This window comes from Apteryx rowi, unplaced genomic scaffold (genome assembly GCF_003343035.1).
Source record: "Apteryx rowi isolate R43461 unplaced genomic scaffold, aptRow1 scaffold_399, whole genome shotgun sequence".
NCBI lineage: Eukaryota > Metazoa > Chordata > Aves > Apterygiformes > Apterygidae > Apteryx > Apteryx rowi.
Window position 1 is genome coordinate 1 of NW_020450518.1, and position 144,179 is coordinate 144,179.

The 144,179-nt window shown below is 43.1% G+C and overlaps 2 protein-coding genes across 2 annotated transcripts; both read left to right on the forward strand.

Moving 5' to 3' along the window:
- The first annotated feature begins 17,914 nt into the window (after window positions 1-17,914).
- On the forward strand, window positions 17,915-61,965 carry GUCY2F (guanylate cyclase 2F, retinal). Its single transcript, XM_026074750.1, has 18 exons — window positions 17,915-18,293; window positions 22,908-23,209; window positions 24,958-25,312; window positions 29,392-29,476; window positions 32,527-32,623; window positions 33,433-33,564; window positions 34,418-34,498; window positions 35,544-35,720; window positions 36,715-36,871; window positions 38,217-38,366; window positions 41,182-41,330; window positions 42,965-43,128; window positions 43,419-43,611; window positions 43,751-43,925; window positions 49,115-49,213; window positions 51,321-51,415; window positions 53,800-53,885; window positions 61,881-61,965. The coding sequence occupies exons 1-18, from the start codon at window positions 17,915-17,917 to the stop codon at window positions 61,963-61,965; spliced, it is 2,961 nt and encodes a 986-aa protein (XP_025930535.1).
- A 31,581-nt stretch (window positions 61,966-93,546) lies between these two features.
- On the forward strand, window positions 93,547-100,217 carry LRRC32 (leucine rich repeat containing 32). The gene is made up of 2 exons (XM_026074751.1): window positions 93,547-93,648; window positions 98,280-100,217. The coding sequence occupies exons 1-2, from the start codon at window positions 93,562-93,564 to the stop codon at window positions 100,215-100,217; spliced, it is 2,025 nt and encodes a 674-aa protein (XP_025930536.1). The 5' UTR covers window positions 93,547-93,561.
- The last annotated feature ends 43,962 nt before the right edge of the window (window positions 100,218-144,179 follow it).

A 144,179-nucleotide genomic window follows, 5' to 3' on the forward strand; every position in this document is an offset into this window, starting at 1 on the left:
CCAGGTGCAGGACCCTGCACTTGCCTTTGTTGAACTTCATGAGGTTCCTCTCTGCCCACCTCTCCAGCCTGTCCAGGTCCCTTTGAAAGGCAGCACAGCCCTCTGGGGTATCAGTCTCTCCTCCCAGTTTTGTATCATCAGCAATGCTTTGGCTGTACCCTCAGCAAGGGAGAACTTCAGAGACTGATGCACAGCTGAGTCTTAAAAGTTCAAGACCAAATTCTGATATCCATTTCTTCAGAGCAAACCTGGATCCAGTTTGGGGCACAGTTTGCCATCAGAGGAGATAGAACAAATAAGGCTGATGTATACAGAATGGTTTATTTTTCYACAGCCGAATTCAGAGCTGGGATATGTCCCATGGCAAGCTGAGAGTGAACATGGAATTGAACTGCTTTTGGCAGCAGGAGACACCAGCTTGGGTGAGTGTGATCTGGTGTGAACCTTGCAACTGAGGACAGCTGCTCTTGGCCTGACTCCCTGCTTCCACAGTGGCAGTGATTTTGGCGCTACACCTGCCACAAGTACAGCATCTGAACTGAAACACAGCAGCCCTTCAGGGCTGACCTGCAGCAACACTGAGTAGCAATCACTGAGAAGGAGTTTCCTTTTACCAAAGCCACAGCTCGGAAGAGAGACAGGCAACAGAAGATGGCTCACCATTTTGCATCCAAAATGTCATGCCGCAGCATTATTTTAGGCAGGTTGAGGATGATAAGTAGGAGTAAGTCACCAAGACAAACTGTTGAAGTCAGCTACTTAAAGCATAGCGGACAACTATGACAACAGACTGTCAAGGGAAGCAAGATATCAATGCTAGAATAACCACATACCCCTCTCTTCCAGATATATTCCTCCCTTCTTCCTCTATTTCCTATAGCCATAGTGGCCAAGTTCTAGCTCTTAATCAAACCTCAATTTTGCTTATTCTGCCAAGAAGCCCCAGTCCTTCTTTAATGCTTCCAGCACTGCTAACAGCAGAGCCAAAGAGGTGATATCTCAGCCTGATCTGTTTGGCTGCATTCATCACAGTAGTATGAAAGTCTGTGCCAAGGTTGCTGAACTCCAGACAGTACAGTTGTGAAGACATTTAGTTTTCACCATCACACAGCCAAATAGTCATCTACCCCAGGCTCTCTCTGTTCTAACCTAGCAGTGTCACTAAGCTGAATGAGTATAAATACACAGGTTTTTCTACATTGCGACAGTGCAAACTGGGATCTGGCTAGCTATGAACTTTATCCTCCCTCATAACTACACCTCAGCTCTGCTTAGTCACTCTTCGACTAGGCGTCATGGGTCTGCTTGCCCAGAACAACGCGTCTTATGGCCTGGAACAAGCCTTCCCTATGAAGAGATGGATGCTGTGAATGGAAATGCTCGCTAGGCGGGGGGTTCAGCTTGGGGGGTGAAGGCCTGCAGAGTTCAAGGAAATGTGAAGAACAGATGCTTTGATATGGTCCTGGCTCCTACTGCAAGGAGGAGAGAAAAAGAGTTAACTCATCACAACACATAACCCCTTTTGTATTTCTTGCTGGGAGCTCCTTTAGCGTCAGCACAGATGTCCACTCTGGGGAACTGTTTGCTTTTCCTCTATTCATTTGTTTTTCTGCCAGACAGTGAAATAATAGGGTTTAGCATTCCCATCCTTGATTGGATGTTTATAACAAGCCAGTTCCAGCTAAACAAACTCTGGAGGAGATGTGTATATTTTACAAGACCTCAGAAATAAAGAATGCTAATAAAGATGCATAAAACCCTTCCAGGAGACCATGCCCTCTGGCCAGGGTGTGGTGACTATATTTCATGTTCTGTTCCTAGATGAACCCATGCCTGGAGCACTAGGGAACAAACACCTACGTAGAAACAGAGAACAGGAGACACAAATGTGTTTCCATTGTCATTTCAACTTGACTCTATCCACCCATCTGTGATAATTCAATGGCTCCTGTTGCCATAGCAATGGAGTGCCTCACCATTTTCATGTATTTGTCTTCACAACACCCCTGTGAGGTGAGGAGGTATTGTCTACACATTACAGCTGGGGAACTGAGGCGCAGCGGGATGCATTTCAATCACCTTCTTTTAGTGCCTAACTGAAGTAGAGGGTTCATTTCAACATCCCAGCTCACAGAGTCAGGAGGGAGCCAGACCACCTGTAACCCAGCTCTGCCAGGCCCTGGCATCTCCCCGTTCAGGAAGACTGGTGCAGATGTAAGGTGTTTTACCTGCTAAAGCAAGTGGTTTGAGCACAGTCTTGAGAAACAAGACTGGGTGAGGGTATGCTAGAAGCTCTCTGGAGGATCAGGAGGTTGAATACAGGCCTTCTGGATCTGAGGCCACTCCTCTGACCACTTCCCTGAGCACTTAGGTACAGCAGCACCTGTATCTCTGTGCATACTTGGACCTAGAGCCACTGTCTCAGGGACATTAACCTGTGGTGACAAACTCCTCCACGAGGCTCACGAATCCCAGCCCTCACATTAGCTCCTGCCCACTTGCAAGCTGGGGATGCAAGCTGGAAGGCCATGCCTGGAGATCCTCCTCCTACCTACCAGCACTGGTGATGAGATAAACTGCCTGTTCTCACCCTCCTCCCCTCACTAATGAAGATGGACAAGCTGATAGGCCACCTCCACAGTTTGCTCAGCCATCCCTTGGGAATACCAATTACAGCATTAACAATATGGACATCTGTCCACTAGCAATTGGACTGAGACCACCAATTCATTTCTCAGAGGCTGTCAGCTGCTGATGCTGTTTAATTCCCACTGACCTCAGGTGTAGCTCAGGCATCAATTTGCAGGCAGACAGGGGGCTTYCAGGTTCTCGAGAGATTTGGGCCTTTCAGACATTCACCTGGATGTTGCCTCTTAACTGTGCTTTGGTGCTAAGGGCCAGATCTCCCGTGGGTGAAAGTCAGAGGAATGCTCTTTGRCATCCATACACCTCTGGTAATCTTCTCCTACAGACATAGAAAACTGGGAAACAAGATGCCCTGTAATAAACAGGCCAMAGATTGTTTGGAAGGGGCTACCTGTTCCTGAATTGGAGACTGAGATATCCTTTGAGACTGCTACTCTTTTCAGAAAGGAAAGGCGAGTCTTCTTCCCCCAGCCCATGATGGCAGCATGTATTATCTTTTCATACAGTGCCTGGCACAGTCTGGTTTCCAGACCACAAAGGCTATTCCTGATGGACAATAACAACACCAACAGCAAGACCTTAAAAAACAACAAAAAACAAACAAACAAAAAAMCCCAAAGAACCAGACCTCAAAACCCTACAAAGAAAATCTATTTGTGGTTCTCTTTGGGTCTTTTGGCTCTCATGCATCAAGGTTTCTCTCCAGAACTGTTCTAGCTAAAAATGGAGAAAAAWAAATAAATACACAGAGGCAGAAAGAAGGAAAAATTGTTCTGAAATAACCTGATTCCCCCAAACTGAAACTTAAGAAACCGCTCYGCCAGATCTAGGAGAATCATGATACAATCTGTTCTGATTTTAGGCACTGGTCTAAGCAGAGGACTCTTGGGTTCAGTTGCCTGTTTGGCCCAGAGCTTTGTGGTAAGGCACTGAAGGTAGATCCAAAACCCCTTTAGGATCATAGAGTGAAATGGAGGTGAGAAGAAATCCAACTTCACCCACCCATTCTGATGCTTATGAGTCTCCAGGAATGTCTGTTTTCTCTAGCAGACACACTTAAACCCCTGCCACTGAGCGCATCCAGACCTCCTGACATTATGGTGAGAATAAGGCCCCCTGAATCCTGCCAGTAACATCTGTACAAGCTGTGGGATCTGGTGGTGCCACTGGCCCTCCAGCATGGGCAGCCCATGGTACAGCTCTCCCAGACATTGTCAGTCAGACACAAGCTGGAAGGGGGAAAGGTAGCAGAGGAGCACACCTGGAATTCAAGTCAGAAATCCATTCTTGGGCAGYTGATGTCATCTGAGATGCCCTGGGGTATCTGAGACATCTGCACAGGGCTGATAGATACAAAACAGCCTATGGGAGACCTCCACCCTTTTGAGATGTCTATGGGAGACCAGGTGGAACACCTTGGAGCCCTCGGAGGGCATTAGGGAAGCAGGTGTGGCTGATTCACGTGCTGACATTCAGGTATTTAGTGGCATGGGAGACAATCTAGGATATTGCAGCTCCAGCAGAGTGTGCATTTGCTGTATGAGTTCTGTCTGACCCCACACTGATGTGCTGGACCCTTAGGACACTGTAAATGTCACCAGATAGCTAGGGGGTGCAGCTGAATAGAGCTATTCAGTTGGCCAGATGTATAAGGGGAGCTGAGTCGCTTTCCAGGCTCCTTGATGGCTCCAATGCCACTGATTGCCATGGGAGCTTAGGTACCCTACGGACATGGAGACACATCCTTGTGTCAGCTGCAGTGGGCTCAGACCCACACCAGTGCCACTGTAGAAGATGCTTCTGCCACCAAGCATGACTGGGAAGGGATTTCTTGCAGCTGAGGTACTGCGCAGAAAGGAAAGAAGGTTTCACAGAATGTCAGGAAAGGAAGGACTGACTTCATGGCCAAGGAACATTTGGAGGACCAAGCTTCCCATCCCCTGTCCATTGGTGTTCATGCAAAGAGACCACCTGCTGTGACAGCCCCCATCCCCACTGCTGGGGTGCCAGGTCCCTCATCTCCCCCACTTTTAAAGCAAGGGCATCACTTTGCCATCCCCTGTGTCCTGGCCCCACTGCTCTGGAGAGGACAGGTTTTCTCACCCTGTCCGAAGTGTAACAGGACTGGGTGTCATCCACAGGCTCCGTTGCTATCCAACAGGGAGCAAAGTTTGGGAGACAGTGCACCAGACAGCAGCACCGAATCAGAGCAGCCTGCGGTGATCACACATCCTAAACACATGGAAACAACACCCCCCGCATCCAGACATCACTTTAATCACAGCCAAGGGCATTCCCATTCCCTGGAGGAACTAGCTGGGTGTTTTTCAGGCATCATGCTTCATTAAGAGTTTTTACAGCATTACTTTGCAGCTGCAGGGTGTGGTAAGCAGGGGGCTGCAGCTTTGACTTGCTCATTAGTGGAAAGACTCTTACGCACATGGCTAGATGATATCCAGCTATCGTCTGAGCAGGAAAAGCTCAGAATGGCATGAAATCAGGAGTGGTTGTGATAGGTCTGGCATTTGGGGAGTACTCTGAACTGTCTGTCATCCTCATACACTCACCACAAGGGAAACTTAATTAAAATGACATGTTACGAGAGACTTGCCARTGTACTCCCTTCTTTCCAGAGCAGCTCATTGCTTAATCAGAGAAATGAACTGTACTTGATGGTTAAATGGAACAACAGAGAGTCTTTTTGATAGGAGATCCCCCAAAATTAAAAGAAAAGCTGAGGCCAGTGAGATATATTTTATCAGCACTCATTTCAGCTTGCTTTAAGGATCAAGATCCTACTAGTGACAGTTTAGTCCAGATGATAATCTGGCAGATTGCACTTTCCCTTGGAAAAATGTGTGACTGAGAGAACAGAAAGCCCCTCTTTTGTCATGCCTTCCTGTTTTGCTTGCAAGCACATGTGTCCCGCAGAAATACCTTTCCTGAAAATAAAACCCTGACAGACCAGATGCTAATGCACTCGTGTTTGATTGCCAGCGAGTTGACTTGGGGGGATTTGGAGGTGAGCAGGGGATTAGAGTGCAGCCCCGGGGACCAAGTTACACCAGCTGAGTCTGCTTTCCAGCTTAACGAGTTGGAGAAGTGTGCAGTCTACCAGAGAGGGAGCGCTCTCTCGTGGACTATGCAGGACATGAGCAGAGCATGTGTCAKCTACATCGGCTCAGACATGATTAATAAGGAAAATAAAGATGATGAACGAAAGAAATTACATAAACCAGCACAGCAGTAAAGTGAAACCAGATGCCAGGTTGTTTTGATCTTCTCCTTGAAGAACTAAAGAAGAGGGAAGACAAAAAAGCCCCCCAGTGTTTGAGCCACTTTTGGTGCCCACCATGCTGCTTCAGGCCAAGTGAGGTGAAAGGAAAGGTCCAGGGTATCAGATGACCTTGGCTGGGGGCTGTCAACTGCAGAAGCTTGTAGGTAGCTCCTGTTCTTGCTGCAAGACAGAGACATGGTGGATTTCCTCTACCCTCCCCCACATGAGGGCTCTGGTGAAGCTGTCAGCACTGAGAATGGCAGCAGGGCAGGTTAATTTTGGTGGGTGTTATTGGGCCTGTGGTGGTGAGGAGAGGGAAAACATAAGGAAGGAGAAGAAGGGTGGAGAGAGAATGAGAGGAAGAACCTGTAGAGTGGTACATGGAGGCTGACTCAGGGCTAACTCACACCTCCCTGTACAACATCATGTAGCTTCTTATCATTGCTGTATGGATGAAATGATTTTGCCCTATGGTCTTACAAAAAAACTGTGACAAAGCAGGGAACCCTGAACCCAGAAGTAGTTCTCCCAATTACTGGAGTACTGTCCACCTCTTTGGACCTGCCTTGGTTTTCAGTGAAGAAGGTGCAAGTTTTTCTGCTCCCATTGCACCCACATACTCATCTCTTATACATCTCATCATACACAAGTTTTCAGAAACTGGARGATCCACCATAAAAAAACAGGAAGGCAACTGGAGCCTTTTCCAGCACAGCTGTAACACAAGGAGCTGGAGCTAATGTGGGAAATGTAGACCTTTACAGTTAAGCTTATCTTTATTGGCTTTACTGTATTGGAGTTCTTTCTACCCCAGGGAGAATTCCACCTTGGCCTTTCCACCCAAAGGATATTGCCCAGAGGTTGGGATAGGTTCAGAACCTGAAGTTAATATTGCTGTGGATGGGCAACATCTCTCCATCAGCTGAATGTTTACTCTAGTCCTTGAGATACTCCCTGCCAGTCAGCCAGGTATGAAATCTTTTTGCATATTCCCATCTAAACAATCTAGGGTTAAGGAAGTGCAGCATAAATGGCTCGCTCCTGGGATAAAACATGGCTTGCATATATRATGGTTATAAGATCTTAGGGAAGATGTGTAAGTGACAGCTCTTAGCTGCATCTGATGCATTATCTATTCAATATTTCAGTTATTCACAGTGATGCTGATCCAGATACAGGCCTTGAAGTGTTTTGTGCTCTTTAAAACACAGAGAAAGTATCCCAGGCCCCAATATCTTCTTGTATAAGACTCAACACGATCTGCTGCAGTGACAGCTGCGGAAGGAAAATTGACAGTGGGAAAGAGGTATTGTCTGTGTCTCTTTTTCACAGCATGAAGCAGGTGGTACTGGTAAGAAAAGGCAGATTATTCTACCCTTAGATTTGCCCCTCAAAAATCCATCTGCGAAGGGGGCAGTAGGAGGGTGCACCCACCCACCCAGGACTTAAGGTTGCTTTTATTTTCCTGGGAGAAGAAAATAATGTCCCCTAGTATGCTAAGGAGGAGAACAGAAGATGTGCATAACAACTTGCTGTTGTCTGCACCAGACCTTCTCGTACCAGACCATATCTGCCAGCTTRTAAAGAAGGGATTGTAGCTCCTAAACCCCAGGATCTGTGCCACATGCAGACCTCCCGCTTGGGGCAGCTCCTGGAAGATGGCATAGGGTGGATATTGCTTTAACCCCAATGCTGTGACAGGTTTCTGTCAGGATGTGTTTGAGGGACCTGGGGAAGTGATTTCTCACCAGACTCTTCCATTTTGCCCACCTCTGAGCGCTGCAAGCCTCACAGAGATGCTTCAACACCAATTTGAAAGGCCAAGTCAGAACTGGCCTGGCCAGGGTTGGAGTCTGGACTCAGATTTGGTGTGTGACTCCTTGATCCCTGATGGGGAGCAAAGGCTGATGAAGCTGGAGCCGTGGGAAGTTGGGACCAGCCCATCAGAGCCAAGAACAGTTTGGGAAGGAGTTTTCCTGACCCATCTCAGATAAATCTCACAATAGGTCTTCCCACAGATCCCTGCAGACATGCACTTTTAATCCTTCCAGGTTCCTAGTGTCCCACTGCCAGAAAGACTTTTTTTTTGTGGGGGGGGGGGGGGAATGGATGAATTTTGGCCCTGAGTGACAGAAATCAGCATTTTGGCCCACTGCAAGCCACTGCTGCAGCCTGGCAGATGAGTGCTTGCACCCTGACCTGACCATAGGTGAGGGACATGGTTCACGGGGCAACGGGTCCTGTAGTGAGGTGCAACAAAACCTGCTGCCTGGAGAAAATAACCCCTTCCAGTTCTCAGTACCATCATGCCCACGGACCTGAGGCCAAGCAATCTGCTCAAGTCTAAAAATGTGATCCAGGCCCTGCTGCCCTTGTGTCTGGCTCTGCTGTATACCTACATCTGCCTAGTCTCAGCATGGATCTGATCCAGATCTGACCACTGTTCACGCAACACCCTAGCAGCTGCTTTCTGCTATTGTCACTGCCTTTCTCAAATTTTGTGCCCCACTAGATGACACAGAGAGTGCCCTTAGCAAATCTAAGCCCAGGGGAATGGCTGACACAATGAATGGCAGAGCTTCAATCCAGAAGGACCTCAAGTTAGCTGAGGTTTGGGCCAATAGAAACTTTATGCAATTCAACAAGGAGAAGTGCAGATTTCTGCACCTGGGCCAGAATAAGCCTGTGCATCAGTGCAGGCTTGGAACTGACTCTCTGARCGGCAGCTCTGACCATAAAGGCCTGAGGCCATGGTGGAGACCAGTTTGGATATGAGCCAACATAATGAATAAGACAAACAGCTACATTAGGAGGTGCATGGCCAGAGGATCCAGGAAAGTTGTAATGCCTTTCTCTTTGCATTGGAAAGGCTACTCCTGGAATACTGTCGAATAGTTGTTTTGAATTCCCCAGGCTCAAGAGGGATGCAAAGAAACTGGAGATAGTCTTGTGGAGGGCACCCAAGAACATGACCCATGAGGAGACACTGAGTGAGGTGGGCTCATTTAGTCCGGCAAGGAAGAAACATCCATCCAATAGCAGCCACAAAGTACCTGAAGGACGGCTGCAAAATTGACAGAGCCAAGTTCTTCTTAAGACTGCCACATGATATAACAAGGGCAATGATATAAATCGTGGTTAGGAGGTGCAGGTTGCACAATAGGATAAAATTTCTTCCGTGGGAGGGTAGTGCAGCCCTGGACCGGTCACCAGAGAGGAGCTGGAACCTCCATTGTTGAAGGATTTTAAGGCTCAGATAGCCAAAGCCTCAGCTGACCTGATCTAGTGTTGGCAATAGCCCTGACTGGAGTGGGAGTTGGGACTGGATGACTTTCAGCTCCAACCACCCTGCCTGATCCCCAGCCAACATTTCCATGATTCTGTGAATCTCTGAAAAGCTTCTCCCAGCCCCAGGCAGATGGATCTGGCTCCTCAGAAATTCACTGCTTTGCCAGACCTGAGTGTTGCTCTTCCCTTTTTCTCCAGTGGCTCTGCAGCATCCAAGTTTTCCATTTTGGCTTGCAGAGCTCTCCACAATAACTACCAGCCTCTCATGTCTGCTGCCCATACACAACTGCTGAAGGCAACAAAGCAATATGTAATCAGCCTGAGAGGCTTATCGTTATCAGCTTAGGAGATGTAGGTCTGCAGGGAATTTTAATCAGCAGAGACACTTTCGCACCCAAAGAGACAAGGTTGATATCAATTCCCTTAAATGGGCACCAGCAGAGCTGACCTGCAGTTCTTGGGACTCTTCCTCTGGTCATCCTGGCTGATATAAATCGCTCCATGGACTGCAGCAGTGCCGTGCTGATCCCCATCAGCTAAGGCTCTGCCTCTTCAGCCGCAGATGTACCCTGCAAAGCTTAATTTCTCTGCCGCTGAACGAATTCCTTTTCTGCATGGAACACGCTGTTGATTTCTCTTGCAATTTTGAAATGGACCCTAGGTAAAGGCCACCCCGAAAAGTTGTACTGGGCCACAGCAGGCTGCTGCTATCTAAAAATGACTCATGGTGTTCTGGGTCAGTACTTAGCTGCACGAGCAGTTTTGATCTGTTTTTTCTCCGTCTCTTTGAGGGCACGCTGCACTTGGCCTGCTGTACTGTACCACACTGTGCGGCAGTAGATAATAGGGACTTAGCAAGGTGTTAGCCTGGATGTGCGTGTTTCAGAAGAGGGGATTAATATGTGGGGGCTTGTCTGGGACTCCTGTAGACTCCGGGTTTGAAATGCCAGAGTATTTACACTGGGCTTTATCCTTTGTTTTCCCTCTGTCAACATCTCCATTAGACTCTGATTCCTTAAGAGAATCACATGGTTGACATGATTCCAGCTAAGAGCTATTGACTTTTTTTTTCTTTCTGTAGTTAGATGAATTGTCGGTTTTGCCGTTTTGCTCCATGGCTGTATGACAGTCAGGACTGATTGTGTCTACATCTCCCAGGAGGCAAAGAAAAAGAGACATTGGAGGTGTTTTACTTTCTTATCTCTGGACTTATCTTCACTGAAGAGCTAAAGCATGTGATTAGCAGAGGAGTTACTCTAGTTGGGTTAACTGAGTTTGAACAAAACAACTGCAACAGTCCGTGTGGTTTAAATGATGATTGGAAACAGTCATCTTGAGGGTTATCGTTATGAAAGATAATTAAAGGATATTAAAAAACTAGGCATGGACTGAAACTGGATATGTTCAGCCTCAGTCTCCAGCAGGCTTAGGAAACAGAGTATGTAAAATCAAAAGAAGGCTGTTTTTTAACTTTAGAGAGGGTCGTCAGAAAAACTTTAATACAGTTTAAATAATCATCTGTAACAATACCTTCAGATTAGCTTTTCTGAGAGTCTGAAGTAGGGCCAGTTTATAAATTAATTCCCAGTTAATTGAGCAGGAACTTGCCCATCCTGATGGGCACAGAGGGGAGTAGCGGGGAGGCTCAGGTAGACCACAGGCACTTCAGTTGCCTTTGCTAAGGATTAGGGATGTGTTTGATGTTCAGGAGTTTTTTCTTGCGAATTATCCCACAGCCCCTGCTACACCACTGAAATTCCCATGTTGTAAACCCAGGACCCATGTGTGTCAGATGCCCACAGCTGCTTGGTCCTCATTTCATCTATCACTAAAATGAACATAAAACTTTGGGTTTGGTACAGACATTTCCTATGCAGCCTAGGCTAGATATTTAAACTTTGTGTCTCCTTAGTTTCTAAACCTTTAAATGATGATAATGGTCCTATTCTACTGCCAATTCTCTGTTAGATTTTGGGGAAGTCTGGCAATAGGGCACATAGGCATGTACCAAGATAGGCAAGGCGGAGAACTGGAGGAAGAGATAACACCAGTGCTGTATGGCCTGTGTTGTAGTTGCATCCAAGTTAATGCTTCACTAGCAAATATTTGAAAGTTCAGTTGTTTAGATAAGGTTGTAAAACTGGCTATTTTTTTCAAGCTGCCAAAGGTGCTGGAGGCTAAAAGAGACCTATTGGGTTAGAAGATGTTCTGGGACTGTTTTCTTTAAGGGCTTTGTGAACACTTGGTATAAAGAAAATGAAAGCTTTATTTTATGTTCAAGCTTTATTTTAGGGAGATATGCCATTAATCAGGTCTGGCAGCAACAGGTAAATGCTCCACTGAGGTTATTTTGTTGAGGGTAAGTCTGCAAGATACCATAGGGTAAGTCATCATGCAAAATGGCAGCCAGCCACTCGTGAGTCAATTAGTGCACTTGGAAGCCAGGTTACCATTCACTGTGAACAGAGCTGGCCAAAAACCATCATTCTTTGCCAGAAAATTTAGTGTTTTTCTTTTTCGGTTTTCAGACACACTGGATTGAAGCCTTTTTTTTTTTTTTTTTTTTTCCCCCTAAATATCCAAGGAACTGGAAACTTCCTGAACTCTACAAGTGCTGAGTGGATTTGCTGTTCTCCTCAGTTTCTCTGTTAAGGCCATCAATGAAATTGTCATTTTCATTGACCTGCTGTGGCTGTTTTCCAAGCTCCTCTACGAGGGCCAGACTTAAAGAGTACATATCGAACACTCAGCTTTCAGCTACCCTGGCCATGGGGCAGACCTGCCTGATATCTTTAGTCCCAAATAARACACCTGGAAATTTCTAAGGTCTCCAGAYATAGATCCAGACACAGCTGAAGTTTGTTGAACCTGAGTTATTGCAAGAAAAACATTTTAGACTCAGTGTGCAAGTGTTTTTTTTTTAATCAAAGCTGTATGAGATATTCACTCTGCCTCCTCTAGCACCTAACTTTAACTTGTCTATTAAAAGTTCAGCCTCACTAAGCCTCACGTAAAGAAAATCYTGAACAGTAGTCGATTAGGTCTCTCTTAGGTCCTCTTAGGTTGATTCATAGCAAGGTTCTAAAAAGCTTGGAAATGTCCTCTGGAAGAGCAGCAGAGCTCTATATACTRTATAATGACCTTCTGGAGATGAGGCTGTCAAATTAAACATGCAGTTTTAGATGCCTAAATAAATATCCAGTATTATGAGACTCTTCCCTGCCAGCTCTAATATTGACTATCCAAACTACCTACAATGTCATATATTCCACTGATGCCAGTGCCAGAAACTTCAGATCTTACAGGCTACAAAATCAGCATCCAAGAATATCAAATAAATCAGGCCATTTTGGGAAAGAAGTAGGTGCATTTGAACCTGGCTCTATGGGACTCTTCAGGGCTGACAAACAGTTGCTGATAAGTTTTTGTGGAGAAAAAGGGATTCCACATGCCAGACTGCAACTTGAAAACAGGATAATATGACATAGTAGGAGACTTCCTCACACAAAACCCAGCACAGTCGAAAACACGGGACATCAAACTCTTCCTGTACTGTACTGCCAAGAAACTGRTGTCAGATTGGGTTGGCATCAAGCTAACTCAAAGTCATGGAAATGACAAAATGGAGAAGGGCTTGTAAGGAATTAAAGGATGGAGGTTAACTAATGCCATTCAGTAAGGTYTGAGAGATAATAAATCTTGTCATTCTGACTTTTGATAATTTTTTTGATGGAGTCACAAGTCTGTCATGTAAAATCAAGTGGTGACATTGTGTTCCTCAAACTCTGCAAGTCCTACTGCAAGGTGATTTGGAGAGAGACAACTAGTGCTACATAGTGAACCCAGTGTGTCCACATCATAAGGAAGTCAAACATGATTAAYTGATACTTTAAAATAAAATAGTAGATGAGGACACCTCGTTTCATAGGTGTTTTCTAGTGGAGTCTTTTGGGATCTTATTTGTTCCGGTGCTGTTCAATAACTGTCTCAAATTATCTGGAAGAAACAGGAAAATCAGTATTCACAAAAATTGCACATTGGTCCAGACCTCTCATTAAGTGGACACTGTTGAAAATATCTGCTAAACTATGGCCRAAAGTGTATGTATAAACCTGGGAACAATGAATTTATGTCACACTTCCAAGACACGGGTTTGTATTAAGGAAAGCAGAGGTGGGTTTGAGAAAAGCAATGTTACAACTGTGTAGATGTAAGCTATACAACTGAAGTGGAGAACATAAAACAGGTGATAAAAGGTGATATGTCTATATTCAGCATTAGGGGATGAGACTCACTAATTGATATTGTGTCTTTTATCAGAGAGAGAGACAAGTAAAATTAGAAATGAGTGTCAAAAAAGTTACAGGGGTGAAATCCTGAAAGTATGCTCCACAGCAAAAGCCTCAAGGAGCTGTTCATTTATTTTACTCAGAAGATGGCTAGGATGTGAGCTAATTATGGTGTGCAAATACCTACAGGGCGGTGATATTTGTTTCGCTTCCTGGCTTTTTGTTTTCCAGGCAAAGCTGGAACGAGAGCCCGTTGCAGGAAACTGAAGCCAGACACACTAGACATCAGTGGATATTTTTAATGTTGAGGATAATTAACAGTTGGAATAATATACATGGGGACCTGACATCCTCCAAGGCTTGGMTCTTTTAATTAAGGCTCGGAGGATGAGAGCAAAGACTAACACGAGTGTTGCTGTGCTGCTTTCCCTGGACTATCTCTGTAATTGGCGGAGATAGCGAGACTTTTCTGGAGGGAAGAGTCGGAGCAGGAGCCAAGCTTTTCCCCTGTTTCTGCTGGCTGTAGAGGGTTTCCGGAGAGATCAGCTTTATTCCTCTGTATCCACAGGCATAATTCATCACAAAATGCATTTTATTTCCGGTATTCATGAAGAGCTCAGTGCAGCGGGACCTGGGAGGTGCTGTGGCCAGGCTGATGCGGGAGGTCAGACTGAGAGATTAGAGCACCCTCTTCTGCTCTAAAAATTTAAAGCAAAGGGATACAGCTGTGGTTTAAACTTCCCATGGGGCATGTTACGGCAGTATGAATCCCTGCATCTGCCACTCRTTTCGGTGAATAAAGGCAGGTGTCAGGAACTAATCTTGTAATGCAGCATTGCAAAGCAGCTTCAGTCCATGGTGAGGTTGTTGCAGCAATGATGAGCTTAAGATTTGAGGGGGAAAAAATGCAAGGAGACATTCATAGGGTCTTAAACTTTAATGCTAATTCCAGCCAGTTGAATTATGTCTCACTTCCTTAACTTGTTTCTTTCTTTGTGAGATGGATCAGGCAGTGCCAGGACCTGAGTTTGTTCTGCAAAGGTGTGAGTGTTAYCCCTAGTCCTGCCCTGAGCAAGTACTGTATGCATGGGATGGATATGGCAGAGCTACCTGGGATAATCAGCTTTTCATAGCTGATGGCAGGAAGGGTAGATTCCTGCCACTGCTATCACTTCATTACATGAGGGTCCTTTCAATGGCAAACAAGAAGCAGAAGACAAAGGAGAAARTGATAAACGTTTTAACTCACTTGGCTATGGGAAAAATTTGAATTRTTAAAGCTCAGAGAAATTATGTCAATAAAAAGACCTCCATATCGCTTAGTTTTTAACCTTTCATTGTCGGGTGCCTGACTCATATTTTTTTCAACACAGGAGATTTTAATGCTATAAATATCCCCCAGAAGTAAGTCACTGGAGCATTGCAACTACTCTGAGAGACCTTGATAATATTGACGACCCTGAGTGAAATTAAACTGTGCAGTATCATTGTTTATACTGGAAGAARTGAGACAACAGTAAGCACATGATACATGAATATAGATATAGGTATATATAGATATATTTGTATATATATGAATGAAACTTGTAAGTTCTATTTAAAAAAATCAGACTTTAAGCTGCAAGGATTTTATTTAATTTCACACTTTGATCAAAATCCAGTGTCCACCTAAATGTTCATACATAAGAAAAAAAATTCCCCAGTCTCTCATCATAACTCATGTAAGTCAGATTCCCTCTAATGCACTAGTAGCATACAAAGCAGTGTTCTCAATTTAGGCCTGAAGTTAGCACAGCCCKTAAGTACTTTCTAAATGTTAAGTACCTTGGTAATTTCTGATAACTTTCTTGAGCTATATCAGTCTTCAATGAAGGACATATTGGGAACCTTCTTGAATATGGGCCRCACAAGGGAATGAATGAAGCCGTGGAGAGAGCTGTTCTCCCCGCTGCATCTGAAAGACTTTGTGGCTTTCCACAGTCATTAGTCATGAAGAGAGAACTGCTGCTGAACACAYGTCAATGAGACGTGTGAAATTTATATGAAGTTAATACAGCTAAAAGGTTGAATTACAAATGCTTCCCTCTATACCACAAGTGCTGGTCCTACGATACCAGCTAAATTATTGCAAGGAGCTTCTTAGCTAGGACAATCATGGAGAAATTCAAGGTCTTTTCAGGATGATAGTTTTCTTGCAAGGTCCACTGAGAAGGAAGGTGTCTGGGAGTGTGGAGAGGGTTAGTGGAAAGCCTAGGTGYAGAGAGAGATCTAAAGGACCCAGGGAAATAACCAAGAGTATTTTGCTGCAAATGTAAAAAGCTCTATGTGTGGTAATGAGGACAAGAAAGTATCAGGCAACGGGTGCCTGTAAAACATCAGCAAGATGGTGGAGCCAGAACCCAAATATTCTGCTTACCCCAAACCTAAAATAGCTCTTGGCTCTGCTGCTTACAGGGCAGAACAGGAGCTATCCCTGCTGTGGATGCACAGAGACTTAAGGAGCTGTTCTGCAGGGGCAGGTCTCAGGAGCTAAATCCCCCTAATCCAAGGGCAGAGCTTTAAYATGCCATCCCCATAATTACTAAGTTAGACGYGAATAAGTCTCTGCATTGAGACGGYTGGGAGGGAGGCAGCCTTGGAGCTCTGCAAGACCTGCATCAAGGGACAAAGAGCTCTGGGAGAGGTAACTCAGGCTGTGAAAACCTGGAGAAGGATGGTGCTCACCAAAGGGGACCTGGGAATATTCTGACTCTGCATGAAGGGTCTCAAAGCACCCACCTAGTTGTGGTGGCCCATGCAAACCACAAATTCAAGGAGGACCAAGCATCACCTCTCCCTGGGGCAGGACCCAYGTCTCAGGAGAGCCACTGCTGCTGATGAGAAGCTGCTCAGTTGGCGAGTGGCTCCTTCTGGAGGACTCTCTCCATCGTGCTACAGGAGCTGCAGATGTATTTATAGCATGYGCTGTTCTCCAGAGCTCTACATTTTGTGTCTCAGTGGCTGGTGATCCAGGATAAAAATACTTCTTCAGTAATGAACAGGTAAGCTGGTATGGGGCCTGCTRCTTTTAGAGCACAAACCTGCTTGGATCAGCAAATTTTCTAAGCCACAGGGTGACACTGTGGATGGCAGGGAGACTATTGTGGGCTTGTGATTTCAGCCCCTGGCAGTGAAGGGTGAGGTTGTTATTCCCAACAAACTCATGGCCGTTAGTTGTTGACCAATGATGTTTTAAACCAAGAGTGAACCCAAAACTTTTGCCACTATGTGTGAATTAACAGTCCTTTATCTAAATCCGAATCACAGTCCTTCTTCTCTCTCATTTGTAATTGTATGTTTGTCTACCTCCGTTCATTCTGCCAGGTTTAAAAGACTCTGCCAAGCGAGATAAAGTTGTCCTGAAAAAGCTTTTCAAAAGATTTTAGAATCATGTGCACACATATATGTATCTATATGTACACACATRTGTGGGTCTATATATATGTGCATATGTGCGTTCATGTATATTTGTATATATGGACTCTGATTCATACTCAAAACTCACTGAGTATTTTGGGTTAGCAAAAGTTGCCATCTCAGTGTGTTTCACCTTTTTGTTTTATATGTTGTTGTTCCATGCGGAGGTGTATATGGCTTGGGATTTATCTTTCTAAAGAACTAAAAATGTCTTTTATCAATAGGTTACGTTTACTGCTGTAAACAAAGTGGAGTCACTCTTCACTGTGTGACTTCAAAACATATTTCAAAGCACTTAAAAATGACTGTTTATATGCGTGTCCATTTCAGGACTATTGTAACTTGAACTGAACAGTTATAATATTTGCCCATGTGGTGCAACGGCTGATATGGTGCCTATAGATGTGTTTATGCAGGTTCTTGGCACCACATACACTTACACCTTGAGAAGACAACAGTTGTGTACTTTGGGCTGACTCGGCTGTACTTGCATGCACTGAACAAATATGCATACAGGAAGGCAAATGTAATCTACTTTTCTCCCAGCAGCTGGTAGTGCACTGCTTGGCTTCCTGAAGAATTCAGCTTAGATCTACCCATCTGTAAAACAATGTCATTTCTCCTACTGTGTCCTAACAACTTGTTCTGGGTGCTGTCAAGGCACATTCAATTGCATCAGTTCAATACTGGAAATTCATTCAAGACATTTCTCCAGGCTCTCTGGTGGCTGCTGCTGGGAATAATCGTACTTTGCTCTCCAGCACATTGCTCTGTTTTTCAAATTGGACTGCTCGGACCCTGGAACTGTGACCCMTTCTTTTCCAAAGCCTTTCCCCATGTGGCTGCCAAGTTAGCAGTGGGACGAATAAGCAAAGATCCTTCACTAAATCTTGGCCAGAGGCTGGATTATGTAATCCTGCAAGAAGAATGTGAGACATCTAGAGCTCTGACTAGTTTCATGAAGTTTGGAAAGCTTTCTTCAGCTTTCATAGGCCCTCTGAACCCTGGCTTCTGTGAGGCGGCTGCACTTTTAGGGGAAAACTGGAACAAAGCCATCTTCTCATGGATGTGCATCAATTATAAACTGGATTCTACCATCCACCACCCTACATTTGCAAGGACCTTGCCCTCTCCAACCCGAGTTTTGTTTACAATAATGAAATATTTTCACTGGGCCCACGTTGGCATTATTTCTTCCAATGAGGATATTTGGATGGACACAGCCAACAAGTTAGCGAGTGCACTCAGGAACCAGGGGCTTCCTGTAGGCATTGTTACATCCATGGGTAAAGGGGAAAAAGGCATTGAAGACACTTGGCAAAAGATTAAAGAAGTTGGTGGCATTAAAAGTAAGTGTTTTGAATCTTATTCCCCTTGTTCCTCCTGAGTAGGGACTGCGTCGTTATCCAATGGGCAAAGCCTAGAGAAAGAAATTCTCAAGTCATTTAAGTCAAACAGAATTTTATCTCTGACTTTAATGAGGCCAGGATTTCACCAAAAAGAACCCTGGGCATTTTGTATGTGATAGAAATGGAATATAATAGCATTCTATAGCAATCAAAGATTGGGTCCACGTTGTTTGGAAAGATAACACTTAATAAAGATGGGTATCTGCATTTGACTCTTTGAAGCGTAAAGGGGGGACAGGTTTATAGGAAGCTTTTGTATTGTTGCTGTTTGGGATTATCAGAAATCTCATGCTTTGGAAATGCTGGCATTGCTACCTGAGTCCAGTAAAGGTATCAGAAGGGAAATCCAGTGCTGTACACTGCACACTGAAGGAGTGGAAGGGCCTCTGTTGGTGTACAGCACAGGCAGTGAAGAATAATCTCTGTGCTCATGAGGAAAGTGAGACAGAGACATGTTTTCCTGGCATAGGGCACTGTCAGAAGGTCTGTGATCCTGGATGTACCTCTTTACAAACAGYACTGTGCCAAGGAAGTACAGTGTGAATCCAGATGATGATGCATTTTAGCTCAGTGTTTGACTGTCTGGCTAAAGGATAACAAAGGTAACAAGAGCTGTCTAGCTTGGAAGTTTGTCTGTGCCCAGATCTGTGCTTGAGACCAAATCCATCTTGGGTGGGTTCATGTCATCACCTTCACAGCTCTCCGTGTGAGTTAGAGGTGCAGGGCTCCTTTCAATAGGGAGAACCAGTCATTCTTCAAACATGACCTGTCTGACCAGCTTAAGCTCCCCACTATAGCATGAGATGTATATAAGTACCTGTTTCTTTCCTTTAAGTCTCAGGGAAGTCTGAAGCCATAGCTCAGACACCCACCTATGGGTGTACTGCTGTGGAACAGTCTAAGGGACCATTTGCTGTCCTTGAGCCAAGTGGCACAGACCAAACACACAGCATGCCAGAGGGCTTGGGTTATCTTTTGGGCCCCACATTATGCTGCCATGGCCCTAACAAATTATCATTACTTTCTGTGCATTTTTTTCAAAATTCAGCTCAAGGTATCAGAAATAATGTGAGGGCTGTGTTGTAGCCCATAAGAATGTTGCCTTTACATCATGAAATTGAGGGGATGTGTTTTTACGCCTAAGGTGTGGCATGACAGTGATGGGTGTGAGGGTGYGAAGTCTGCTGGGATAGTGCTGTTGAAATGGGCAGGACAGAAGGAGCCAAATCTAAAGCAAAATCTCCAATATTACTTATTGAGAATAGACTTAATCTCATAAAATATTCCTGGATAGTGTCTTGGAAGTAGCTAGCTGGTACAAAGTCAAACCTMACTTACGAGGCCTAGGATGRCCATGGTATCASGWACCAGAAAGCYATCTAGGATTCATGAGCAGCCTGARGTCATATTAACTTTGGATGTGAGGCTACAGGCATCTCTATATCCATATGCATAGATSTGGGTCAGGGAGTGAGCTGGACATTATCAAGACCCAATGTGGACCTCACCAATGAAAGCTGCAGTGCTCTTCTAATTGGACTGTAGCTTTATCCAAGACAGAARAGGACCAAAGGAGCCTTGTTTCAGGTCACCAAGTGGGTTCAGAGTCTATAATCCTCCTGCAAAAGCTCCAGGGGTGGTTGATCCCTTCATAGATGAAATGTGAATACACACACATAGATAYAGGCAAATGAAAGGTCCTTACTCACCTACTGAAGAGCCACAAATAGTCCATCCCTCCAGTTAAACTTTTGTAGGTTACAAAGCCTCCTAGCCCTCTCACTGAAGGGGTTCACGTATGCAGCAGGCAGGAACCCAAGTGGGARTGTGCCCTCTTGGGGGGAGAATTCCAGGTACCTCCATAACAGTATGATKACTCTTAGGCTTGCTTGTAGGCTTTCCCTTCTCCCCAGGAGACAGTGGCTGCTTCATACAGTTTCTTCCCAGAAGCAGCATGAAATAGATGGAAGAATAGAAAATAAATAATCTGAGATGGCATTGTTTTCTAGTATTGGATGTTGGGACTTCTTTTACTTCCAGAGGACTTTTATGGACTCTAGAGCCCCTCTAGACCCTAACCAGGACTCAGTTCCTCTCTGCTGGTTTCCTGGTTTGGGGAAGTTTCTCAAGTGAATAATGGAGCAGCTGATAAGAAGATGTTGCCTGTAGTTTGTAATAAAAAAACATTGAAACAAATGAATGCATTTGGRGTGTGAGGAAGACCCCACCTAGAACTACAAGAATGGGCCAGGAGAGGAAGGATGGAGCTGAAGGAGGAAAATAATTCAGAAGGAGGAAGATGATGAAGAAATGAAAGATCTATATCTGAGCAACCAAAGTTCAGGGACAGTTCGGCTCTTCTGATCTAAATCTTCTGCTCAGTCATGTCTATAGGGCTTCTCAGATATTAATCATTTCACTGAGCTGATCAAACATTTCAAACTCTTTCCAGTTCAACCCATTTTACTTGACTTTAACAGTCAATACTCATGATAGGCCATGGAAGGGAGCAMACGTTATCCCTTAGTTTTTGCTGATGAGGAAATCAAGGCAAAGAGMAAGCTTTACACAAGATGCTTCAACAAGGCAACAGTTCAACTCTCTATGAGAATTCAAAGTTCCCTTGTTCTCAAACAAGTATCTATACCAGTTCATTCCTAATGACTGAATTCAGATACAGATGGCAGTTAGCATTAAACAGGATTGTCCATGCTATGAAACCTTAGTGCTTCCAAGGAGTTGACAGGATCTGGCCCTGAAACTGCTGTAGTTATTGTGCTCTCTGTTTTGCACCCACCTTTACTGATGCATCTGTAGCAAAAAGCAGGCACGAACTTCCACAGAAGCAGGGATGGGCAGAGGATGAGAACATGGGAAGGGTAGTACTGCAGGRTGGCCAGGCTCTTCTTGAGAAGAATTGAGCTGGTTTTTCTCCATCTGTAACAGTGTGGAAGAGCTGCAGRTTTGAGAATATTCCCATTAATATTGCAGCTAATTATGCTTCAAGGCCTTCACAGTGCACAGATATTTATTAGGAGTTGGTGACCCACCCCAAAGCCCAATACAGGACCTGAAAATGCTCTCATTTGGTTTACCTACTTTTGCTGAGGCACTTTCCTTTCTAAGGAGAGGCCACAGCTACTCTATAGATCCTGCTCCTGCCTGGTTTATTAGCAGGCAGGTCTCCTTTGCAACCTTCCTTCCTATTACTTCTCTATTTTGCTGTGCTGACTGACTCCGAGTTTTAAAAGGCTGTCTTGGGTGAGAGAACCAGAGTGCTTCCTTTTGTAAAGGGCCAGCAGGTGCTGTGGAAAGCCCATTATACAGATACCTGTATCTGTCTGTCAGAGTCCAATACTCTCTGACCAGGTTCTTTTAGATATTCCACACACGGAGAGTGCAATGTTTAATATAAAAGTTTACTTTGAAGGTATTTGGTGTTACACAGGATTTTTGATTTAGCAGAGTGATACAGCAATATACTGAAATCACAATACAAGTGTATACACTTAGCAAAATATAGCAATTGCAATATACAGTTCAATCACGATACCAATGTGATTCCCATTACCTGTCTCTATAATATGCTCACCGTCAYGATGSTGGGTGTCTCCAGTCACYRGGAAGAAATATGGATTTCTGGAYTGAAGCYAGCTCAAGCYCATTGYGCTCTTCGAAATTCTTTTGTTAGTTGTTCAGGTTTTATACTCTATRTTGSGCTGAGCCACATATAYACTTCCCCTRTGCCAGTCTGGCTAACTCAGGGAGACATTCACACTCCTGWTGATAAACTCAGGAAGAAGYATTTACACCAGTTGATCCACTCAACAGATACGRCTGSTTATCTGAAACAAAGGTCACCCTCTGGTCCCCTTTGTGTTGAGATAAAGTCAKTTTTCTGTGCAACAGCTGTGGTTAATGAGTCACACCCTATATTCCTGAGCYTCATGGGCACCTCACCCTTGCCCATCTCCTTTGAGCCTTCTCCCGTTGTAGGGGTTTATTGGTYGGTCACACTGTCGCCCACACCAGACAGGGTGGCATGGGCACCACGGCATTTTGCAGGCAGAGACACAGASTCTGAGGTGGCCAGTCATGAACCAGATGTAACACAACACAGTTCCGGAGCCTCTATATGCAGTGACAGGTTGAATGGGTGGAGCTTGGGCACTGATAGTGACTACGTGGTGTCTGTCAGCTCAGGGCACACAAAGGGAAAATTCACATCTCTCAGCCAACGGCAGCGGAGAGCCATGACTACCCACCACGCTAGCCCATGCCTCACTTTGATTGAAAGTTCTCTCCACTTCACTACAGCTCCAGGAATGGGTAATGCTCACAGCCTCYCTTGACAGATGTTGCAGACCTCAGAGGTTGAACAAGAGGAGTGTAGCTCCCCAAATCCTCAATACATTGCAGGGTGGGAGACCATTTGGGTCTGACTTGATGCAGTAGGTCACACAGCTCTTTCACTGGGGGGTCTGTTTTGTATTGAAACCCCCAAATGGATTAGTGATGTTGTCTGTGATCATTGTGTTTCAGTTGTACTTCTGTGCATGCATTCTCTGCTCATTGGAGGGGAAGAACAGGCCGCCTTACTCACAAAAGCTCAGGAAATGGGACTAACAGACGGAAGATACGTCCTCATTCCGTATGACACTTTACTTTACAGTCTTACATACCAAAACAATTCATTCTACGYTTTTGATGACAACAGCAAGCTCCAGGAGGCATATGATGCTGTGCTCACRATCACACTGGAGTCTGGAGAAAGGACTTTTTATGACGCATTCAAGGAAGCTAAAGAAAGTGGTGAAATAATCAGGGAGTTGGAAGCCACCCAGGTAAATRCTCTTTCTCTCTGGCTTTTCTGGGAGGTGGTAGTGGGAGACATGGGTCATTGTTTTATAAAGGGACAAGTAATAATTATAGAGAAAGCACAGGGRAGAGACAACTCAGACTGTGCTTGTACTTTGAAGTAAATATGGTGAAGGTTGAATTTAGTCTGCATTCATCTGGAAAGGMTCTTTCTCCTGAATATCTGGTGATCTAACTTAGAGTTACTTAAGCTGCAGAACCATGCTGGGGATTCAAAGATTGAATCTGGGGCTGTCAGATTTTGTTTGCTAAGTGCTAGCTGCATTAGGACCAAGTTAGAGAGGTCTGTTCTGCCGTGGATGAAATCAGAGGAGTTTTTAAAGCACCAGAATGAGATATCCACATGCCTGAGAATCTGTGGGGAAGCTACAGGTAAACAAAATACTGTATGCTTCTAGAGGGAGATGATTAGGAGCATTACCACCTCATTCTTCTTAGTGCTATAGTCAAAGTTATGCTTTCAAATGTGTCATCACAATCATCTAAATGTCACCAGTAGCCTATAAAAAGCACAGTCATTTTCTACTCTGTAGACATTACAAGAACTGGAGAATCTGTCACACTGGTGAGGGGTTGCAGGATTCGGCTGAGCTAAACTCATGCCACTATTATAACTGAAAAATTGTAAGTACTTTTAAGGTACAATTCATCAGATCTGCATTAGAAGTCTACTTTAGAAGAGGATGAATCATGCCTTAAAAGCAACCATTTTTTTTCCCTTTGCTATAAAGAGAGCTCAGGTTAACTATACTGAATGTAGAATTCAACATTGTAGATGTCTGAATCTGCTTGATGAATCCCACCACAGATGCCAAATTCTATGGCTCCCGACAGCACTTCTCATCTCAGTTTTTCAGGATTGTCAGTCTAAGACTATAAGCTCTCTTTTCCCACCAACTGTGAATGATCATGCAACTGCAAAAGCCACCATGTGTGTTTTGGGGGGAGGGGGAGATGTAACAGCTTTCTAAATCAAGTCCGGAACAGAAGGGATCAAAGCAAGGAGAAAAAGCTCTGAGACCCCAAAGAAAGAATTTGCTCTGGTTCTACTTCATGAATTGTATGTTTTATGAATAAACAATGCCCTGACAGAGAGGACTGACCACCTGGGCATGACATTTTTCCACCTGGGAAGGGGAGGCAAACCTCTTGCTATGATCTTCTCTTCATGGAAGATTATTTAGCCTAGCRCTTTGAGGCAGGGTGTGATGAAGAGCCAACTCAACATCACACTCARGTCTTGGCTCTTCCTATAACAAAGTAAATTTATATGGTTTTAAAAATATTTTGAGAGTGTATTTTTGACAGCAACCATAGGAAAAAGATGGATATTCAAGGTGACCCATATATTTTGGTCCATTCAGAGCTACCTTCAATATAARATTCTCCAAACACATTACTCTGTGAGCCTTAATGCCAGTGTTCAGGTACCTTCATCTTGACATCCCCAATATTTAAGCTGACCAGATGTTTCCAAGGTCTAACGCCTAGACTGAAGGTATAAGTGAGGCCAAGATATCCAAGTCCTCCAGTAAAGCTAGAACCAATATATTGGCTTGAGGGTACACAGACAGCCTGTGACAAGCTTGGAGAACAAAACCGGTGACTCAGTTCTTGAGTTTACAGCCTAGCCAGTGGAACAACCTCTGCCTCAGATGACAAATCAGAGGTTGGCAGCAGTATATCCCRGCCTTAATTTCTCCTGTATTTTCAGGTTTCTCCACTCTTTGGAACAATCTATGATGCCATTTATTTCATGGCAATGGCTATAGACAGTGCTCGGAGGAAAGGAGCCTGGATCTCAGGAACTAACRTAGCCATGCACACAAAAAACTTCAGTTTCGCTGGATTTAGCCATTGGATAGAGACAGACGACTCAGGGAACCAACTGAGCAACTACGTGATACTGGACACAGATGGCAGAGGGAACCAGCTCTTCCCAACCCACKTGCTGGACATGTCTTCAGACTCTGTGAAGTCCCTAGGCCGGGCCATCCACTTTCCCAGCAGAGCCCCACCCAAGGCAGATTCTGACTGTTGGTTTGATCCAGATGTTCTCTGCACTGGAGGTAAGAAAGGCAGAAAAACAGTGTTAAATGACGTAGGACCCAGGCCTCCCATTTGTTTCATCTTTGCTCTTACTCCAGATGATTGCCCCTTAAATTAGAGCTCCTCAAAGAGAAAAACCTAAACCCAACATATTCATATAAAGATGACCAGTCCTCATGTTGTTCATCATGGGAGTCCTATACAGAGATCCCACTGTTGATCCACAAGACTGACATTGTTTATTAGGTCACTAACACTGTTGACAGTGTTACGTGCTGGAAAGAGCTTTCCCATATATCAAGGTGCTGCCAACCACTGTGTCCCTGTCTTTTTGAGGGAGAAGAGTAACAAGAGGATTTATGTTGAGGACACCCTAAGAGAACTGCACAACTGCAGATGTTCTCACCATCTCTTCTGGTTAACACCAACTTCTTCACACAGTTAATTATGAGGCTTTAAGGATCATCTGAAAAAGAAAATAATCGTTACTCAAAATAATTTGAGTTACAGTACCTCACAGAGGTCATAATCAAAGACTTAGAAGGAAAGATATCTGTGCTGTTTGCTGGGTTTGTGAGATAGGGCACTGGTTTTACTTATGACTTTTAATTTGAGGAACTGAGGTGCAGTTTTAAAGTCATCAGAGAAGTCCAAATCTCAGGAAAGGACTCTTAACCTCTGCTTGACATATTTACTTATAATACTACACAGTTACTCCTGCTGCTGCGGGATATGTCCAGAAGTTTCACAAATTCCMACAGTCCCCTTAAAGTATTCCCTAATGAGCTTAACACAAGCCCCAAAGCCCCCTCACGTATGCCATAACAAGTTTGCTCTTTCCCATGAGTCCATGATAATCTTATTTTCCCTTCTTATTAGTTGTAAATTCTGGCTGAACTTTGTCAAGGCTTTGAATGGTTCCTGCAATGGCCTATCCATCAGTGATGAGTTCTCTGGTCTTTGTTATTGCCTCTGTCTCCTGTTCCCTTATGTTTTTGCATCTGAGTGTTTAATTTTTACTTCTCCTGCCTCTTGTCCTGGTCTTTTATGCTCAATATCCTCACAAACCAGCTGTCCTTACAGTCCACATATCCTTACAGGCATATTTGCTGCTTTGGTGAGTCTTTCCTTCCTGTCAGTTGGTGCAGTCCTTTGAAATGACACACATCTCAGTAGGACTTTTTAAAAAGTGGAGGCAACAGGCAGTATGAATCTCACTGCTCCTATATGGTAGAGGGAAGTCCACCCTCTTCATGCTCCTTTGAAAGCCCCAGGATTTGTCGAAAGTGGGCCGACAATTTTGTCTTTTGAAATTATTTCTTTGATCATTAGCTCAATGCTGATGCTGCAAAACCCGCTCCGTTCCCTTGCTGCAGCAGAGGCAGGCATCTCATCCCACTGCTACTGATGTTTGTTATGATAACAGAGTTATGATAACAGAGATAACAGATAATGACTAGAATGCATATTCATTAAACCTTTCTCTTCTCTATTACGTCATGAAAAAATGAGGAGCAAAGTGCAGCAAACAAGACCGGAGGGGAGGGTATGTGCCATTAAACGCCTGCGACTGACTATATTACCAAGGAATATGCTCACATTTCAGTCCATAACTTAACTTACAAGCAAATGAAGAGAATTTGCACATGCAGTGTTTAAGACAATGTAACACTGCTAGCTCCCCCCAGTGAACTTTGTGCTCCAGCTAGCTCTCACTCTCAGCTTAATCAGACACTGTTTCAGTGAATGCAATTGGATTTTGTCTGTTTTCCAGCCTTGGAAGCATTCTTGCGTCATGATGGGTAACAGTGCTCCAGAGAGGCTTCCCTCCTTCAGACAAGTGGCACGATCAGGAAAAGACCTCTTGCTATTGCTCGGTTTTCTGTGCTGGTTTTGATTTACCACATTGCAGCAGAGCTCTCTAAAGTATAGCCAAGCACTTGTGAGTTATACAAGGCAATGATAATAAATAAAAGAACTTCTCTGGGGTTCTTTTTCAAAGGAGCATTCTTCAGACAGTAGTATCTCTGGTGGCTATCTGAGGAAGCTTAGGAGATAGTGCCAAAAAAAAAAAAAAAAAAATCCTGACTAAGTATGGAAGATAGCAGCAACAAACTCTGCATTAGTCCTACCATGACGTGATCTGGGACACAGATCCTCTGGAAATGCTAGGAGGCCATGCAGAGACTTGAGATGGGACTTTCATGCCTCTGCACTTCATCGCCGGTTTGTCCAGAAGGCATTTGCTATTTTGTGCAGCAGCCAGACCAACTCCTTCCTCTGTGTCTGGGCCATTCAAAACTCACTCTCATTTCAATAGCAGCTTTCCCAGCAGGCAAACAGAAGCATGGAGCATCAGGCCCTACTGTACTCATTGGACTTTCCTCCTGTTCAGAGAAGACTTTTGCCTCCACAGCACAAGGATGGTGATTTCTTTCTTCCTCTCTCACTCTGTTTTGACAACAACAAGCCGATGAAGTTTGAGACCCTTCACTAAGATGCTGACCCAGTGTGCAGCTTTTCTTCTCCTGTCTGCCATGCTCTACGGACTGACACCACTGCCCCCCTGGGCTGGGATTCCTAAAGGAAAACCATTACCATAACTGGGCATCCAGCCCCCACTGGGACCATGTTGGCTGGGACCATTTTCTGAGAAGCAAATGGTCCTTTCAGCCCTTTATGATTTGTCTTCCACAAGTCTGCGTCTAAACTGACCCAGTCCCTCCTTTTCCATGGTTATAACATTATGCAAGACCTTTGTGGGATGTCTTCTGGCTTCACACTTCACACCAGTCCTTCAGGGGGAAGGAGGGCTACATCTTTGGCAGCTCTCTTGTCTCCTAGGGTTGAACATCGGGTTGCCATCACCCACTCTTACAGAGACCAGAACACACCAGCTGTGTCTGTACATGAAGAACAAACCCTGGTCTCCAGGCCAGTTTGGTGTGGTTTTGCTCATTCTCATACTATTCAAGGTGAACATCCTCTGGGGAAAGCTGATTGGGTCTTCACTGCATGTTGATGGAATGAAAACTTGGTCTACATCTGTATGAGCCTTGTTCCAGACTGGAGCATGATAGCATGAGGTGTGGGAGATCAGGGCCCTGGGCCCTGGACTGAAGCAGGAAGTGAGTCCAACTGACAGCAAAACCTGGCAGGAAAATTTCAGCTAAAATAAAATTATTGAAATGACATTATTGAAATTATTATTATCCTGGCTGTTTCTGAAAACAATACCAATTTCCAAAAATTCTTACAGCTTTCACTGGGAAAATCTAGGTCTTGTGCTTATGTGGTGGCATGCAATTTTGGAACAAGACTGACTTAGATTGATAAGTCTTTTATCAATCCAAATTTCCCCATACTTGTTTGTGTTTAAGGATCTCTGAAGATAAAAAGAATAAAATAAAAATAAACAAAAGACAGAAGGGGCAGAGACAGCAAACGCTTCCCATCGGAACTGAGCTCATCCATCCACGTCAGCTTCCCTTATCTTTCTAGCAAAGAAATTCATGAGCAAAGCGTTCGTTCCCAGCACCTTCTATCAACGGGTGATGAGGAAGACATCAGCCTTGTCTTGCTACCCGTTGGTCTGCTCTTTTCAGCGTTAGAAAAATGTAACAGGGAATGAAAAATCCCAGATGGGCTGGTGACTCACACTGGCAGCCAGTAGGGTACCGCATGATTAAGCTTTTTCAATGTTTCAATTCCTTGAGAGGAGAAGGTCAAATGTTCAAAAGTTATGAACTTTGCAGAAGCTTTCTCCATAATTTAATTTTTCCTTGCAAATCCAGTCCTTATTTACTTGATGAAAAACTGTTTTCCCACTGATCCAGGGCTCTGAATCTGTTATATAAACAAAGGACATGTAAATAAATAATTAAAGTATTTGCACTCTCATGTAGATAAAGTCATTAAGTAATGTCTATACACAAATTAACGTTACATAGGAAATAGCCTTCTAGCATCCTCGTAGCTGAATATTTGATTTTGCAGTCCAGTGTTCTATTAAAGAGATTTTTCAATATTATTGCCTAAATCAAAGGGACCTTCTAATTCACTGTCTGATTTTTTTTTTTTTTTCTTCTTCTTTGCACAGGGATTGAACCTACAATCATGATCCTGGGACTAATGCTGGTATTTGCTCTGGTGCTATGTGCTGTGGGCCTGGCTTCTCTCATCAGGTGAGAATTTCAGTATATATCTGATTTATTGCTAATTTTAGCTTTTGTGGGAGTTTTGCACTTTAAGCAACATTTGGACCATGTAACTTATAGCAGGTCTGGGTGTGGTTTTTGCCCTTCAGCTACACCTCTCTTCTCTTTATTAACAGAGGGTGGCTTGAGCACTCTGGACAGATCTAGGGCTGTATCTCGTTGATTCTAGCAATCTCTGGAGGAGCCAATTTACACTTAAACGTGTTCAAGTTTGGAAGGGCATTGCAGTAAACTGTTGAAAGGACTAACTGGATGATGACTCTGAAGTGTTAGGAAGCTGACTATCACTTTGGAAGTGCTAAGTGTGCCAGGGCAGGAATCTGCTTTGAGAACACTGGGGTGGAAACTGAGCAGGCTGCCATGTTAAATGTCTATTTTGTTACTCCAGATCATTCTTTTCCTGGATTTCTGTCCCACCTGTTGACTAGTATGGTCATGCTTCCTATCGAGCACATAGTTTGATCCTCCTTAATTTCCCCATGTATTAGAGAGAAGGAGAAAGAGACTCTCTGGAGAGGGTTCAGAGCAGTTAATTAGGATGCTTCATTATTATCAAGTTAATTCACTCTTTGTTTTGCACCAGAGTCCAGGTCCTGGTCATCCGTGTTGCGTATAAATTGGTCTGGGCATGGGATCTGCTCTGGAGCAAAGAAAGCAGTCTCCTAGGGAGGGAACAGTTTCCAACAACTGCATATGTCACGCTCATGTCCTGACTCTGCACCCGGGGTGGACATGAGCCAGTATGCAATGGGTGGGCAAGGAGCTATGGGGAGCTCTTTGGCCAGGATGGTACAGCTGTAACCTAAGTTAGGCTTCTGCTCTGAGTTGTCCCCGGACGAATCTGTGGCTCCGTCCTGTGCCACTCGGAGCGAGTCTGTTCATTCAGTGGGGACAGTCATCATCTACAGGTGGTTCTGGTCAGTGGACAACAGCAGGCTAGAAATTTGGTATCCAGTCATCTTTAAGCTCAACAGCAAAAGCAGCATCCATGCCTTGCTTGGATTATACACCTAATTTTAAATGACCAAAGTAAGCTGACATTAATTCTGGCCTCAATCAGATGAATGGTGCTTCAGAAATGCCTGCTTTTCTCAGCTGTCTGGAAAGGGAGCCGAAGTGTTTCCTAGCTCAGGAGGAGATGTCTACACAGTGCATGACTGAAATTAGAAGGCATATTTATCCAATAGCAATGTGTTCAATTGAGTAGGGTTTAAATACTCCAAGTATCCTGTATTGTCCTATCCTCTTCTGCCTGTGAAATCATCCCCAAACCTGTTTTCTCTCCAATCTTGAATCATCCTTCCAAACCCAGATGATATAAGGCCACCCAGCACGCAACACCCCAAACACCTCCCCCGCTTATGACACGCAGCTGCTTCTGATGCTTTATAATTGCAGGCACTGAGGAGTTCATCTCCATCTACTCGTTCTTTAAAACCCGGCTCTGTCCTTTGGCCAGCAGTCTCTGCAATTGCATAAATAATAATAATTAAAAAACCCTACTCTATGTGTAAGCTGTTTCACAAGTACCAGACTGTGCTTGGGAAGGCCCAGTTGTGAATAAAAATATATGGCCATCTGCAGAAAAAAAAAAAAGGCTGGAGTGACTCAGACAATGATTTATCTTAGGGAAGGGCTTGTCTGGAACTAAATTTAAACCACAGTGTGGACCGAGTTCAGATGTGGGAGCTTTGGTCTTAGCTCTGCCAGGGATCTGCTACATAACCTTAAATGAGTCACTTCATTCCCTGTGCTTCGCTTTTGGGAGGGGGATGCTTTCTTCCATGTTTGGGGGAGAGGATGGGATTGCCTGAGCAAAGTTTTTCAGGAAGACAGGCAAAAGGTRCAAAAGAGATGAATTTTTGCATGGAGCTGAGTTGGGTGGTTTGGGACAAAATGGTTAGAGAATGATTGCAAAAAGTCATCCCAAGTGATACTTGCAAATATGTGCCCAAGGCTCCTCTGATTTCCAGAGCTGTCCATGCTCTTCTAAAATGCCCAATGTGGAGCGGTATCTGCAAAGGAAAAGTGAATCGTTCTGACCTGTGGAAATTTTGCAAAATGAATTCCTTCCACAATATGGTTACCAAAAGGAATCCTATTGCAACAGGATCAAATTTGCTTTTTGGGGATCTCATCAGGAAAAGTCTTAGCTGTCCGCAGATCAGACCTTTTCTGGAGTGTAAACAGAATTCATTGAACAAAGAAGTGACATCTGCATCTCTAGGGAGCTTTTCTTTTCCTTCTCTGTTTCTTCCTAATGAGTATTTGATGTCCTGTGGGTACAGTACGCTTTGCGTTGCAGCTTGGCGTCCATTGAAAGAGTGAGTTTGAAAGGATAGTGTGCAACTTCTGTCTGTTCTCTGAGACATAAAATTGCCACTTGGTGGGTACTAGTGTAAGATGAATCCCAACTGAAAAAAAAAGCAACAATAATAATAATTAAACTCTGGGATGTTTCACATTGATTTGAGCAAAGTGGACATAGGCCTGGTTGAACTAGCCCATTAACATGTGGTGACTTGTGTCCCGGCTGCTTTTGTAAATTATCTATCGTGCAGTTTCAGGCCTTTAGAAAGGCTGCTGTGCCTGAAAGCTGGTTTATTTGTTCCCCAGCTAGATTAGCTGGTCTAATAAGAACTATTTTTCTCTCCTACTGGCGATATGAAAAACAAAACCAAGCAATACAAAGTATGCATCACATACACATCCATTTTATGTTTGTATCCAGATTGACTCAAGGTGTCCATTTGTGATGAGACCCTTTGAGATTATAGCTTTTGTTGTCCGTGAATTGGCTGAGATCCCTGGATAATCCTTATTCTTTGACTCAGAGGATTTCATTCCTAGTAGGACATCATGGCTTGTCTACTGCTTTCACCCGTGTCCAGCCCCATTGCCTCACCACATGTGACACTTCCCTAATACTACGAGGAAGACAGATGTTGGAGATTCATATATGTTGTAAACTAGTTACATAGTTAAAAATGATAACTCTCACTTTCTGAATCACTCAGGCATAGTATCCTGAACAGCCAGTTATTCAAGGGGCCTAACAAGATATTACTGACCTTAGATGACCTTGTCTTTGTCAACCCAGAGCTGAATAAAAAGGTAAGTCCTTCCACTCTTGCAATTAATCTGGTGAAAGCAGGACACTCAAAGGCAGGCTTTCTGTATGATATTTTCATACCCATGAAGTTCTGGGAAGGTCATTCACTTCTCTGTGCCTCGTTTTTCCCTGTATATCAGATAGTTCCCTATGTGTTGAGTGGTTCTGGATCTCTGATTAGATGCACATGAAGTGTCAGAGCTGTTATGCTGATGTAAAATACTGTTCTTGGTTGTTTTATTCTAACAGCCAGGGCTTATTCTTTGTTCCTGAGGCTGGATGACATAACATGGCTTGTGCCCATACAGACAAATTGTCTTACCCTGTAAAACAAGGTGTCTGCATGTGAACTGCCTACTGGCCACAGTTCCTGGCCTGTGCTAACTCCTGACCAGAGCCAGAGATTGTTTGGGAGAACGTTAACTAGCACAGGCCAGGACCATGCCCCAAACCATGCTAATGATATGGCCTGCTGTGGGACAGTTCCATTGCATAGGTCACTGATGAAGATACAGGATTTCTCTCCATGTCAGAGGAGAGTCTTCGCTGTGCCTTGCTCAGAGGGACATCTGCCTCTTCTGATGTCTCCCCTGAGCCATGGCATTTCCATCACATAACGTATGGCTGTAGTGTTTCAAGATGCTACATGGGGTCAGACTTATGAGCCTTGCAGAGGCCTGAAGCTGGGGAGCCTGGGAGGTGTGAGAAACCCTTCTAGCATGGGTGAAGCATACAGCCTGGAACTGAGCTGGAGCAGAGGTTTACATCCAGAGGTGTTAACTACCTTACATCTGCTTTCATTGCCTTCCAGAGGCTGACTTTGGACAGTCTGACTGATGCAAACAGTGTAGCCGAGGGCAGAAGCCTGAAATCTGCAGACCCCTCCGTTTCCTTGAAAAGTGCAGCTGCCACTCACGAAACCTCCAACGTGGCTTTGTATGAGGTAGGCAGGAACCTAGTGCAGCCTCCCACTGCTTTGGTTCACTGAGCTGCTCAAACAGTAGAAGTCTCGGGCTGCAGCACTGTAGATCCCAGGGTCTGAATACTGTTGGTGGTCCCCAAGGGTGGAGGTAGATTATTCCCAAGCAGGGATTTACCAGTGTTTAAGGGGACTCCCCAATATTTTGAGTCATGTGAGGTTTTGATATTAGACAGGTAGCACCTCCATCCATACATGGTGTTCCCAGTTCTGGTCGTTATTAGAGATGTCATCACCTGAAGGCACTGTGAAGAATGTTTCTTACCAGACAGAGCTTTTAGATGGATGATGACATCACTAAAAATGACCTTTCTTACAAGACAGGAGCAAAGTACTCCACAGGATTAGGGACATCAAATTCTATTGCCTTTTGTGTCAATAGAGCTGTATGGAGTTTAAGCAAAAGAAGTAGTTAGACTCCCTCCCCCTCTCCCCCTCTGTCCCATGCACACTGTTTTTTCCAAAAATCATGGAGATTTTTCCAGAGAAGGTACAAATGAAACTGGTTCATTAATGCCGCAGAGAAACTCCAGAGAGACACTTTCCCCTTAATCAGTTTAATATTGTTTGTCAGACACCAATAACCACCTTCCAGGCACGATGTTCTGATCCAGGTGAAGGTCTTGCCTCACCCTATTTTCAGAGTGTTTCCTGCTGATATTCTTATTTGGGCGCAATACAGAAAAAATCTACTGCTATGAACATTGAAAATTTCGACCACTCTCAAAGTCAAGGATCTGGAACTCAGATCTAGGTCCCTATATCAACTGTTCTTCAGAGACTTGTTCTGTCATTCATCCACCTGTATTGTGGACAGGGAGACTGGGTGTGGCTGAAAAAATTTGAGACGGGAGCAATACACACTCTGCGGCAAAGCTCCACCAGCATCTTGAGGAAGGTAGGAGCAGGGGCTGACTGGGCATGTGGAGGGAAGGTTATCTGGGGGCCTTTGCAATTGTAGGGGATTTTTATTCTCCTTGTCTCCTGTTTATCCACTGAATCATGCATCATTGCTCTTAATAATTCGTGCCTGGTGAAATCTGGTGGAATGGACCATGCACAATTGCAAACGACAAGCCTGTCAATGACCAATGTATCACATTCAGCAGCTTGCAAAATCCTGCTGTGGACCTGATACTTCAAAGCTGGTACGACATTGAATGTACAATAAGTCCTCTAAGTGACTGTGTCCTCAAAAGCATAGTGGTTTGGAGCAAATCACCCCTGGCTGTATCAAGGCAGGATAATAGACTAGTAACTATTTTTATGCATTATTTGTTGACTGCTTAGCAGTGTGACACAAACATGGCCATGCCTTTCTCAGGGTTCTGCTTTGTTTCCAGCCAAGATGCCTGTTAGAAGCTTGCCTCTATCTTATTGTTATTACTAAATGACGAGTGAACACATTTATTTTCCAGATTCAAGGCCATTAGTTATTGGCAGCTATTGCTAACATTAGAGTGGCATTTTTGTGCATATAAAYATAACAAGAGTTTACCAGGGCATTTCTCCAAACCCACCATTAACAGATGGATACTCCAGATCTGGTGTTACTTTGCAGACCAGACCTGGAACAAGACTCTCTAGGAGTCTTGGAGCAAGACTTTACATGTTGAACTGAGTTTTCCCCAGCTAAGYCATTTTGCCCTAGTGAAGGACCCAATCCAGCTTGTCTAAACAAATACAATTTTCTATTGAGCTTCCTTCTGCTATCTTGCTTTCTTTGTCTTACCAGTTAGACTAAGAAGAGCAAAGCTAAAAAAACCCAAAGCATAGGAGAGCTGAAAGGAAAGGGTAAAGAGTTTGTTTTCTTCCCCATCCTTGTGTCAACATGAAAGACTGTTTGGGAATAGAGGAATGGTAAGAGTATCTGATGATATAAAGAAGCTGCTGAGCAGATGTCTGGCTGACTTGGTCTCCTGTGATTCACTGTCTTGCTTCAGATGAAGGATCTGCGTCATGAAAATGTGAATCCGTTCCTGGGCTTTTTCTCTGACTGTGGCCTCTTTGCCATAGTAACAGAGTACTGCTCTCGAGGAAGCCTGGAGGACTTACTGAGAAATGAAGATATGAAACTGGAYTGGATGTTCAAGTCCTCTCTTCTGATGGATCTAATTAAAGTAAACCCATTGCTCATGCTGAGGCCTGACCTGCATGTGATTTTTGTATTCACATAGCTATTTCATCTAARATTGTGGGATTTTTATAGTTATGCTGGGATAACCAATGTGAACGTAGTTATGCTGGTATACATGGGTCTTTAATAGAGATCTCTTACTCCTGTTCTGTTACTGTCTGAGAGAAACTCTATTTAGATAGTAAGACTACATCCACCTGTCAAGCTGGGAAGTGAAAACTATATATCAGGCTGGAACTGACTGCCTGGAACAATTAAATTGTTAACAAATACCGACTTTCCCAAGACCCTTTCTTGTCATACAATCAGAACAGCATTCATCACAGAACCAAACTGCAGTTATCCCTTGTCATGGGATGCCTACATGTATGGCCACTTCACAAGAGTGTCCATACACTTCAATCACATCCCGCGTGTTTTGATTCCGTTATGGTGAACTGCCAGTCTGGGGACATGGGGGCAGGTGGCTTGCAGAGGGTGGACTTCCAGAACCATTCATACAAGCCATGACCCACCTCCTGCTCTTCCCCGAGTGAGTGGGATCAGGACATCCATCCCTCAAAGGCTCTGTGGCCTCCCTTTGCTTAACATTTGAGCACCATTTGTGTCTGTCTTCTTAAACTAGTCCAAAAAGTACAACCTCGGAGCGCAGTGAGTCCTAGGGCTACAAAGAAGGAGGCATCTGGCTCCTCCTAAAGATGCTAGTTCTTTTCACTGCTACTTCTGGCCGCCAGCTAGAGCTAAGCCAAATGCTTCTTTCTAATTGATTTCTGAACTTCCCTCTAATTTCTTGGGCTTAGCAACACCCGTGTTGCGGTTTGGCACGTTCTAGAGGATGGTGTCTGAACTGACTTCCATATTTGGCATGGGGTCAACACCATRTTTGGTGCCATTCAGGGTGAAAATCTGGTGTCTCTGAATGCTGGTGGTTAATATACTTTCTAAAGAACGGCATCATTCTTTTCTATATTTCACAGGGAATTAGGTATTTGCACCACCGAGATTTTGCCCATGGACGTCTCAAGTCTCGTAACTGTGTTGTGGATGGCCGGTTTGTGCTGAAGATCACTGATTATGGGTATAATGAGCTCTTAGAAACACAGAAATGCCCATACGTTCAGCCACCCCCAGAAGGTAGGTGCCATAAGAAAAGATCTGTGGGAAATATTTGTCCATGGTTTAAAGATGTTTGTCCTAATATAATTGTGGACCAGTGACCACATGAGGAACTATGGGCTCACAACATCCAATTACCCATATGCAATGCACTGTTATAAGAAAGGATATGCAAAGTTTTTTTCAGACTTCCTGCAAGTGAAGTGAATAGCAGAGTGTCACAGTAACGGAAAGAGATTTTATTATAAGCGGAAACAAAGCTTAAGCTTGTCAGAGTTGGGGAAGGATTTAATTCTACCTCAAATTGATGCAACCCTGAATTTTTCTGATCAGTGGAATTGGTTTCACATCCTTAGCTCTGACCCTGTTTGTGATGATTTCGGTTAAGTTAAATGCAGAGAGCCATGTTTTCTAAAACTAATCCATCTGAAGCCCAAGATGATACAGGTGTCTTTGAAATACAGCCTCTACTTGCAGTTCCCTAAAAGCTGCCGCATGGAATTTCCACCATTTAGGGGCAACATCTGATGGGAAAAGATTTGGAGACTTTGGCTGGATTTGTTTCACCTGGTCATTGCCTTGGGGTTCCTCTGGTATCCCAGCTTATCCTTGAAACCTCATTTTGGGATGGCAACAGGGATTTGACGCTCACACATTTCCACAGTGTCCCAACTATGGCAGTTGCCAGAAGGCCTGGCTTCTCTCCCCTTACAAAAATTAGATATATTGCAGTACCTGGAACACTCCTTACTTCCATTACCCCGAATGCACAGTTAGCAGGCTAACAATATCTTGGTTTGAAGAAGATTCATTTCTTGATGTTTCGGGGCATGTTTTACAATTTTGTTTTTTATCACTTGAACTACTAGGATTATAAAGACTGATCGTACTTCAGACTGTCACAAGTTGCTATTATAAAAATTTCTTTAATCTGAGAAGAACTACATGAAAAATATTTATTAGTTGTTGCTTTGTAAAAGAGCAACAGCAGTAATAAGGAATACAGGTTTTAGGGCCACTATTTTGTGTGACTGGTGTCTTCAAACAAAATAGAAGTAAAAGCTCTTGACAGCAACGAGGTCTTATGTGAGCCCCAAAGTTTAGGGTTGGCATTACAATATGCAAAGTTTTGGTATAACAACATTTAAAAAAAAGTAGAGTGAAATTTGGAAAACTCAAATTTTTTGTTGTCATAGTTTAATATTTCTAACACATCACAAGAAACAAAAGGCCTAGTCCAGTAAACARTGAAGTATGTTTCAGCCTTTCCTCAAATGACTGAAATGAAGAGCTAGGAGGATCATTATAAATAGCAGTAGTCTGAGCCCAAGTGGAAGAAATGTAATGCTCGTGAATGTTTTAGAATTGCTCTGGACAGCTCCTGAGTTACTGAGGGACCCAGACATGCGCAGAAAAGGCACGTTCAAAGGAGACATTTACAGCTTTGCRATTATCCTACAAGAAGTGGTTGTTCGGGGTCCACCATACTGCACATCAGATCTCACAGCTGAAGGTAGGAAACTATTTTAGTTCATTTTTAAGGCTCTATACACAGTGTTCACGGAAAATTTGGTCAACTCCTTGAGTAAAATATTGGTATGAAAATGAGGTCCCAAACACACGACCTTTCTCAGTGAGAAAAAGCTGTTTTCAACAAAACATCCATAATGAGCTTCAAAATGTGCAGTTCTGATCTCAGCCTCTGTATGTGACTCATTCACTGCTGCCAATGGGATTGCAATTCTGCATCCCTCATGCCTCATTACACGCTGTGAGCCCTGAGTCCCAGATGATTTGTGTCTCTTGTGATGCTTCAGAGCTTGCCTGCAGCTAAGCTGCTGCAGTACACCCAGTCTTGCCCCAGAATTTTGACTTTTCATCTCAGTGTGGCRTGAAATCTGATGGCAGAATTTCCCACAGTTTGGAAATTCATTTGCTTCCCACCCATCAGCCCTTATTTGTATGTCATGACAGGGGTGAGGTTTTGGGGCTGGACTCTGTGCTGGTGGTGGCTTTTTCCTGTTTTTTCCATCTGTGTAGTCTGCATGCTCAGAGTCTTAGAGCATCTGTAGCATTCATGTGTGGGCAAAGCTGTCTGGGCCATTTCTGCTTGCTGAAATTATTTCTAAATGCTTCTGTGACTCAGTAAAGTAGGGTGGGTCTTTAGGGTGCAAGTGAAGTGATGTCTCCATTTGTTATTTGTTAATTGTTATTTTTTCATTAATTACTTCCCYGTTTACAGAGGTTCACCCTCCTCAGCACAGATCAAAGTGGTACGTCATGACTCTGGTGACTTATACAGAAAGTGGCTTATATCCAAAATAGCAAATAGCTGAACTTCTTAGGAACAGCTCATGGTGCAACTCTCATAAGATCAAACCATGTTGTGAATGCGCAGGAAAACCAAACACACTGCAATCAGGGTCAGGTCRCAAACACTTTCTGGACAAGGAGGGGGTGAGAACAATAAAAAAAAAAAAAAAGAGCTGATTTCAGTGAATGCCCGTTCACATTTCAGACTGGGCAGTTCCTGGGTGTGGTAAGGCCATTCAGTGTTTGCCGGTCCAGCACCTGCAACAAGGGGACTCTGACCTTGCTGCTCTAACAATGGGATAACAATGATGATTATAATGTAACCAGCTCTGTAATTCGGACTTGGACCAGTGTGGATCCTTGTGTTTTGACCTCCCACCTAGCCCTTCCGGAGAACCTCCAGCAGATGTTAAATGTAGCGCACTCTAGTTTCCCGATCTGATAAAATGATGAATTTCTACTCATTGTTTCCTAATCCTCAAAGAGCTTTCACTCGTGGCATGAACTTTAAAACTGTCTGAGGAAGGCATTTTCCCTTGGCTGCCTCTGGAAATAATTGGGCCAGGTTCTTTGTTTAGTTCATTTGGTGGAGCCTGGTAGGATGGGCCAAGGAGAGCTTTAAAGTAAACTGTCAACACCGAAAATCTTTGGGTACTCACAACAACAGCTGTGGAAATGCAGGCCTTGTGGTAGGAAACTGCCAGAAAGTTACTGCCCTGCACTATRCAAGATAAAACCTTTGAAAAGAGACAATCAGATTTTTTTTTTTAAGCATGAAGATACACTTCTACCTTATATTTTTTTCAGTGACRAAGTTGGCTCCCCAGCCTTCTCTGCTCTCTGAAGGTGACTCTTCTTCTCAGTCAAAATTGCAGATATCCAGGCTTAAAAGCAACAACACCAMCCCACCAAATCTTTGAAAACATCCCCAAAGTTTCAGTGCTCTGATATAAAACAAACTCCCACAGAGAGTAACCTCAGTGCAGCTGAGGAAGTGGCAACCTGTAATTTGGGATATGAAATGAAGTGCCAGGGCAGGGAAGAGGGAAATTTCATGTGGAGCTACAGCAAAAATGTCTCCTCCAAGATATATTTCATAAGAAATACTTAAACTGAAGTCAGTGCTCAAGTCAGAGCACTGCATTTTCAGCAGAGGAGACTTTGGTTGGTCAMCAGCTCCAGCAAAGGAAAGAGAAAGTGCCAGGGACTTGCAGGTGCTGGAGGCTGGGCTGGTTCCCAAGCATCTTTAGCCATCCCTTCTGCTAGGCAGTCACTGTCCTGGCCCTGCTGCACGGTAAACTTCAGCCTGTCTTGGACTCATGGGTTGGGATCAGACATCACAGTCCCCCATCCATGATTCAGCTGTCAAAGAAACCCGCAGCTCAGCTCCTTCGTCTGTTTTATCCAGAAACTGCAGGTACAAGGACTAACTTCTCAGGATCTGCAAGCCCAGGCCCAGTTCTTTATTAGTCTGCTTTCACCTCCGAGTAGGGAGTCACTTCCCAGATGTTGTTTTGAATCCATGCCTCCCCCTTAAAATATTTTCCACTGTTTCCATTCCCGGCAACCTCCTACATACTGGTTCCCATTTGACAAAGAAGGGTCAGTGGCTGGTATTCTTCCTGTCTGGGCATGGCCTTAACCCTCTCCTCTCTTAGAGGACCACAGATCCTAATATAGAGAGGCAGAGGCAATTTTATTAAACATAAACCTGCAGGCTCACACATCCCTCACACAAGCTTCTCCCATCCTGCCACGTTATTGCTCATAACTTTGCTCCCCAGGGATAAGAAGGCAAACGAATATCTCTTTCTTAATTCCTCTGAGACTCCTGGCAGACATGACAGCTGCAGYGGAGGAAAGCAGAACCCCTCCAAGTTCATTTGATGCAGTCGCGAATAACAGTCTGTGATGGCCAAGGGCATGAGCATGGAAGAGGTGAAAAGGTCCACATCCTTTACCCTCAGCGAGAGCCCCCATTCGCAGTGTGTTCTGCATTCTCCTCTTTGTCACAGAAATTATAAAGAAAGTGAAGAAACCCCCTCCCCTGTGCCGCCCAAGCATAGCCCCTGAGATGGCCCCCATGGAGTGTATCCAGGTGATGAAGCAATGCTGGGGTGAAGCTCCTGAACGACGGCCCAGCTTTGAGGACATATTTCACAAGGTCAGTGGACAGAGCAGCAGGTGCAATCCCGTGTTCACACCTGGCAGCAAAGTGTTGAGGGTGGTCTCAGGAAATGGTTGGAGCAGGGGTCTCAGAGCTCTAGTTTTGCCACTGTCGTCGGCTCATTTTGCAGTCTGTGGTATCTAGATATTTGTCTTCATTGGCCAGCTCTAGCCTGGCTCTCATTCTGTGCTGAATGTGGACTTCAGTGGCACTACCACGCAAGGGTGTGATGCAGGACTGGTGTCCTCATGTCTGCAACGCACCTGCCCTGATGGTGTCATGGAGATCAAAAAGCTGCAAATTATGTTCGCACCTCCAGATCAAAATGTTGCTTGATCTTTTAAAGTCTGACAGAAAGACCTTTTTATTTCTTCTTAGTAACATTGTCAGAGATTTGTAAAATCCCAAACTGACAGCAAACTGAATGAGGTTAAATGACCCTTGATGCCAAGGAATGGCTGACCAGACTAAGACTTTGGCCTGGAGAAGAGGCAGCTGAGGGCAGATATGAAAAACATCTATGAAATCATGAGTGCTATAGAGAAGGTGATTAGGGAACAAGAGTTTATCATTTCTCGTAATACAGGAACTAGGGACATCAAATTAAATGAGCAAAATGACTCAGAGGAAACAGAGGGAGATATTTCTTCACATGGTGCATATGTAAATTGCAGAACTTGTTGCCACAGGATGTTTCCAAGTGTTTAAAAGGCAATTAGACAAATTAATGAAAGGAAAATTCACCAAGGGCTGTTAAACACAAAGATACAACATTTGGCTTAGGAAACCTTTGAATTGCAAATTGGTGGAGGCTGGGAGCATATCCAAGGGAAATATGACTGTACATGAGCTCTCTTTCAACATCTTCCCTAGACATCTGTTACTGGCCACTCTCATGGACAGGAACTGGCAAAATAAACCCTTGGTCTGATCCAGGAATGCTGTTCCTATGTTCTTAAAAGGTCAAACTAGATAATCCAATTCTACCCTTCAATTCGATGCAACTATAATTAATTTTACATCCATGCAACTCCACTGCTGAGTCTAAGGCAACATCTGAAGCCACGATTTGTCCAAATGGACCAGATGCTGAGCTTCAGCTCAAGAGCAGAGAGCATAACGCAACATGGAATCGGGGTGGGGGAGTGGCAGTACACATACATGCATGCATACAAAGGTGGCTTTAAGACCAATAAGACAAAAGCAGGTTGTAAATATTGCCTATTCCCTGCCCTGATATTTGCAGATCTAAATGCAAAGGGTTGCAGTTGAAAGGTTGGTCATAACCAGTGAAGTTATCATGGGATAAACGAGGGTGCAAACCAGCAGCATGCTAAGACTTCCTCACAGTTCACATATGTGCTGTCATCCCATGGGAGGTGATGTTTGGCTTAACACTCAGTGAAAGGTCATAGAGGAGCAATATGCCCCCAAACAGTTTCTATAGTTAATGATGCAAGTTCACAAGCTAGTGTGCCTGTTTCTTTATTGTTTGAAGTTTTACCCTTGGCAAAGCCAGCCTTTAGTATTCTTCCTTTAAAATAAGTCTTTGCTTTTTGTTCCTTTACAAATTTGTAGTACTACAATGGTTTAATGAGATGGGGAAATAACTCTCCAGTTTGATTTTCCAGTTCAAAACCATCAACAAAGGCAAAAAGACCAATATCATTGACTCAATGCTCAGAATGCTTGAGGAATATTCAAGCAACTTGGAAGATTTAATCAGGGAGCGGACTGAAGAGCTAGAGATTGAAAAACAGAAGACAGAGAAACTCCTGTCACAAATGCTCCCCCCGTAAGTACTGGTACTTTAGATGGTAAAAAACCTTGTGTCACCATATAGCCAGATTGGACCAAAGAGTTCCCCAGAGCTGAGAAAGTTTGCAGACCAGACCTCCAATTTTTGTCAAGCACCTTCCAATCAAAGAAAGTAACTTTGCTTTCATTGGCAGTTCTTAGAGCCCTATAGACCCTTCTATTTATTGGAAGGTCTTTTGGGCATAGTAGGAGGAGAGAGTTTGAGATCTTGGGTGTGCTAAGACAAGAGCCCTTGCCATGTCATCTTTCCTCACTTTGTCATTTCAGATCAGTGGCAGAAGCCCTCAAGACCGGTGGCACTGTGGAGCCAGAGTATTTTGACCAGGTCACCATCTATTTCAGCGACATCGTGGGCTTCACAACCATCTCCGCCCTCAGTGAACCCATCGAAGTAGTTGACCTCCTGAATGACCTTTACACTCTGTTTGATGCTGTCCTTGGCAACCACGATGTTTACAAGGTGAGAAGCACCTGGACATGGAGATCAAATCATCCCTGAGTCAAACATTCCTGCAGTTTTATTCCACTGCTCTTTCCCCAATTTTTCTTTTTTCTCCTTTCTTTTAATTTTTTTCTAATAATGTCATGGTGTTTGTCAGGTGGAGACAATTGGTGATGCTTACATGGTTGCCTCAGGACTCCCAAAACGAAATGGAAACAAACACGCTGCTGAAATAGCCAACATGTCCCTGGACATTCTCAGCTCAGTGGGAACCTTCAAGATGAGACACATGCCTGACACTCCCCTCAGGATACGGATAGGGCTGCACACAGGTAAGSAGCAGCACTCGCCCGTGCCTGAACATCAAAGAACTTCTTCACAATTGTCTTTCCAGCTTTGAACGCTTTCTCCCCACTCACCCCAGAACAAGCATCCCTAGATGATGCTTAAAAATCTTCCGTAGCAACAAGAGCATTAAAATGGAAGCACAAACTTCAAACACAAAAATGGCTCCGTATCATTAGGGGGAGAAATTGTGTATTCTGTCACAGTCAGAAGCTGCATCAGATGCATTAGTCCCAAGGGTTAAGTTGTAAGGATAACTCTTTGATGTGCCACAAGATTTTCACTGGTGTCATATGGAGACACCCAGTGATGTCTTTGTAACTCTGTTCTGAAATAGAAAAACATAGAAAAACATTCATATAAAGTGAGACAATGAAGAGGCTGGGGAGATTTGCTACAGATAGGATATTACTAGAAGAATATATGGTACAGCTGTAAAAAAAAAAAAAAAGAAGTATGTTATAAAGAAAGTAAATTATCTCTTTTCTTAAACCAGAAGTTAGAAGCTATTCAATGAACAATAGATTAGCAGGTTTAAAAAGAAAAGAGGAAGTTCTTTTTTTATGCAAAGCATAATTAAACTTCAGAGAAAAAAAAACAAAAACAAAACAAAAAAAACAGTAAGACTGCAGTCATCATATAACTGAAAGTATGACTGGGATTTTAAATGGAGGAAGAGACATCTGCTGTTATCATAGAGTCAATATTTTTAGAAGAATATAAACCTTCATTATTTAAATCACAGTCATCCACTAATATGTTTTTCCCAGCTGTTCATTACTGGGCTTCTTGCATCTTCCTCTGAAGTACCAGGTATTGGCCATTGCTGGAAGAAGAAGAATGAATAAGATTATCCAGGAGTCTGATACACTATTACAGCTTTTTTTTGTTTTTGTTTYTGTTTTTTTTTGACTCCTACCGGCTAACTACTAATGCCCACTTTTTTACAGACTTGGCACTGCAGATGCTTTACAGGAGAAGTCAGTGTCCTGGTCCCTATTGTATACTAGGGAAACAAAAGCAGAGAAAAGGCAATGTCTCACCCAGAAAGCCCCAAGAAGAGAGCTGTGACTTGAGCAGAGCTAAAATCAATACCTTATATCTCCTAGACCATATAATTTCTTTTTTGGGAGTTATGTCTGAAAAGTCATGTCCCCACTGTTTTCTTTGCAATTTGAGGGTCTTAGCTGGTCCTTCACAGAAGTATGAAGCATAAAGGAGTGATTGCAGGAGCACTGTGAGTTTTACACTCTGGTAGCAATCAGACGAGAATAAGACCCTGACTTGTCTTCCCCAGAGCAGGAGTCTCTGGAGCACTGGCAGTACATTTTCAACACAGAAAGAGAAGAATTCGGTGTGCAACATCTGCTGCTGCCTGTTGATAGAGGTTTTGCAATGTGCCTTCCATACACCCAGCCAAAAATCTGTCCCTAGGTGAAGTGAACAGGGGGTTAGTTATGCTTTTTCTTCTTTTTATGAACTCTGGGTGTCTGGAAAGCGATTTTGCCGTGAGCTGTTGTGCAGGGTGTGAGAGGAAAAGGGGAAACTGTTAGTGTTTTCTTTTTAAAGAACCAGAAACCAGATCTTGTTTTGCACAGATCTGGCAACGTTCTTCTGTCATGGGAGCAGGAAGAAATACGTGCTCCAAAGCAAACCAGCCTTCCAAGCAAGTGCCCTGAAAATGGAGTTTGATTAACCCTAAACCCCATTGCTCCTGAGGAAAGAAACCCTAAGAGGGAATCACCAGCATCATGAAGAAACACGTGGCGAGAGGAGGGCTTGGCTAACATTTTCGCCAGCTTGGAAAGACTGGAGAATGGGTGTGAACCATCATTTTTGTGGTCCCACTGCCTTCTGGAACCTGGTGCTGAAAAAAAATCTCATGATCCCCTTCCTGAAAGTGCAGGAAATGCCACTGTGGCGTGGGCTGCCCCATCCCCATCCCTCCTGGGCTATCACGTCCACTTCCACCCCAACAGAGAGCTGGGACCTCCTGCTGGCCAGTGCTCATGGCCCGCTTGTGGCAGTGCATGGGTAAGACGAGGGGGACAAGAAGGTCAGTTGTCTGTTTTTCCACTTTTTTAAAAGCGCTCTGGACTCTTGGCTGTCTTTTCTCGACTTGACTGCCGGTCCAGAGAAACTCAGCTGACTCAGCTACTTCCATGCTGGCCATATCTGGGCTGGAGCTGGATGGCGGGGGAGAGCAGTGGCAAGAAGATGAGCTTTTCCGTGGAGGCTTAGCTGGCCCTGTTTATCAGTCAGGCTCTCTGGCAGGCAGCCCCACGCTTCAGTCGAGCTTATTAACCTCCACAGCATCGCTGATGGCTCTTGCAGAGGTTTAGCCAGCACAGCTCATTAACTGACTCTGCAACCCCTGGCAAAAAGATATTTAAAAACAAACTAGAAACCTTGTATAATTAAACAACTAGGCCAAAACGTTCTCATTGCAGAGTGTCTGGTTTCCTCTGAAAGTTGTTACTATGGGAGATTTATCTCTGGAAGTTTTTTGTTAGTCCTTATTGAGGCTGTCTAGACAAGGGGGAACACACACAGGCAGCGAAGGCAGCAAGTGAATTAACTCTTGGACACATTCAACGAAGAGCAATCCTTTTGTCGTCCTTAGATGTTAAGGCTGGTTTTGAGTTGAATAATAACTTTCTGCAACCGAAAGACAAGCTAAGAAGCGATGCTCTAGAAAACCCTAAAAATCTTGCCTCTCTAAGGATGTGAGCTTCATGGAAATGACTGGATGATTGACCTGACTGATTAGGAAACTTAGATTTAGGCTTCCACACGGAGGTGTTTGCAGGAGTGTTAGGGACCTGTGCTCCCTGTGTAGTCAGTGGAGATCCGGCAGATATGGTAAGCAGACCCTGGAGAGCCATTTCAGCTGCGGGAGTCTGCTTTAAGGTGAGCTGAAAGTCTCTTATGGCTCCGTTGACTGCACTGACCTGATTTCCAGTGGCTACAGTGGGAGCTCAGCTACCTGAATTTATACTTCTTAAAACAGAATAAATTCCCTGTGCAGTGAGGGCTGTCTTTTTCAACAAGAACCATTTATTTGTGTCCTTACAGCACATAGCCCAGAAGGAGCTTTGATCCATACTGAGATTTCTGAGTGCTGCAGTCATGTTATTATCACAAAATAAAGCAAGCCTATGCTATATGAGCTAATGTTCTCTCAGAGAAAGTTCTTACTGAAGTATGCATTAAAAGGCTTCCAGTGAGACCCTTTATTTATGCATATGCCACACTGATGAGCACACATTAATGATCAGTTAGGTAAGCCTTAAGTCCTTGACCTAGGAGTATTAACAGTGCCTTTACAGTTGTGCTATAGAGGTGCCTATAGACTTCCCAAACCAGACCCTGCAAAAGCTTCCTTTAATGCTTAGTTCCTCTCCTGAAGAGCTTGAATCAAAATAGAGAGCATTAAAAAGGTGGGAATGAAATCAAAAGGGACTCAGCCTTGCAGTGACTTACCCAAAGTCGCAGAGTGCATTAGCGGCAGCAAAACCATTAAATGAGACTCTCCTGATCACCAGTGTTACCCACATGCTGTGTTCAGATCACATAAGCTGTTTAAGTCCTTGCAACACTCTTGGTATTGGTATGGTAGTCTTCCTCTTTTTTTCTTAAACTTTAAGCAAGTGATGCCTCATTGGGCAGGAGTTAAAACCGGTTTTACCTCTAGTTTGCATCCTCTATAAATTGGGTTAAAATAGTGCTACTTTGAGTTTCCAGAAATGATTTTTCAAGGGTTACAGCAAAAAGGAGCTATTGGAAAGTTCTCCATGTTTTTCAACTTTGCAAGAATGGTGTATTTCAAAGTGCTTTTTATTCAAATGAATAAATGGGTTAGATTGAGAGCTAAAATTCGTGTGCATATGTATGTGCCTTAATAGAGTTTCACTGGCTTTAAGATACATATGAAAACTCTCTGAAGAATCAGTTTTGTGACTAACGTTAAAATCATGGTAAAATTACCTGCTTTGTTACATTGTCATCAATACTCAGCAGCCAATGAGTAACTGATCACTTCTAAATTAGGCTACAATTATTAAAAAAAATATATATACAACATTTTGTATTATCAAAAATCTTTTCTTATCTATAGTATACTTTCAAATACTGTTGATGATGTACTACATTCACATGTCTTGTAATCTTTCATGGGAAAAGATTTTCTAGAGATCAGCTTTGCTAAGTATTAACCCAGAATAATCATGAAATTGAAGAGCTACATACAGAGCTCCAAAAGACTTGTGACATAAAAGCATTCAATGAAAAATACAGAGAGGCCTGTCTTTTCTCTGCAGGAAGCCCCACCTCTCCTTACATTTCTGAAAGCACTCTGTTTTCTATTTTTTTCTTTTTTCTTTTTTTTTTTTTTTGCATTTATTTTGCAAGCCAGACTTTTTAATACGTAGGTGATGAAATTTAGCATCTCATCCTTCAGAACACAGTCCAAACATTCGCTGACCCGAGTGCCCCAGATGACAGTTGTTTGTGCTGTTTGGCTGTCACATTTTAAGTTTGAGCTCTGTGTGTGCGTGTTCGTGTAAATCTTGCATGCATACCTCTCCCTGAGAACTTGGCATGAGTTCTTTGGGAGCTACTTTAGAAGGGAGTGGGTCTTGACTAAAGAATGAGAGAGAGGAAAAATAAACAATATTTGGCCAGACAGGCAAGCTTATGATGTCTTCCTTTCCGAGGAGGGGACACAGGGTGGTCCAGTGTGCTGCCAGCATCTTTTGAGATCCAATGCTGACTTTAAACCCTATTTCACTGGGACATGGGGCATGTCACAGGATATGAACTTCAGTTTTCCCAGATGGAAAAGGAGGTCAGAACTGGCTGATTAAGATGAGATTTCAATAGTGCTTGAGCTTCTGATGACTGTGAACGAATTTCTCCCAGATGAGAGCCAACCAAAGTCTTTCCACATAAGACCTTTGTCTGTTAGGCATAAAACACCACTCTACAATCCAGAGCAACGTTTAATCTTCGGTGGCTTGTAGCAAGCAACAAAGCCAGTAACATCTTTAAAGATCCTTCTCCTGTATTCCGAAGTAGTTTTCGAATATCAGAGGAGTGGGTCAGATTTGCCTATCAGTGAACTCCTTGATTTGTGCAGTACCATTGGTTGGGTTATGCAGATGATGTCTCTTTCCAGGGCCTTGCGTGGCAGGCGTGGTAGGTCTTACCATGCCACGGTACTGCCTCTTCGGGGACACGGTGAACACGGCATCACGGATGGAGTCCACGGGCCTGCGTGAGTATCTGTAACAGTGCGTGGGGCTGGGTTATTAACAAACTTCTCCCGAAAGGTGAAGAACTGTGTGTCTTTAGTTACAAACATTGCAATGGAAGCAGCAGTGGTGAAAGGACAAGTCCAAAGATTGAAATTAAAAGCTGCCTGGGCAGCAGGCATCAGCTTTGCCCTCATAGGCCAGCCTTTAAGACAAGGAGGTCATTCAGTTTTGCTTCTCTTTTCCATGCAGTATCTCAAACAAACATTCAGTCTGGTCCTGCGATATGGGATCTGCAAACGGACTGACTCAGTGTGACTCACACTCTGCATGCCAATTACAATCCTCTGATTTGGATCCCATTAATCAAAATTAATGTGGATCTTGCCCTAGATTTCTCCTACACAGGGGCTGCTAGTTACATCATGCTCTCAGACAGGTCAATGCAGAGGTCCCCTTGTTCCCGCACAGCATTATAATGTACCTACCTGTCACAGCTGGTATAAGGCAAGGGGTGAAACACATGTGGGCAGTGCTTCCATCACGCTGTTGGAATCAGAGAGGGAAAAGCAGACCACAGACGACGGTGCACTGCAATGTGCAGGGCTTATTGGTGTAGTTTGTGATGGTTTCACTCATCAGCAATAGCAACCCTATGAGCAAATGGATCTGTAAACCATGGTGGCTGACCTGTGGATGACACAGCAGACAACTACGGACAGCAGTGTCTTTAGTTGTCTTGCGAGATTTTCTAATTTTCTCATTTTTAATTTTTCTAAGACTTTCTAACCCATCTGTAAGAGCCCTGGATGGTATTAGAGTTTAATCCTAAAACCTTGTCAACAAGAGAGTTTTGAATATGCTTTTGATGTTCAAGCCTTCAGTACAAGGAGATTTCTAAAGACAATATGTCTCTTATATTTTATTCCTTGCTCTTCTCTGGCCTCCTTCTTGACATTTCTAACAACTCTAAGAGATGGGCCAATATGTCTAGTTCACAAGCCACAGGAAGCCTGTGCTATTTAAAATTAAAATCTTGAGAACTTGTCAGGCCAGAAATATGTTGTAGTACATAGACCACATTGGAACTTTTTTAATCTGTCATATAATTCTCACGTTTCTAGCTCCAGTGATTTTGATTAGATAAATTAGACTAACAATTAGACTAACCATTAATCAAGAAAAATTGTCTTTCTTGTGATTATAGCTGACTTTTTTTAGGAGGCATGTATTGAATTTAAAAAGCTGTGGAAAGCAGTAAATACTTTGATGGCAGGTTCCTAATGGCAAGACAGATGTTTGAAGATTCTCAAGTTTTAGATCCTTGAAAATGTGAAGTCCCACTGAAACTGGAAATATCAGGAGCACTGCAGATACAAAACCATCCTTTCATGTTAATAGAAATATAATGGATACATAGTAATAGGAGGATTATAGGTTATTTTCTCAGGAAATATAGCTCAAAACAGTGTGGTCCTCCTCTGCATATTTGAACTGCTGTTCTTTCTGATCATTCTGCAAAAAATTTAATTGGTTCATCTCAGACCCTTCAAGGGGGAAGAAAATGAAAGTGTGATACATTTGAAAGATCTAGATACACAGCCACATTCTCATTATGTCCCTGTGCAAATTCCATCTCTCTCCTGTTTGTCTCAACACCTGGTTTTCAGATGACTGTTCATGGGAAGCAGGTCTGGACCAAGACATTTGGGTGCCTGGAGCAGGACTTTCGTTGGATGCTTCTCCTTTCTTTCTCACTCTCTAGTTAAGCTGTGGCAATAGATATTAAAAATGACATCCTTGATTCCAGCCAGCAATGTTGTTCAAACACTCTTCACTGTCTTTATTAAGAGCCGGACTTCCCATTCTCAGCACGTTACTCTATTTGGCATCCTTCTGCAGAAAATCCCCAGTGCAAATCTTCTCTCACCTTGTGCTTTTTACAGCTTTATCTGGGAGGATCCAATCAATCAATCAGCACTATACTCTTCATAGAGGAGCACCACACAGCTACAACAGCTACGCTCCTGCATGCCTTGGAGCAGTTTTCTCCTTGCCAGTATGAAGCAGTGGGGAATTTGCTGCGTGTGTACAGTATAATAATCCAGCTGTTTTGCTTTCCACTCTCAGCTTACAGAATTCATGTCAGCCAAAATACAGTGGATACACTTCGGGCTCTAAATGAAGGCTATGAAATCACACCTAGGGGAAAAACAGAATTGAAGGTAAGAAGGCCAGGGCTGTGGGAAATGTTTCATAGGGAGCTTTCTTGCGTAAGGAATTTTAATATTAAGCTCTTGTTTGGCCTTCATTCACCACTCTTCCTTCCAATCCTTCCCAAACTGTCCCCATCCATTATTTGAATACATGAGGTAATTCTTGAAACACCATGGAAAAATCCATGGGATCAAACAGCCAGCTGTATGTGCTGGATCTAACAATTTATTCCTGGGTTAGAAGCAGAAAAAGGTCTTGAAAAGGTTGATAAGGAAAGGAAGGCATTCAGCAATGCCACCTTGATTTGAAACCCTCTGTTGTGAGTAGATTCCTGATGGAGTGGGTAAGTGAAAAGAAAAATGTCTTTTCCTGAGTGAATTTTTCTTTCCTGGTCTTTGTTTCTGAAGTTTTTCTGGGAGAGTTTATTTGAACCTTGGATCACAGATATGAGCACAGCTCTTTAATCAACTTTGGAGCTCCATCCAAGAAGTTTTCAGGCCCTTGAAATCTGATTTCTCATGAAATGCCACCACTGCTTTGGCATTTAACTCTGCTCACTGCTGGGAAATCCTGTCAGAAGGAAGTCCCCTGGGATGGATTCTCAGCTAAGATAAATTAATAGCATCCACTGACGCTGGGGAAGATGCACCAATTCATCCCAGCTGAAATTTATACTTCTGCCAATTACTGCCCTGCAGACAGAGCTCTGCGTGACATCGAAGTCTGCCTATTTAGTAAAGCCCAGTTCTGTCACCATTTCTTTCAGTTTCAGACCGTCCTTGAGTTACATGCAAACAACAGGGAGTCACTGATTGCAATAGGATTGCTCACATGAGTCAGGCCTTGCTCAGGGAGGGTAAAGTGTCAGAATCAAGTCGTTAGTAGAATTTACCAGTCTCTCAGTGATTGTCAGAGAAATGTAAAATATTGGCAGAAAGAAAGAGGAATGCTGAGTGTATGAGGCAACTGTATTTATTATTCAGAAAGGGCTTGTTTTAACTCTTAAGACTGATAAATAACAACAGAAAGAGGAGATATACTTTAGAATAATGCATGGTTCCAAACCATGACTTTTTTTGAGGTATTGTATAATGACAGGGGATTCACAAAGTTATAAAGGACTTGGTTGAAAAGAGAAATACAGAGGCTAGGATTCATCTGATACAAAGTCGGTGTCTACAATGTATGCATTTCCACCTGACTGAGTTGTCTATAGTCCCTGTTTAGTCAGTGAGAGCTGTAGGTACAGTTATAGCATCTTACTAAGGTGGGCATTCAAAACAGGTTGGAGGAATACAGCTAAAAGCTGACTGCTACCTTCTTTCCCTTGACTGCAAAGGGTACCTGGATGATTTGCTCAGATGAAGATATCCATACTATAGATGTTTAAATTTGGTTATACTAATTCTACTCAACATTCGCGTAACAGACAAAGCAGAGTGCACTGCCTCCTTCATAAGCCTCCCACTGTATGAATTGAGGACTTTTAATAACACAAGAGGATCTCTTAGCATTCAACATTTACCTATTTTTTTTCCAGCCAGAAATATGACTGATATTTAGGACTCTATTTAGTCTACCTCTGGCAGAGGCTGCTACTTTTCACAATGTCCAAAGGCAGGGCAACACTAAATAATTCAAAGCACTGTTTCTCCCCTTGCACTGTCAATAGATAGAAGTAGGAGATTTGCTTCCCATAAACACCTATAGTAGGTGGTCTGAATATGGCCCCACATCTCTCAGCAGTCTGTCATCAAAAGTGGAATCATCTCACCTACTTTATATGTCTGCAGTGGAGATCTCTGCATCTGAGGGAGTCATTCCAAGTTTAGTCAATGGAAAGAAACCTTTAAAAAGTCAGTGAAGATAAATGCGCACTTTAGGTAATATTAGCCTTACTTATTTTCACTGTCCAGCTTATGTGAAGATGAATCACACCCCAGAAGTGTCTGTTTTCCTCCATTGGCCCCAAAAGGAGTCAAGGGTGATTGAATTCGATATGGATGTCTACATTTCATCAGATGCATCTCACCTTAAAAAGCTAAATTTATCAGTGTAAAAGAGGTGAAGCGGTTATTGTGATACTTAGTCTAGCAGTTGTAAAACCTCTCAATTAATGATGATGCCAAATAAGATGATTAGAGAACCTATAGTTTCTCATTTCTCCCTTCAGGTCAATGAGGGTCATTTGGCAGTATGACCAATGCCTCCTCTTTTAGGACAGCGAAACTCAAATCATCCCTGAAACATTGTAAAGGAGACACCAAAATTTCCAGCTTTGCTCTTTCTTGGAATGTATACTAAGACCTCAGAAACCCAGTGGTGAAGTTACATATCTAGCAGAGGGTGGTCAACAAGCTGCTTTTTATCTGAACTTTCTTTTTAATTTTAGGGTAAAGGAGTAGAAGACACATATTGGCTAGTTGGGAAAAAAGGCTTTCTAAAGCCCTTACCTAAACCTCCTGACATGAAGCCAGGGTAAGTGTGTCTTCATCACTGGTTCAATATATTCATTAAAAGGTCACTGTTGGATTTCACAGTTTGAATTGCTGTCTTTCCATGGTATCTGTTTGCAAATCCACATCATTTTTCTTAGGTGATGTATGTTTCTTCAGACATAGTACTGGGACTCGGAAGTGGCAAAACTGTTTCATCTTTTCTCCTTAAATGCAGTTCCCAAGAAACTTACTGTTTCCTCCCCATAGTCCCTTGGAGATGGAACACTATGGAGTTCCCTCCTGAATCTCTTTCCTACTGTGTGTGCATGTGGGAGACACACAGATAGTGACACTTTTAGGCCTGTAGTGTCATCATCATATGGACGACACTCAGATTTTTCTCTCCTTCCCTCAAGCTCCTCCAGGGAACACCAGCCTCATTCACTGTATTAACCTGAATTTTCTCTGTAGTGTTGCTATCTGAACAGAACGAGAAGGAGATTCTGTGTTTTACACGTGGCACAGCTATATAATTAAAGACTTAATGATGTTGTCTGCACACAAGTGGAGATGAGCAAAGGTTGCACACACAAAATTCATTAAGCCATTTTGTAGCTTTGCAATGGATGGCTTTGCAAACTGAATATTCCTTGACGTAGTCTTTCAGCTGTCGTATGCTGTACGCCTGCAAAGGATGCTGGGGCCAGGACATAAAACACAGGAGTGGGATTTGTTTGACAACTCTGTTGTCATGACCCCTATTAAAGCTAGTGAACCTTGATTCCGTTTATAGTCAAGAAACAGAAATACCCTCTCGTAGGATGTGATTAGACTGGCCTACTTAGACTTCTACATAAAGAGATGAATCTCTCTTAAAATATTCCTGTTTCATTGACTATAATGAGAACCTACAGTGACTAGCTCAGAGATAGATGTCTGACAGCAAACAGGGTCTGTGTTTACTTTGCCTCTGACTTTCTGAGTAATCTTGTTCTAACTTTTGCCTCATTTCCTCTTAGTAAAAAGAGGGTATTTACTGCCTTTTGTGGATAATGGTTAACTATACAGGAGTTTCATATATTCAGGAGCCCCCAGAGATTTTGTGTAACAGTATTTTGGGCAGTAATTTTCAAGGTATTTAAGTGTCAATCAGGGTGAAAGACAGAAGGCGTCTGGAAGGTAATTGTGAAAAACACATCACATTTCTTAGGCTTGGAGGCATTTATTGGTAATTTTGATGGAAAAGAGCTTTTATTGAGTAATGTGTGTTGATACCAATGATGTATTTGTTATGGGAAAAAAGAAACTTTGAGGAGCTTTGCCAGATTAGCAAGGTGAATTGGCTTGCCATGAACTCACGGAAGCACCAGTTCTGCTACCTTGAAAGTAGGCCCATTTCACCCAGGTTTAACCATTTAAAAGCTGCATCTTGGGCCTCTATTGACTGTTGATGTTTCTTCTACAGTCCTCTAAGAGTTGGGGAGATCTGGCCCCCGGTAATGTTTGCCCTTCATTAATCAGATTTATAGGTCAGAGCTGTTTCTAAACATGGACTGCAAATGATAGAAAATACATCAGGCTTGGAGGTTAAATAGGAGAGGGCCTACCTTGTGCTGGCTTCCTATTGCCCCACATGCCCAGGATCAGGGGTTGCTGAGTGTCCTTGTGTAGCTTCAGAAGAGTCTACCAGTAATGTTGCAGAGAGGGAGGCGATCTTCTGTTCTTGCCCCAAGGCCCTGGCCTTGCTGGTTCTTTTGCAGTATTTCTGTCCCCACAGATCCTCACACAACAGTTGAATGAATGAGAAAATAGTCACTGAAAAAATCAAACAGCTTTACGAAACCAAATCTGTCCTAGTGAAGGGCTCAAAATGAAAGTGGGACCCTGTAGAAATTAAAAGGGGAAAACAAGTAACTGCATCTTCAAGCAAAGCAAATATTTGGAGAACTCGCTTGTGCACAGACCTGCACTATTATCGGACTGATGTCAGACAAGGTGTCCTGTTTTTTCAGACTTTTCTTGCTGGGTCAGTTTTATGCCAGTTTATGAGAGGCTGAAAATTGTTCCTCTGTTATGACCATTTTTTGCTCAATATTGTGGTCTCAGCCCACTGCCCGATATACTCCTGTGGGAATTTCCACATCTGTAGGCTTTTGAGCTGAGGAAGGAGGTTCTGAATGAACTCCTATTCATCTTTTCATCCTGTTCTGAAGCAACTCATCTTTTCTTTTCCTTAGGTCTTTACTTTACATGAATTCTGGTGAGATCTGTTCCCTCACATCTAGGGGGATCAGTGGGTAGCAGCAGATTTTCTCCTCCGGTTCGTAAGGTTGTGGGACACATTCCTCATCACCTCATTCCTCATGCCTCACTGCAGCTAGCAGTCCTCCTCTGAGAGGTATGCTGGAGATTTTCAGCCCATAGCTTGGCTTTGTATCCAAACTCTTGACTTAGACTACCACAGGGAATTACTCTCATTAAGTATTAAACAGCAAGGAAAGGGGATTTGATTTAATGAAGAAAGTTTCAACTCCCAGGACAGGACATTCCCTTTACTTAAATGAGACCACTTAAGGTCTGTTTTTAACATAATTTGCTCAGCCCCCTGAGGGGCATTTTGCTTGAACATTTCTCATTTACTCTGAGGAAATGTGAGAGCTTATTGCTCACAAAATGCTGGATGCACACAAGGCTGGATGTTGATATTTCCTGTGCTGCACGCTCTGAGGGACTTCTTTCACTTGTCACCATGAAATTTCCCTCCATAACGGTCTAAGCATCATGTAAGAGAACACAACTGAGCTATTTGGCTTCGCATTTTCCCATCTGACAGCCAGATTGCCAGGAAAGATAAAATGGCATTTGTTTAGGTATCAGTGGAAGAGTCCATGTCTTACTTCGCAAGTAGAGTGGCCTGAGCATCTACAGATGAGCAGTTGTGGTGGTCCTGCTGAGAGGTGGTACTTGGCAAGAAAAGGAAATACAATTGTGTTTGGTCTCATGTCCACGCTATGGAAAGAGAAACCTGTGGGTCATGGACTTAAGGTTCAGACGCTGGGGACAGAAGTGGTATGTGAAGACAGGGCTCAAAGTAACCCTAAGAAGAACAATTTCATATTCATAAAGATCTCTGGATCTGTGTCCAGGCTGTATCTGACACCATGAGTTATCTTCTGGAACTCATATGGACATGGACAAATCGACCGACTGACTCTAGTCTCACTCACAGTTGCTTAATGACACTTATTGCCTATGACAAATCATAGCCCTTGAGATGTGGGGTGTTTCAGGCCTTGACTGCAATTGTTTGTGGTAATGGTAGCAGATAAAACCAAAAAAAGTGTTAACTTCCTATTATTTTCGATGATGTAGACTTCATCAGCCAAACTGAGCTAGCTGTAAGGACAGTCCTTGGCAGGAGTAGATTTCTTGGCATGTGAAGGCAATTGTCCAGCTCTGGTAGGCATTCATGAGCGAAAATGTGACCATGTAGCTCATGAAGCTGTTCATAGATGTCTAGGGATATTCATTACTGTACTTCAAGCCATCATTACGCTTGCAGTAGTCTTGGCGTTCCAGATGGGCCCTGAGAATGATCCTTGACCTTTACATAGGTGAATCTATATGCAGGTTAGAAGATAAATTTCAAGCAAACTTAAAAATGTAGGAGAATATTTAATTAAGTACATGATTAATATTAATGGCTCAGTAAAAAACTGTGAAAACAATCCCTTCTGGTAATGCTGAAATTGCTGAGGGAATACATCCGTTTGTCTAGAAATGAATCTCAAGCCACAGCTACATGACTAACAAAAGAACAACTACTGCACCTACGTAATTTAAATTTAATTGATATTCATCAACTTCTCTGTTTAATCTCAATTACAGACTTCTTGGACACATTAATTGGAATATTCTCATTGATTTTCATTGTCTGCAATAGGCTTTCATAAATTTGAAGCTGTGTAAGGAGGATCAGAAAAATGCACATTACTCTTAAAACCCAGATGCTGTGGGTGATGTGGCTCACACAGGATACAAAACACTTTAATTAAGAAGAAAGGTAGTTCAATTAAGATACCTAAAATGCTTCTTACCACCTCTGCCTTCTTCTAACCATGCATAAAATCAAATGAAAAGGCTATTCTGAAAAACCTTATGTCCAGCTGCTAGACCTGTATATCTGTTTTCAAAGCTAAAAAGCTTAGAAGAAATCAAGTTAGAATCCCTTTCACATGTTATTTTTTTGAGTTAGGGTGGAGGTTCAGGAGTAATCTCAGAATACTTGAAAAGTGCAACGTTAATGTCCTGACTGCAGTGCTGGCTAGCATTCCGGAGAGTTTTCATTTCTGAAGGTTAACCTCTCTCCTTCCAGGTCTGGTCAAATCTCAGACACCACACTTGTTTTGCATGGGAGCTTTAGGCCACCTCTGCATCACAGAAAACAGAGCAGGGAGTTCAATAGGCTCCTTAGTCCTTTCCTTGCTCCAAGGCAAGATACTACACCTTCCCTGACAGATGTCTGTCTCATAATAGAAATTATTTCTCCTTCTTACTTGTAGCTTGTTAGGATTTGTATTGCTTCATCTCAGGATCCTGTGGATTGAGGCTCCATCTATACCCACAGAAGACAAAGAAAAAGGCTTTTCCCCAGTAGCCTTTACTCTACCACAAGAAACAATGGCAAATTGGGATGGGCATTGAGAAGATATGGACATAAGGAAAGAACATAAGGAAAAACTTTTTTATTGTAAGGGTGATGGAGCACTGAAACAGGTTGCGCAGAGCATTTGTGTAGTCTCCATCCTTGGAGATATTTAAAAGCTGTCTGGATAAGGTCTTGGGCAACCTGCTCTACGTGACCCTGCTTAAGCAGAGGGTTTGGATCAGATGATCTCTAAAGGTCCCTTCCAAACTCAGCCATTCTGTGATTCTGTGAAAATAAAAAAGATGGTGATATTGCAAAGAACAGCCTGCTGGGCAGCTGAGTGGCAGCCTACCTGTAGTCTAGATTGCTTTGGAGGTTTCATAGTCAGATAGCTTTGAAGGAAGACTCTGAGGTTTCTTTGAGGATATACCAGGGGACTAATTTGGGGGCTGTAGAGCAGTTGTTGAGAAAGCACAAAGTTATTAGTTTATAAATGCAGGATACTGGAACTGGCATCATGCAATGCTCTGGGACAGGCATCCATTTGTCAGCACTGGTGGGGAACTCCTCTTGTTCAAAACAGCAGAAAAGATATGAGGTTATACAAACTGAGCACATACAAGCCTAACCTGGGCTGAATTACAGATGCTTTTGGCAAAGCACTGATAAATTATCTAGTACCAGGAAATAGTCAATAGCCAATGAAATTCAAAAAAAGACAAGCGCCTGGTTCATGTTCATTTCACATTTCAGAGGCATGAGTGACCTAATAGGTTTTCTAGCTTTCTAATATCTGTGATCTAGGTTCTGAAATCCCTTGCTTTGACACTACTGAACACAGTGCTTTCAAGCAGCAGGAACCCTCTGTCCCAGAAGGTAGTTAGTTGTATCTAGTATCTTTACCTTTCTAACACTATTTTAAATAAGCTATATAAAGTCGACTGGAAGAAAACAAAAAGAAGAATAAAATTCAGCAAAGAAAGATACAGACCAAAGGTCCTCTCAAAGGGCTTTTAACCATGAGCCCACTGCCCAGGAAAAGAATATAAGAAAGTTTTGGATGGTTATCATCAAGGCCAGGTCTCTGCTCTTGTAGGAAACCATGCAGTAGGTGTTTAGTCCAGAAAAGCCCAGAGAATACCCAGTCTACCACCACCAGAAATGATAAGTACAGAATAAAGTGAGAAATCACTAAAAATGGGGATTCAGCCAGGAATAGGAAGATGTTTTTCTATCCCTTCCTCCCATACATGAGGGCCAACCTTGGAGAAAGTACCAAGATTCTTGTTTTAAAATGAAATGGGCAAACAGCAGTGAAGGATGCTCAAAGAAGCCATCTCCTAGTAGCAGATGAGAAGCATCCTGTTGCAAGCCAGGAAAAGACACCTACTAGGACAACATGGTTTCTTAGTCTACCCACTACAAAACTGTGTGATTACTATGTCTGTGTTGTGGCACACTGGCAGGATGGGAGAGGATCTGCGAAGGATCTCTACTGTTGCTGTTGCCATACCTGCCTAGAGCATAAGTGAAAAGTTTTCTACTCAGGCCCCCTTTTGAAATTTTTCAGTCGATACATTTTTTAATCAGAAAGAAAGAGCTTGTACAGCAAACACTGAAAAACTTTTGCTGTCCTTGCATGGCTGGAATTATACAATATCATCACAACATTTCACAAATAAACTTTATATAACACGTAAGAAGAGTTATTTGGAGAAATCAAAGCATATTCTGGCTCATAGTCTTGATCACTCAGTGTCAAGACAGACAGTTTTTGTTTTGCAATCAATGCTTTCTTTTCAAATGATTTCTGAACCCCTAACATGACAGCACAATAAAGGAAAAAATGTTTTCTGGTCCTGGCTACAGCATAATGAGAATGAGAAAGAAGAATTTTATCTGAAATCTGATTGTTTGGGGGGAAAAAAGGATAAGAAAGCCAGTGACTCATCTCCCTTTGAACAGGGCTCTTTGACTTGAAATGCAGTTGTTACAGTTGATATGTTTAAACAGGATCTTTCTGAGGAAGCTGAGGCTTCTAGAAGACTGGCTAGAATATTAGATTAGAAAATTATTGCCTATATGAAGAAACCTTAAATGAAGTGTTCAGAAAGGAAACAAAGTCAGCTAGTGACAGTCTGGAATACCTGATTCAATGCATAGCCCTTTCTGGGTGGTTCTGAAATTATGTTTTGGGTCTTGATGTGTTTGTGGATTGTATTCTATCTTGCAGGTATGGCCTCAGGCATGGTTAAAAAGTGCCAGATATGCCCAGTAGCTTCTCCTGGGTCACCCAGACAGGCTGTGTGGTTGGGAGGTGAAGTGGGAGGTAAAGGTCACTTTGAAAGAGTACAATGAAATGTGGGGCAAAATACAATAAAACATCTAAGAAGCAAGTAGTCACAGAGACAATCCTGACTGGGTTGAAGAGGAAGCTTTGGGATGAGCAGTCAGTGAAAGGGCCCCAGGGCAGGATGGAGCAGGACTGCAGAGCTGAGATGTGATGGGCTGCCCAGGAGACCTGTGCCTTGGAATACAGCACACATTTCTCCAGCACTAGGTTTGTGTGAGGGGGAAAAGAGACACAGAGAGGAGGACAGAGAGGACGAATGCATGTAGATGACCGAGGTCTCCAGGCAATTCAAGCTGCAGTAGTTCTCACCTAGGGGTATGGAGGGACCGAATCGTAAAGATGCACTGTCTATGGGCCTGAGCCTTCCCTCCCATAACTGTGTTTTCTTAGGAACCAGAGGCTGTGCTGACTGCTGCAAGTTCAAGCCAGGGGCTTGTGTTTTCACTGCTCAGAAGAAAAATGATTGTGCTATCATTGTAATACACCTTCACTCCGCATTCAGGAAAAGAAAGGCAAATTCCTTGAACTCCACTGTGTAGCCCCTGCAGGATAGGCAATGAGTGAGGGGCTGGACTAACCAAAGGCTAGATCTTCATGGCACTTTTGCTCTGCTCTTTGTTTTGATGAATTATGAGGAGGATCAGAGGATCAGGATTCAGCCATCTAACACTTATCTAGTTTGAGTTCCTCAGGGAAGAAAGTCATTCATCTCATCCTGGGATAAGCATCTAAGATGTGTCAAGAGCCCTCTGGAAGTGCCTGGCTTTGTAGACTACAAAAGATGTCTGTCTCAGAGCAGGCACCTAACTTTGAGACAATTAAAATTAAATTAGCTAACCTCATCCTTTGCAATAAGTGGAGATGAAGTGGTATAAGATAGGAGTAAATAAAATCTGAACCAGGCCCAATATTTGTTTTCCTTTTTAGCACCAGAGGTCACTTACATGTCATTTGGTCTCCATGACAGTCTATTCTTTACTGTAGATGATACTGAACTGGTTTTCTCTCTCTAATGGCCTACATGTTCACTACAGGTGTAGAGCTCATGGGTTACCTGCAGAAGAAATTGCAGAGTTCAAAAGGAGGAAAGCTGAAAAACTCCTTGACAAAAAGGCCTAGATCTGAGGTAGTAGCTGTAGGACAGTCCCAAGGTAGCTCTGCTGTTTAGTGTCTGCTTGTGTGTTATTTGTCTGCACTTTGATGGTTTTAGTGTCACACTTTTTTTTTTTTTCCTAAAAATATATACAATTTTTTTTTAAGTGTCTCATTCAAAAGCTACTGAGAATAGCAGCAGAGCTGTCTAGAGATAGTAGTAGCCTTGTTGGGAGATTTCCCTGCAGACAAATTTATGACCTATGGCCAGGCTCATTCTTGGTATTACTGTGTTTACCTGCAATGTATTACTGATTCACTGGATGTCGATGTGTACCGCGCCAGAAGGAGTCGAGTCCATGGTAAACACAGAGATATATCTGGAATTCAAGCCTGGAAGAATCCAAGTTGCCTATTGTTGCTGGTCTTTAATGCCTATTTCCTGCCTAGCCATAATTCCGTATCTCATGACATGAAACAGGATGCAGCTCTGTTATTCATCAATATGGTACCTACTGATATGAAAATACATGTGGATTTAGGATGATCTAGTTGGAAGTCAAAAGTTATGTGGAGTATAATAGCATGAATTGGACAGAGAAAGTGGAGGCTGTTGGCCCGTTTTGACAGCTCAGCAGAGAGTGAAGCAGCGTCTTTCGGTGCCTCCCTTCAGAGGACACTTTTGTGTCTGAAGCAGCACTAGACACCTGTGTTTAAACACTCAAATGGCTCCTCCAGGTTCAATCCCCTGAGGTGCCTGATCAGATGAGTGTTACTAGAGCAAGGCTAGTGTTTCCGCATGCACACCCACGCATGCACGTGGAGGACCTGACGCCTCATGAGAATGCTGTAAGGTTGCTTTTCTTTCCAATATCTCTGAAGGCAGCTATAATGCTTTTACTCAGTGCCTATGATTTAAATTTCATTTAATTTACACTTTCCCAGAAAAGGGAAGATCTGGAAGAAAGTCCTAAGTGCCTGGATACACCTCTAAGATGCAGAATATCAAGCTGACAGATTTCTCTAAAGCCTGAGGTTCCATCCAATTTTCTCACAAGGATAAAACCCAGTGGAGCACTTTTGGCTGTAATACTTTTTCCCAGCCACGACTTTTAAAGATGCAGGAGGTGTTATTAGGCTGTTTTCTCTCCCGTAAGAGATTTTTAAAGTTTTGTCTGAGGCTTTCCCTATTCTAAGAGCTGGGCAAAAGTTTCTCATGAAGAAAGATTTAAATACGGGGCTTAATGTGCAGAGCCCTGCATAAGCGCTACCATATGTGAACACTCGCTGTTAAATAGAAACTCCAAGTCACAGAAGACCACTGGGCTGATCTCCATCTTATGAGCACAAGCTACTCTTCGAAGGCCAGAGGCAAAAAAGAGCTCTCACTTGGGTTAGCTCTGGCTGACACAAACTGCACATCTACTAATACAAAAGCATTTAGCACATGTATCACCCACAGACATGAACTTCTGCACTGGAGTAAAGCTGGTTAGCAATTCACTATAGAGAACTTTAGCTATAGAGAAAGTCTTCATTAGCTTACTTGGCTCAATTCATGGGAAACAGCAGAAAAATCAACAAGGCATTTACACCTAGAGTTTTTCAACAGTCCTAATTCAATTCTTTTTGTAGGTATAAGGCTTTCAACGTAGACAGCTGTGCCCTTAACAGCCATTTATTCCCATATGCTTACTCCATGGCTTAGTGATGTGAAATAAGTCACATTCCTAGGAAGGACGTCCTAAGTGACCGAGTCCTGGCCCCTGTTACTATTATTGTATGTTATTGTATGATCCCTTTCAGAAATTGATCACATGCCATCTCAAAACAACAAAGGTTTCTAGTTGGGCCAGGTGAGAAGATAGACCCAAGAGGAGAAGGTTCTGATCAACATCACCCCCCCAGAGATAGTGAACAAGCTGGACATCATAACCAACGATCCCACTCCATCCAGGATGAAGTCCAAGGCCAGGCATCTATGAAACATCCTTGGTTTGTGCATTCTTGTGGGCTTTTCTGCTAATTTTAGTTCTGTACCATGGAAATATCTGCACCTGAGCTATCTTAGACATTTAGCTTAGAATGAAAGGAATCATGCCATCAGTATGTTTTTTTTTTCCCCCTGATAACAATAGAGGCATACTAGACAAGTAGCTCAGACACAGTGATCTATAATGGATTGACCCAGTTCTACAGTCCCATAAGTCTGGCATCCTTTGACTCTTTTCTTTTTCTTGAAAGTTTGCCTCTCCCTCTATTCTGATCTCTCTTCCCATGAACTCCACTCAGTATGAGAAGATTCCTCATGATTCTTTCATCTTCAGGTAATACAGTAAATACCTAAATCACTGCATCTTGCTGGCCCGACCATATGTTAGTAGGATGTGGCTGACCAACAGTTAAGGTCTGATACTTAAGTCTGAAAGCTCATTCAATAAAGGGTTTTTGCTAAAGATTCACTCTGTCCTCAAAGGTGAAACCCACCCCTAGAGAGAAAGCTGATGCCATTACAATTTACCCTTTCTCGTTCAGTCCCTCCACACTGGAGTAGTCAGGGATAATCTGAGATGATTTTGCCTGCATGATCTCTCCAAAGAATAAAACCAGAATTGCAGAACCCAAGCATTCACTTCTATTGATTGTTTTTTCCATCACACTCTTCCCCCTTTCTCCTACTCTGCATCACCTATCTCTTTTTTCTTTGTATGCAGGGACATGTCCCAGCATCACACTGGGAGGCGTAGCTTCTTTGCCCAATAGAAACGTAGTGGTTGCAAAAGGGTTGTGATCATATTTGACAAGTGGCTTCGGCTGTTTATGATAATGTTCAATGAATGGTTGGGGTATCCTACACTGAATCCTGAATCTTATGTTATTGGGTTGATACATTTGCAATTTCTTAAGCTTCAGGCATTTGCTTTAGATCTCATTTCTGTCTTTTGTCCTTGGCTGTCCTTGGTTTCCTACTGAGAGTGAGAGTGAAGGGAACACAATGTGTGCTGAGTTTGGAGGTCCTGACTCTTCTGTCCTGTATTGCCCCCAGATTTAATAGCCAGTCCTCAAGGGTAGGTAAACAGATCACCAAGCACCATCTGCAAAACCTTAAATCAAATGCTAAAATACAATTCACTTGAATGGTGATAAAACAGTACTTAATACATAGTGCTACAGTGCAGGATATCAGAGCAATCAGCCTGACATATCTGGGTCTGGTTGCAGTGTTATTAGTTGTTTTTGTTGTAGTTTTATCTATACTTTAAAGACAACTCTGCCTGTGCTGTCGTTAGGGCAGCTTCATTAAGTTCCTGCACAGTTTTATATTAGAAATTGGTCATTTGTGAGAATAAGCCTGGGGCCTTTGTTATCATCCTGTTCCTCTCCTTCCAAGGCCTCTTGTCTTATGCTTGTGAGATCCCTGCTACAGTCTCATGACTATTCACTTTTATACATATTCTTATTCTAAAGTCATTGCTTGTTCATTGTGCACAGCAGGGGTGCGTACAATTTAAAACCATATAATCTCTATATGTATACAACAATTTCTCAACTGCTCCTTATTGATATCTATATAATCACAACAGTGTTATTGGTTTGGGTTAGGATTTGCCTTTTTTTCAGGTTACAACAGCCAGAATGTCGGTTCCCTCTCTTGTACACAGCAAATTTGATTTAGTGATGCTTTATGTAGGACAGGACAGTTAGAGAGTTGAGACCTACCTCAAGCCCTGCCACTCACTCAGCTTCTGGCCTTCTACCAGTCCCTGGTTTTTGTTTTGTCTCTGAACCCGCTGTTATGTTGTAATAAATCTGAGACTACCAACCCGTGGTGGAATCTGGATGTCATGGACACTTAGAGCATCATATTGAATGACCCACCACAGCTCCATCACATCGATATAGTAGCTTGGATCTAGATGTAGTCCGTCTGTGTTAGCTCAGCTCTTAAGCCCTTAGCAGAGCTTATTGTCTCAGGAATAGTGTCAGGTTAAGGCACTGAATCTGCAGCTGGATCTGAGATGCATGGCAGGTCTTGCTGGTTCTCTGACCATGGGGCTGTGGGGTTCCCAAGTAGCTGGACCTTCAGATTTCCTAATGGTGGCAGTGAAAGGCCTCAAACAGAGAGAAATAGCTGATTAACGGGGAACCTCTGTTATAAGCAGTTAGAGACTTTATCAGGCTAGTGATGTACACTTAGGGAAGTTCTTCACGAGCAGCTGAAACCCTCTGGTTGTTTTCATGTAAATGTAATTTACATTTGTAAAGTGAATATCCTTGGATAAAAAGGTCTATATATCCCATTAACCCATGCAACAACTTCAGTGTCTGTAGGGCCTATTGGGACCACCGTGTCCCTGCAGCTCTGTACCAACATCCCTCCTTGTCTGATGCTTCTTAATGGCTTTGAGAATCTCTACTGTTTTTGCTGTCGTCTGACACAAAATGACGTAAAACAAAAGACTGTTTCTTAGTGAGCAGGGCTGCTAACACCTTCTGTCTCCTCCATTTTACAGACACGACTGGCAGGACGTGCTGACCAGGAAACTCAAATCTGTCCTGAGGGACACAAAGAGGACAGTGACAAAAGCAACCTTTAAAGAGACGAGGAGCACAAAGGAGACTGGAATAAGTATTGCAGAGGAGGAAACCTAACAGGGGCACAGCAAAGAACTAGTACGACCAAGCCTGACACCTTGAAGTCAACCCCAAGAGAGGAGCCAACTCCCCACCATTTAATCCTCTTCCAGCTGAATGCAATATAATGGCTGTAGCCTCTTAGCTCTTAAAGGGGGATGAAACTGAGTAGGCAGATGAATCCTGATAGTCATTTCTTGTTGAAAATCAGGCACCGCCTCAGAGCTGTATTCATCATGGCTTCATCTGCGAATTTTTGGCAGGGGTCTATTAGCGAGGAGAGTGATGGTAGGGGCAGTACAACCTCTTCATCAGCATCTCAGTCACAAGGCGGAGCAAATAATATTTTAGGTAGGTGTGTGTGGCAGCATAAACACATTTGGCTGCATTTGGGATTGAATTCCAGCCACAATGCCAAGTGCTAAAACAGGTTAACCATTTCCCAATAGTTTTGTTGTTGTTGTTGTTGTTGTAGGAAACTCTAGTTTCATAAAAAGCAGTGGAAGCCACAAGGCAGGATTTTTGACAACAACAACAAAAAATTTTTGACTCCCTCACAAAGGGAGATTTTGAATCAGAATATTTTGTTCTTGTACATCAATTCAAATTGAAACATTTTCTTTCAAATTGACATTTCATCTGCAAATGCCATTTTGATGCTATTTTCAAACTAAAATGACAATTTTGAAATTAAACGGTTTGATTTGAATCAATATTTGCTTCCAAATGTCAAAATGTGATTCTGATCAAAATGTCAAAATATGTCATCTTCTCAATTCCAGATCTAAACTGGAAGAACATTTTGTTTTGCTTTATAGACACATATATAACATATCTAAAACATTTTATGCTTTTCATCCCAAAGCAGGATGAGAACAGAATGCCAAGATATTGGAAAATTGAGATGCACAGAAGGATATTCTGCAGTTCCTTTAACTGAACAATACTAATAACGTAAGAATTTTCTTTCCTGCAAAAGTGGGGCTCAGGGAATGAAAACTGCACCATGTAACCAGTGCAAATCCTAAAGCATACCACTCTTTCATTCCCAGTCTCCTAGTGGTCTCAAAGATACTTGTCTTCAAGCAAATCTCCCAGTGGATAAAAATCCTTTTCTGCAAAGGGCCAGCATTCAGCCTTTAGGCAGTACTTCCCACAGAGAGCACTTCATCACTGTCAAATAAATATTTTTGTTGTTGGCCACTTCTTATTCCAGGCTTTTTACTCCTTTTCAGCATGTGGCTTCTAACAAACCACTGAGAACTATTGTTCTCTCTCCTGCAAGGCTAAAGAAATTTGCGGATATGGTAATTTAATCAGTATTACCACAAGAAGGTCCTCATTGAAAACACCAAGACCTTTCTCAAACCTTGTTTGAACTCTTCTCAGTAGAGCACCTAGGGCAGGTTTTTAGGAGGACAATAAATAAGAGCAGCCAACAACCACTTGCTAAGCCTTTTCTGGTTATGGCAGATATCTTTATAAAATGAGACAAGCTAGACTCTACAAAGCTAAGGAAGGTACTATGTGAAGAACTAATGCACCATAGCAAGTATAAGACGTGTACTGTAAAAGGTGCCTGGAGTGTTAACACATGAAGAGTGAAAATGGGAGGAAAACTCATTCATGCTCTTTGATCCTGAGATTCTACTCCATGGCACCTGTATTTATGACAGTTTTTGGCTACAATGTGATGAAAATTGGTATTCCAGGTGAGAGAAATTGTTCCTTGAAAGACATCTGTCAAAAGTCTTATACAACACTTCAGTTGTCCAAACAGGGCTTAGGTAAGCTTTCACCTTCTATGCTGTGTTCATCCTCCATTCACAAATTCATACAAGAAGTAAAGTCCTGTGGAAGACATTTGGGGCAGGCAATTCTGTCTCAATATGCCTTCTTTGGAACAATTCCAGGGAGGAATATAATCTAGATTAGTCTCTGCAGATGTGAGTTTAAAGTCAAACAACTTCTGCATAACTTCTGTCTTTTTCATTGTTTTCCCATGTTAAAAAAAAGAGTAGTCTCATCACAGAGTGTGAATCAGAGGGTTTCCATAATGTGGAGGATTGTGTTATTTTCTTTCTTGTTCTACAGTCCTCAAAGAGAGCATTACATGCCAGGCTTCAAAAAGAGGATGCACAGAGCCTGGGAACATGCCAGGGAGCTGCTTCTGCTCTTGGCGTGGTATTTCCTCCTAATAGAGAATTGCAAAAATGGGTTTTTCTTTAGAAAGACCAATGTGTTGTCAAGACTGACCTCCGAACTCAGAGGAACACCCATAAATACATACAAGGGGAGAGTTATCTGAAAAAATATAGCCCCGTATGGAGCAGTCTGAGGCAGTCACCCAGGGATCCCCTAAAAGCCAGTGGAGAGAAACAGGCACTTCCTAGGAGGGTTTCCTGGGCCCCTGCATGCAGGTACCTCGCTGTGTGCTGAGTGTCTCGGCTTCTGTTACAGTCAGCGGAGATCTAGCCAGAACAGACCAAGGACCTGATGGTTCAGCTAACCCTAAAAAGGGTGCCTACATCTGGCTAGCTCAGTCACTAACTTTGTTGACTGTATTGACAAGGTCTCCATTAGTGCAGTGGCAGCCCAGGCACAAGGTCCACGCAGAGATACCCCAATGGAGACATCTGCAGTGCAGTTCAGCTGCCTAAACACAAGGGCTCAGTGCCATTTAGGATGTCCTAGGGTATCTACAACATCCAAATGGAGCTGACAAATATGATAAAGGACCTACAGGAGGCCAAAACCTTTTGCAGTGGCAGCTGGAGACCAGACAGCAGATCTTAAGATCTGAAATAATACTAGACACGTGTTTGATGAGATGCGCCTTTAAAGTTGGGTGTCTTAATCTGAAGCTGAATGCCATCCCAGACACCTGCATTCAGGTGAGATGAATCATGCCCGAAAAGTGCCTGCTATCAACTGACAGGTGCTGCACTGATCAGCTCAGGTGGAGAAACCTGCATCACAGATGACTAAAGTCAAGCTGYGTGAACCTCACTCCCACACAGGCACCGTCACTGGCTCAGAGGAGATGCTAGACTCCCTGACTTTTTCCCTGAGTCTGGAAACTGCCACTGTCTTGTCTGGGTGGTAGGTGTGTGCTAATCCTCTTTGAAACACGTGTGCTTCCCAGCACACAGGCAAAATGGATGTAAAGGAGGATGCATATGAGCAGAAAATATATATAAAATTGGTGAAGTGGCTTTCCCCAGTCACACAAGACATACATGGCAGATGCAGGAAGCTCTGCCATCATCTCCTGGATAACTTCCCACTGATCCATTTAACTGGTAATGTGACAATGAGCAGGAGGGAGAGTGAAGTTCTAGTTCTATTAAATACCAACCTAAACATTTGTAAGAGCATGAAAGTGGAAAAAAACAAAACAACCCCCCCACCACCACTATGTATATATTCCCTCTTTCAACATCTACATACATATTTCAGTTTTATGGTCTCCAGCTTTTGACTTCCTATTTCCTCACTGAAAAATAATCTTTTGAGAATGTGTTTATGCTTATGCAGAAAAATACAATTGTTAGGAAAAAAGAGTTGGCTAGTTATATACCCAATTTTCCAGCTGAAAACCATTTAAACAAAAAGTTTTTAACCAGCCCTATTGCACGCAGTTTTGGGATTCTTTCTTCAGCCTGTTGTCTTCAAAAATAAACAACATTCTTTGAATTTATTAAAAAAAAATAAAATAGTAAATCTGTGGGAAAGGGGAGCAGAGAAGCAAAATTCTGATCACTGACGACTTTAGTAATCCCAGGATAATTCTTAATCTCTTTGAAGCCAGTGGTATTTTTTTGTCTTAATTTCAACAGGAAGAGGCCAAGGACTCATCCCTAAGTGTGATAACCTCTGCTGTTAAAAAGCTATAAAATATATTTATATTTTCCTAGCATTKTTCTGTTTAGACAGGTTTAGGTTTACTCTTGGGACTTCTTTCCATATTAAATGTGCTTATTGTATCAGGCTCTTTTCTTGTTTTTTTTGCTCCTAAAACTAGTGTGTGGTTGTTCTGATGAAGAAGATATGGCCTAGAAACAGCAAATGCAAATTTTCTAGCTCTGCAAAAGACTTCTCAGGTGATTCTGGACAAGTCGCTCGTCTGATTTCTCMGATAGTGAAGCACACACTCTAGAAAACTGTATCAACAAAAAACTACAATGTGATTGCTGGAGGGTTTGCTGCTAATGTTACAGGATAAATTTTAATGTAATCCTGCAGACCTGCTGAGAGCTGTAGATGTATTTGTGCACAATATACACTGTCTGAATGTAGTTCATATTTCTTAAAGGGTCTACAGTATTTTTAACAACGATTTAAAACCAAATGCCAATAAAGATCCCGTCCCTCCTAACTGAAATTCGTGTTATTGCTTCAGTCTTCACCTTCATCTCAGCTTACTTTTCAGCTCCCTGTGCAGATAAGATACTATGGAGAGCCCTGTTCACATATTCACTCCATTCTGCATTAATTTAGAGGCAGACCCCAAACCAGGGTCTCACAACACACAAACCATCAGCAGGACAGCCAGGCAGTGGAGATATATGGAGATGCAGAAGGATCAAAGGAAGGTGTGGATGGCCACAGCATTTATGGGGCATCACAACAGCTGCAAGGCTGTATGTCTGGGAAAGTTTCCCAAGCTAGGGGATATTAAGGTGGGGAAGGAAAAATATCACTCCCCAGAGTCCATTTCTCATTAGAAGATATCAAGATGTTTGGGACTGCAGCTGGGTGAAGGCAGGAGTCGGGTCAAGGATAGGTCTTCTGCAGCATTACCCCTCTTCGAACTCATGAAGCAATGCTGTCTCTGTCCCGACACCCTCGAGCAAGGACATCAGTAAGTCCCTTTTCCCCAAAGCTCTGGTTATTTACCTTGGCATCAGAAAGATGTGTCCTTCAGGGTGAGGCCAGGGACAGCTCCAGGGTCACTGCTACAGGAGCCCTCCCTTCCCCACAGCCTTTTGTCCTCACACCAGCAATGGGTTTGTCCCTTTGTCGAATGCCTGGGAGACGTCAGAGCACCCCTTCTATCCATGCGATTGAAACSGTGCTTCTGCAAGGTCCTACACACAGGCAGACCCTTACCCCTCCCTCATCCTTCCTCCCCAAATAACAGTGGCCGTCAGCCGGGTGCAAGGCCATGGGCATCACTGGCAGATTTTATTTACCATCCTTTCCWTGTTCACTGGTATTCCTCACAGTCCTCCCCAAGTCTGACTTTAYGTTATCTACAAATCTTAGTCCATCATTGTTCTCCATTCTTTCCTGACCAACATTTCTGAGTGACTAAGTAAATTATATTAAACAGTACAAAACCCACTAGGGAACTGCAARGACCATGTGGATAAGTTTATGCATGATGGACCCTGGTCATTTAATCCTCCTCTTTGCTGCCTGCCTTCACATCAGTTTTGGTCCATTACATTTGCCCCTCACTCTGTGATTACTTCACTCAGTAGTCTCCTTTCYTGCATAGGACCTGTATAGGATCTCCTGAAAGTCAATAAAAATTGTATCAGTTGGTACTCCTTTACTGATTACTTCCATTGACACAATAAGAGAATTTTATTCAAAGGAAACATATCCCCTTTTTGCCACTCTCTCTCCTCAACTTAGGGCTATGCATTGGCCAAACTAGTTAACACAGACTGCAGGCGCAGTTAAAAAACCTGTACAACAGATTCCAAAAATAAGTACGCTCACTCAGGGCGAACAGATATAGACCCAAGGACCAAAGCTGAAATATGTTATATCTATGTAGGCCTGATGTCCAAATGCAAACCACACTATGATGCATGAATTTCCAGCTGGTCTTGAACAGAAGGCGTTTATTAGAGTTGAAACTTTTTGTTGTTGTTAGAATTTGCCAAGTTGCAAACGTTCTGCAGTTTTCAAATGGAAAAGGGTCTGGTTTTCTAACAGTGTGTCTGCCAGACACCTCAGCTGCCCATCTGTTGGACTATCTCAGTTACTGATTCCAGTATCTAGCTGCAAAGCAACCCTGGAAGCAGATGTCTTGGATCCAACCTCCATATCCAATTTCCTTTATTTATTTATTTTTTTGTTCAGAAAGCTGGAACTGACATAGCATTTCAAAATTTTGAAATCCTTCAGGAAACCAACTGACCTTTCTCCAYGCTAGTTAGAAAAATGTAGGCAGGAAAAGGAGACAGCAAGCAGACTGCATGGCTCAAGTTCCAGCCTTGTGGCCTTTGTTCACCAGGAGCAGTGCTCTGTCTGATTGTCCATGCAGCATATAGCCCAAATTTCATGGCTTATTGAATATTTGTTGTGTAGCAATACCAGAGGGCTCTGACCATGGACTGAGAGTCCTTTGAACCTGGTGCTGTGCAAGCAGGAAGCAAACAGCTTACACTCCTCTGCAGTGAGCTCTGCTCTGAGACRTTATTGCTTTAAGGTACAAACCTGAAAATTGTCGATCTGAGCACTTCTGAGTTTAAAGGAAACTCAAGTTTGGCTCTCARCATGCATACTGTGACTCAGGACTGTTTGTAATGAAAAAGCATCACAGGAGCAAAGCGTTCCTTGCCAATCCTTGTTTGGATCCGTCTGTGAAATCTTGGCACAGTGTCCCAGGAACACTGTGTGGAAATAGAGCTTTTGTTTAACCTACATGTGTGGGCTCCCTGCGGAGGTGATCATCTGCCTGGCCAAATCTGTAACTCTAGTTCCCCAAACACCGTCATCACAAAGAAAGCGCTGGAGGGAATAATCATAGGTTGTTATCCAAATAAGGTGCCAAAGTTTATTCACAAAGACTTGTCATCAAGTTTGATTTGGTTGATTGCACCTGTCAAGACAACAACAAGGTTAGGACCAGAAGGAAGTACGACCCGATACTCACGGTGGGTCCAGGTCTCAGGCCCGATCTGCAGGGTGACCCAGAGGACACCCTCACTCTGGCTATGGAGACTAAGGATCACCCTGAAAACCTTCTTCTCTTCCCTTGCTGCTGTTGCTTTGTCCTGGTGGCTGGGTGTTGGGAAGGGTGCAAACAAACCATCCATCACTGGTCTGTGTGGAGAGGGACAGGAAACATGAGGATAATAATGTCCTGACCAGATGGGGTTAGATTTAACTGACAAAAATGACTTCATTTATGTGGGATGAATCTGCCATGGTTGTCCCTACATGACCAGCCAGTAGAAAAGGGGCAGATGGAAAGATACTGAGTGAAGAACCTCCCTAGCTGGTGAATCCTCTGGCTGTGGTGAGTTTCAGTGGGTTTTGTGTCCTGAGAGGTCTCTAGCAAATTGTTCTCCACATCCATGCAAGCAAGGAATTTCAGGAGGCCCTAAGTAATGAGAGCAAACCACCTTGCATGGTGCTTCTGTAGCCTTATAAAAGGCCTTGCTGAGCAAGCACAAAAGGATGCTTCTCAGAAAGCAATGGCTACATCTGTATGATTAAATGACATGATTCTGGCATGGAAGCCAGCTACTAAACTCTCTTCTCCTCCCAAACACCCAAATTGCCTGGTGGAAATTTTTCTGGCTCCAGACATGGCCCAGAGATTGCTTGGGATGGTGCCCGTTGGCCTAGGGACCACCAGCAATCAGCATAGATGCCTGAGTCCATCACTCTGGAACTGGTTGCTGGTATTGATGGAGTTAACACAAGCCAGAGTAACCCCCCCAAAAGTACAGCCGCAGCACTGTTTAATGAGCTAGAAATGGTTGTTTTGGACACCATGAACACTACCTCCATGTTCTCTAGGCTATGTGAGTCCAGTGAAATTGTGTCCTGATCCTTGTGCCTAGCTTTGAAACACAGTCCAAGGCAAATATGAAATCAGGATAATAAAATCTACAGAAGGGCTTGCAGATCTCAAGGGCTCCAAGGGCTCAAGGATGTTTTTCTAATGAGGGAAGACTGTAGTTTCACTTAGAAATGCTGGGTACTGAATTAAGGAATTTAGATGAGAAATTTCTCTGGTTTGCTTCCCACTAGCAATATTCAAACTAGTTGAACATGAGTACAGCCTGAGAAGCCACCTTTGCTGTCTTTCCCACTGTAATAGATCATACCCAAAGAGAAAAGCCTGGGAGCATGCTTTTATGGGGCAATGCTTATTATATTTACACAAGACCCAAGAGTTGCATACCGCTTACATGCTTATCCTCGCTAGCTCATATGTAGGTGCTGGACACATTTCTTCCAAGACCTGTTTCCCTTTCCTTCACCAGAGAAGGGTGAAATGCCTCGTGCCTTATACTGGCAGCATGTGGCAGAACAGAGGACTCGCTCTGGATCTTGATGTCCTAGGAGTGTCCCATCCCATCTCCTCCTTCCTCTTGGTGATCAGCCAGGAGAGATACAGTCCACAGAGGAAAACCAAATGGGTGAGAAGATAGGGGAGGAGACACAGGTCCTGCAGCTACCTCAGCAGGGAAGGATGAGTCTACTGCTATTTAAACCCTTCTTTTCTTTCTGAAAAGACATCACTATTTTTATGAACTCTTTTGCTTTTTCTCATTGCCTTGCCAGTGACAGATTGCCTTTCCCTAGTACACAGAGAGTCTGGGAAGCTGAAAGGCATGGAGGGGGCTGCAAGGCAAATCCCTCTGCTGTTTGCAGCTCCAAGGGGAAAGGAGTGGAAATATGCTCCTGGATTGAAAATAAACTCCGCAGAGGCACTGAAGGAATACATCTCCTCCAAGCAATCACACAGACTCTGCTTTCAGCCCAGAGGCCAGCTTTCTCTCTGAGCCTGCCTGGTAACTCAGGCTAGCACTGTGTAGGGTAAAGCATATTCATGCTGCTGCAGTTATTTTTATGCTGTCCTGTATTTGCTATAAGAGCTGGACCCGGAAAAACATTTTGCTCTTGATTTTGTACAGCTCGCCCAGTATCAGCAGGGTTTATTTATAGAGAGAAAAGAACACTTGAGCAGCCCACAGCTCTCCCCAAGCTGGAATGAATATTTAAGTATACTTCTATTATTTTCACACTGAATTATTTTAACTGAACTAAATGTAAATACAGTCATAGTGAGATGGAATAACTTCAGGATGAAAAATACCAGTTACAGCCAATGACAATAATTAACTACTACTCCTATCTGCAGCGTTTAGATTTAAGGTGCAATTTAGATGACAGAATTTTCTGCCATAAATGTCAAAGCTTATRCATATACATATATATATATGTATGAAATTAATCAGCAGCCATTCACCACCAGAGGGCAGGCAAAGTATATGTAAATGAATTGTCCTATGTGTTGCCTGCACACATCAGTGAGTGTATTTTTCAGTGTCCAGAAAGATATTGCCAATGTTTTCTTTGAGCATCTCCAGTGACTTTTGTATCCTGAAYCTTGAGCCGTATGGCAAATTCCCATGTTGCACAATGCACTGGGCATTTTATTTTATTTAGAAATTCTCAGCATTTTTCAAGGATGARATGGGCTGAGCTGGAAGTAGTACATCACCGAGTGACCAGAGGACTATCACATGTGAATTGTGAGAAACTTCTTCAGTGCTATGGCTGAAACAGTAATAATGGCATGTGTGTGTGAAGGAGAAAGTGGTAGGCCAGTGGAAGTTTTACACTGCCTCTTTTCAACTGACATAAGCTAATATTACTCTTTTGCAGTCAGTGGATATTCACTGATTTACGGTAGATAAAAGAACTGGTCTCTTCTGGGGTGTACTGAACATTAATCAAGACTGTATTACCTGACAACTGAAAACAAGTGAGATCTAGATTTTAATAATGTTGGCATGGACAAATAAACAATGTGTCCATTCCCATAGTTCCGAAACCAAGGAACACCTATTTCATCCATTAAGATGTTCCAAGTGAGGTGTCCTCACAGAAACACAGACCTTCTAGACAGATACAACTAGCAAAAAATACCTTCTCTCCTTTTCACTCCTGTTATGAAGAAGATAGAAATACAAGAGTCTTATCACTAGAAAGTAACTCCTAAGAAGCACACTCCTCCAGCCAGGGGATGCTTATGATATGGCATAGACAAACAATGACAAATGACCTTCTAGATATAACAGCCCATGAAGTCTCTAAGGATTGATGTCTAAAACCCAGTGCCTTTGATCTGAGGAGGGGGAAAGGATATAGGATCAAATCCCAGAAGCTGGATCCCAATTTGCTAGCAAATATCTTTGCATTCGTACTCAAGGAAATGCTTTGTGGGGGTACAGATGTTCATCAGGGCAGGAATCCTGCACAGGACTTAGACCAGTGGGATGATGTATGTCATAGGCTCAAAAGCAACAGCTGAATGGCAAAATCACTTGTAATGTTTGTAGCACCTCTAGAAATGCCTCTCCCTGCAAAAAATGTTGCTTCTCCCAAGGAAATCTGAACGGTATCTTAAGTGACTGTGATATATCCAACTTGGGGTAGAAAGCTGGGCTTTGTACCAGCAGCAGGTATACCCACAGCCACCAATAAATCTAGGCTATTTTCTGTTTCCTGACTCTGAGAGAGACTCATTCCCTTTAATTTTGAATCTGTGTCTGAGTTAGTCACTCTCCACTCCTTTCATGTTCACAGGAGAAAGTAGGAGCTCATTGTGGGTGACTCATCTGCCCCATTTTTGATGTCTGCTGGAGAATGGGATAAATCATGACCAAGAGCTTCCATTTTCTTCCATGAGCTGTGAAGGAGATTGGGATTGAGTGGCTCATTGATAGATGTCTACTTTGTAGATGTCTACATCTGATCAGAGAAGTCTCATCTCTTACATCTATGACATCATTCTGGGGTTACAAACTTGCATAAGGAAAAGGAGACCAAGAGGTCATTTATCAGTTTACCCAGATCTTCAGTGCTGCTGCCATTAGTCCTTCTATCTGTATTTGACTGGGGACATGAAATGAAGAAATGAAGTTTGTGCAGTGGCTCTAAAGCTTTTCCTAAGTGCAGCCCACCTCCAAAATCTAGGAGATGCTCAGCCTCAAACTAAATTTTCAGGGTTTTGAACAATCAAAGAGACTGATGAAGAGCAGGATTAAAAAGGTGCTGTTTCCTTCAGGTTTGTGCCCTGTATTTGTTTTACCTCTCCACTGAAATAACTCTGTCATTCCCCCATGTCTCCCACTGTACCCCCCATTTCATTGTTTAGTAGAGGGTTTAGTTAGACAGTGCAGGTGCTTTTCTTCTCCAAGAGTATGTTTCACCTGACCTACTGTGCATAGGGACTCCCATGATGTCCTGCAAGACCACAGCAGGGAGCACACTTAGGGATGGAACTAGAGTTTCAACATTTTTCCTTCATGCAAAAAAATCCAAATATATCATTTTGGGGGGCACTAGATAATTCAAGAAAAGCCAACATCTTTAAGAGGAAGTAAAGACATTTTGGAAATAATCCAGAATCCAGCTGTCTGTTGAAAAAAAAAGGCATTCAATAAGTGATGACGTAGGGATGGATCAAGGGGCTATGGGAAGGATCAAAGGGTTTAAGGAACATAACAAAAATAGAGCATTTCTAAGTCACTTCTTCTCTCCTAGGATTATGGTTGCAAACTTCTGTTTTTCAGTGTTTGCCTGAATAATCAGTATAGCCAGAGCAAAGAACAAGGCAGTTCATACTCTTGACCGATGGTGGTGAAACCTTTTCCACAAGAGCTGAAAGCTACCCATTTCATGGTCAGCTTTAAGGCCTTGCAGATATAATGCCAATAATCCTTTCACTATGGCTTCGCCGCAGTAAGGTACCACCTGCCCAAAGCTAACATGGTAGCTGGTGGAAAGAGAAGGGGCAACAAAAAAGTAAAATTGCTCATCTCCATGGTGACTGATAAAGTCATTTTCATGAGGTTTGAGTCAGAAACAGGGACTAAAAATGCAAAGGGAGAGACCAGCCTTCCTCTTCATTCCCCAACTCAAAGGAAAATGAAAAAAAGGAAGAAGGAAGAATGATATTTCACATATTGAACTGACTAGGAGATCTGAAGGGAGAAATATGGTGTTTAACCCCATTAACTCAGATGACAGAGCAAACTGTTCTGTAGCTTGTTTGGCACCACTTGATTCATAGAGCTTCTTGTTATTTCAGTGGCAGGCAAAGATATGAGAAATATTTGCAAGAGAAACCACATCAGTCTTGTCTGGTTTGCCATGTCAAGATAAACCAGATTTGTCACATGGAACACATTTTCCTGAATCTTTTGATAAAGCTTGCGATATTTCAAATACAGACTAGAAGACACCCCTGGAGATAACAGCACACAAAGCTCAGAGAYGCTGCAAAAAGTGTGGGTCAAATGCTGCTGGATGCAAGCTGTCTCCGACCATCAGAGCTGCAAGGACATGTGCAAGACAGAAGGTCTCTGCCCTAATTTTTGCCTTCTTGAGACATTCGCCTGACAGCTTCTCCTGCATTCAAGCCGCAGCTAAAAACTTCCCTGGGGACTGGTGGGAACCTCCAGCCCACAACCATTAGAAAATAAAACCAGAAGACCATGAAGACACTTTTGGCCTTCCAAAATCCAAAGACAAATGACACTTTACCACACTTGCCCTCCAATAATTATTAGACTCTCTGCAGCTCTAGTGTAATACTTTTTCTTTTCTGGGTGTTTTGCCCACATTTTTCTTATTCTTTTTCTCTTACTGATACTGTCGCATGACCCAGCAACCTCCACATCTGGCTATTCCCTCCACAACTGTATTTGGGTCTCCTTTCTTGCTCTCTCACTCTGCAGAAGACCCTTCCTGAGTCATTTGCCAAAGCCACCTCATCTAAATCCTGCAGTGGTACCTACTTGCACTGGGAGTTTCAACAACATCTGCCACTCCATGTGGTGTACGATGTTCTTCCAACACTCCACARATGTCTCAAGCACTGTTAGGTGAGGGTTGCTTTCTTTTTCAGTTTGGAAGCACTGCGTGCCTCAGCATCAAACAGTGCATGGAGACAGGTTGCCAGCAAACAGGGACAAAATGAGTCAGGAACATGCCCATTCGACAAATCACTGCATTGTAGCATGGGCACAGCTGACCTCCCCAGCCACATTTGGATGGGTGAGTGTGGAGTGTCACCGGCCATGCATTTATCATGCTTTTCGGGTGGATTTTGCAGCTGCTCAGGTTATGGGGAGCTGATTTAGAGCGAGCTCAGGTATGTCTCCTCTGCAGATGAAAGTGGGTGGTTGTGGAAGCATACCTGTGGCTTCAAAGGAGTTAAGATAACAGTGTCTGGTCATCCCTATGGGTGAATCGAGGGGCAGGGGGACAAGCAAAAGGCCTCTGTGCAGGACAGAATGAGGAACTCTTCCCAGAGCTAAGCCTGGGATCAAAGAGACCTTGAGCTTTAGGAAAATGAGTGGATATGAGTATATATGGGGAGAGTGTGACAGAAGAGCAGGACAGACTRCAGAGAGCCAGCTCACCCCTGGACAGAAAGAGAAACAGAGACACTAAYGCCTTCCCGGGACTAGACAAAACAGTGCTTGGGGAGAGGGGTAAGCACTCCCAAATCACGGAGATTTTGGAAGTGCCATATTCAAGGCTGGAAGCTCAGAGAGTTGCTGGACACTGAGCAAAAAAGCATTGTTTGGAGTCACTGGCTCTGCCTCACTGCACACTGACTCTGTCTACAACTCGCAGCAGGAATGTCTTCATGGTCCAAAGCCAGGTGGACCTGAGGGAGGTTGTGGTTGGTATCCCAGGGGACTAAGCCAGGCTTAGTCCGGGGGGAAGCCAAGAGCAGCACGTCCCTCCAGGACAACTAAAAACCCAGTGCCTGAGACCTGCAGGAACCATATGATGAGGTTGAGAYGGGACAGGAAACACAGCTAACCTGGTGACCGGAACAACACTGTCGTCCTGCTCTCCACCAACGTCAGCATCAAGGCAGGCCAGGATCCTGACATGTAAAGCATCTCCATGGGCCCAGCAGCAAGCTTCACTGAACAGCAGCTGGAACAGAAAAAGAGGTAGTGGCCAGAGTGGAGTTCTTGGCCTTCTGGTTCTTCATGCATTTTTTAAAAAGAACAGGCTATAATGGGAGCTGGAGGAAACAGAACAGAAATATAAAAATTCAAACTTTGTTTAGTCTGGGGAAATATCATTTATAATTAGAGATGGGCATCCTGTTGACATGATACACCCTATTTTAAGCATGAGGTGAACGTGCTCAGCTGCTAATCTTTTGCAAGTGATTAAAAACTGCCAGTTCATCTCTGACTTGCTGGTTTCTTTCTTTTTTTTTTTTTTAGCATAATTTCTGAAAAGCAACTGGACTAACGTCATCTCAAGATAATGATGCTTATACTGGCAGCGATGTCTTGGAGTATCTAAGTAGCTGGGAGTTTTGGTTTCTGTTTATGCTCCTCTGCTCGTTTCCATGCCAGCCCCACCAGCCAAGCCTGCTCATCTCTCCCATGGAAGAGTGGGAAACCCACGAGACTTGGCAGGGTTGAGCCTTTGGAAGGACATGGGCCAAGCTTGATCTTGTGTGACCTGCGTAGACTTGTGACCCCTTTTTTGTAGCTGGATTAACCAGTTGCCCCATCTCATTGCCCTAGTGTGGAACATGCACATATGTGCATGTCAGGTTTAGCAGAACTGATTGCAGTGCTGATGCTTGCAAGCAGCTTTGGAGGCATGTTCCTACAAGTCTTCAGGGTGTGATGTTCCTCCTAGTGTCCTTAGGTTCATTCACAGGGTTTGCATGGGCATATCTATGCTGTTGGATAACCTGGCTCCCGTATTTACTCCCAGGCCTTGATCCCTGGTCACCCACATTGCACATTAGCTCTCCTCTGGGCTCTCTTCCCCATTAAACCAGTTAATTCCCTCCAAGCTGGGTTAGTTCTGGGGGTGCTTTGCTGCAGGGACTGCATTAAGTTTGGCTTTTTCTGCTCTGTGCAGCCCTCCTACACTATCCCAGAAGGCTTTGCACACTGTCCCCACCTTATTAAAGACACCTTGAATGAAATTTAACAGTGAACTAGCAGTCTTAGGACCATGAGTACACCATCCAGGGCCAGAGATCCAAGTGCTATGTAACTGCACACAGACAGCTTGCTCTAGAGGGGGACTAGGTCTGTGTGGTTGGCACCAGTGATCACTCCCTGGGACAGACACCTTTAGTGGGAGAGTTGTAACCTTGGAAGCATCAGCCCTCAGGCATCAAAGGGAATCAACCATAGGTTGACCCATGTCCTCTGCAGCCCACACACCAGAGATGGAAGCCTAACAGCAGCAAGGTCTGTGGGAATAATTCCTACAGCTTCTATATGAGGTTGAAATATGTTGTTTTCAGGAGGTTCAGTTATCCTTTCTGCAATGGATCTTTTTGCTATATGCTGTGCAACACCTGGAAAATACTATTGGACCCACTTCTCTAAGTAATTAGTCCACAGCTCTCCTCCAGCCTTGGCTGTTGTGACAACAAGCTGGCCATCAGGTGGGCATGGTGACAGGAGGTGACATAATACCTCCTTGTGCCTTGGTGAACTCTTCCTGTGTCCCAGCCAAGTAAGMCAGCATGAAATAGAGACGAGTTTCAGTTTGGGTGGAGGTGTATGTCAACAGGACAACRTCAAACTCATGCCAAACCAAGCAGTATGGCCATATTCACTAGGCATGGTGCCACATGACGAAAAGATGAAGGACAGTTAGTTCAGGTGCTGCACAGGGCTGCCTTGGCCTTATGGCTTTCAGATCCTCGAGCTTACATCTYGGCACTGCCCTGTTCTGTTTTTTAGGGGATTGACATACATTAGAGGTAAAAACATTTCTGACACGAGCTGTTACTCCTTAGGATGCTCTTGGAACAGCAGCATTGCTGTCAAAGGCCCAAGAGGATGCCCATCCTTCAACTTACTGTCAGAGGTAACATTTATTAAGAGGGTGGCTTTATTTTCTGTAAAACAGGAGCTCCAGTACATGAAGTCTTATAAAAATAGGCGACATTCATCTCTGTACTGAGGGAGAATTCAAGGAACATGACGTCCCGTGAAAGTGCTATTCTGAGGATATGAATAAGATTTTGGGACTGCTGCATGCAAGCAAGCTTCTCCATAGGACTTGCTTTAGTTGCCAAGAAAAGTCAATGAAAAATCTTTCAATTATTAATTGTTAAGTGATTTGACCTTTAATAAGTGTATATATATGTACACTTATGTACACAAACATATATGTATAGCTATTGCAATAATAAAATTCTCATTGTTATTTATTATATACTTGTTACTACTAAATTTATTACCCTTGTTACATACTTATTGCAACAACATGTGCAAAATATATTTACTGTGATATTTAACTAACCACATCTTGCACATCTGTAGATGTTTTCATCTAAAGTCTCCAAGCATGTTACAGATCTGAAATAACTCTGAATCACAAAAGCTTGTGTGCTACATAAAATGATCAGTAACCTGTTGCAGAGAAGCGAAGGCCTCTGGACTGGAACCCAGCATATGTTTAGCAGAACCCGCTAAGCTGCTTGGCACGTGGAATGAGAAGGACATGGCTTTCATCTGATTTTACTGAGCAGATCCAGGAAAACAGGACAGAACGGAGGTTCTCCAGGGCAGGGAATCAGCACCCCTTTCTTAGTGAGRATTGTTGCTGTTTCATATCACGGTCCAAAGGGCCCCTTTCTGCAGCAGAGCTGTCTCACCTCGTGCTTGCCCATCGCTGTCTCAAAGGGAAAAATGCCTACCGCTGCATCCAAACATCTCCTCCGACGGGTTTTGTCCTTCCTTGGCAAGCACCCCCGTCACATCAGGGTGCCTTCCATTAGCAGGGGAAGCGGCGTGACTAACATCCGTCACATACGCGTGACATCCTTCCCCAGGGGAGCCACGTGCACAGCGCATTGTCTTGGCGGAGGTTTCTGTTTGTGTTGTTACGTATGCGCGTGCGGGGCCATAGATTTATGTTAGCAATGGCAAGGGGGGAGAAGATCCCCATGCACTCACAGGGGAGAAGGTGGGAGGTTTGCAGCYGTCCTTCCCAGGGTGTGGGGGGACGGCCTGAGGGGCCTTGGCTGATGGATCTGAGACTCAATGTCTTCTTAAGGCATCCTGGATCCAGTCAGGAGCTGACAAAACCACAATGGAGGTTTTATTCCTACAAAATAAGACAKGGAACCAGTGGACACCAGCCTAGATGTCAGGGCGCTGCTTCTAAGCATAAGAAGACAACACAGATGATGCTCAGGTCTCCCACCAGTTTACACAAGGGCAATGCTTCTGAAGTGAAATGGAGTTTTGCACCCAAGGAAAAGAAACCAAAATCTGACCCAACGCTCTCTTTAGAAAGCCTTTATGCTATTACCCATTCAAGCATTAAATTGAATTAATCCTCTCCCCCAAGGGTACATCTGGGCATCACACTGCTGTGCCCCATAGAGACACCAGAGCTAGCTGGGATACCTGAAGCAACGTATTTACCCTGCTGTGGCACTTCAGTCAGATGCACCCTCTTCCTTCATGCCCCATCCTACACGGTCCTGGATAGCTGGAGTTTAGGGCTTGCTCTTTAATGGAGGTGCTCTAGCTCGCCCTGCTTGAGCAGGAGGGTCGGACCAGGGGTCCCCTCCAGCCTCAGCTATTCTGTGTGCAGTCTGCAGAAGCTGAGGCTGCAGCCCTGAAGGGACCAATTCTGCTTGCGTGTCCGTACCACCGTAAATCCACCGCAGTCACTTCGGTTGCTGTGATTTACCCCAGCCTAAGCACCAGCCTGCCCTGTCCCAGCGTACCTGGGAGTACGTATAGCTTAAAGCACACGCTCGCATCTGTAGGACAGACACAGAACTTCAGAGACAGCACATGTCACCGAAGCCTGCGGAGGGGATTTTTGTGGTATTCACAGAATGTTTCATGTGTCAATACGAGAGGAGCGTAATCACCAGCTGAGGCACTGCAGGAAATAAGCCAAGGTTGAATGAACGAAATGGAAAATAAAGAGAAGAGCAGAGGACACACACACATTTTAAAACTATTACGGAGGTATGTATTCACGTGCTCATGGGAGCCTGGGAATATATAAGAGCTCATGACTGCGAAGGAATGAATTCAGGGACCAGTCTATGGGGAGTATTTTTTTTCCCTGTGACTTCAAACTTCTCTCCGAGCTCGCAGAGTTTTAGTCAGCTGGCATGCAACAGAGGTACGACTTCCCCAAGGAAACTCTTCCTCAGCTTTCGCTGGAAAGGCTGCTGGGAGAGTCCGGGAGACAAAAGGCTGCAAGCAGAGGCGAAACCTCCTCCTCCAGCCACAGAGCAGGTACGTGGAGAAGCGTGTGAATCCGGGAGCCTGCTGGAAAGTTGAGCTGTCTGCCTTTTGCCTGCAGGAGGGAACGGGGCTTCGGTGACTAAGAGCTGCAGCCTTTAAAAATAGCACAGATGAGGAAGGTACTGTATAAATAAAATATACTGTGTTTGTGAATAGGCTGAGGAACTGATTAAACGCGCTATGTAAATGGCTCTATCTGCATGGCTGTGTATTTAATTCATCTGGGACTTGTACCACAGTGATTTAGATCCTTTAAGTTAAGGAGGCTCCGGTTAGTTTATAATAACGCTGTTATCATGTTTCTTCTTTGTTATTATTCTCAGTGTTAACAGTAACAGAAGATGGGCAGATGTTTTTTCTTTCTTTGCAGGACTTTAGTCTATTTATGGTGTTACTGAATTACGGAGCTCTGAACCAAGAGTGCTGCAGAAATATCAGTATCATGCACTGATTAAATGCTGCTAACCAAGCTCTCTGACACTGACTCCTAACACAGCCTTGGGCAAATCACACAGTCCCCATATAAAATGAACAGAGTACTATTGAGATCATCTGGTCTTCTCGCTATTAAAGCTGTCATTGAACTCTCCTTGCTGGAGTACGAGATGTGAGACAGCAGAGTTATTTTTTTCGACTCTTAAGATCCTGACAGCTTGGATCTCACCTTGGGCGAATGACGACTTGCTGATAGTAGCGATTTTGCTGCATCTGCACTGTTATCACGAGGAATTAATGTTTACGCACTATTTGGAAATTCTAAAGTTCTAGAAAATCCCAGCTTATATAAGAGCCAAAGATAAGTTTCTAAAGCCAAACTCTGTGGTGTTTTTCATAAAAGTACAAGTGTGTTTCCCTTGAATAAAAGCCAAAGCTAAACCACAGTGGAGATCTGATTTTTTTATTAAAATATAATCATTTCAACTTTAAAATGACCTTATCATTCTAAAATATTGAAAATCTTTTATTTTCAATAACAAAAATTCATGAACAGTCTTCTCTTTTTAAAGCAGCTAGTTACAGCTTAGTGAATAGATCAGTGGTTGGCCTTTTACTAGCAGAATGATGGATAATTCACAGGAGGGATATTCAGTATCATTCAAGTCAAATATATCAGAAATAAATTTCCTTGATTCATTTTATCTCTTCTTGGATCATATAAATTGAGTACATCTTTTCTTAAAGACTGAATCCACCTGCAGTTAAAGGAAAAAATTGTGGATTTAAAAATGAGTTTCTCTCTGTCTTTGCTGTACATAGATTAAGTTGGTGAGAAAAGGTTCTTGTTTGTTTCCCAGATTTGACTTTTCTCTAGGACTTTTGTTTTCCAGGGTAAATATTTCATTTAGTTTTGTCTTAAAATGTTAGTTCATTTCTGGTTTTGTACATTGAAGTATTTTCTCCTGTCTCTTGCCCAATTGCTCTCTTATAAAGTCTCCAGGGTAATGGACTTTGTGGGATTCTCACTCATTTTCAGTTTCTCTCCTGGAGCAAGGAGTAGAGAAAAGGTGAATGAAGTCAGGGAACTGGCTAAACCCTATGTTAACTTTTTTGTCCAAGTGGATTGGAAAGACTAATGCCCTCTGGAAATCCTTTTTTGTTGGGGGGAAATGCCGTTGGTTGCCTGGCCTGATAGAAGTGCATGCAGGGAGGACTGTGTGAGAGAAAGGGAAGGAAGGTAGCAGCTTGAAAAGACAGGAGGAAAGGCCTGATTTGGGTAAAACTGGTGATACAGGCAGTGTAGGAGTAGCAGTTTTGATGTGTGGACTTGACACCGGGGAGCCAGGAGGCCGGATCTGCTCATGGCAGTGGTCCTGGTGGGTCCGTGAGACCTCACYGTGAAGACAGCACCAGCGAACTGAGCCAGGAGGGGGAACTCCTGGAGACGTTGGGAGGTCCCAGGAGCTGCAGATGTGCCTCCTTCCTGATGGCGTTGGCTGAGGATGGCATGGATTGTTTATTTTTTTGATAGGGTTAATATTAATGTTTCCTGGTGGGATGAATCACCAGGGAGCTATTCCAGTCCAAGGGAGCAAAACTCGCCCCCTCTCCTGCCCCTGCAGTTCAGACCTATTTCTAAGCAGGGAGTTTGTTTTGTTTATTTCTCTCGAGAGTTTGATTCATGTGGCTCGACACAGGGCTCAGCCCAAAAGCAGTGCCTTAGAAAGCAGCATCGTTAGGGATGGACAGACTCCAAAAGGTCTGGAGGTTCAAGTCACATAATCGTCAAGACATATTCTTGTTTATCTGAAACCCTTGGGAATCTGCAGCAGATGACGGACAGTCTCATGAGAGCCAGCTGCCAGGATTTGCTTTTCCTCCCTACCCCGGGTTGGGTTGTTGTGGCGAGAGACTGAGAGCCAGCGGTGGCAGAGGGACCTGGTGCTGCACCTCGCGGTGCAGCCGGCTTTGCCTGGAGCCGGCAGGAACTCCAGCTGACTTCAGCAGGAGCCAAGCAGGCAGTGATAACTGAGGAGACCGCGGGAAAATCAGGAAAAGTCTGATTTCACAGAGTCGCAGGTGCTCTGAAAACCCTCTGACATCAGAAGGATGGGAAAGCCCTTGCTGCCTGATGGAAACGGGCGAGAGAGCCTGCTTCTCCATCTACCTGATGGAGAGGACCCAACCTGTCTGATGGAAATGGCCCTTGTTCTATAGCCCTGGTACCAAGCATACACCATGCTAATATTTCAACAGCGCTTTAGGGTGTACACTGCTAAGTGGCCCAGTCCAGAAGAGCAAGCATGAAAATACTGAAAATGAGAAGCCAAACAAATGTTTCAGACTCTCTGAAATTTTTTCCCTTCAGGTCCCTTTTGGGAAAGGGCAGAGACCGCGAGGAGACCGCTTTCCTTTCCCAGCAAGGTTGGCGCGTCTCTGAGGTCACAGTTTCAGTGGGGCAAAGTCCTGAGCAGCAGGGTCGGTGGATGCCCTTCCCTCTYGCTTTGTCCATTCTTTCTGTCCAGTCCACCCACACAGTTCTGCTGGCACGGCTGCTTGGCAGTTCAGTAAATCAGCTCAAGGAACTGATATAACTTTTTAAAAAAAGAATGACCAACAAAAACCCTGCTGTTTTTCCCCCTGTGAATCCAAGCTTCCCATTGACCTCACAAAGCAAATTGCTCCGAACATCCAGGTGCAGGAAAATGTGACACTGCAATCATCTAAGACATTCGCTATTCTTTATTACAGGCATGATATTTTCATTCCATACCCAAATCTAAATCAAATCAAAATGTCCTTTCACCAGAGATGATGGGTTGTTTTTTTTTTTTTTGAAGACCTCAAATATTTGAGGTTTCCTTGCGAAAGCTTCCCAACAAGAGTAGCTGTGCATTACAAGTGATATCACATGCTGCTGATGAGCTGAACTATAAATCCAGAGCTTCCAAAAGGCAGTTAAATTTCTGGACTCCACAGCGATCCTGGGGGCCAAGTACAGCTGCAATGTGAGTTTCCTGCTCCCACCAAGGGGGTAGCAGATGGAGGGTTGTGTCTAGGGAACATGCCAAAGTGATTGAGTAAAGAAACAGTGCTGTGGCCAGCTCCCACCAACGAAAGCTTAAGACCATACATGCTAGGAGAAGCTGATCAAAACTAGTTTGATGAGAGTCCAGCCAAGGGGAACCTGTCCAGCTTGTGTTAATCTCATTGACAAACAGCCCTCCTGAGAGCTAAACATGGGTTTTTCTATCCCTTGCACCTAATCACGCCCTCTTCCACCCACATATACAGCCGCCCCTTYGTAGCACTTACGCCTCTCATGTTCAGCGTGCATTGCAAAGCAAACAAGATGATAAAAGCCCCGCTCTTTGGCATGTTAGCTTAACCGCAGGAGAAGTGCATTGCAGCAATCCAGGCTTGCGAGGTTGGGAAACAGCAATGGGGAGATCAGGGCAATGGCAGGTTTTCCAGAAGCAAGTCTTAATTAATTAGGAAAATGAACTGAGGAAACTCCTCAGTTAGGCAGCTGCTCCAGCCCTAGAGGGCAGCACAAAATAATAAATAAAGAGCTGAACTCTCAGGCAAGCTGAAATCATATTCTGAATGACAAAAGTGTCCCTTTGCAATGGGAATTTTTACTAGCGGGTCTGGTAGGTTGAACACTGTGTACTCGCTGCCAAAAATTAAACATCTCATCCGGACGTTCAGACCCCTCTTTCTTTGTTCATATCAATTGCCCTCATTCCTGCATCACCCCAAAGAAATCCACACAGGTACTTCAAGTCAGGTGCGTGGTAGCTGATACCGAATCCCAGTCCTTCCATCAGGCTGGTATCGCACTCTTGGACTAGCGGGACTGTTGCTAAAAAGGGTTTATGTCTTCCATGAAAGATTTCAAGACTGTGGGCTTTCTATTTATCAACAGCGAATCCGAAACCTTGAATCCCCGAAAGTCGTTTTCATAAAGATGCAGATAGCGATTTAGGTGGAGGGGCAGGAGGGCTGCAACGCTTCAGGAATGTGACGCGCGGACACAAAACCCTAAAGTAAACACGCCGCCTGCACTGTGCACAGAGTTAAACAATGCAGCCGGCAAAGATAAGTCACTTATTCCTCTGAGCAAACCCGGGGCCCAATCCTGCCCGTTTCTCTGTCAAAATCCCCAAGTTTCCCGACGCACGCCCGTCCCGTGCAAGGATTGCAGGATGTCGTACAGAAGCTGGCTTTGTTCAGAGCGCAGCGGTGCCTAGGACCCAGCAAGAGCCCGGAGAGGAGTCAAAGGGAGACAAGCAACATAATTTAAAGCAGACACTGTCCCAAATAAGGTTATTTCCCTCAAAATGCCTTAGTTCTAAAGTTGCGAGTAAGCCGCTTTGCATCCTGAATGGGTGAATGGGAAGCTGAAGAACAGTTTCATCGGTGCCAGGACTGAATCAGTTTTGAAGACGTGGATATGCTTTTCAAAGACATGATAAGCAGTGTTTGGGGATGCAAGAAACCCTTGAAACAAGGTAAATGTGAAATATTCACTCTTTTTAACAGTGAAGGCGCTAACACAGAAGCAAAGTTTCTTGTCTGAAGAAGGATCAGACCCTGGGGAGTTTGTTTTGTGTTTTGTGTATTCGCTTTTATTTAACCTCTGTTTGGCACARAATAACTTCACTGTAAGTTGTCTAAGCAGTTAAAAAAAATACTTTTGGGGAAAAATTGGAAGCTGCTGCTGTTGTTAGCTACAAATGTCATCTATTAATTTTTTTCAAGTTTAATATTTAAAAGAGGTGGGGGCAAATCTTGTTCTAGAGTGGGAACTGGACAAACTGAGATTAAATCCTAGTTCTACCACGGTTTTCAAATGTGTCTTGTGGCAAATCACTGCTCTCCTCTGCTTCTGCCCTCCCCTCTGTTAAAGGGACATAGTGACACTGCCTGGGTACCATGCTTTTTCTAAATGACAGAATACTTTACCCACTTGCTAAGACTCCTTGGTGGTGTCACTGAAACCACCTGTATTTTTCAACTGTGAATGGGGCTGGGTAATTTTCCCAAACTGTGACGGAAAGTTGTGACATTAAATATGRTCAAAGCTCAGTTCAGCTCTGAGAAATGCTGGGGTTTTTACCACAGTTGACAGTGTGAGCAAACCGGCACCATGACTGAAGCTGCTTCAACTTGGTGGAAGCCTCACAGCAATAAAAGCTCCTTTAGGTTGAGTTACTGCTTTTGCTGCCCCCAGACCAGTGTTGAAAGTCAAGGTGAGAGCCATCAGTCCCAATGCAAGCAGGCAGTTGCTGTGCCCAGCAGGCTTCTTTGCCTTGTCTAGCATTCGCTCTTTCATGGCATGGGAGCCAGCACCATACTGTGCCACATGTTGGGATGTGCCTCTGGTGTGAGGACCTGTGACAGCAAAGGGTCCATGATGCTAAACTACAAGAGGTCAATGGGCTCCTTTGAGCTCTACGTGCTGCACTGGGCAAAGGCGGTGGGTGGCTGAGACCTGCCAGGAGGGGAGAGAGGAGGGGGACACAGTACTTGACACAAGATATTGCCGAGCAGGGTGCATGGTCAAGAGAGTTGTTTGGAGAAAATCTAAACAGGAAAAGCTCTGCAGTTGGGCAACTAAGCTGAAAATGACCTTGGGAAGGGAATGTCTGTAGGTGAGGATGTAGCACTATACCATAAGGACTGGCTTACCCTGCTCTGGACTGAGTCCATGTAGTCTAATATTTTGAGGAAGAGATCATCATGTTCTAGTACTTTGGGGCTCCAGTGTGACAGCTGCCTTAGAAACGCCCTGAGGGACAGATTCTTTGCTCGCTATGGATCTGCCTTACACAACAAGCCATTAAGTCATGTTCTTGGTTGGAAATATATTATTTTCCCAGTTGCTTTATGAATTTATGACTTTTCAAAACATGTTAAGACCCTGGATTCTGCCAAGATTATCATTTAAGAAACAAAGAGACCATTTTTTGCACTGGTAGTGTGACAGAGTAGACTTTGCAGGCAGCATGGGACACACACCGTCCGTTAGGGTGGTGTCCTGTTGTGGGTAATATCCATGGAGAATTTGTCATCTTATTTAATTGGATTTAAACACAAGCAATTTCCTTTTAAGTGTTCTGAGTAAAGCCTTCAAAAATCACACATCATCAGTATGTCTGTCTTTTCTCTCAGTTCTAGCAAACTAATACCCAAATGATAAAAGTCATCCTCCCCTCCACCCCCTGGACAAATTTTCTTGCTCAGAGTCTACAAGCACCCACTCCCCGTAGGCCTCAGGAGTGTGTAACAAAGGGGGAACACYGAAGATATTATAGATGGTGGTACCAGCAGTTCCTCCCTCCACAGAAAGATTTTGGAGCATTTTGCAAACAATAATTAAAAGGCATGAGAATGAGCGTGTTCATGCTTGTTTTGGAGAGGGGGAAACTGAGACTGAAACTGGCAGAAACRGATGTCCCAGGGTGTCAGGTTCCCCACCCTGAATGAGGCTGATCTGGGGGAGTCCCATGGAGACTTCATCCCCAGGTGAACCTGTTCAGCAGTCGCCATGCTCTGTGGAAACGCAGAGCTTCAGACGCATCCCTCAAGCAGTGACTAAGCAGAGGGATCTCCACCAGCTGGGAACGATTCCATCTTTTCTCTTTTGCTTCCAGCCTCGTGATGCTCTGTGGGTGGAAGACGCTGAGTAATGGTACGTTGACACGGCCTTTTGGAGGCACATGCAAATGAGATTGGCTTTGAGCAAGCCGGATGCAGGCTTGCTCCTGGAAAGGCTCAAGAGCAGTGCTAATTAAGCACTGCTGCATGGACTCCTGTCGAGAGCTGGCGTGTGTCTCACTGGTTCGGGATGTGGGCAGGACTAACCCAGATCCGCCTGCAAGAGGCCATGCAAACATAGACAGAAGTCAACATGTTTGTAACAGAGGCTGTAATAAACAGGTGATCTCTAGAGCTCGTGTTGGCGGTGTTCATGATGGGGGAACACGCACATCTTTGATAAAATCTATTTGCTTTAAGCGAGGTACTGCCCCCGTGCCTGTGATTTCCCCATCTGTAAAATAGCCCTGGGTATTTTATGGTACTGATAGCCCTTTGCCAGGGTGCTGCCTACAAGCCTGAACTCTCCCTATTTGATCACTTCAGCTTGAAGGCTTCGCCACCTCCAGCTGCACAGGGCTGTGCTTTGTATATCTTAAACGTTACGTTGCTAAATTTTCCCCTCTCTGAGAACAGTCTGTTAAAAGGTAAATGACTCTTCAAGAGCCTTGGAGCTGAAACTCAGTGGTTTGAACTACTTGTTTGCTGGTGAACAGCCTGCTTGAGAGAGACACGCACAGCCTCATCTCCTCCTGAAAAACTCTTTCCTTTATTGTTTCTGAGTTACCTGTTGTGACATCGAAGTCTCATGCTTGGACTCAGAGATCTCATTAGCATCTACCTAGACACATGTAGTCTTGTTAGCATTTCTCTCCCACTGCTCAGCAACAGGCCTACCAGTGCTGACTGCTCCGTTTGCAGCTATTTATTCTTTTGAGTGCTTTCCAAAGAGTTAAATTCTCTGGTGAAGCCTTCATTTCAAACAAATCCATTCCATTTAATATCTGTGCTCTAAGGCATCTGCTTTCAAATCTGTTTAAAAGTCTGTCTGTACCTGGGATGTATAAAATGGAAAAATGAGATTTGAACAAAAAGTTCTCAGTCCATGATTTAAGCTGTTTATATTAGCCCATCAAATCTGGATGCGCTATGACTAATGAGCATGTAAAAGCTCTTCGACACTCTGTGATGAGAGGAATGGAGACTTGTGGAAACTGTTCCCAGCACTTGTTGTTTCTTAGTGGCACCCACCCTTCGGTCAGGACTTGGCACCCCAAAACTCTAACCTGGTTAAAAGTACTTGAGCTGCCTCTGTAAAGAAAGAGGTAGCTCTGGAAGGTAACTCTGTCTTTGATGGTTGTTCTCCTTCATGATGCCAGACAACACTGCCCGGCTTGGGCACGTGGAGTTAGGTGGGTGACCTGGATACCATCCAGGYAGCAGCTCAAATCACACCAGGGAAACCCCATGAAATGCCTTGGACCTGCCTTTCAAGTCCTCATATAAATCTCTCTTTTCCCCACTAGGCTTGAAGGTATGTCGGTGGGTTAATTTACTGCACCGCGTACGTGCCTCTCTGTGCTAGATGACGTTCTGGCTCCAGCTTTCGCATGCCTTCATGAGCTGCCTGCTGTGTTGAGTTTGCACTCTAACCCTGATCACTTTTCCCAGCAGAACCATGAAACTGTACGTCATCTTCTTCCTGGCAGTGGTGAACAGAGGGATCTCCAACTATCGGGCCACGGAGGGGACATCCTGTGACATGGTAAGCATATCTCCCTACACAGGCCCCTTCAGATCCCAGATAAGGTGGGGACGCCCTTGTTGCAGGCGCTGTAGCAATAACTGAGGTCTCTGCRAAGGGAAACCCAAGGCACCCCCCAGGACCAACCTCTCCTTGGATGCAGAGGTGGGCTTTGCTCGGCTAATGGATGCTCTGCAGGCTGTTCCCAAGCAGCATCTGTTCCTCGCCATAGCAACAGCACATAAAGAAGGATTATTGTCTCCATTTTTTCTGAGGGGGAATTGTTTGGCAGAGATATGACCTGATTTCCCCCAAACTGCACAGAGGATCTATAACAGAGACAGAAAAAGAACTTAGACCTAAATTCTACTTCTTTATATTAGGCCTAAGTCRCATTGTAATCTCAATAAAGCATCTTCTGTGAAATACGTCCATATCAGTCCTCCTTTTGCAACGACACTGAGTCTGATCTCTTCTGCCCTGCTACATCTTTGCTTCCAGTGGAGTTGTTCCTAATTTCATCTGGGGGTAAGAAAAGTGATGAAGCCTCTGGCTCCCATACAGAATTTGCCCCTTGAATTTTTGCAAGTGCCTGGTACAATATTGTAAATGTTCTTCACAGCTGAACTTCTGTTCACTCGCTCCCTTCCCTATCCCAGTACTGCTGACAGTAATAGGCCATTTAAAAATACTTATCTGTTTTTTTGAATGTTGAAGCTGTTTAGCACAAATCCCCAAGAACTTCCAAAATAGGGAAAAAAATAATTTGCTAGCTGTACAAATCTCCCTTATGGGACTCATTCCATTCCTGCCCACCCTTCTGTATTACTGCACTTCCTGAATTCCAGAGAAATTAAGACCTAGTATATAAAAAAAGATCTTGGGAAGGTGACTGGGTAGCTCCGTTCATTGGCTGGAGAGGGAAGACTGATGAAACCAGTGTAAACATGACAGTTTGGATCCCATGTATCACAGTCGCATGAACTCAGGGTGAGACAGGCAAAAATCCAAGGAGATTCGCCCCATCCCATTTCTTGACGGGTCACAGATTAGGCTGATTCTTGAGAAGTAAACATTTGCTTGTTTCCACAACTCCACTGTAAACTGCTTTTGGCAGGCCARCTGTGCAGGCCAAAAACCCAAGGTTGTGTGCAACAAGGCTGGGATAAATTCAGTACTGACGGAAAACGCTCTGTAGTCAGCAACTGGGATTCTCATCTGGTATAAATTAATAGCTCAGCACTGCTAATTTCAATGGAGCTTTACTAGACCTCACTTTCTGAACACTTGGTCCAATGAAAGTGGGAGAGTATAAATCCAAACACATTTCCGCTCAGCTTAAAGAAAGAGCGAGCTACTGAGTTAGCTGACAAGCCCACTGGGAGTCCCTGTTATTTCGCGGAATGATTTTTCATCACAGTCTCGCTGTTTTATATGTTACTTTCCCTGTGGTGACACCTTTAAAATAGCAAAAGATCAGAAATGGAAACTTTCATCCCAGATCTTCTGGAGGTGAGTGAGTCAGAAACCTGTACCCTTCTCTGACTCACCACTGGTGTTCGTTTAGTTAAACCAAAGCCTTGTCAAAGAGGTTTTAGAAAGTAAGCAATCCATATCACAACCCTGACATCAGAGTGAGCAGCACTGATTTAACAAGTTATTACACATCTGCTGAGCCAAGGTGACTGTCAGCAATCTACCCATTTTCAAGAGAATAAGGCATAGCTTAAACATCAAGGAAAGAGGTTCAACCTCACTCACTTTACATTGCAAGGAGAGAAGTTCCCACTAGTCCATGTTTTACCTCCCAGAGAAAGATGTTTCTACAAGTTCATGTTACCTGACAAGGAAGCAGCTTCCAAATACTTCATACAAGAGAAGAGGTTGTGGTTAACGGTGCATCACCCTGCATCGAGGTAGTGCAAGAACGCACAACCAGTTACCACAGGTTAGCCGATATGTGGCTGGAGCCAGAATCCAAACGATCCTCAACTGTAGGGTTGTGGGGCCAGTTTTTAGGGCAGCACCTGATTAGAACCAGACACCGGATGGACCAAGCGCTCTCCACCTGCAGCGCCTCCTGCCAATGGGCTTTAAACAAACCGGTGACAGCGCTGGCAGAGCTGATGAAGTGAGAATGTGAGACAGACAAAAACCTCTTTTCCAGACTCAAGCTGCCAACCCACTGGGCTACGGGGGGGAGGAGGGGAGATACACACATGCAAGCAGATGCTGTTCACTCAGTCCCACGGAGATGTGCTTCATCTTTTCTTCCTAGTGTTGAATATAACAAAATTAATGCAGTTTGAGCCCCAGGGGAGAAAACACAGTGCAGAACTGACGAGATAAGAAATACAGCGAGGATCAAAATAGTCAGTGAAAAGGAATGAAAGCCAGAAAAATGGGAGGGGAAATGTTATTGGAACAAATGGCAGACAGTGGGAGGTATAGATTTTATCATCCTTTTATCACATGGAGGGTTCAGTGCACGCAGATTAAAGGCCCAATCCTGCAAGGTGAACCGGGGCTGACCTCACCCTCAGGGACATCGGTGGAAACCAGCCGCCTGACATCGATGGGATTTGGATCAGGCCCTGTCTACGGTGAGGGGTGCCCAGAGGGAGCAGAGGGTGCTCAACACTTGTTGAGCTCTGGCTCAAAGTGTGGGAAGAAATTTGTCGTCTCTCTTGGGCTGCAAAACGGCTGCTTCTATTTTACTGTAGATTTTTGCATCTTTCTGATTTCTCCCTCTTCCTCAAACTGGATAAAATGAGACTTCCTGCTCTATTCTTCGGTTCTCTGGGCTTAACCCAGCTTTTTCTCCTTTTTAGCTCAAGACAAGTAACTCTACAATGGTCTTGCAGGAAAGAGCTAATGGCTGGGGGAAGCCAGAATATTCCCTCTSTCTTTCTCTAATTTGTTTAGCTGGGGGAGATCTGAATGGACTGGAGGGAAAAAAGGAGGGGGCTCACATTTTAATAGGCCATCTATCTGGGAACAAGATGTATCATGGGAAGGATTGCAGAGCAGCCTGTGTATATCCAGAGTTTGGATGTGCTGTTACGTTTCTCTGGTGCATTCATTCATGTGCAGCCTCCAAAACTCACACAATGCAAAAGAGATTCACGAAACTCTGGCTATTACCCCACTTCTCCTAAACAGACCTGCCAGTTCATCCACCTAGAGCTTTGCATGAAACAGATGTTTGGGGAACAGGGTTGTTGATTTTTATTTTTATTTTTTGAGTCGGAAAAGCTAATACAAAGCTTTGCGTCATGGAATCTGAATTCTGCTTCTCAACAGAAGTTAAGATTCAACAGACCTTTTCTTTCTTTTCTTTCTGATCTTTCTRTAAACAGTACGTGACCCGGTCACCCATATACATTTGTAATGAGAGTTTTCCTTCAGTAAATTAAATGCTGCTTAAGCCTTTTGCATTCCACTTCCTCCTGCTGTTATATGTTCTCCTTAACAACAAAATACAGCTTGACATTTATGCAAGGGTGATTATGTTGACGTTTCCGAAGTTCCTTATGAGCATACACTCCAAATTCTGCTCTGGACACAGATTCGGTCCTAGCTGCAATAAAACCTCCGACTTGCATCTAGGAGATGAATTTGACTTTGACACTTGAGTTCTTCTCTACTGTGCTGCCAAAAAGTGGCCTGAAAGAGCATGACCCCATTGCACACCACAGCTTTTCCTCCCCCCAAACATGGTTTTACATGCTATGTCCTTTTCCTGCTGTATCAAAAATGTCTCATACGGAGAGCTGCACAAGGTATGCTTCCCATGTCAGGAGAAGGGAATTATTGCCTTAGGAAAAAGATAAATGCTGATGGAAAAATTCAAGGACTTTGGAGGTTTGCATCAGAAATGTTTGAGTAGTTGAAGGATTAATTTGGTTAAAAATGCATTGCTTAACTAAGCTGTGGTTAAAAGAAGACATGATCACAAATACCTGAGGGGTGTGACTAACAAATAAAGTTTGTGCCCTAGGATGCATATATATTTCTCCATGGTTTGCTTCGGGAGCTATCCTACCAACAGAGAGGAGCTTTTTTAAATATCACTTACTATTGCAAGTAAAAGTTGCAGAATCTAATACAGTGATTTAGGATAAAGTTGAGAAAATTAAACATCAGAACAGAAGTGCAGAAACAATGTTTGACTGCAGCGGGAAGAGGAAACACCATCACTTGGGACTATTAAAATGAGCCTGAGAGAAAGGTGAAAAAAAAGGAGAACTTTCTCACACCAGCTGAAAGTTGGGCTAAGTGATTTCTTTAGAGAGTTTCTTTTCAGATCTAATTTTGGATACTAGATCTCCATAATCTACTGATTGAGTTCTCCCACGTAGGTTTATTTATATAGGAGAGATCATGGACAAAGTTATAGCAGGTATCCCATGCTGAAAAAACTCTACTAGTCTAAGTCAGAAGTATCTTTAAAATGAAATGAGTACTAACTGTAAGTTACAAAGAAGTGTTAGGACTGTTGTGCTTGTTGTCTGAACACTCAAAGAAAAYAATATGACCAATGTTTCAGAAGAAGAATCTGAATGGGTGCTGAATGTTATTTTTTTTTATATTTCATGCAATGCTACTGTTCATTTCTCAGGTGACAACCCTTTTCTCTGTTTTTCTGGCAGGCACACATGCAGGCATTTTGCCACAGCAAAGACCTTCACCAAATCCCTCACGAACTCCATCTGAATGTAAACAAAATAGATCTGTCTGGAAACCTGATTCAAAGTATCCCTGAAATGCCATTATCATTTTATACTTCCCTCCAGTGCCTGGATTTAAGCTCTAACCAGATAAGCTTCATCGAGCCCGGAGTCTTTGCGCACATGACAAGATTGCGGGAAATAAATTTAGCCAACAACCATTTATATGAGTTTGCTCAGAATGGGACAGCGGGGATTGGACTTTTACCCAAGGTGGAAATATTGGACTTGTCCCACAACAGTCTCTACAACGGGATGGCTGAGTATTTCATTGAACAAGCTCCAGCACTGCAATATCTTTCCTTGGCAGACAACAGTATTATAATGATATCACAGAAGATGTTTCAGGGATCTCCCAGTCTTCTGGAGATAGATCTTCAGAGCAATATCATCATGGAAATAGAAGAAGGTGCTTTTGAGACCCTAGCGAATCTTTCCAAACTCAATCTCTCCATGAATTCAATTACTTGCATCTCTGATTTCAACCTCAGGCAGTTGGAGGTACTTGACCTTAGCAGGAATAGCATTGAGACCTTCCATACCACAAAGTCGGAGGATGAGTATAGCTTAAGATGCTTGGATCTGAGTGAAAACAAACTGCAGGCCTTCCCAGTCATCCCCCAAGTGAATAAGCTGGTAACTCTGAATTTATCAAAGAATTTAATTCAGCTCACAGCCGAATCCCCTCATAATAAAATGGACTATATGGAGAAAGACTGGCTAGATGCATCTTTTCATCTTGATCAGAAGCAAAGTAGAAATAAAAGTTCTCTTTATTTATCCCAACTCATATATTTAGACTTAAGTTATAATGAAATTAAATCTATTCCAAACGAGTTCTTTGAATCAATGTTGTCACTTCACACCCTTAATCTCAGTAAAAACTGTCTCCAGACTTTTGCAGTAACTTATGACAGTACACTGGTCTCCCTAACTGTCCTTGACTTGAGCTACAATGCTTTGCAGAACCTTTTCCTCGATGCTGGCACACTGTCAAATTTGAAGGAGATCTATATTCAAAACAACCACCTTCAGACTCTGCAGTTTGATATCTTTTCACGTCTTCCTAGCCTCAAACTGCTTAATCTACAGAGCAATAATATCAGCCTTTGCAGCATGTACTCAGGACTGGCTAAGCAAAGACTTGCTGGAGAGGAAAGTGGTTGTGTATCATTTGTTGATTCTCCTGCTCTTCAGTACTTGTGTCTAGCTGACAACATGTTGACCATCCTGCCAGCATACACTTTCTATAAGACTTCCCTGATTGTCTTGGATCTCTCCATGAATCCAGGACTGAAAATAGAAGCTAAAGCACTAACAGGACTGGAAAGGTCTCTAGAATATTTGTATTTACATGGCAATAGCCTGGCAGAACTAAATATTGACTTGCCTTGTTTTAGTCACCTTAAACATTTAAACCTCTCTGAAAATCAGCTGAACTGGCTACCTACGTGGGGTAGTGACTCTCCATTGGAAGTTCTGGACCTACGGAATAACAGGTTTAGTACGCTACAGAGCAGCAATATTTTAGCATTAGAAAATTCCCTTAAGAACTTGTATCTCACTGGGAACCCACTCAATTGCTGTGGAAACATCTGGCTTTCATCAATGATCCAGAACAAAAATGTCCAGATCCCCAATGTAGAGCACTTAACATGCCAGTACACTCAGAACTTCGGGTACCAGGAAGAAATGCACATTGGGAATATTAGACCAGAAGACTGTGAAAAAGAGGATCTAAAGAAAATCAACTTTCTTATTATATTAACATTTGTTTTGGTGTTATCCGTGATCATCATTGGAGTGGGTTCATTTTTTTGCTTCCGCAGGCAGAACTTTAGCCATCAATTTAAAGCATAGCTCACACAATGCCTTGACAACTGAAGAAATCAGGTGCTACGCTGCAAGCGTGTAGAAATGAAGGGTAAAATTATTGTCTTTGATTTTAAACTGTGGATTTTAAGACCGTTTCAAAACTCCCCTGAACTGCACCACTATAGTGCTCTAGCTTGTGGGGAATGGAGTATTTGTCATATTTTGCACTTGCTTCATTCACAAGTAGATCTGTCTAAAAAGTGTATATAGTCATAGCAGAGACCCCTATAAAGCCCTGCTGTTGTAAGGGATTAGTAATTTAAATCTGACCAAAAAAAAGAAAAAAAAACCTTTGATGTCTTGAAACTTTTCATTAAACTCAGAGATACTTTGCTGATGTCACCTGCATAGAAAGAAATTTTGTAAATTGAACATGTTAACTGAATCACCTTTTTATGACAGTCAGTGGGGCAGTTGATGACATCAGCTGGGTGGGGAAGCTTCGTGAAGCTTCACAAAATGATGCATCTCCATGAGGTATTTCACTYTGGTCTGAACTTTGCTTTTTCCTTAGTGGTTAAAAAAAAAAAAAAACAGTTCCTAAACCTTCTTAAACTGAAATCATACAAACCAACACCACTGCGGTGCAAAATATGATCATGCATTCTTTTGAATTTGATTGCAAATCTCCCGTCCAAAGCCAAAATAATGTAGCTAAACAAGCAAGCCACGTTTCATGCCAGTCTGTTGTGTTCATGACTGCCATTTAGAAATTCCACAGCTGTTTGTGGAAACCAAAGACTTTAATCGTAGGACACTCTCTTTGGATACCTCCTTTTGCTTGTAGGACATTGCTCCAGCCACTGGGACAAGACGCCAGAGAGAGAAGTGACCAAATACACTGGTCTTGTCACTTAATACCTACGAGCGATGCAACAGAAATCTCAGGTGTGAAACAGCTGCACTCGGCATTACCCAGATCTGCTCTGTCATCCAGATCTACGTCACCCAGATCTGCTCTGAAGGTCACAGTTCCACAGTTCAACTCAAAGAGAAGAATTTGACCCTCACGTGCAATACATATTTAACTGGGTTTAATGTGAAGAAATTCATCTCTGGGGTGAACGCTTTAAAAAAATATCTTAGAGAATGAATTTCAGCCAGCTAACATTGGACTGATACGTTTATATTTCTGAGGAAGACTGCTGGGAACTCACTGCATATGGTTGCATTTCAATGCAAAAAAAATATATATATCTAATTTTAAAGGTCACAGGAGGTTAGACAGCAAAAAGGTTTTTTAAAGATATGAGTGTGAAACAATGTAAGGAGAACCTATTTCCAGGCCGTTATTCAGATTACAGGTCCACTCTTTCTATCCAGAAAGAGATTATGGTCAAGAGGACTGGTTGCATGAAAAATTATGTAGACCCTCATTCTGAGATGGGTTTAACATGGTCAACCTATTACGTTACTAAAAGCAGACTGTTATGTTATGCCCTGTACTCTGATAGCAGATTCACATTTTTGAAGTGAAAATAAACTCACCAATGCCTGACCACATCCTATAGGGGTCCAGTGGCTTCCAAAAGAGCTATATCAGGGTTTCTATTAATGCCAGGAACTGTATGTTATGGCACATAAGAGAAATAGAGATCTGACCATAACCTATCCAGGTAGTTAATTCAGAGTCARTTTGCTGCTCCGCTTCTGTTTCTTCCAGCTAGTGAATGTCAAAATTAACACACTACAAAAGGATGTATAATTCTATTTTTAAAGCAGTTATGTAAGAAATTGGCTGGTAGTTTTCATTGTGGGATTTTGTACAATAAAAACACCTTCAAGTTTTTGTAAAATACACAGGGATGTGAATATATTAAAGCACCAGCTTGGAATACTCCACAGATGAAAAACCACGTCTTCCTATTTCTTCTATGGTGTTCAGACTTCACCTTAGTCTTTTTTTTTCTTTCTTCTTTTTTTTTTTTTGTCTTCTAGTCCTGAGGCAGAGGCAGCTGCTTAATATTTTAGAGTGCAGCCAATGAATGTCCAGGAAGTCAGCTGAAGATTGAGGCAAGTGGTGTTGGAGTAATTCATTTGTGCTGGGGGTTAGAAGCAATAGGACCCGATCCAACATCTACAAAAGCCAACACTACACTTTGGTTCAAACTCATATTCTTTCAGGAGAAAGTTTGCACAAGCAGCAATCCCAGGGTTTAGTTGGAAGTCTGATGCCRAAGTCAGTGAGCTTTTCCTTGGTGTGAAAGCAAGCGGAGCTGTGCGTCCAAACACAGGCTAATTTAGCCACACACTGAGTTCATGCATCTTGTGCTGARCACAGCAAGATTATATCTCATCAGCCAGTATTAGCTTGGCTGCCATGACTGGAATTAGTTAATAACCTGATGACAGAGCCAAACCCATTTAATTAACAATTTTAACACTGCTTTTGTTTGGCTCTACCAAAAGAATGAAAAGGAAGTGCTTGTTATTACTAGACATCTGGGACTAATTAAACTCACATTGACTTCCATGGGAGCAAAAACAGATTTCTCGAGGAATAAGCCCCGGGAGTAATGTGCAACGTGGTTCATTTGGATTTCTCTGTTAGCAGCATATGCRATCGAGAAGTGACATGAGCCCACTCTGACCAGTTCCCTTATTGTAGATGGGATGAGGAACGTGAGGGAGAGCAAAGGGAAAGAAAGCATGAATAAAGCCACAAAGAGGGAGAAAACAGGGAGAAATGGCAGATCTCCAAGTTCTTATTCCTCAAAATGCAGTACTAAGTCTTAGGGGACACAGACGACAGCCCTCACTCTTGCTGTCCCCAGCAACTTTTGTGCCTGCAAGAAGCCTGAATTCCGATATATCTGATCCTGGATCAAATCTAGCACTACTCACTTATCACACATCTTTCTCCCAGTCAAGCCCATCTTCCTAATAGGTGGGCAGGATACGTAGTGTTATGACTGTGATTTTGTAACCTAGGTGTATACCTTCTTTCATTACTGCTTCATAAAGTCCTTGCAGCTGCATCTGTTAATGCAAAGATAACCCATGCTACTAAGCCAGAGAATATCTTTGTGGGATACGTAGTGCAGTGCCTGGGATTAAACAACCAAAAAAACTTTTTTTCTTTTTTTTTATAACTGTTGCATGCAGCAGGTGACTTCCTCTCTGCAGCTACTTGCATGGGGCAGGTTCAGACACCAGATATCCTTCAAATGTTTCCTACCATGATTTGCTACACTCAGACACTGAATGGCTCCTGTGGTTTGTTCCCAGAAAAGTTTCTGCGCAGTGGGGTAAGACASATATAGGCACCTGAAGCACTAGAAACATTCCCAGAGAGGGTCCCTAAAAGTGCAGCAAGTCATGACTCATGTTGGTCATCCTTGGAAAGTGAAGTCCTGTCTTGCAAAGGTGTGAGCCTTTCCTGCAAAGCCAAGGCTAATACCTATGCAGAATACAAGAGCCTACTATCTTCAGTGGAGGTCCCAAAGGAGCTATTTAACTCAGACTACATCCTCCCTTGAGAACTTAAGTGGATGCAGTGCAGAGTCCTGGCAACCCTTCTCTCTGCAGGAATTAACTTTACCTTTGCTATGCAGAAGCATCCTGATAGTGACAACACGAAAAATAATGAGGCACAACAATGGCTACGGAGAATTATTTGCCCTAACAGCAGATTCACTGGTGACAGAGCTCTCTGCAAGGACCACAGTCAGCTCTGGACTAGCCATTGGGGACATCAAAACCAGACAGTGCCTCCTAATGTTTTAGGAGCCCAGAGCATTCGCTTTTGTGTTCTCATCTATCCACCCAATCATTCAGCACCTTCTTACATGACTGGGAAGAAACAACTCAAAACCACAGCCTGAATCTTCTTCTGCATCTATCTCGATATGAGAGAAAAACATAYGTCTCACCTTGCAAGGCAAAGTATTCTCTAGCCATATCTTTATTTTCCATAAACAATTACCAATTCTGTTTGTGCACACATGTGCAAACGTGCACATACACACAGACTAGTATAAAAATACCTCACTTAAGGATTAACTTTGTTTAACCTAAATTAGAACAGCCTGTGCTAAATGATCTTCTCTAATAATAACCATATTGTTATACCAGTGCCTGCAGATTCCTATTTCATGCCTGTTTGTGTGGAACAATTTGATCAAGATTTTCAAACACAATTAATGATTTCTTTCAGATGCCTTAATTTGTGACCTGCATCTGGCAAATCCTGAAACCTTGAAAGCCTGATTTTCCAGAGAACTGAGTGTCTCTCTTTGCAAAACTCCTTTAATTTGTCTCATATAAGCCACAGAAAAACTGAGACTGTCCAGATTAATATTACTTTCTTTCGCTTACAAGCTTTCCTCACTGATGAAGATAGTTGTCCACTGCATCAAAGTTGTGTTAAGCATTTAAAGAGTTGAAATATAGCTACTGAATAATGCCTGCTCTGCCCTGTAGTCTGTTCTTAGAAAGACTGAATTAAATATCTCCTCATTGACAGAATAATCATTCACCTACAGTTGTGGCTTAATTTGGGTGAAAAAGGAAAAGCAAACATAAGGAATAAACAAAAATTAAGTCTAGGGTCTGCAGCTCTCTGGAAACTCTACATCTGTCCAGCCAGAGCAGATTTTGGTCTTGCAGGTCATGACTTGGTGAGGGGTCAGATAGAACTTGCCAAGAAGCAGGAGGAAACAGGGGTAAGAGGAGCTGCCAGCCATCAGAGAGCTCAGGGTTAGCAAAGGGAAAGGAAGGAAATAAAGTGTAATTCCCTCAAAGCAGTGGAGATCTGGAAATACTCCAGAGGAACAGGCAGTAAAATGCACCTACCTACCTTCCCTTGACCCAAGAGGTAAGAAGACATCTGTGAAGTTTCAGCCCTTCTCTTCTCATGGAAAAGTGAGGAGGGATGCTAGGAGGCAGATAATAGAGGAGCAGAAAGGAGGGATGATAGAAGAAGAAATGAAAAAAGAAAGGAAAATGGAACAGAGAAAAAGGTTTTTAGTACAACTGAATTCAGTTCTTCGCAATGGGTAACTGAGAAGTGTAACTGGAAGCTGAGGAGCATCCAAGAGAGAGGGGTGGGAAAAGCTTGACACAGAGCCTGCCAGAGCTGAGTTATGAAGGGCAGGGGCAGACACGGACACCGTGGCTGGGTGACATGCTAACTACCCACAAATATGTGACGCATGTAAACAGAGGAGGAAATCAACTCATGAGGGCGACAAACAGAAATTATGGTAACCAAGGAAACAGGGTGAAACTGAAACAGGAGGAAAAAGGGACTGAATAAGCAAAGAAAAGCCTTCTGAAGAGGGCCCATCATGCTGTGCAACATTCTTTCACAAGAAAAGACGTTTGGCGGCAGATGCAACATGATACTAGACAAAATTTTGGCAAATATGAGGAAACAATCCTGCAACACTAGGAGAGTCCCTTTCCTCTCAGGCTATTGATCATGGCTGTTTTGTTGTGTTGCAGAAACACGTTAGTTTCCTGGGTTTCCTCCTCCTGTTTGCTTCTAGTGTTATTGCATTGAAGACACGTATTTTCCAGGTTCAAAAGCTATGTCATCGGTTGCTTTGATATTAGATTGTCTCCAGGATAGCGATTGAACTTCTCAGTAATAAATGGGAAAGGTGCCATCAGTCAATGTCCCTTTATGAAGAGGCAGTCTAGAATGTGACAACAACAGAGAATATTGTGTATCTGACTGTCCTGAAAAATGGAGTAGAGCATGGTGTACAAGGTCCTGGAGACAAGACCAGAGAAGGAAAGAAACACATTCTCAGGCAGGAAATCCACAGTAGGTAAAGAAGGTTTGGAAGAGAAAACTGGGCAGGAGGCATGGGGTGGTGAGAATAGAAGGGGAATGAACAAAGCTGAAGCAGGAATTTGGAACACCAACAAGGAAGGAATGATTAGGATGAAATTGTGAACTACAAGTAGAGGATGCAGCACTACAGGGCAGAAATAAAAGCAAGGAAGGCTACACACTGCTTTAAGCTAAATAAAACTTTACTGTGTTACTTTAATGTGTGGTCAATATTGGTTGTTACTTCAACATGTTTGTGGGACACCAAATAGAGCAGTGGTTGATATGCTGGGGGCAGGGCTGCTGTTCAGAAGGATCTTGACACAGTGGAGGAATGGTCCAAAGAAACTTTACAAATTTTGCTAAAGATAAATGCAAAGTCCTGCACTCAGAGAGAACAATCCCATGCAACCATCCAGCCTGGGGACAAGCCGACTAGAAAGAAGCTCTGAACAAAAGGACCCGAGGATCCTGGTGGACAACAAGTTGTCCAGGAGTGAACGCTGTGCCCTTGCAGCAAAGAAATTTGACTGCATACTGAGCTGTATTTGCAAAATTGTAGTCAGTAGGTCAAGGGAAGTTATTATTCCTCTCTATTTGGCACCTGTAAGACCACATCTGGATACAGTGTCCGGCTGTGGCTCTCCTAGTGCAAGAAAGATACCAACAAACTGTAATAAGTCCAGCAGAGGCCACCAAGCCAGTCAGGGGGCTGGAGCATATAGTATATGAGAAAAAGACTGAGGGACCCAGGCTTCCTCAGCCTGGAGAAGAGAAGGCTTGGAGGGCAATCTATTAGCAGTCCTCCAATATGTGAAGGGCAGTTACAAAGAAGAGCCAGGCTCTTCCTGGAGGTTCTCAGTGAAAGGACAAGGTGCAGCAGCTAAGAGTTGCAACTGAGGAAGTTCAGACTGGACATAAGGAAAACAAATCTTCACAATGAGAGAGGTGAAACTCTGGAAAATCTTTGGAAATTTTCCAGACTCAGCAGGACAAGACCATGAAAAACATGATCTAACATTGAAGTTGGCCCTGCTTTGGTCAGGGAGTTTGACTACAGCCCTCCAGAGGCCCCTTCCAACCTAAACTATTGTATAAGTCTCTGTAAAACACGGAGGACTGGTCATGTTTTTAGGTTGGGAATAGATTAATAGAGAAACTACTGAGCAACAGAGTTTGTTAGTGGCATCTACTTCCTGCACTAAAGCTCTAGAAGAGATTTAACTGTAGAAGAATCCAGAGAGATGGCAAAAAATGGCTGATGATATCATGTATGGGCAGAGCTAGACAGAACATGTAGGTCTGAGTTCATGTAACATTTTCTTTTTTGGTGCAAAACGAAAATAAATAGTTTCAAAATTTTCCTTGAGAATTCTGAAAAATGTGATATGGGGAAATGCTTGCTTCATAAGTCCAAAGATTCAGTTTGAATTCAATTCCTACTGCGGCAAGCACATTCTGATACGACAAAAAAAATTGAAATATTCAGTTCAGTTTTATAATCTTTGTTCTAGAGAAGATGAGGAAATGTTTCAATCAGCTAATGTTAAATAGCATCCACCCCTACTTATCACTAAAATAAAACAAAATGTTTAGGCTGTTGAAATTAAATCTTTTCATGTTATAACACACCAAGTAGCACCTGGGCACAGGAAGAACATAAAATAACAGTAACCTTTTTCAAAAGTAACCTTTTGAAATTCCAGAAGAAACCTATAAGGTAAGATATGCTTTCAAAAATATGTTTTTTTAATTGTGAAACTTCCTTCCCCCATGAGTACTTTAATCATAATTGGTGCATTTTTTAAAATATTTACAGGTTTTATGACTCCATTGCTTTTCATTTTTAAGTGCTGTAACAAAATCTTCTGACAAGAATTGTAGATTTGAGAGTTTGAAAAACCTGAGCTTCATTAGTCAGTGCTTACTCTTGGAAAAAGCTCTTTGTAACAGACCTTAGCAGATGTTTCTTATCTTACATATGTGATTCAAGACTGTATATTGCCTCTAATCTGTCCCTCATGGTCCACCATAGACATTAGGCAAGTTAGAGCATTACTGAACTGGACCCATCACTAAATCAAGGTCCTCTCCTATTTGGAAAGAAGGAAGCCCAGTGAGGTTAAAGGCCATTAAAGTACTTAGGTGCCTTAATTGCCACTTCAGGTACTTACGTCCAAAATCTAAATCCTCACATTCCTTGTTCAGCTGCTGACTCTTCCAGGTGGTGCCTAAAGTCTGCAGAGGACTCTGTTTCTGATGTTAAAATTCTCTGTGAATGTAACAGACAGCTCTTTGGCGTATTTAGAAATGCCTCAGACAGCACAGAGCCACTCATATATATGTAAGCCCTGACAGGATACACATGTTAAGCATTCCCTGCCAAGGCTCCTAAGCTGGTAGATATTACTGAAGTATCCCTACTAGATAAAGCTCTGTACAAAGTACAGTTGGAAACAGAGCTGCCATCCTCCGTTATGCGATAGGTATATTGTGCCTAGACTGTCATTTCAGTTCTCTTCCCTATCCAGAAACTCAGAACTGGATTTTCTACTCCTCAAGCAGTGCCCTTCTTGCAAGGTCAAGGGGAAGGCTTGGTGGGACCCTATCAATTTATCCTCAATTTTATCTCAATTTATAGAATGTTGCATCCTTTAAGGAGAATTTAAGTATTCCCTCACAGAGGGAACAGTGTCCTCAACACAATGTATTGGCCACTGGGATTACAGAAGATAGAGGGGAATAACCTGAACAAGGTGGCTGGGAAGTACCATGCTCCCACATTCCTCAATGTGCTGATTAAAGCTAACCAGCTCCTGCAGAGGAGGAAATTGAATTAGGGTGTGCCATACCCTACACGATGTTCTAAACACTATACTACAGGAGAAAAGGGGAAAAAAAGCCACCGCATCCTCCGGCCATCATGTTTCATGAGGGAAGGATGTTTCAAAAGAAGGTTTAGAGATGTGAACCACAAGTGGCCTGTGCTGTCTTCCTCTACAGCCCAAATTAAGGCATTCAAGTCACAAAGAGAGGTTAAAATGAAGGTGCTGTCATGAAATATTATGGCATCTGAGTATCCAGATGAACATCTAAATTCTCCTAGAGCATCTGCCGCTACATGGCACTGGAAGCTGTGACTCAGGTCTTCTAGTAGACCTACAGTCCTACTACCTGGTGAGCTGAACCTCTCTTCAGGCTCCACTGACAGTATGGGCTAGATCTTCACTGGCTGTAATGGGAGCCTTGACCACCAGCTCACGTAGTAACACCTACATCTAGACACCTACGTTTAAGTATATTAACCTGGAGTTAAAGGCCTGATTCAGTTGCCTAAAGATAGGCAGCTAGTTTAGCCTATGGCAAGAAACTAGTGCTGTTTGGGATGCCCTAGGTTTAGGGCTACAGCAATACAGAGTTTGCAGGTGTGACGCAAGATCTTGTTATTATAGAGTATCAGCTGGAGGCCTAGCAGCATACCCAAGGGTATCTCAAATGCCTCCAAACACCAATGTGTGGGCACCCAGTCAAGTCCAAGTCAGAAGTAGTTTGAAGAAGAGGCGCTCCGAATCCTTTGCTTGAACTGGTAGGTATGTCAGATCTGGTTTCTGAAATYCGGTGCTGCCTTACCATCTTAAACAGGAATCACAACCAGAAATCAGGACCAGTTTTCAACCAGGAAGGTTTTGCACAGTTCTCTGCCTGTTCTGGTGAGCACATCCATGTCACATTAGCTGTTTTCTTCTTTTCCCACGATGTAATTGCTTTTCCAACCTCCTGCTTCCTTAGATTGCTCTTGAGGAGGCTTTCGAGTAAATACAATAAAGTCCAATGACATCAAGTGTTTGTATGTTACAGATCATGTTACTTTGTTCAGTTTGCATCATGCACTTCCTACAGCTGTTCAGCAGACTTCTGGACTCACCCCCACAAAGTATTCTCAGATGTCTCCTAGCATAGTACCTGAGTGCCACAAAGTTAAACAAACCACTTACTGTAGTCTGTGGAGCAATGCTGTCAGCATCTTATGGCCCAAATGTTGTTTTTTTCCTGCTATTTCTTATTTCACAACTTGTCTGTTGGGATTTTGGTCTTGTGCAAGAGTTTTTATGGGAAGAAAACCGTATCTCAAAGAAAGGTCTTGCATTATTTGGATCAAATAAAATGAGTAGAACTCTGTAATTTTCTTCTTCCAATAAAAACTTTGTTCAGTTAATGTAGACCGAAAAGACATAACTAAGACTACAAATATCCAAAACTCCCTTGTTTTTCCCTGCACTGTTTACTTCAGCTATCCCCTCAAATTAGAAGAAAAGACACAACACGATACTCTCTGAATTTGGAAGGTATGGCGACAATTTTGCTGATTAACCCAATGCAGTTTACTTAAAGAAGTCTCAGCCATAGCTGAATGAGATCAAATTACAGTCTGTTCACCAGTCAAGCTTTCATAACTCCCTATACCTCACCCTGCTTGTGAAGCAGATTAAACCATCTTTATGTTTTACTTCACAACCGGGACAGGCTAAGACCATGTCCAGTATTGTTTACATCCTGACTAGGGATAATTAATTACGCCACAAGACTCAGTTCCATGACAGCTGCTCCTATCCCCCTTCTACTGTCTTGCTTTGCAGCATTCCCAAATGTGCTTCTCAAGATCATCGGTCCGTACTTTCAGGAATGACATTACAGAACCTGGCAAAGTTTTCCAGCTAGGCACTGTGAGAGAGTTCAGAGGGGATGCAGCGGCAACTGGGAAAGGTGTGAAAAATGGGACCTTTGCAGAAAGGTTATGAGAAATGGTTGACTGTGGAAGGGGGAGAATTAGAGCATATAAACAGAAAGGGATGTTTTAAACATTCTGAATCAGCAGGGAAGAAGGAAAAAATACATAGGAAATGTAAGTCAAATGTTGGGTGAATTTATACAGTCTCAGTTGTGGCATAGATATAAATGTATATTGGGATCAATCCTCAACCCAGGGGACTCAGCAGAGACTGCCTCCTGGAAGATGCTTTATGCATGGGGAGTGGAGCAGATACTTTCCCATCAGTAGTTTGGACTTGCAGATGTTTGGAATTTGAAATATTTAGGACTTCTGAGACTACTCTAATTATCCTGCAGGGTTTTCGGATCAGCCTAAGTTCCTGAATCCTTCTTGTTCTACTAATGAAAAATGTGCTTGYGTTCTCCAAGGACGATTCAGCCTGAATATCTAAGCTTCTGTATATATCATATGGTTCTGAGTCCCCATCTATGTCTCACAGTGAGCAATCCTGTAGTTCCATGCACACCAGCAATGGTACTGCTGCTGTTGGCAGTCACTTTTTGCTCTAGAAATGGTGCCAACAAGATGTATGGGACTGCAGATGACATTGGATGGTGCTCAGCAGGTTTGATGCAAGAGAGCTGGAGTAAAGGGAATGGCATGTGGTGATTCCAGCAACTTTGGATTGTGCTCAGAGGAAGATCAGTGTGAAAGCTGGTGCCACCTTAAAATGTGAGGCTTTGTACAGAGTATGTGTTCTTTTAATGCATTTCTTGCTTTTATATCTCCATCTGCTCAGTCCATCCCCAACACTGCCCTGCTTCCCCTCTGTTCTTCCCTGGATTCCTCTCATCTGTTTCAAGATGCCTGTCTCAAACAGGACATAAACCCAACAACATTTGAGCCTGAGCTGAACTTTTGAACTTATTATATTTGAGTGGACTAGAGATTAGGTCAAGGGAATTTATCCACCCATCTTTCATCGAGAGATGAGGCCTCTCTTCCTTGTTTATTATTCCTACAACATTTAAATTAAAAAATATATATTATTGATAAGAAAAAAAATACTGTAATTGGAACTGTCATTTCAATGCACCAAAATGTTATAATATCAGCCAAGGCTATGCTTTAAAGGATGCAGGCAAGTATGAATTATAGGTTGGCATTGTGTCAAAAATGCAGCTATTGTTCTCAAAAACAGGATGCAGACCAAGGGGAAATGGTGTCTAGTCTTGACTGCTCATAGTATAGGCTTAAAAAGCCCATAGCCCTGTTGAAAAGGTAAAGGGTCAAAACTTCATGGGAGAAAAGTTTCTTGATTTTGCTGACGGTCTGTTGATTTCCACCATGCAAAGATCTGGATCTCTAACCATAAGACTTGAAAATTTGTTAAAAGTATTTATTTCATCCATCAGCTTGTAGAGTGTGTTATCCATAGTGCATGGAGAAGACTTCAAAGCAGCAACAGATTCCTTCTAAACATAGAAAGTTCTGCCTAAGCAAGATTTTTCATCTGAACCTATGTAAAGTTCACTTAAAAATCAATAAATTCTTTAGACCTAGGTGGAGGAAGAAGAGCAACTTTTTTGCATTCCTCAGGTGAGCACTTATCAAATTACAGTAGCAAATAGCACAAGGAATCCAGCAGGGATCAGGACTACTTTGTGGTAGATGCGTATCAAAAACTGTCTGAAGAACTTCTGGTCAAAGCCAGCCAAGAACAGGGGGGAAGAAACACAACTTGGCTCCTTCTATAGAGGGGAAGGACCTGTGTAAGTCCCTTGAAGCACACAGAGAAGCCACACATGGTGTCTCGGTTTGGAGCATCCTTATTGAGTAAATACCTGACACATCCACACCTTTGCTGAATTTCTTTGCAAAGGCCATGCCCCGTCTTTTGAGGTCCCCTGGGGTAGGAACTGACCTTGAGGCTGCCAGCTTCACCGCCAGACCAGTCGGCTCCTCAGCGCAAACTTAACTGGATGGGGTTTCCCTGTATTGTTCTGCTGGTGGGACAGCTGCCCTCCTTCTTCCCCTGGGCCAGCATAGCTCATGAGCTGCTCCCAGACCCAGGCTGGATCCCAGCAATGCTGGAGAGAAAACCTTTCTGCAGGGAAAATGCTTCTGGGGAAGGCATTGGACAACGCCCCCCCGGCAGCTCAGTCCTTCTCAGACCTCCCCAGGGGTATGTCTACATGGACGGGTGCAGACAGATGTATATTTGCTCCACCCAAGCGCTGAGCTGGTCGGCCACAAGCCAGCTTTATTTCTGTAGTACTGTGCTTACAAGCTCCGCTGAGAAGCTGGGTTACTAGCTTGCATCCCAGACATGACCGCACAGCCTCCAGACAACGGTCAGCTCATGCCCTACCAGTGCCTCTCTGTGTTGACAAGCCCAGGGTGAAGTCAAAGGCTGAAGAACCAGGAGGTGACGTAGCTGTCCTACAGTGGTCCCCCTATTAAATTAAGAAGATGCTTAATAAAATGGGAACCAGCCAACCCCTCAGTCCACTTGGGTTGGCAGTGATGACTCAGTAGCCAGACAGATAGCTCTGATGTTTAGCGTTGCTTTTATCCAACAGGAGGAAAGCGATCCCAAAAAGGGCAGTGCAGTGTGCTACCACGGCTCACTGCATCTCATTTGGCTGAGGAACGATCCAAGGATTTTAGCTAACATCACAGACAGAGGATAGCTGGTGTGATGGACAACTGGGATAGGAGGGATGAGTCTTTGCTGTACAGCACACACAGTTAGTCAACATAAGCAGCCCCATTTTCCTTTAGGGTCCTGGAGAAAGCTATGGCTCTTGCAGGATAGCAATGCTCTGAAGAAGGAATATGTTCAGTATCCATGGACAAAGGGGAGATTCCTCTGCCTAATCAAGCAGTAGTGGAGCCAGTTTTGCCGTCAGAAAATTCACATAAATCAATGGGTGTCTCGCTGGAATAAAGACTGCTTTGGGTGCAGCTCATTCCTTCCCAGTGAGGAGCTGTGATCTGGGTCTCCCCAGGCCTCTTGTTGTCACTGCAATATTATGGTTACACTCCAGTAAAGCAAAGAGGTCCATGAGACAGAGATGAGGCTCAAGTGCTCCCTGGAAGCACATTGTAGCCCTTTCCTCACTGCGTCCCAGAGAGGGAGAGAGGCTGGAAGGGGTGTAGAGAGGCTACGCAGCAGCCCCGGGGAGAGATTTTGGCTGATTCAGCAATTTTACTCGTGCAGACTCTTTGGCTGCCCTGGGCTGAAAAGTCCATGTGGTCCCTGCTGTGGGCCAGGCCACTCCTGACTAGGGATGTTAACAGATAAGCAGTGCCCTCATTATCAGCTGCAAAAATGATAATCAACGTAGTAAGCCAAATATTACGTTTTTCTCACAGTGGGAGGCTTATCCCTGTTGGGGAGGCTTGGAAAATATCCAAAGGGGCATGAAAAACCAGCTGGGGGAGTGGACAGAGTTCATTCAAGGTAGCAGACACTCTCCCTGGGGTACTTCGAGGTCTCAGCCACCGCCCACAAGCTCCCAGGTAGCACAGGGACAACGTGATCAGTCTGGGGTGCACGTGGACGGCAAGAGACCTCCACGGTGCAGATGCCGAGGGGATCAGAGTATAGATAAAGCAGGAGGAACATTGTTGTATGTCTGAGGGAAACCAGGGAAGGGGTGGGGGCCAGGTGCACAGAAAGATGGGGACAAAGATGTTTTATGGGCAAGTTTAAAAATGAACAGTGGTTTTCATTGTTTTTGCCTATTTGCTTATCAGTGGTGATTACAACGCAAAGTAAACAGTCTTCCTTCTGGCCCAGCTTGTTCTTCAATTTTCTCATAAATCCTGAATCACAGTTCACACGAATTGTATCACTGGGAGGGCAGATGTCTAAAGGAGACTGAGTAGCTGTCATCATTAGGCAATAATGGAAATGGTAGTCAATTAATTGTTATTATTCATGATTTACAGTGTTTGAGTTAATTATTAGTGCTTGAATATTTAAGCCTCTTTCACCTAAGCTCCCCAAAACACTACAGTCCTATGAAATTAYTGGACTCTTGTAAAGGATTGAAGCTGAGCCTTAGAGGAGTTAATTGAATGTAGAAGTGTAGGTGGAAATTGAACGTAGAAGTTGTGACTCACAGTCACTTGCTTGTATCCCTGTATTGTTTGCATTGCTTCCACTGCCTGTAGAGCTCCAATTTCTGAAAAATGAAGGCTTTAACCAGGCCAGTAGAAATAAACAACAATCTAGATTTAACATAAGAGAAATAAATACCCTAAAGACTAACTGATACATATAAATAACTGTTTCCCGCCATCCCTAGCAAGTGTATGAAAGGTTGTGCATGCTGGAGAGGTTGCTCTTCAGAATAAGGTTAATTGATGGTATAACCAAAAGGGGCCACTTGGGGTTTTGGTTGCGTATCTAAACACAGGGCAGAGAGACTCCAGCCAGGGCACCACTGCCAAGTCAGACAGGAAATTTGAGAACCCTTTAAGGAAGCTAAAGGAGCACGTAGGGGAACTATAAATTAAAACCACACAATGGGACACTGTTTGTGCAGGAGGGAAAAAAGATTGTGCTTGCATATACGCAATATTTCCTTAAGGTTTCTCTGGCCACTCACCCTGCTACAGCATGAAAATATCTGACAAGCTGTTGTGGGGTCAGACAAGACGGATGTATATTTTAGCCCATTCTACCTGAGATAGCAAAATATGGTTGCAGAAGATTAGCAGCTCAACCTCCAACTCCAGGAGGTGATTTTCAGTGGGACATCCACAGTTAGTGTATGAAAAGTTTTTGAATAAGCCAATGCCATATACATTTGAGTTGCATGTGGCCCTTGCTGAAGATCTTTKGGTGGGTAAAATGTTATTAGTTTGTGAGAGGTTACCAAGGAAATCAGGAGAAATAAAAGCCTCAGTCATCAGGTCTTGCTGACTTAGCTCAACTTAATGTGCCAATATGATCCCAGGAATACATGCTGGAAAGCACTTACTAAAGCATTTCCTGAGAAATGGGGTTCCCTATCCCAACTAATCTTTAAAAGTTTAAGCAGAATTAATCAGCTTCAGGATATTGGGAATGTCCTGGAGATGCACCAGCAGTCCAGGGCCACCCAGCCCACTGTGAACAGTGTGATGTCCTGTTTCTGATGGGGAAGAGGTCATGATGTTGTTTGGGTGCTCTGTCCAGCTCAGCTCACTGAATTGCACTCGCCCACCAGAATAACCTCTAACCTTCAGAGTGATGCTCCTTCCTGTAGAAGAGAGAGAGGCTGAAATCCCTTGCAGAGGACGGTTTTGAACCCTTCGTCTCTATTGCAAGGATGATGTATTTCCTTGGGGGGATATATCGAGTTGTTCTTCTTGCTCCTCCATTTAATGAACAGCACGTAAACCTAGCCTTGATTTCTACTGATTTTTGTTCCAAATATGTCAAATGGTATTGCTCAACTCGAATACCCCCAAATAGAAAATGGCTTGAAATTTTCATTTCATGTTGATCCAACCTATCTCTTCAGTTTCTTGTTTGGCAACTGAAGCACAAATATGTATGATGGGCTTAATTTTCACAAACCGTAGATCCACCAGCTCTATTCTATGCAAAGGCAAGCACCATTCAGAGCAGCATGCACTGCCTTAGCAAGGCCTGGGAACTGTTCATTTGCTAGTAAACTGCCACTTATGTGTTTCATTTTCTGGGGAAAAAAAAGTCACAGTAAATTTATAGCTGAAAGCAATTTTGCAGTAGTCCTAATGAAATACAAAGCAGATGCCTTCAAAAAGCAGAAACAGAGCAGGGCTGTCTGATGGCTCTGTGGTGGAAACAACTTTGATCCATATTTCAAAGACTGAACTGAGAGTGGACCTGCACTTCCAAACTTGGTTTTTGTTTCTCTCTTAAAGGAACTATCCACTTACAAAAGATGTAGTATTTGACATTTGTTTTCTTATAAACAATGTAATAAAAACTACTCATTGTTCCTTATAATGTCTTTCCCATATTTGGCCTATTATCTGTGTTTAGAAATGTTTATTCTGAGTTTTGATTCTTAATAGATATGTCTTCGATTTTTTGCTCAATAACTTCAGATTTATTACGTTCTCAGTCTGGGATTCCAGTCTCGGGTTTTGCCATTTGACACTTCAAATAGTTCATTTACTTCTATAGCATTACTTGAGACTGGAAAGAGATCTGGGACCCACATAAGTCCAGATAAAGTTTAAGTACATCTGGTTGGACACATCAAAAGCACAGAGAGCCAGTCTAAAAAGGATCCAGTATAAATCATTGCATCATCGCTATTGGAAAATGTGCAGTTTAGGTCTCAGAGTTTCCAGAACATGTAGACGATGTTCTAACATCAAGAGAGATTACAAACATGTGTTCTGGGTTTGACAGAAAATAGGAAAATCTCAGAAAAAGTTATTGGGAAAATTACTTTGATTTTCAATATTATACTTCCCATTACAGCAAAGTGTGCCTGTTTCGTGATGTGTTGAGCTGGGATAGACAGCAAAAAGGAAAAACTGCATAGATCATTAATGAGTGTAATAACAGCAAAAGTAATGATGCACTGACACTGATAATTAGAAACACTGCCAAGTATAATAAAATGGACTATCATCAAAGGGACCTTATGTTAGAAAAATATGTAGATTACAAAGGGAGACTGTTAATGATATAGAGAAATTGCATAATAATGAAATGATTAACAGTCATCTGAAATACTATCTTAGACACTTTGCTTAAGTAATCCCATTATTTAAGTAACGGTTGCCATCTTATCCCTTTCTGCAATATTTCCTCTACTTTCACATGACTTTGCAAAGTTAGTGACATATCTTTGAGGATTCGGACTGCATGCTACACCTCTGTGCAACTACTATCGAAAAACTGTGTAAAAAGGGGAGTGTTGTTTTACCTGGGAGGTCTGAAAGAATCAGAATGGGCCATTTACTGCACTGGGACTGAGAAAACAGGTACAATGATGTCTAGGAAGTGCCATTTACAACTACTTGAGTCTTTTTTTCAGCCTCATTTTTCACCAGAACTCAGAAATGTTCTTTGAACGTAGGCAATTCAAACTACCCAAGCAGTCCCTTTAAATGACCATTAAAGGCAGCCATACAGCAGTAACAGCACTTATAATCTTCAAGCATCAGAGATTAATTCTAGAAAATATCCCAGTGTCAGCTGCAAACGACAGAGACAGCCTGCTTACTGCAGTCAGAGTGGAGTGCTGAATTTTTAAGTTGGACTTTATCCATCAGGCCCTAATGGAAGGATAATAACGATGGGTGTGAGAGGAGACTGAGGTCTTCTGGTCATCTAGTTCTTCCCATTTGGTTTCAGCTTTGTGGTAATTTTCACGTCACCTCTGAATCAAACTCTGCATTTAATGAGATCACAGTGTCACTGATGGATATTTTATTATACATATCCAGTCTCTTCTACCTAAGCTATGCAGGCTCACATTTTTCAGAAACACATATTAAAAGACCATTAAGTCTCCATTTTGGTAGAGGGATTTTTTTTTCTTGCTTTCTTGGGACAGTGAAGGTGACCAGAACTAAACTGCACAATTAACGGGACATAACTCATTTCCATAACTGTGTGGAGTTTTGTTCTCTACAGTTTATTGTGTATTGGACAAACTGTGTTACACTGACTGCTACGTTGATACTGTAGTTTAAATATGGGGAAAATGCATGCCCTAGGAAGATACCGTATCTGCCATCCAAATATCCATAATTAGAGTTTGCTGATTTGATCTTTTGGGGACCAAACACTCCACAGTGGCCTCTCACAGGGATTTCTGTGCAGCACATTCCTGTTGAAAGAACCAGTGTTTCATATTATGGAGAATAAAATCCTTTGGAGTCTGTTTTACAGATAACAGCAGACTTATTTCCTGAAGTTTCAGCTCACTCAGCCCATGGAGGCTCAGAGTGTGGGTACTATTTCTAACATTAGTTTGTTTGTGTTCTGCTTGGGCAAAACTTGAAAAAAAAGCAGGTAAGAGGAAGAGCCTTACCTTTTAGTTAGGCGTACTTCCACTCTGCCCCCATTTCTCTCATCTGCTGGTTGCTGTTGGAATGATTTGGATTTTTCATCTTCTACCCCAGATCAAATCTCCTCCCCAACCAGGACAGGGGATTATCCTAGGGAATAACCCAGGATCCTTCACTGCCAATATTTCCACATTGCCACCATAAAACAATATAGTGCAGACATTGGCGCCCAGCATTACAGTGCAATGTTCTCCCTTAGGTCCAAGACTCTCTTGGTCCTCCTAGAGCCATTTTTAACAATGTTTACCGGTCCAGGCTTGTCTTCAGTTTTTTTCCAGCCAGTCTTCGTAGCTTGTTTAGGTTTCTTCATAAACTCCTGTCCTTCAGGCAACTAATGATTTTCCTTTCCCCTTCTTCCCTCTACTTCTTCTCTCAGCATGGATTTACCTTCCCTGCTACCAGCATCTCTCTTTCCAAATCCAGATTTCAGCATACCTTTTCCTTTTGATACTGAGTCCTAGTTCTCTGCCACATGTTTTCAGGCTTCTAATTCCATGTCTCAGTGGAGTAAAAATAAAATATGAATTTTATGAATAAAAATTTGGCACAAATTAGGTCTGGAACTTGAACACTTTCAATGTCATCCCATGAAAATCTGTTTTCAGATCTGGGATCTGAGTCCTGGCCCAATGATATTCAGATTCATCCCCTCTCACTTCATCACCTTAAAAGCTAGGCAGATAATTTGAGGTATTTGTCTATAGCCAATAGAGAGACAGAGGTACTTCCAGAGGAGTCACCCCACCTATATTTTACATCTGGTTTTGGGCAGGAAGGGTGATCTTTGGAGATTCGTTTCTCTCTCCCCTGCCAATAGTAGGAGTAGAAGAGTAAATTAAAGTTGGTACGTTACTTTTGAGTAGCTGAAAAGAAAAGCGTCAAATCCAGCCATTAATTCTTCATCAATTAGTGCTGGATTAAGTCATCTGTGCATGTTTTTTCTACTAAAGTTAGCAGGGTACATGGTCTTCCCCTCTTATGAGGAACAGCTCAGACAAACACTTGCCAGGCAAGGTCCAGACATACCTGATCCACCCTAACAGACTTAGTGGGGACACAAGTGGCCATGAGGACCTTCCCAATCTATATGTCTATAGGATTGTATGGAATGAAGAGCAGTAGCTGGATCAGGCCCTTCCGGAAAGAATTTCTCCTTCATGTCTACAACCAGTCTCTGGAAGTGCCTATTTCTTTTCACTGGCTGTAAAGAGAGCTCAGACACAAACATCTACATTGCATACATCTATATTTAATGCAGCAAATCCCACCAATGTGGTTCAAATGGAAAGCACATCTTGTGCAATTTAGTCTCAAGTATTTGCAAAAGTGTCAGTTTTGATAACACAGCTGGATATCTCCTACTTACTGGCAATGTAGAAAGATCTCTAAAACCATTGCAATGCATACGATGTTTATTAGAAGTAAAGCATTTCTGATATCTGCTATTGAGTGATAATGTGCAAGGTTGGAGATCATCCTCACAGTTTATAATTCAGTACACTTTCTGGTTGTCTAAAGACCAGATGTTTCAGCAAGAAGATGAGGAGCACTGAGTGGGAGGAAGATTTGAGGATAGGGTGATAATGTAGAGCTAAAAATTGCACATTCTCCAGAATCTTATGTGACTATAAATCATTGTGGGCTCCTTCAAAAAGCATCAGAAGCAAATTCCACTCACACTCTCCCTCCAAATGAAAACGGGTAACACTGGGAATAGCTGTGGTCTGGTTTTGAGCAAATAAGAATTAATTAAGTAATGGGATGAAAGCAAATATATTTTCATTTCAAGGTAGCATGAATTAAAAAATGAACTGAAGATCACCTTCTGCCATATTGTTACAATGAGATTGAAAGGATATATGAGTACAGCACATCATTATCAATGCACTTTACAGAGTCAGTCTTTGGAGAAGCTAAAGATTTCTTTCTATGTATATGGAAAAGAGGTAAACATCTGACTACCCATCCATCAAAAACTCAAGTCAAGGATTAATAAAGAGATCCTCTTCTCTGCCTTTCCTCCATAGCTTCATGCTAAGTGGGCCTCTCCAACAGGAACAGAGATGGGATAGGTCAGTCTCTTCAGAAAATGGGTAACTATTCCCACGGTTTTCAGGTGTATGGTTCTTCTTGTGTTCCTTACAAATCTCAGTAATTTCAGGGAATAACACTCTATATGTCAACGTAGTTCACTGGAGATAGAACCACCTACTCAACCTTGCTTCTGTTTAGTGCCATCTTAATTTAAGCTAGACTAAAGGGTGAACAACTTGACTTTTTTTTTTTTCCTGAAAAGCTCAAAACCAAACCCCAGCAGTAAAATGCTGGCATCAACAAGGGAGAGGGTTTGGATTTCAGTGTGGCAAAAGTTTTCCCCTAAGTCTGACCTCTGGACACTTTTCCCTCACGCTGGATGTTTTCGATGAGGATTTAAAGGTTGTGGCTGGAACTTTACTTAGGATTGGCTGGCTCAAGCTTTCAGACGGCGTCCGCTGGCAGTGCTTGTCTCCCACAGGAACGATAATATTGTTGGCCAACGGCAAAATGATGTGACAAGATGAATCTCTCATAGACTCTGGATTTAGAGACCACAGATACTTTCCCTTTACAGATATGAAAGCTATAAACAGGATCAAAGCTTCCTTCTTGCAAACATTTACACATATGCTAAGTTTCATTCATCAGACTGGGTTAACTGACATCAGACACTTGTGTACATAAAGTTAAATATATGTGTAAATACTATCAGTATGGGGGGTCTAAAAGCAAAAGAAAGCCCTGAGGCAAACTGTTCAATATACTCAAGTGGGAGGTTAAGAAGTTACGGCTCAGCTCTGGTACTTGGCTTGTGCATATTCTTAATGCATTCGAACGCACGAGTACAAATTTAGCTTTGACATGAGCAGCGGAGGAGAGAGACTTAAGCAAAAGCTTTTCACTGCACAACCAGGGTAGACTGAAAGCAGGAACATGCACAGTGACGGCAGCTCGGCACAGAGCAGGATTTTGGTAAAGGTCAGCAGAGATGTGCTGCCAAACCTCTGAGCCACCCTTCTTCAGACCAGCTTCTCAAAGGTTATTCCTGCAAGGGAGAGGAGGGGTAGGGCAAGGGATCACGAGCGTGTTTCCGTTTTAGCACAAGGAGCAGAGCAGATCTTACTGGCACAGTGGAGAAGGGTATTGTACAGATAAAATGTCCTTTAACCCTCCTGAAATGTAAATCTTTATGTAAGCATTGCCTTTCTCGAGAATGAGCAACACTCAAAGATTTGCGCAGCCAAACTAATTGCTGACCCTGTTCAAAAGCATTTCCTCCAAATACAGTGATTCTTTAACAGCACAAAAATCTGTAAGAGTCATTTAAAGAACTTTTTCTTTTTAAAACACATTTTTGGGCTCTCTGCAGTCCCAGAACTGAGAAATCGTATGAAAAATGTCAAATTTGAATGCAAGGCATGCTACAAAAATATGTCAATGTGTTTGGGCCTACTGCATCTGTGGATAAAGCCAGTTAGCTTCAGACATGACAGTAAGCCACATGGATTTTTGGAAGATAGCTTATCACACAGAGGAAGTGGATTCTGCTGCTCATTGGTTTGTTAATGAGAGATATACACAGTGACACAGAAGCTTCCTGTGACTTCCTATAAGAGGTCAGGAAGGACATAAAACCCATAAACAAGTCTGACAGCACTCCGAGTATGACAGCGTGCTGAATAAACCTGAGTCACATGCATCGCAATAGCTTGTTCCCTGGAAACAGTGGGATGCGCTGGGAGAATGGGAAAGTAATACTTTTACGGTTCTTGGTGTCATCAGGAAGTGTTGCACACCAAGCAGTGTCAGAATGAATTTCGGAACATTTTGGTAAAAGGGCATTGCAATGGAAAGGAGATTGCAAAAGAGGCTATTGCTCCCGAACACTTACAACAGGACTTGGGAAGGACTTCCTGTGGCCTGAGCTGCTCCAGAGATTTATTTCAAATGAGGGTATGATGCTCTAAGGTTTGGTATGGTCTATTGGTCTAGATTTCTACCCACACTGGCCAGGATCAATCCACTAATGTGGGGGGCTCTTCCCTCCTTGTGAGTCTCAAAGCTGCAAAATCATGCATGTCTCAAAACCCTGACAAGTAGAGCTGAGCACCCCTAACTTCAGGTGGCTTCAGCAGGACTGAGATCCTGCAGGGTTGAGTCCCAAAACAACATCTTGACAAATCGCCAAGCATAAGTGGGAACTTACACATTTTAATTGATCTTTCTTAGCAAAACCTCTGCTTAAAGAGCTGAACAATTCTGGTATGTGGGATTAAAGTACCTGTTAGGAATGAGTTCACTGAAGTGTAAAATCTATGGGGAGAGGTCATTACTTTGCCGTTGAATTGAAGGGAACAGGATATCCTCTTTCTTGTGCAGTTTCATAATGATAAAACACACAAGATCTTGGTTCTTATCCTGATTTCTGCTCCTCATACTGAACAATTCATTCTGCACTGTCTACACTCTCAGACTCTATGTTCCTTATACTGGTACGGAATAGGGTGTGGGATTTTCAGAGAAAATCCTATATTGTGTGTATGAATAGTACCTTTCTTGCTTTTGTTATAAGAGACAAATAATGAAAAACTGCCTTTGCAAGGGAGTAGGTTTTGCCTGTTCTGGGCCCCGGGAACCATCAAAGCTTTGAAGGTTGGATTGTTCAGCAAGAGGTTCCAGATTAAAGCTGATGCCTTCGACTGCAAACTGGGGCAATGAAGTCCACTGCCTTTATATTTTTACTGTGAGCCACCAAAATAAGAAGCTCAAATCTAGAATAAGAACCAGAACTTAACCCAAATTCAGGCTTGTTATTGTTTGTGCTCTGGTTCAGATAAATTGCAAAGCCTCCATAACAGAAAGAATGGGGTCTTATTAACAAAAGTAGTCCAGCAGTCAGAATTTACAGCCTGGGATGAGTGAACAGGAATTACATTCCTTCCTGTGTAACTTTGGCCAGTCACTTGAGGTCAGACCTGAAAAGGTGCTTGGGAACCTAAGCTTGACCTATTGCTTTCAGAGGACTTATGAGCCTAACTGCTTTTGTGCACATGGTCTTTAGTTCCTCTTCTCTTTACGTGTAAAATAAATAAATAAAAAAACTCTCCTCTTGATTCAGTGCTCTGTTGTGCAGACAAATACAGTGAAGATAATGTTTTGCTCAATACTATATTGAAGATTTGATGCACATTTACTAAGAAAAGTTTTAGGTTTTTTCCCCTTTTTAGTGTTTCCCGAATTGAGTATTGAGTATAGACTATGTTCTGGAAGTAATTGACATCACTGCTGACATTACGTGTTCCATTAAACACTGTGAAATGATGAGATTTGTAACTCACAATGAAAGCTCTCGTCCTGGATGAATATTTTCCCCCCTTAGAAATAATTTTGATTAGTCACATCTTGGATATCAGATAGTGAAAACAATTATCTTTGGCTGTTTTCAAGTGTTATTATGAGCTAACTTAATATTTAAAAAGTGACTCAGAAGCCCCGGACACTCATCTTTGAACCTTTGACACGGTTCATAGGGCCAATTCCATTCCCTCGGCAAGCATCGTTGGGTTGTAAGTTGTTTGTTTTCCATGGGATTTATGTTATCCATGAAGGAAAGACTGTGGATGAGTAGAGGAGCAACACAGGTCTTTAAAATGAGCAAATGATCTTTTCATGGAGCCCAAAGTCCCTCAGAAGACCACATCAGACACTGAGACCTGCCTTGCCTCTCCTGCACACAGTAGTCTCCTAGAGATTAATGTCATAACAGTGCTCCTTAAGGATTTAGTGTCATTGGCAAAAGACCATCCAGAGCTCCAGGGTTGGGAACAACTAACTCTTCTGGCACAGTGACACTTTCTACCAGAAGAGTGACAAAATACAAAACGTTCTCAGGGGCCAGCATGGGACAGACTCCCACAGGAACAAAGAACCCTCACAAATATTGCAACTCTCTTTTCCAAACACAACACACATTTTTGACCTCTGTTCTCTAAAATAAGTACAGAGAATCATGTATACTTAAAAAAAAAAAAAAAAAAATCCAAAACAAAACACTCCACTGCATCCCCTTTCCCCCCAGAGAGAATGAGAGAACAAACACATGATACATTAGTCATAGATTATAAGCCATTGTGATCGTCTTGTCTGACTTCTTGCGTAAGAGGCCTTTAGACTTCTGGCAATTAATTCATGCTTGAAAGAGAAAAAAAATGTACTGCGGTGATTTAGAGAATTTCTAGCAATGGAAATCCAACCACATTCCCTGTTTCAAGCTTTTCCAATGGCTTGTTTCACACCCCTACTCCAAATCTGAATTTGCCTAGCTCTAACCTTCAGATCCTGTTCTACTTCTGTCTGTAAGACTGAAAAACCCTCCTAAATCAACCTCTGAAGTAAGTGCTGTAAGAATCTCATCAAACCACTTATTTCCTCTTGCTTTCGTAGCTGCACAGCCTGAACCCCTGATCACTTTTGCTACAAGGCAAGTTTTTCTGCACCTCAGTTATTCTTGGTTCTTTTAACTGAACCTTTCCAATTTTTCTTTTTTTTATATATTTTTTTTTATTGTAGACTCCAGAAATGGGTACCTTTTACTATAGACAGTCACTGTCAAACAGGAACAGAACAAAGCCCCCAGTACTTCTCAAGTTTCCCACCTTATACACTCTGAGACTCCGTCGGATGATTACATTCAGTTGAATAGCCACCTCCCAAGTCTTTTCCTGCCTTGCTGCTTCCCATAATCTTCCTCATCTTGTAAGTGTGACTCTCAGTTTTGATCCCCTATGTATGATTTTATGTTTTTTCTATGTTGTAAACTGTCTCCTTCATTCTTTGCCATTTTCCCTGTCTTTGTGTCATCTGTAAATGACTAATTATGATTTTTAGTGACACCAAGGCTTTTATAGGGTTGCCAAACAGCATGTGGTTGAGAACATATCCCTCCAGAACCAGACACGAAGGAAATGAGCATGGAACGAGAGTAGAGGTGGTAGAATATGGAAAGGCTTGTTTCTATTAAGTTTAATTATTTCTGAATATTATATCTGGAAATTGATGTTAATCTCCAAATGTAGACAAAACTTCTTTGTTTAGCTTTGTGTTATGTGGAACATAAATGCTGTCTAGTGTCAGTACCTCCTCATATCAAGTTTGCAGAGTACCCTATTCAGTTTTGGGTAGAGCATCCCTTGAAACATGATAGGTTTGCTTCTCTGGGCAAAAGTCCTATGATTTGTTTGCTATCTCCTCTTTGCATAAGGGAAAATCCTTGTGAGAGTTGTGTGGGTTTTGGTACCTGTGGAGCAGGCACTTGGTGCGCCGCTTCTGCTGGCTGCTCAGCGGTGTGGGAGAAGATGCAGTGTCACCCTTTCAGTCCCTGCTGTCTGGCTCCGGTTCTGTCCACAAAGCTGGAGAGAAGCTTTTGAGCTGATCTGAAGCTGGGTTTGGGCCTGAGGTTGCCTAAACCAGACTTGTCTTCTGGAAAGTGGGAGGATATTCCCCAAGGTCTGTGTCCCCTTGGGCACAGGTGTAAGCATCACAGGAGCACCACTGCAATCCCGTTACCGCAGGCTGCTGAGCAAAGCTGTCAGGCCACAGACCCCCCAGCCCTGCTGCTAAACCTCTGCTCTTGATCCACGTCACCACACTTGGGGACACAACTATAGCACCCTATAAGCAGGGGGAGGAGGCAGCCTTTTTGGTAAAAACACCCTCCTCTTGAGGTCATGGCTGCTTAGTGGTGGCAGAAGCCAGACTGGCTCCGGGTCGCTGAAGCATTTAAGTCATTGCCAAGGGCTTAGTGCTCTGAAGGCCCTAGGTCCCTCTTGTAGCCCTTTCTACCACCATCCGCACTAGCAGTTGTTAGCTTCACCTAAACCAAAACAGTGACTTCTCCTTCTGTTGCAGGATCTGACTCAACTATTCCAGACACCCGGCTTTATCATCCTACAGCCTTCTTTAATGAGAAGCTACAGATGGGTTTATCAAGTTTAGTTGGCACAAAGCAGGACATTAACACTCAGAGCACTGATTAGAAGTAAGCAAAAAAGGAGTAACTCAAATACAAGAGCCTCATATTTCTCACAAGCTCATTTCCAGAAAATGTTGTATTCCAGTTGACAGATCTTTCTCCCAAGTTATTACAGGCAACATCATTTTCTTTGATCTCCAACCACTAGAGATAATGATATGAATTGGCTTACCACAAAGCCCTCTGCATACACATAGCTTTGACCTCAAAACCAACGCACTGGCTTGGTCTGTGAGGAAAAAAACTAACCTCAGCCCCACAGAGTAGACAATCACATGGGAATGTCCCAAAACAAAGGTTTTCATACTGTGAGTCTGGGGTCTGAACCAAAAACAAAACGGATTAGAACCCAAACTACCAGCCTGCCTGAAATACACCAAAAACAAAAGCCTAATTTGAGAACAATATCACAGCTATCAAAAAAAGGCAAAGTGTTTTTTGTTTTTTTTTAATCAGCTACACATGCAAATAGTGTCATGTTTCTCTTTGCATTCCTCAGTGGCTATAAATTAGTTTACTGAGGATCTGGTATACATGTGCACACATATAAATAACCCAGGCAGATAGCAGAGTGCTGATAAAAATTTAAAGGCAATTCCCAGTTGAAACAAATTGCAGGGGGCTTAAATAGTGGCCCTGTGGGGGTTAGTATGTGAACTGCTTCTGTAAGCCAAGGTGGAGGCAGTGTTTTTGCATTTGGAAACCAGATGGTTATAGAATTTGATCCAGAATATTTAATTGTTCTTGGCTTTAATTCCGAATTTTCCTCATTACACAGGGAGACATCTCAGAAACATGCAAGCCGAATTTTACTCTCGTTTATACCAGTTCAACCACAAAGAGGTCAGCAGGACCCTCCAGAAGCTCCTCCATGGGCTTGTCAGGAATGGGGGTGTTGAGCATAATTGACCCCTACAACCTCACACCTGCCTGACTCATTCACCTCTTCAGTTCCTTGAAATCCCAGGCACTGTGTCTAATGCCAAGAGGAAGTCTATTACGTAGCACTCTTCCTCTAAACTATTTGTCTGAGCCCTTTTCTATCAGAGCTTGTTCTTCTCTGTTCCTTACAGGATGATGTGTTCTTGCGAAAGTTATATTTGGAAAACACCTACTTGTTAGGTCAGCAGTTTCATGGACCTCACTGGAGATGCCAGGAATCAACGTTTCTGCAGTACTTCACCTGCAAATCATCACCCTATTTCTTTTGTGTGAGTTTGATTAGCTATGTTAAGCAGCTGTTTGAAGGAAATGGGCTGCCACTACTGTGCTTGAAAGAGCACTCCTCTGCCAACGCATCCAAGAGGGCTAGTTTGATGGTCTGCAGAAAAGGACAGGTGCCCGCTTACAGTTTGGCTTAGCGTGATCCTTGTTCTCCAGACACGGCTCGCTTGGAGACAGGCTCCTCTCTCAATCACACTTGTAAAACTGAGTTTCATTCACAGATTATAAAACCAGAGTGGGTCAGTTTGATCTTTCAGCCTGATCTGTAAAATGTAGGGAGCAAGCTCCTCTGGACAAGATCCTATTTGTGCCAAACTGTATTTGTAAGCAAAACACCCAGTTTTGACTGAAACGTGGCCTTGATGGGACATGCTACAATAGGTATGTTTTTCCTGATTAATTGTACATGCTGTTAATAATGTATATGCTAATTAGTGATAGCACTGATAAAAAATGGGTTAACAAGGATTGTTTAGATTTAAGATTACAACCCACAGCTTTGTTCCTCCTGGGGAAAAACATGCCGCTAGCTCATGCTCTTGGCCAAAATGTTTATCCTGTTTGAAACACTACAGAACTGAAGAATTTCAGAAGCAAGGACACACTGCTCCATCTCATCCTTGAGTTTGTGGTGACCTTCAGAACAGGAACTGAGCTTCAGCATGGGTTCACAGTTCCCCTTCCCTGCTATAGGAAAGTTTGAGATGGAGATGAAGTTTGGAGATGAATAAAATCATTTTGTTTGGTGCTTAAAATTATTGATAATGTTATTTTTGTCATTTCAATCCACAGTGCTTGCATAATAAACATTCCCCCCGTGTTTTGCCAGCAAGGTCTGAGCTCAAGACTCAAAGCCTGATTTCCAGTATTGAGTCTAAGGGACAGGCCGCCAATAACCACATTTAGCCATGAAAAGCCAGTCAATAAAGGATGTAACACATCCTATTACATTTGTTGGTCATCTTGTCTCCTCTCACTTCATAATATATTTACTTATTTGTCTCATCTGTCTGTTATATCATCTTTCAGCTTGTTGAGAAAAGGATTGTCACGGCTTAGATGTTTCTATGTTGCCTAATATAACAGGATCCAATCTGACTATACCTTTATATGATATGATGATCAATGCTATTACAACTCTGCCAACAGGTTGCACACACACTCGCACACACGCACACACACACACACACACCCCCAAGGAAATGTGATCTTTTTTCCTGTCAGCCATCTGAAGTACATCAAAAAATCAGTAACAATATGTTTGTGGGGGAAATTCTGAGCAAGGAGACTGCATGTGAAGAGTTCATGCTAAAACATACAAATATTGTTAAAAAAAAACCCCATAGTTCAGGGGCTTTTATCTTTGCTTGAATTTGCAGAGCCAATGGTATTTCCCCTTCACATTCTATATTCTTTTGAGGTTATTGGGAATTTTTGCCAGACTCGAGACTATCTCAATTTCATTTCCCAGAGACCAAATATTTTATGTGAATTGTGGTTACTCAATAATGTTACTCTAAACGTTCCTTTGGAAGAGAAAGGAAGGAGTTGTTTCCTCGCCAAACAAGTTCCTGGTCTTATCTGTTTGAGTTCAATTAGCTTGGAAACACTTTACCTGTACAATCTCTGCCAGGGAACCTCCCAGCAGGCATTTTGAAGGCAAAGTTCCCAGCAGAGGAGTGTTTCTGTGAGAGAAAAAGAGCACTGTCATATTTATTGCTAGTATCACATCCTGCTCTTTTGGTTTTGATTTGTTTCTAAAATTTCTCAATTCCCTGGGAATTTTCTCTTAACATGCTGGAAGGTCATTACTCTCAAGAAATTGGAAAAAGAAGTTTCAAAAGTTTAAAGGTTAGATCTACAGAAAAACAGAGCACCTAGTTGTTACTTTTGACACCAGTGTAATGCCCCAAACCTCCAATTAGCTGCTCACTAACCCTGAAGATCCCTAAAATCCCATTTGCACCAGCGTTTGCATCAGTAGCAATCCATAGCTGCCTACAATGGTCTGTTGATGGTATAAGAGAACTGTCTAGATCTTGACATCACCTTTTAGTACCAAGCTTACCCCTAAAATCCAATGATATTAATAAATCAGGTGTTTCTCTATCTCCTCTTCAGGGTCTAGTCTGGTAAACACGCTCAGACTTTGCCCTGTCCCTCAGAATAGCACCGAGAAGACATGGTGCTGGGATGTCCTTCAAGGTACTGTAAAGGCACTCTTATTTCAGGGTAGGAACTGAGTTCTCCAGTCATTCAGGGACCTGAATCCAGCCTTTCATGTCTCCATGAATGTCCTGTCTTCCCATTACATTTTCTATTAGCTGTCTTAGGTATCGCTCTGCTCAGCAGCATAACCCTTATCCTTGGAGCACCACGCCATGTGGCAAAACCCAAATCCAACATTAGCTGCTCAGGAGAGGCTGGGCACCTAAGAAACCCTTACACCAAACAATCCTCCTTGTAAATCTGACCCTGGCAGAGACTATTTACCAATGCTATTAAAATAGCACCCAGAAAACCCTCGGGGTAGGCATTATAAAATAAACTGAAAGCAAGTCCCAAAAGGCTCTGGCCAAAGAGATTACAGTTTAATCAGACAATAAGTGAATGAGCCAAAGAGAAGAGGCAGTTTCCCCAAGGTTGGCAAACAGATGAAGGAACAGGAAGAGGCCCCCGGCTTCCAGTTGTGGGGCTGGTGTGATACTCGGATATCATGATTATCTCGCGTGACTCAGCACCTTATCTGATAATGCACTGCTCATTTAATCCTCACACCAGGCATCCGAAAAACGTATCCAGTTTCCCAAAAGCCAGGCTGACATTCTCCTCTGGGCCTCTTCCCATTTATACTATTTCCTCTCAGCAAAGCTTGCAAACAACCCCTTGCTTTCTTTTATGTTTACAGCCTTCACATGTCGACTGGCTGCTGTCCTACGTTCCTCCTCAGTCATCTCCGTGCCAAGCTTTACGTATCAAACTCTTTAATCCTTCCTCACGCAGCTCTTGCTTTCCAGGAATACGGTTCCCAGAAATGAATGACTTGCTATGTGCAGATCTACCACCGCTGCAGAGCACATGCATATCTGCAGCTTGGGAAAGGGGTGTGAGCGAAGCTCGGTTTAGCTGTCTTCTCCCTGTCCTCCCTTCTGGGTCACGTTGAGCATGAAGGATGACTGTAAAGGCTCCTTCCAGCCACCCCTCAGAGACAGGAACAGACTGGTGTCTTTCAGACAAACTTCCCTTGAAGTTTCAAGTAGATTTTGGAGCAGTTTCATAACGCTAATGGCACAAAGGTCGTGCCTCTGCCTTTACGTAGGATAGTCGCAGGCGAGATCTGAATCTCATGTAAAATTTCTCAGCAATGTCAAAGGTTAACAGGACAGTGGTCTGTTTCTAAAGAGCAGCGTGATAGCTACTGGTAGCCAGAAAGCAGAATATTAATCTTAAGCCAGAATTGTAAATATTTTCTTAAATTAAAACTCAGCTTTTGCTTCACTTTGAATTGCAAGGTTTTGTTATTGGTTATTGGAGGATTATGGGAACTAGTTTGGGAATCCTGAAATGAACTGTAGCATTTATTCTCTTAAAAATTATCCCTGGAGCTGTATTTTGGAGTTGTCATCCTCCTATTCAAATAGGGTGCAACAAGAGAGCTTAAGTGATACCATATGAGCAATACATCCAAAAAAAACAGAAGCAGAGACCAGTACAGACCCGAATGAAGAGTACGAGAACAACCAAGTTTGTAGCAGCAGCTCCCAGCTGAGAGGTCACTGAAGTTATGAGTAGGGTTATGAGACTGGTGGAAATTCAATTATTTTTGGACTGAGGACATCAGGCAGATTAACAAGGAGTTAAATATCAGAGCTGGAGAAATAAGAGGAGAAATGGGAACTGCTGCCACAGAATGAAAAATTTGCAGTGAAACTGGTGTTTTCTTACAAATAATAATGGAATCTTTGAAATTTTGACTGATTAAGGAACTATACTTCAACCAAGGATTAATTTGTAACAACTGCATTTGAATAATTGTGTCGTTCCTACAAGAAATAATAGCTAAATCCTCTCTTGGCAACATTTTGATAGAAGCCTCTATATTTTCTACAAATGTGGATGAGTTAAATTAGAGTCTTCCTAAGAGTCAGACAGTGAACATCTGGTTTGCATCACCAAGATCTTAAGTGTGTGTTTGCATGTGTACAAAATAACTTCATTACTAACTCCCCCTTCCCTATTGTTGCTTGTCTTTTCTCTCCACTTTGAGACCAGAAAAAAAAAAAAAAATCACATGCTCTGTGATCTCAACACTTCACCGAGAAGAAGATCTAAGTTTCTCACAGGTTCCCTCTGAAAAACTTCCTAATAGAATCAGAAGGAGGAGAAATGAGAAAGTCATGAAATTAGTCATTGCTGTACGTTTCCCATCCCCAAAACATGTCAAGTTTGGAGTTTATTTTCCAGCTGAAGACTTGCTTTAGAGGGTTAAAAAACCTTATCTAACCTAAGCCTGTCCCTTTCTCCCAGACTTCACGGTTGTATTCGGCTAAGAAGTTTGTCTCAGAGGTCCCCAGGCTGGCTGGGTTGTTTGCTAGTAGACGCCCTTTTGGTTCAGATGATTATCTGCTTTATCAAGAGAAGAGTCTATGAACTTAGCGCTTGGAAGAAAAAGCTTTTAAGTCTCTGAGGAGCTTAGACAAAAATGTCCAGGCATGGCTGACAATAAAAATGAGGAGTGGGAATCAGAAATCAGAAGACAGAAACTAAAATAAATGCTGGCATAGAGCCATTACTGCTTATTCACAGGAACAACCTTGGGGATGAATCTGACCCACTTATATATAGCACATATATATGTATATATGCATGTATATCACATATACTCGATATCCCCTCTTCTGGATTGACTCCATATATACAAAGTCTGTTGGACAAATAACGACAGTCCTGCAGGCAGGGGCCGGAGTGGGCAGAGGGAGAAGGAGCAGCCGAAGGGTGCAGGTGGGTCTCCTCGACCCCCTGCCACCACCATTTTCCTCAGGTTGTACCTCAGCTCCAAGGGTGCAGTGTGTGTGTGTTGCATCAATACTGGCGATGGCTTAAACTCTTCTGCTAGCCCATCTCAGGACCAGACCCTTTCCCCAGCCAGTGGAATTAAAAATGCCATCTCAATAACAGAGCGTGCAGCTCAGCCAAGAGACAAAGCTTCGCGTAGAAAGAGGAATGGGACACAAAGTCCAAATGTCCTGACACCACTTATTACCCCATTTATTATGCTCTGAGAAACTAACTGAAGAAAATGGGAACATTTATGAAAAATCACCTCTCTCTTCTTTGGCTGCTCCACATTGGGTCAGGTCACATATCAAGGTCAGGACTTCAGAGACACTGGGACCTGCTCTCAAAATGCGAGCTGATGACCTTGGTTACATGTGAAAGATAACACAATCTGTCACGCAGAACCTATGATTGCATATTCCTTCCTTTAATCCCAGACCTTCCTCTCCGCCTTTCTGGGCCAAGGATTTCTAATGGACAATTAAGCTGACTCTGATTGAGAGCGTCCAGTTTCAAGTATCGTAAGCTCTTTCTTTGAAAGAGGCAGGTCTGCTCTTCCTGTTGAAGATACCTCTATCCAGGTGCTTAGTCTGTGGCATCTAAAACGCCTCTCCTCTGGAGGATCTAGCTGTAATTACGTTAGCACTACCTCCCGGGAGTTTCACACGCTCTCCCAGTGCCATCAGCCAGCTGCACGAACAAAGCAATCTCATCTGCCTGCTTGGAGGCTGGTGCCATTCAGAAAATTCTGCTGGAGAAGAAAGGGCATTTGTAAGGACAACCCTGAAGTAGCACTTCATTTTTCAATAGTGAACATTCATCATTGTTTTCTTTGCCAGTAGAAATGTACAATACGCAGATGATAAACAGCTCTTGTTTGATTTTTGGTTCTGTGGAAATACATGTGGTTCCAATTCATCTGCCCCAAATATTAGAATATTTTTCTGAATATGTGTCCTGGTATGCATAATTATCAGTCTTGCTTCTTGTACCACACCCATGGGGTGATCAGCTAACCTCATGAGAAAAAGCAGTGGAAGAGTGAAGGGGAAGAAGCCTATTGTTTCTGAGCACGGAGATGTCTTTCTTCTAAATCATTCCCATTGAAGCCTGAGGCCTGGTAAAGTAAGACAAAGATCCTTTCACTGGCCCAGAGGCAACGACAGTGAAGAAGTAGTGCACTGAAATAACACCATACTTTGCTTTCTCTACTGACCTGGACAGTGGCAACAACAGAAATTTCCAGACAACAAGTTACCAGATAATTACTTATCTGCCAATTGCTAGGACTGAGAACCACTGTTGTCAGGCTCTGACACCCAGGTTGTCCCTCTTTGTGCTGGCTCAGATCCTGGTGCAATGAGACACAAAGCAGAACTGGGGCTTGAGCAACCAGCAAGGGCAGCGGTATTACCCGGGCGATAAACAGGAGGTGGTGCTGACTTGTAGATGCACCAGATCCACCCCGGTGAGTTATGACAAGACCAAAAGTCAGGTAGAGAGTCAAATGTGGCACCATACTGACCTTCCAGTCCAGGAGTTAAGAGGTATTTCCCCACCCACACACCTTGTCCCCAAAAAATAATTCAAAGCAAAGGATGCAGAAAACCTCCATCATTGTAGATGGCACATTTAGGGGCTGGCAGAGCTTTCCTTAGCATGGGTGAGGTCCTGTTCCTGTCAGTTTTGTTGTTGTCACCACTGTTTGGTTTTGCTTCTTGAAATAAATGCTGATCTTTCCTTCAGAGCATCGGTGCCTGATGACATTTATCTGTGGCGGTTTGCATTAAACCAACAGCTCACTCTACACTCCACTTCAAGGCAAGAATGCGATGGGAGTAAACTATGTTCACTGATTTAAAACTATTTTCAATTGACCAGTCTAACCTTTCTGGCTCCATTAACTGAGTATTATTCATTTCTCCTTTAACTCAGCTTGAATCCTTGGAATTTCTATAGGCTTCACCACTTGAGGCATTCTGGCTGAGAATTACTATAATTTTTTGTGACTCTGCATCAGGTCAAACTTGCTGAAGAAAACACAGCCTGCAGTTATTTTGAAGGTGTCTCATTCAGCTCTGTGGGCTTTTGGATAAGAAACCCCCTGCAAGAAAATCTATCAAACTCCTATGGTTCACAGTTTTCTAACCAGCGGGAAGCTGTGTTTGGGTTCATAGCTACCCCCTCTGCCCAAATAACAGCAATGTGAGTTTAACACTTGCAGTCACAACAACTATCGGGGAGAGTTTTTTGAATTTTTAGCATGTGAGTTATTTCAGGGCACAGCTTCTTGCAGTTTCAAGAGAAGAGGAATCTTTACTCATTACTCTGGGTTAAGCCTTCAGGTTCATAAAGATATTTTGGGACATTTAGCATCTGGTTCAACATGCATTTCTGTTGATAACCATTGTGAAGAGAAAAAGGTCACATTTTTACTCTGTTCAGCTTATCTAATAAGTGTTGCTGATGCTGATTTTGTGTGTGTTGTTTTTGTGGTTTTTTTTTCTGTGTTGTTTTGTTCATGCTATTGCGCTCCCTGAAAGCGCTTGCGTGGCAGCACTTGTGATGCTGAAACAGGTCTGTTGAATACGACCAGATTTCTTATCAATAGCATTGTTTTGGTTAGGAGAACAATTTTCTTTCCCCCCACAAAAAAGAAAAAAACCCTGCTGCAATACCTACGACCATCAATACTTCTCTCAGTACAAAAGTGCTAGATGTTGAAACGGATCATCTCATTTACTTGCGGTAAATATGCTGTACTTAAATAAGCTTTAGTGCTCCTCTAGCTCTAATAGAGGCTCCACTGTTTTCAGCACAGCAGCATAGTTTTTATGTGTAGATAAAGTCTCTGGCAAAAGACTGTTGCACGAAATGTCAAGGAAGTCTTCCCAGCTGCATGGTTGAGCCATCCCTGCTGGTACCCAAGGTGTAAGATTTGTAAACTGGTTAGGAAATTTCAAAATAAATTTGAGGAAAAGGAGACATTCTGTATCCCTCAGGAGATCTGCAGGATGAAACGCCTGACACGTCTCCTCACGCCAGCATAAGGAGAGGGTAACGTAGCACACTTTGGCCTGGAGGCAAAATTCTTGCTAAGCTGAATGTTTCCCCAAAGGACGTGCTAGGTTTCTAGGAAACAAACACCAAGAAACCAGACAGACCACATCACCTTTTACTCATTTCTCCCAAGAACTTACCCTTGTGTACATATGCCGCAAGAATCCTTTCACTTTTCAACAGCCGCCGACAGAACTAGCAGCAGTTTCTCCATTGTTATCACAGAGATGAAATTGTTCATTCCCATTGATGAACATCTGGGTCCAATCACAAATACATCCTCCAAGGAGCACAGATCATGAATCAGCAGGCTACTTGAAAAGAAATCCAGCCCATCAGAACTGCCAGGTCTAGAGCATGATCCACCAATACATTATCTCATTTGATTCTTTTTCTCCAATTAATCTTAATTTCTATCATTTAGAGTTTGTCTCTGTGGACATGGAATTAAAACATGGTTTGTTATTTTCTGCCAGGGATAAATAATTATTTCCTTTCTTGTACTCGGAGAGTCCAATAGCACAGGCTAGTCACATCAGGATGAGTTTATTGAAGCCTAGTGCAAGAAATCATGTAAGAATTTGTAGTAGTGAGGAATACCACTTATTACTAAGCTCATGAGAAAGGAGGCTCTCTCTGGCGGTAGGAACACAGCTTCAGCTCCCTTTATTCTCCCATGTAAATGTCCCTCTTCTCCTGGGGCACAGCTGCCAGCATCCCTTGGCCACACTGTCCTAATGGGATATGAGACCTTCCCTGTGTCACACTTGTGCTGGGAAGATGACCACGTGAGCAATCAGAAGAGAATAAGATGAGGCAAAGACAGAGATCATGCTGGTATCTAGGAAAATAATCACTAAATCTTGTGCATATTTTGTGGTATCATAGCTGTGAATGTGAATGTGTCAGGCTAAATTCATATACATAAGTATATATGCGTGGGGGAGGGGGGTGTGCATATTTAGTCATTTGGGTCTATGCATTCAAGGTTCCTAATTTAGGACCATGTGCCACTGTAGGTTCCCTCCATAGTCAGTAGAGAACCAGATGCCCTTGGATGTCATGTCTTAGAGCATCTATTTGGTGGTATAATAAATGTTTACTATGTACTGTACTGGATAAAATGTCAGAAATGGGGTCTAGCCCTTGACCCCAGATTGTCCATCCTTGTTCGTTGTTCCCAGCTCCCTGGCTGTGTTCAGGCTTGCTCCTGCTAGCTCTGCCCAAGAGAAGAATTGGTCATGCAGTCCTCCAGCACTGGTTCAGCAAGCTTTGCACCTTCACACTCTCTCACATGCCCTGATCCTCCACCCAGGGCATTCAGCACCTTTGTGGTTTCATCCCATCAGCACACCACACTAGTGGGATCTGTCATGCCTACATTATTTCAAGTACTTTGGATGACTTGGGGCCACAGAGCAGCACATAGAGCACAGAGAGGAGTCAGGGCCATGTAATTTCAATGCAAGCTTTTGGATCTACAGAGTGATAAGTATAAGCAATGAATATCAGCCTTACACTAGATCTGAATCCCTGTCTCTGGCTTAGTGGCGTGGAAGGTATATACTTCCTATTAACTATAGAGGGAGCCTAGGGTCACGTGATCATGATTCTGAAAGCATAGCTCATTGCCTGCCTATATTTAGGTAGGATGAATCCAGGCCCTTCTTCTAAAATGTTTACACTGCCTTTTATTTGTGGCTTGAACCGGAAGCTAGCAATTATGCATGCCCCAGATGGGGAGAGAGGTTTAAAGGGAGATTTGGTTATATAAGGAACCCTGTTGCTCACTTTTTCTGCCTGGCTGTTTGTTCATTTCTCCTACAGAAGGAGCAGGAAATCTTTAGGGACTGGTTTCCCCTCCTCTGTTGTTTTCAAGAAACTGTGCCTCTTTGATCTTTTTCAGTCTTGCAAAACCTGAGCCTGCCCTTGTTCTGACTGAAGAAAGTGGCAAAATCACAGGGTCAGATCCTTATCTTGGTATAGATTGGGACACCCTCTGCACTTCAGAGGAATTCCCCTGATTTACACGTCTTGTAGATTCCAGTCCTCAAAGTCTTCATACGAGGTGGGATCACGTGTCACCAACCTCAGTCAGTAAATCACTTAATTAAAAACAGTCATTAAATAATCTTGAGTCTAATGTTTATTTCTCCAGGCCGATCTGTTTACACTGCTTGCTGCTGCTCTGCGTGCCAGAGCAATGGGAGCCTACAGAGAGGCCATTTCTGCAACGTGTTTGATTCCAGTGCCCTTGCTGCAGCTGAGAGTCTTGGGTGTGCGTGCTCTTTTGGAAAAGTGCAGTCTAATGGTTAGACGGGGAGAGGGAAGCAGAGCCAAGAAGAGTCAAAAGCATCAAGGATCAGATCTCTGGTGATCAGACGCTTCTCCTCTCCCCTCCGCAATGTGCAAGTTTTACCTTGAGTCTAGGATTCAAAACAGAGCAAGCTGCTGTGTCAGCAGAAGAGCCTGTGCTCTCCTCAGGGCTGAGGATATGTCAGGGATTCCTGCAGTCAAAGAAGGACCGAGTCACCTACAGCTTTTCCCTCAGCTAGAGGCCTTGTCAAGACTTTCTCCGAGCAATCCATTTTCATGACATTATTTCTGGATGGCATTAGCTATTGGTTTTATAAACAGGGGACTGGCAAACAGGCCCCTCCATGCACATACGTGCAAATTCACAAAGCTGCCCTGCCTTAGGAAGCAGACCAAATCCCAAGGGTGACCGTGATGTGTGTCTCACTCAAAACGAAGAGAGGGCAATCCCACCCCGAAGCTTCGAGAGGGCGGTTCTGTGAGGCCCTAAGAAGGTTTTTCCAGGGACTCCAGCCTGAATTTTGGGGGATCAGTTTCCCAGACACCTTCATGTCTTGGCTCCCCAGAAGCAGCGACTTGCTGAGGACTTGCTCCTTCCCATGGCCATCAGCCTTAGCAGCAGAGGATCAGGATGCAGGTCCCCCCAGCAGGTCACGCAGGGCTCAGCTCTCCTTCCATGATTTCAGTTCACTGTCAGGGGAGCAACCTCACGTCTCTCTGTGCCTTTCTTCCCCTTGGAAAAGGGGAATGGTAGGAGGCCAGTCTTCTTCACGAATACTTTATGTAGCTGTGTGCACTAAATGCGATTCAGGTCGCTGGGGGATTGGAACTTCAGAAGCACAACCACTAAGAAGTTAGCACACACCGTTTCAACTTGCAGCTATTTTTCCCCAAACTGACTGCGTTTATGATGTTAAATCCCATCTCCTCCCACAAAGGCATCCCTCCAACCTCCTTATTACACATTAGAAGAGAAAGACTTTGCTCATTCTCTCAGGTGCTGGCAGCTCTTGGTCAATTCACAAGAAGGAAGGGGAATGTGAATATGTGTGTTGAGATATATTTTAGAAGAGCCACTTAAAAATGTGGTCTGCAACACAGTTCTGCCAGGGATGGGTTCTAAAATGTTAGGGCTATTCTTTCAGGAAGGTCATGCTGTCATAACAAACATTTCACCAAAATAGAAACAATACCCTGGGAATCTGAATGTCAGAGTGGAAAGTCAGCTTCCTGGCAGATATTTGTAAAGTGCTTTGAAGATGTAAAGAACGACATTGCTACTAAAAAGTATTTATTCCCCTTTTTTGTACTATTTTGTTGACAAGCTTAATTTTTTTTCAGTGTGTAATATGATGGAGGCGACATCTTCTCCACACTTGGGGATAAAAAAAAAACATACAAGAAAAACTCTGAGATATGTCTTCTATCAACAGAAATATAAACAGCACTGATTTATGTATGGATTTTTCCATAGCTCTCATCACTGTGGTATCTGAATGACTTTACAAACATTAAACAGATGATACAATAATTTTGTGAAACACTGAAGTATTGTTATGTGCATTTTGCCCAGAGGGAATTGAAGTACAGAATTAATTAAGCAACATGAAGTCAAATAGCAAATTAGATCCTGAATGCTGATCTCTCAAATCCCAGTTTACCGTTTCTTATATAAGCTAAAAGAAAAGCAGATATGGGCCTTATACACAAGATATTTAATGTAGTTCTTTGGTCTGAGTTGTACAACTCAGATTATCACAAAGGTCCCTTCTAGCTCCAAAGTCCAGGAAATTATTAACTTTCTCTAATTCCTTTGTACTTGGGTATAAGCCATTTGGCCTGTGTATAATCCCCCAAAACAAGGCTTACATGAGCGGTGAGTGGGTATTTGTGTCTATACCAATGTCTTTTTGGCCTCTCATTTCAGCCACACTTAATAGAGGGGTGAAGTTCTCAGACATGTTACGTTCCCACCAGCTGTGTGAAGACCGGCAGCTGGACAGAGACGAGACTCTACAAATGCTCATCTGAGAACCCACACGGTGGGAGAGAGACGGGGAGAGCGACTTTATAAATGACCCCACCACAAGAAAAATGTAAATCAGAGCTCACGGGTTTTTCAGGCACCAAAGGCAATCAACCAAGAGACACAGATCAGTAGAAAACTTGTCTTTATCATTTCCAGTGCTTGCAGTACTACTAGGGTTTCGAAAAGTTTGAGATTCACCTTTCACACTGCAAGCCATTTCTCCCCCGGAGAGGGGTTTATCACTATTCATTTTTAGCATCAATGGAGCATGACAACAGAGTCTGGCTGTAGATGAGACACCATCTGATGTCCAGTCAAGTCTCAGCCCAATTAGTCATTCAGAAGACAGATCTGGGGCTGCTTTATGCTCTTCACCTCTGATATCGCTTCCGGCTACTCTGAGACAGCTCTCCAGCAGCCAGAGCTGTGCCTCCCTTGGGTCATGCACCCCACATAGTCCAGCTGTCCTTAGGGCTTTATACCAGGAGGGGGCTGTCAAACCTTGATATCTACAGGGGCTCATGAGAAGGCCTGTGTCTCTGAGGGGTGGGTGAGTCAGGTCTCCCATGTCCTAGCACGGCCCCTTCTCTCCAGATGGATTTCTCTCCACCAGCCCCACCATTTGGGGGTGATTTGCATCCTGCCGTGTTGGAAGAGCTGCCCTCGTGCAGGGAAACTTCATCAGACCCTTGATATAATAGGAACTGTGTGTTTTTAAGTGATTTAAGTTGTGCTTCATGTTGATGAAACAGTTCCTATCTTTATTGTGAATCCAGCTCATTATTCCAGTTGTCCCATAAAACTTCTGTACTGGGAAAAACATGGAAGTGAGACATCCTTATCAAACATGCTGGAGAGAGGAAGGGAATGATAAATCCCTGGATACATGGTTCAGGCCAGATCCAAGAATAATTTTTTTTTGCTTCGGGCCCTTTTGCTAGGAAAAGAATAGTAACAAATTATCCTGTCAAGATACCTAGAATGAGCTTTACCAGCTCCACTTAGGTAATGAGGGTTTCTATGGAGAAGAGAGGGGAGAGCAGCTTTCTTAACCCGTGTTCCCCTTGTTAGCTGTCTGTTTACATGGTGGCTGTCATCCCAATGCCTCGGAAGTGCTCTCATTTTCAGTTGTTATTGATTTACTGTGCAGGAGGATGGGCTGCCTAAACACAGACATGTCAGTTGGTTTCTCCTAACAAGCTGCTCCCAGCTGTTCCACACAGGACAGAGGACAAGAAGGCACAAAGGAATAGTTTTGGATGGCTGGTATTTTTGTTTGCTTGTTTGTTTTTTTCTGAGACTGTTAAGAACCTTTCAGGTTTAGGAGGGCTAAAATGAGATATTTTTGTTTTAATTCTACCTAACAGGGAGGCAATTTTCTTGGTCTCTAAGTCAGGACGTGGTAGGAGGTTCTTAACCGCTGAGGCAACCCACACAAAGTGTTTATTTCCACACTTAGGAAACGGTTATAATTGAACTTTTTCCCAGAGATGCAATTAAGAAGTGATCAGGCTCCCCTCTGCTGGGTAAGAACTTTGTGATTCGCCCGGAGGGCTGTGGTTCATAGCAAAGTCATAAAGGGGATGAGGTTTCCTCTGACACATATGAAGAAAAGGCAGATTAAAGTCTGGCCAGAACAGAGAAGAAGCATGACTAAAAAGTGCTATACCTTACCTGGTGTTCTTCAGTTTGTCACAACTGTGGAATCGCTGTAATCCTGCTATCTGCTCATTTGCTCGCTGTGCCGGGTGTTGCTGGAAGATGAGAGTGGAGAAGCAGTTCCTTATGCTCTCCTTCTCTACATGTTTGCTGCTGGCCACTCTCAGAGACAGGGAAATGCAATAAAGAGATTATCATACGGTGATGAGCTGAGATTTCTATTGTTGGGCACTTGCAACTAGCTAAAAGAAAACTACCACAATCCTGGATTAAATATACGCAGTTATCCACCAAATTCACCTTCTTTTCTTTCTTTCTTTCTCTCTCTATATATGTATAAAAAAACTATATATAAAACTATATGCATAACTCTCTCTCTCTCCCTCTCTCTCTCTCTATATATAAACCTATATATAGGCACTCAGAAACATCGATGACTGCAGAGATAGTATGCCCTCTTTACAGTACCTTCAAATCCCAGCTCACAGGAGCCAACTAAAATCCCTGCAATGCTCACAGCTTTCTTTCCAGGATGGATGACTGAATCTAATCTCGTTTTGTTTTCATATTTGAAGGCTACAGATCTATTAATGAAAATAATGGGCCTTCAAACATATTGCCTGCAGCCCTTGGCTTTGATATGATATCCTTCAACATGCTCCTTAATTTTCCTGTGTTCATCTGATGATATTTCAAAAATTAGTGTCTCTTGTAGAGAAATTTTATGAGTCATCTTATGGTGTGAATTATTCCAACACATATTTCATTTTTCATTGCGTAGAGATGACTAGTATTAAATACTCTGGAGGGACACCTTATGGACCAACATGTTAAAGGGATATTAAATTCAGTGAGAAAAATACACTGCAATGCATGTTCCTTATCAATGCTGCATGCATCACTGTGCAAATTCAGAGCTTGAAAATGTGTTCTCATTGACCATGAGGAATAAAGCTGCTTTTACAGTCAAGAACAAATTTTCTTCTACTTTTTTCTTCTTTCTGCTCACAGAGAAGAGAAAGCTTGAAGTCAGTGGGAGACATCAAAGGCAGATGACTGGTCTTTTATGAAATGGTGACTGGATGACTGGTCTTTGGGACTGTTTAGCCTGGAGAAGAGAAGGGTCAGGTGAGTCTTATCACTCTGTACAAATACCTGATGGAGGGTATAAAAAAGACAGAGCCAGACTCTTTTCAGTGGTGCCCAGCGATAGGAGGAGAGGCAATGGGCACAAACTGAAACACAGGCAGTGCCGTCTGAACATGAGGAAAAACTTCTTTACTGTGAGGGTGACTGAGCACTGGAACAGATTGCCCAGAGAGGTCGTGGAGTCTCCTTCTCTGGAGATATTTAAAAACCATCTGGACATGGTCCTGGGCAACATGCTTTACGTGACCCTGCTATGAGCAAGAGGGGTTGGACGAGGTGATCACTAGAGGTGCCTTCCAACCTCATCCATTCTGTGATTCTGTGAAAAATACCCTAAGAAGAAGTAAATGAGGTGAACAGTAAAGACCTACAAGACTATTGACTCTAACAGGAGCAGATACACAGTTTGTCATGCCCTTCCACTTTTACATACTTTAAGAGGGATAATGTAGAAGCTGAGCAGTTCAGGTACTCTTAATGTTCATCTGGGTGTCAATATCCTGTGGCAATGGAGGAAGATAAAAGGGTCTTGGTGCTGGTACAAGTGAGGTGAAATCAACCCTGTTGTTGGTAGCGAAAGCTTAGAATGATTTTGCTGAAGTTCAGTAGAAATAGTCAAGGTTCACGTTGCTGCAGCTGTGTATGTAGCTCGGCCCATAACATCTGTCCTGGATTGTGGAAGGATGATTCTTTATAGCCTCATGAAAAAGACAGTACAAGACATGAGTTAGGACTAAAACAGAGGGTCTACCACTGTCAGC

Coding starts and splice junctions, on each gene's coding strand:
- LRRC32 (XM_026074751.1), top strand. CDS start 93,562: ATGAAACTGTACGTCATCTTCTTCCTGGCAGTGGTGAACAGAGGGATC. Junction 93,649..98,279: donor AGGGGACATCCTGTGACATG/GTAAGCATATCT, acceptor TTTTTCTGGCAG/GCACACATGCAGGCATTTTG.